Source organism: Hyaena hyaena, unplaced genomic scaffold, assembly GCF_003009895.1.
Source record: "Hyaena hyaena isolate Hyena2069 unplaced genomic scaffold, ASM300989v1 scaffold_217, whole genome shotgun sequence".
NCBI classification, from domain to species: Eukaryota; Metazoa; Chordata; class Mammalia; order Carnivora; family Hyaenidae; genus Hyaena; species Hyaena hyaena.
Genome location: NW_024080849.1, coordinates 792,490 through 933,999, shown reverse-complemented (window position 1 = coordinate 933,999; position 141,510 = coordinate 792,490). Strand labels below are relative to the sequence as shown.

General features: G+C 47.0%; 4 protein-coding genes, 1 long non-coding RNA gene and 1 other non-coding gene across 10 annotated transcripts in view; 5 read left to right on the top strand and 1 right to left on the bottom strand.

Annotated features, from left to right (window-relative positions):
• PTGFRN (prostaglandin F2 receptor inhibitor) overlaps nt 1-4,135 on the top strand; it is an 82,724-nt gene extending 78,589 nt beyond the window's left edge. Inside the window, exon 9 of the mRNA XM_039242766.1 lies at nt 661-4,135. Within this exon, the coding sequence (XP_039098697.1) occupies nt 661-827 (167 nt within the window). The 3' untranslated portion in view covers nt 828-4,135. The remainder of the gene's footprint in view (nt 1-660) is intronic.
• A 10,610-nt stretch (nt 4,136-14,745) lies between these two features.
• Nucleotides 14,746-49,702, top strand: CD101 (CD101 molecule). The gene is made up of 9 exons (XM_039242724.1): nt 14,746-14,895; nt 23,132-23,512; nt 24,817-25,233; nt 29,376-29,762; nt 33,024-33,407; nt 34,105-34,509; nt 37,285-37,695; nt 40,699-41,094; nt 48,769-49,702. Exons 1-9 carry the CDS (start codon nt 14,853-14,855, stop codon nt 48,999-49,001), a joined length of 3,057 nt encoding a protein of 1,018 aa, XP_039098655.1. The 5' UTR covers nt 14,746-14,852; the 3' UTR covers nt 49,002-49,702.
• A 9,957-nt stretch (nt 49,703-59,659) lies between these two features.
• LOC120238787 lies at nt 59,660-59,767 on the top strand. Its single transcript, XR_005530313.1, has one exon. It is a non-coding gene; the product is annotated as a U6 spliceosomal RNA (small nuclear RNA).
• A 5,531-nt stretch (nt 59,768-65,298) lies between these two features.
• Nucleotides 65,299-104,324, top strand: TTF2 (transcription termination factor 2). Of its 3 annotated transcripts, XM_039242762.1 has the most exons (24): nt 65,299-65,339; nt 65,419-65,521; nt 68,358-68,444; nt 78,981-79,047; nt 79,892-80,839; nt 81,378-81,492; nt 81,822-82,004; nt 83,444-83,571; nt 84,715-84,796; nt 86,905-87,024; nt 88,094-88,244; nt 89,389-89,497; nt 91,735-91,919; nt 92,567-92,720; nt 92,983-93,074; nt 93,896-93,981; nt 94,827-94,954; nt 95,870-96,040; nt 97,393-97,451; nt 98,837-98,987; nt 99,646-99,728; nt 101,302-101,363; nt 101,654-101,728; nt 103,533-104,324. In XM_039242762.1, the coding sequence occupies exons 1-24, from the start codon at nt 65,312-65,314 to the stop codon at nt 103,757-103,759; spliced, it is 3,594 nt and encodes a 1,197-aa protein (XP_039098693.1). In that variant the 5' UTR covers nt 65,299-65,311; the 3' UTR covers nt 103,760-104,324. The 3 variants fall into 3 exon arrangements, with proteins under 3 accessions (XP_039098693.1, XP_039098694.1, XP_039098695.1); XM_039242763.1 differs by lacking the exon at nt 101,302-101,363; XM_039242764.1 differs by lacking the exons at nt 95,870-96,040; nt 97,393-97,451; nt 101,302-101,363; nt 101,654-101,728; nt 103,533-104,324 and having other exon boundaries at nt 99,646-99,727.
• Nucleotides 104,325-114,405: 10,081 nt separating this feature from the next.
• On the bottom strand, nt 114,406-123,272 carry TRIM45 (tripartite motif containing 45). Of its 3 annotated transcripts, XM_039242770.1 has the most exons (7): nt 123,099-123,272; nt 121,995-122,245; nt 119,560-120,293; nt 118,210-118,339; nt 117,534-117,648; nt 115,532-115,692; nt 114,406-114,683 (listed from the first exon to the last, which is right to left on the bottom strand). In XM_039242770.1, the coding sequence occupies exons 1-7, from the start codon at nt 123,186-123,188 to the stop codon at nt 114,452-114,454; spliced, it is 1,713 nt and encodes a 570-aa protein (XP_039098701.1). In that variant the 5' UTR covers nt 123,189-123,272; the 3' UTR covers nt 114,406-114,451. The 3 variants fall into 3 exon arrangements, with proteins under 3 accessions (XP_039098701.1, XP_039098699.1, XP_039098700.1); XM_039242768.1 differs by lacking the exon at nt 123,099-123,272 and having other exon boundaries at nt 121,995-122,769; XM_039242769.1 differs by lacking the exon at nt 123,099-123,272 and having other exon boundaries at nt 114,446-114,683; nt 115,532-115,658; nt 121,995-122,767.
• Nucleotides 123,273-123,381: 109 nt separating this feature from the next.
• On the top strand, nt 123,382-130,610 carry LOC120238781. The gene is made up of 2 exons (XR_005530312.1): nt 123,382-124,079; nt 130,230-130,610. It is a non-coding gene; the product is annotated as an uncharacterized LOC120238781 (long non-coding RNA).
• The last annotated feature ends 10,900 nt before the right edge of the window (nt 130,611-141,510 follow it).

The window sequence follows — 141,510 nt, the reverse complement described above, 5'->3', positions numbered from 1 at the left end:
GTGTCCAGCGCCAGCCCGCCTGGAGCACGCTGCTGCTTCTGGGAGAAGGGCCTTGGGACTCGGGGGTGTGTGTGTGGTCTGTAGGGTGTGTGTGCATTCCCGAAACTCCGTCATTTACACCCTATTTGCATCTCCGAAACTCCTTGCTTGAAGTAGCTCCGTATGAAAACCCAGATTTCCCGAACAAGCGAGCAATTATTCACTTTCCTGGGTAATTTACTACCGTGCTGCTTAAAATAGCTCCGCGAGCACACTTCGGTTAGTTGATGCATGGAATTGATTTATGAACAGTGTTGTTGTTTTTTTAAGGATGCATCTGCTGCTGCATGCGCGGTGCCCTTATACTGACTTTTAAAAATCAATCTCCTGCCAAAACCCTAAAAAGCAAGTTGATATTCAGAGGCATCACACGGAGTCTTTCTCCTGGTTTTTGGTTTCTCCCCCACAGAACCTGGTAGGGCATCATCTGCCCGCAAAGCGAGCAGAGAAGAGGCCTCCGGCCTCGAGTGCTGTCCTCGGTGCTGGGCACAGCTTGAGTGCGAGGCCGGCCCCTCAGGGAGACCCGCTTGGGTAGAGGGGGATCGGAGGGGAGGTGGCGGGCTTCCCGAGGCCATCTGCTTGCACCACTAACCCAGCACCCCTTTGCTCCCTCCCTGCCAGTACTGAACGCCTTCAAGTACCCGCTGCTGATCGGCGTGGGCCTGTCCACCGTCATCGGGCTCCTGTCCTGCCTCATTGGGTACTGTAGCTCCCACTGGTGCTGTAAGAAGGAGGTCCAGGAGACAAGGCGTGAGCGCCGCCGGCTCATGTCCATGGAGATGGACTAGGCCACGCCGGGGGAGCTGCGCCAGGGGCCGGTCTGGCAGCGACTTGGCCGGGAAGAGGACCGCCATCTTTTAACGCGAAGCGTGTTACCCTAAAAACCAGTCCTCTCTAATCTCAGGTGGGACCTGGCGCTCTGTCTTCTCTGCATGTCACGTTCTGAGCGCAGACATGTTTACCAGCACACGGCCTCTCTTCCCACGGCACTTTCCGGTAGAACAATTGCGTGCGTGTGTTCCCAGCTGCGGCTTTTTAATGGTTACCCATTGTCTAATTTTTTTCCTCCTTCTCCCGGTTTATGGCTCTGACCCGCGTGTGTTCGTGTGTTTGGTTGCGAGGGGATGCGGTGAGCAAGGACGGTGGCTCCCAGAGTTCTTTGTCTGGGGTGAGGACGGAGCTGCCCCGGCCCGGCAACAACACGGATTCGTGCCGCTGTTGCTCTTTGTGGCTTCGACCACCCTACCCACCCCGTGTTTTCAGGGGTTTAGACATTTGAAACCTAAACTTGCAGTATGTAACTTCTTACTGAGCCCAGATGCTTTTCTTTTTCTTTTTCTTCTGTTTTCTCTTTTGCTTCTCTGCCCCGCCCCCCTTCCATTTCTTTTGTATTTGCTTTCTGTGAGCGTGCTGAGATGGCCCTGAAATCTCGAATTCGGCTCTCCACCAAGCACCTTATCTCGCCACCTTAGCCTTAAGAATGAATATGAAGAAAAATACACAGCCACCTCTGTCCAGGGCGGTCAGGAGGTCCTCGAGCAAGAGGAGGTTGGGGACAGGGAAGGAGCAGGCGCTCACTCCAGGGGTTCTGAGGTCGCTGTGCCTCAGGGGGCCCCAGGGAGAGCAGAAAAGGGTCCTGAGGCTCAGTGGTCCCGGGCTTGGGGCTAGGAGGCCGGGGTGCCGGGGCTGTGTCCAGAGGAAGAAGCCGCCTCCATCCCCCTCCTGTGCCCTTAGTGGGAGGCAAAGGTCTTGGCCACCGAGGGGCACCCGCACATACCCCACGTCCTTCGTGGCTGCTTGGGTTCCTTAATGTGAAGGCGTATTGCTGCTTGCAAGACTGACTGACTGACTTCACAGAATCTGAAATTGCCTGGAAGAGCCATGCATTTTCCATGACCTTTTCAGTCCTTCAAGTCTCCGTCAGATTCCCCTGCAGGGGGTTAGCGAGCAAGGGTACGCTCTGCGGCATGTTTACTTCCTGTTAGGAGCACGAAGGAAACCAGCAATTTACTGCCGTGTGCACAGCCTACAAAGTAGATCCGAGAGCGAGCAGTCGTGCCTGATGGCTCGTTCCCGGAGTAGGACACGGACCACAAGAGACCCTCTGCTCCCCAAGGCGTCTGCCCCTGCCTAGCACTGGCCTTCCAGAAGCGTCCCAGTGGGTTTTCTGAGGCTCACTGGTGAGTCGTGCCCTGCATTGAGATCCTGCGCGCTTTTACCCCAGCTCTGACGGACCTCACACTGCTCTGTCTTCCGAAGGGAAAAAATCTTCGTTTGTTTTGAGCAATAAAGTCATACAAAACGATGGCCATTCATGTGCGGCTCTTTGTCACAAGGGGCCAGACGAGCCACACTCCCCCCACCCACCCCCGCCCACCGGCTCACCATCATCCCCTCCACTTCCCGCCCTGTGCTGCCCGTACTCCACTCTTCCTTTGTCACTGAGTCACCCCAAGAGGCAGATTGTCACCCTGCTTCCCTTTGTCCCGCCCACCTAGGGGACCACTCCTGGTAGATGCCATGCTAACGGCAGCAGCACAGATGAGTTCCGAGTCCGGCACCTGCCCCACCAGAGCATGGGTGACCATAGGACGAGGCCTGGATGGCTCTAGATGGGGGTCTTTTCTACCAGTCGTTTCTTAACTCTGAAGCTGTTTCAGAGGAGGTGGGTCCCAGATGACTGTGTATACAGGAACAAAAGAGCGAACACACTCACAGGTGCTGTATTAGTGACAACAGTACCCTTTGAGCCCACACAGTCATCACCTTGAAAAGAAAGTTGAGGATTGTGGTAGTGCAGGCCCTTCTTGGTAGAGGAAAGGACACTTTGCCGTGAGCATGGCCGGGTGGCCCCGGCTATACGTAAAGGCATGGATGGGGCACACCAGATGCGTGGAGGTAGGGAAAGTGCCAGGTGCTCACCCACTATACCTTCTCCTCCCAAACTGCCGCTGTAGCTCGAGGCTGGGGTTGCTAAGCCATTGACCCCAACCCCACCCTGTGATCGTGGGGCCGGCCACACTGCCTGTCGCCCAGGGGCCGGTACGGAGGAGGAAGAAGTCCCAGGGTGTCGTGCTAGGGACTGCACTCCATCCAGAGGCAGAAAGTGGCCTGGAATGTGTGTTCTTTTAAAAGTGTGAGATACACTCTCTTGCTGTACCAAATAGGGCTCCCCCCCAAAGTGCTTTTCTGGAAGGGGGTTCCTGCCAGAAGCGCTGGTGTGAACAGAAGTACAACCTAGCCACAGTTCACACGGATGAAATTGCACTTCTTAACGAAAAACTTTATATACAGTTTGGGTTTGTTTTTTGGTTTTTTTTTTTTTTTTTTTTCCCTGAGCATAAAAATATCTCCCAGAAAGAGCCTAAGCTACATCCCGATAGAAGCCTCGAAATTACTTTCAGTTGTTTACTTTATAATGTTTACATAACATTCTTCACTTTTTTAAAAAAGAAAAGAAATGCAAACTCTGACTTTTTAACAGCGTTTCCGATTTTTCACGGTGGAACTCTGACTCAGCAACTGGATTTAAATATTAATTGAGAAATGTATTTATTTGCGTGTTTCCCTCCCTGCCCACGTGGCTTTCCCCTAAGATCCTGGGAAAGGACCCCCCCCCCCCCAGACCCTTGTCCGCGTCCCCCGGTGGCTCTTGCTTCTTGCTTTGCAAACTGCTGCAGCCATGATGTTGTCCCTGACATCTGTGAGCCAAAGACTGAGCCTTTTGGGCAGGAATACTAAGCAATACTACACAACTTGCTACTTTCAGAAAACTTTTCTTTTTTTAGCTTCACCGATGGCAACAGAGGAAGAAGGGATCGAGGATTTCGGTAAGTTCTTCTCTGCTGTTCGACCAAATTCTCGACAACAGACATTGTGCGCAGATCACTAGGAGGAAACAACAAAAAAGTTGACTTTCTGTCTTTATTAGCGTTGCGCATCAGGGTCTGCCAGATTTCACGTAGACAAAGAAAGGGTCTTGTGTATTTTTGTCCATCTCTGATGTTACATGAACTAATTGTATTGTTTTATACTGTGACCACAGATATTATGCAATGCACCGTTTGTTTTTTCATTAAAGGAAGTTTAATTTAAATTGAAGTCGTGTGAGGCACTTGATCTTGGTCTGGGTAGCCTGTCATCCACTCTGCCTGAGGGAACACGGCCCAATTCTGATCTTGCTGAATCCTGCAGAAGCTTTGTATGTTTTCACTAAAGATAGAAGAAGTGGATTTAACAGGATCAGGGCTGAGAGCCCCACCATGCAGAAAGCCGAGGGCCAGGGTCCTGTGGCCTGGGGAGGTCTCTTCATTCTTTGGTGAATTCTCATGACCTTATGGGTGTCTCGTCACGAAAGGGGGAAGTTGGACATTGTTCCTCTCTGCGGATGAGGAAACAAACACAAGGTTCTGTGGCCGTACCGTTGCCGGAACGCAGCGGCTTTTCTGACTCATGACCCAGTCTGGAGCCAAACTGGTCCAGAAGGTGCCAGGCCCTGTGATGGGAAAACAGTGCCGCTGGCTTCTGGAGCCCCAGCTCCCTGCTGGTCTCCGCCCCTGCCCCCCGCTCCCCTGCAGGTCCCGTTAGTGTCCTGGGCAGGGAGCTGCTGTGACTGTGAGGTCCTCAGGGGCTGGGTCTGCGCCCTGGTGACGAACCTCGCTTGTGGGTGTCGAAGGTCCATGCAGTGTATATATGCACGATTGATGCCCTGCCGTGGGGCGTGGCCATCACTCATGCTTCTCGGTGAACCCGGAGGGTTCTGCCCGCGCCAGGATGTGACATGGTCACAGCTGGGTTTTAGCAGTTCCCTGCCGATTACTGACCCTGTTCCTGGCTCAGTTTAAATTAAAAGCAAGACGAACATTTGCCTGCCGGGCTAACGCATGCTTCTCCTTGGGGGCCCAGGAGCCTTTTCTGCTCCTCCAGGCTGGCTAGGGTTCCTCTGGTAGTCCAAAAGTGCTGTGAGGGCAGGGACCAGCCGTGGCTGTGGCCCTGGGCACCTCGTTATGGCCATAGCAAACACGGGGATTATGACGATGTGCCCCATGCCAGGTTAAGTACCTCAGGTCATCCCTTGGTGCTACGGCAGAAGCTCTCTTAACTGTTCTCTGTGTTACTGAATCTTCCAGAAAAAAAGCCGCTCATTAACCCTGACCCACAGACTGCCGTGCATCGCACCATTTTTGAACATACGGGTTTTGTTATTATTAGGGCGTGCAGAGTGAGAGAGGCCCGGCATTGCGAAGCTAGTTTGTTATATACTCACAAATTCCAAGAGGAGTGGGCGGGCGCACTGTGCCACACTCTGGGCCACACCGCAAAGACCAGGGTCCATCAGGAGGTGGTGGGTGGTGGGTAGGGGGTGGGGCCAGGAGCACAGAGAGCCAGCAGGTCAGGGTCTGCAGGCTTAGGGTTGACCGGTTTGTATAATTCCATTGGGCTCTAGGGTGCAGGGGCTGCCCCTAGTTTTCTGGTTCCTGGTCCTGGGGTGAGGAGGTGGGAGACAGCCGTCCTGAGTGCGGGCGCCGCCGCGAAGGTGGTGGGGATGTGACTCTGGGTCGGTGGCTTTGTGCCTGCAAGGCGTGCTCACCGTCCATCAGTTCCTCTTCCCAGGACCTGGCCAGCTCCCGCAGCGGCGGCGCCAGGGTCAGCGGGGCCCTGGACGTCAGAGTCTCAGGAAACAAGCTAGAAGAACGTGAGCAATACGCTCGCCACTTGAGGCTCGCCGGCTGCGCGGGCATCTGAACTCCACCTGCGGCGGCGGCGTTGACAGCCCTCGCCGTCCTGTTTCCCCTGCGGCCCGTTTCCCCTGCGGCCCGTTTGTGCCACCAGTGCTGCCTGTTGTGATGACATAAATTACCGGTACGTCCACCAGTCAGACGCGAGTGCCAGAGGAAGAGGTTGTGACAAGATGCCTGTGCGTTTTACGGATGGAGACCCTGCTCATACCCAGGATTTGGACGCTTAGGTAAGGACTTGAGTTTGGGAATCATGCCATAAATAAGTTTTCTGCTTTGTGTTTCTCTGGGAGCCTTTAAAAATAGCCACTTAAGGGGCACCTGGGTGGCTCAGTCAGTTAAGCATCTGACTTCAGCTCAGGTCACAATCGCGCAGTTTGTGAGTTCGAGCTCCACATCGGGCTCTGTGCCGACAGCCCAGAGCCTGGAGCCTGCTTTGGATTCTGTGACTCTCTCTGTCTACCCCTCCCCTGCTCATGCTCTGTCTCTTTCTGTCTCTCGAAAATGAATACATGTTAAAAAAAAATTTAAGAAAAGATGCTATCAATAGGTCCAGGCAGAACTGTTCAAGACTGGTGGGAGACAAATTGCAAAAATGTGGAAAAGATTCTGTACTTTGTTGGCTTCACACATGTTTTTTAAATTCTTCATTTGAAAGAAATCATACATTCTTACTTTATTTGAGAGAAAACAAACTTTAAAGTTTGAGAATAGATACGATAGGCTTGGTCTATGCAGAAAAGGGTTAGGAGGCTCCAGACCACAGACCCAGACTCGGGAGGAAAGACTGGGCTGATGTCGAGAGATTGGCGAATTAATGTGTTGGTGGAGGTGAAACTAACAGGTGTGAGATACATAGGAATCTTGTTACAATTCTCAGCTTCCCCTGACATTTTCTGTTAGTTGATCAACAGCTCTAATCATTTCAGATAGAGTTCCTGCTAGGACTGTTCCCATTCTTAGAAGTAAGGAAATTAAGACAAATTAATTTGCACAAATGAACAAGATTTGAATTAAGACCTTTCAGACTCCAGAGGCTGTGTGTTCATGCCCCACCCCCTTATCTGCAGAGGATACACTCCAGGACCCCCCCAGGGGATGCCTGAAGCCCCAGAGAGTACCAAACTGTACACTTAATGGGTGTTTTCCCTATATAAACACACGTATATAGAGTTTAACTTATCAATTTGGCACTGTATGAGGTTAACAGCAATAACTACTAATAAGATAGGACAGCGATAACAATATATGATAACAGTAGGTGAATGCGGTGTGGCATGTTCCCCAGACAGCTGGTTGTTCTGCACTCCCCCTGCCGAGGGTGAGGGGGACAGTACCGTGCCCACGTGATGACATGCACTGAGATGAATCACGCGAGCATTGTGATATAGCGTTAGGCTGCGCTGATCTTGTGACAGTATGACAGACGGAGGATCATCTGCTTCCAAAAGGCCACGGGTGGCTGCAGAACGTAAAGCCGTGGGCAAGGGAGAGATGCCTGTGCGCACTGTCCGTCAGCACGTCAGCCACAGCCCCTGTGGGCTCTAAGCATTGAGTGAGTATTTGCTGACTAGGTAGGTGAGTGAGTGCTGGATCCTAGCACTGTGAAGTTCTGTGGGTCGTGTAGGAGAGGCTGGCACATAAATCGCCAGTTTTACTGCCGTACACAAGTGACAGAATCAAGCCTAGATTTTAAATTGTTTTGAATGAACAGGTATTTTCCCGGGTAGGGAAGGTGCAAGGTTCCAAGTTAGTGTCGGCCCCGTTAAAGACGGGAAAGATGGTAAGACAACGCAGAAAGACACAGTTCTGTGTCTGAGGGCCAGAGAGGTGGCAAGGGCCAGCTCATCAAGGTCAAGTCAGGGAGTTTGGACTTGCTCTTCCAGAAATCCTTGGGGAGCCACTGCAACACTTAGATCTGGAGTCTAGGTTAGTTACCCTGGCAGCGGGCAGCAGGCCGTGCAGGCAAGGCTGGGAGATGAATCAAAGTGCATCAGCCCAGCAGGAAAATCGAGGCCCTCACTTGGGGCAGCAGCAGGTACAGTGGACTCCTAAGAGATATGAGAAAGAGCCGATAGGACTTGAAAGCCAGATGTGGAGTGCGGAGGCCAAAGTGTGGGTCTGGGTGGAGGCAGGCACGTCCAGCCACGATGCACACTCAGCAGTGACTGAGAAAACCCGAGTTGCAGCTTCAGACTCCAGTTTGGGTTTCCTGGAGAACCTGCAAATGGGAATGTTCTCCCCTAGTGGGATGGTGGGGCTGGCACTTAAGGGACAAGGTAGGGTTGGGAGTCTATCTGTGACTGTCAGCATCCAAAAGGGGATGAGACACAGCTGTGTGAATCCCTGGTAGGCAAGTTAAGGACTAGCCCTGACCAAGGGAGTATCTGGAAGTGGCAGATGGCCTAGGAATCCCTTCTGCTGCTCTTTCTCTTCTATTACCATCCCTACTCCCCATCTTCTAGCCCCAAACCCCATCCCCACCCAACACCCTGGCTCTCGCCCCTCCCACAGAAGTCCAGTTCAGCCCTTTCCCCAGACAGGAGTTGCCATGCGCCATGAAAAGCTCTTCAGCCCTGGTTAACTCATTGTCAGCTCCTGCTGGAGCTAGGCAAGTGGGAAGAGACCGGGGTATCATTCTCCATCACGGGGCCAGGTCACAGCTGGGCCCTCTCAAAGCCTGTTTCTTCCTCTGTCCCATGAGGGTGTTGGCTGAGGTCAGCGTGATTCCTTCCAGTGGGGTCACTGCTTGGTGCCCCATGAACATAGGCTCAGTCCACAGGCTTCCTCTGCCCTTGGCAAATCCAGCACCTGTGGAGTGGCCCTCAACCTGACCTAAGCTGGAAGAGCTCAAGCAGGGAAAAGCATGACAGGCTTCCTGCTGCCCCTTGGGGTTTTTCTTTTCCATCCTCCACACACCATTCCTCACACCCTCTGCCCTTCTGGAATCGTGAATGGCAAGCCAGAAGGTACAATAGCAAGAGCACTGTCACCTCACACCTGTCAGAATGGCTAAAATCAAAAACAGAAGAAATAAGCGCTGGTAATGATGTAGAGAAGGAGGAGCCCTTGTGCACTGTCGGTGGGAGTGCAAACTGGTGCAGCCACCATGGAAAACAGTATGGAGGTGCCTCAAAAAGTTAAAAACAGAACTACCCTACTATCCAGCAATCACACTATTGGATATTTACCTAAAGAATACCAAGACACTAATTCAAAAAGATATATGCACCCCTGTGTTTATTGCAGCATTATTTATAATTGCCAAGTTATAGAAGCTACCCAAGTGTCCATCAATAGATGACTGGATAAAGATATATATATAAATATATATGCATACACAATGGAATCATACTCAGCCATAAGAAAGAAAGAAATCTTGCCATTTACAACAGCATGGGTGGAACTAGAGGGTATGATGCAAAGCGGAATAAGTCAGAGAAAGACAAATATCACATAAGATTTTATTCATATGTAGAATTCAAGAAACAAAACAAAAAAGGAAAAAAGAGACGAATGAAAAAATAGACTCTTAACTATAGAGAACAAACTGATGGGTTCCAGAGGGGAAGGGGGTCAGGGGCCTGGGTAAGATAGGTGATGGGGGGGAGGGCGCCTGGGTGGCTCAGTCAGTTAAGTGTCCAACTTCAGCTCAGGTCATGATCTCACAGTTCATGGGTTCAAGCCCCGTGTCAGGCTCTGTGCTGACAGCTAGCTCAGAGCCTGGAGCCTGTTTCAGATTCTGTGTCTCCCTGTTTCTGACCCTCCCCTGCTCACGCTTTCTCTCTCTCAGAAATAAATAAAACAGGGGTGCCTGGGTGGTTCAGTTGGTTAAGTGTCCGACTTCAGCTCAGGTCATGATATCACGGTTCGTGGGTTCGAACCCCACGTCGGGCTCTGTCCTGACTGCCAGCTCAGAGCCTGGAGTCTGTTTCAGATTCTATGTCTCCCTCTCTCTCTGACCCTCCCCTGCTCACACTGTCTCTCTCAGAAATAAATAAAACATTTTAAAAAAATTAAAAAAAGAAATAAAACATTAAAAAAAATTTTTTTAAAAAGGTCCCTGTTGAAACATTTGGGGCCTGAATGCTTCAGAGAGGAGACCACAATATCTAGCTTCTGTGATTTTTGTGGACTATGTGTGCATTTCAGGTCTGAAAACAATACATTTCTTTTATTAATCTTCCAGGAACTGGAACAAAATAGTTTCTTTTGTACATTCCTGTGTTGCTTTGTCCATTACTGGCTCTCTCCCTCCATCTGACTCAGGAAGTACATTTTTACATTCTTTTCAGCTGATACAATTACAATGCAGTGATTCCCAAGGTAATGGAATAACTCTCTCTTTCTGGCTCCATTTCTTCTTTCTTGTTTTTCTCCCATGGACAACAGAAAGCTACTTTTTTTTTTTTTTTTCACCCAGAAAAGAAGCAACATCGCTTGGTCAGTGTTAATTCTGGCAGAAATGGAGCCGCTAAAGTGGAAAGAGGACAAATAACCTTTTTGGCAACAGCTAGAAATGAGAAGTTGCATAGTATTGATTTGGTTGAATGTATTTCAGGAATACCAATGCTCTGTATTATTGGCAATGATCAACTCTGTGGTCAGTGCCCATTTCTAAACAAGTTCTTTATTCAGCACATGTAGCAGATTGATCCCACCAGTGGCTCCAGTTCTTCACCTTCCTTCTGCCCTGTCACTTTGCAGTTCCCCTCACTAAGAAGATGATGGAGCTTGTTAACCCGTCCCTTGCATTTGGACTTGGCCATGTGACTTGCTTTGATCTCTGGGATGTTAGCAGCCATGATAAAAGTGGAAGCTTTAAAAAGTGCTGTTGTGTTTCCACGAGTTCTTTGGGCCCCCTGACATCACCATGAAAACCCGCTTAAGCTAGCCTACTAGAGGGATGTGAGAGGGATGCAAGCTGCGACTGTTCTCGACCGTCCGGCTCTGGACAGATGACCCACAGGCTTGCGAACAAAGATAAATGTTTACGGTTGTCAACTACCAAAGTTCTGTGGTTTGTTCTATAGTAGTAACCGACTGATACAGTGCCTTTGCCTAACATTTTGGTGCTTGGGGATGACCCACGATTTCTCCAACTGAAGTGATGAACAAATTACTGTACTTCAAGGCCCACTGATATTATATTCAACAGCCTGGAGAGTAGTTTGAAATCCCCACTCAAGGTAAACTATCCTTTAACGGTTCCCTAAGTATAACCCGCACATGCCTGCCTCTGTATCTTTTTACGTTTCATTTCTCCCTACTGGAATTTCCTTTCCTCTCTCCTCTGCCTCTTTGGATCATACGGATCCCCAAGGACCTACTTAAAACCAGCCTTTTCTGAATGACCTATGGCTGTTCCCTGCCTACAGTGGCCTCTCCAGTCTAATAATTCTTAGGATAGTTCTCGTTTGAGCCATAAATTGGATACTCAACACATTCTGTCTTGTTTGGTTACCCTCTTTCGCTCCCTTCCTAATTTCCTTCCTTCCTTTTCTTCTTTCCTCCCTCCCTTTCAAACAAACACATACATATTCACGCACACGTATCACATATATAAAGTACGTATGGAAAAATGTTAAAAGTCATTTGAATATAGGTGTAGGTTTGCGGTGATTTAAGAATATGTCCATGAAGTCTTGACACTCCTCCTACCAAAATGCACAGCCTAATTTCCCTCCCCTTGAGTGTGGGCTGGACTGAACGATTCCCTTTTAACAAGGAGAATAGGGCGGAAGTAATAGTGTGTAGCTTTGAAACCAGGCCATAAAAGGCACTGCAACTTCCTCCTTGGTTTCTGTCTTTCTTGGATCACTCAGTCTATGGGAAGCCAGGTGCCATGTTGTGAGGACACGCAAGCGTTGCTGTGGAGAGGCCCACGTGATTAGGAGCTCATGCCAACTGGCTACTGTTTCTTGTCTAGGGTTGTTTATTAAACTGGACTTCAAGTTCCTGGAGGGAAGGTCTCATCTTCCACTGTTTTATCCTCACCCTTGCATCATAGTGCCTTGAAAAGGGAAATACAGAGCTTTTCACTAAAGACATTAATATGTATAGGTTAACTGACACTGAAGAGCTGATTGTTAGGTATCATCACTAATAAATAAAACAAGAGGGGGAGAAAGTGAACACTTTAAAAAGGGCAGAAGCTAGAGGCTTCCAGACCTGAATTTGTTGAATGTTACCCTACGGTATTATAGCAGCCCCTGGGAAAGTATGTCCTATCTTAAAATGCTAGCTTTTCCCTAAAGATTGGCCTGGGTTCCCATTCTCCTCAAGTCAGCTGTGCTCTCTCCCTCCTTCAAATGTCCATCTCTTTATTTTTATTTCTCGTAGGTGACCTCACCTTACTTACCTTGTGTGATAGCCAGTCATGTTCCTGCTCACCTCCACCAAACTCCACTGTCCCAGAGAGCTTCTCTCCTCAGCTCAGAGGCTACCCTCTAATTCCAGATGCATCTCTAGCTGTTTGTCCTCAATATATTTTTTTTACAGAGTTGATCAAAGTGTATTCATTTATTACCCCCCTCAATACTTAAATCCGCTTTATTGAGGTAAAATTTTTAAAAATATAAAATGCATCCACTTTATGGATACAGTAGAAGGAATATTTTAAGTACTTTACATTCTAGACTAAGTTTAAGCTTATAGGAAAAAATTACAGAAAGTACAGTGAGTTCCCATAGGATTTCTCTGACCCCTGAAAACATTTCTCTATCAGCAAAGTCGCAGGATACAAAATCAACGTACAGAAATCAGTTGCATTTTTATATACCGATAATGAAGCAATAGAAAGTGAAATAAACTGATCCCATTTACAGTTGCACCAAAGCCTATCTGCCAAAAACTATAGAAAGCTTATGAAGGAAACTGAAGAAGACACAAAGAAACGGAAACACATTCCACATGCATGGATCAGAAGACTAAATATTGTTAAAATGTCAGTACTACCCCAAGCCATCTACACAGTCAATGCAATCCCAATCAAAATTGCACCAGCATTCTTCTCAAAGCTAGAACAATCCTAAACTTTGTATGGAACCACAAAAGATCCCAAATAGCCAAAGTAATATTGAAGAAGAAAACCAAAACAGAAAGCATCACCATCCCAGACTTTAGCCTCTACTACAAAGCTGTCATCAAGACAGTATGGTATTGGCACAAAACAGACACACAGACCAATGGAGTAGAATAGAAAACCCAGAATTGTACCCACAAATGTATAGCCAAGTAATCTTTGACAAAGCAGGAAAGAGTATCCAATGGAAAAAAGATGGCCTCTTTAGCAAATGGTGCTGTGAGAACTGGACAGCAACATGCAGAAGAATGAAACTAGACCTCTTTCTTACACCATACACAAAAATAAAATGGATGAAAGACCTAAATGTCCTCAATATTGTAAATGCCCTGGTTCTGGACCTCCTCATTACTTAGGCAGAAAACTACGAAAATCTTGTAACTGGCCTTCTTGTTCCTAGCCTTGCCTCCCTCCCTCGTCTTTCCACCAGTTAACAATACATAACATGGGATTCAATTTAAAAGGAAAATCCGGGATGCCTGGGTGTTCAGTGAGTTAAGCGTCCAACTCTCGGTTTTGGCTCAGGCCATGATCTCATGACTCGTGAGTTCAAGCCCTGCATTGGCAGTGAGGAGCCTGCTTTGGATCCTCTCTCTCCCTTTCTCTCTGCCCCTCCCCCACTCATGCTCTCTCTCTGTCTCTCTCAAAAATAAACATTAAAAGGAAAATGCAGCCAGGCCATTCTCCTCCTAAAGGAAAAAAAAATGCCTCACTTGTTCATCATTTCTATGGGTCGAAGACCAAGGTCTTGGGCCTGCCTTGCATGGCCCAATAAGATCAGACTTTCCTCCAGCAGGAGGGAGTGGCTGGTGCATTAGTATCCACCCTAGACTGCTTCTCTCCCAGTTATACCTGACTTCTCTTCACCCCTAGCTGCCTTGTTTGGCCCAGCCCCACCCAGCCTGACCTTCCTTCCGGCCCACTGACCTTTCCTGCTCCTTTCAGGGGCTGCATTGACTGCTGTGCTTGAAAACAGTGCATTGTGATGATCTGATTAAGTGGAAGCTTCCCGAGAACAAAGGCCGGGTTGTCAACATCTTTGTGCAGAATTTAGCAAAGCACCCAGAACACAGTAGTACTAAACAAGTTGTGGAGTGGGTGGATAGAGCAGAAATCTGCCTGAAACCGTGGCCTGAAGCAGACCAGTTTATTACTGACCCTTCTAGATGTTGCCTTGACCTAGGGAACGAATGTCTTCAGTGAACCCATCTTTGGATGGCCTTGTCCTCTAGGATTGAGTTGGCTTCACTGCCAACTGTTAATATTTAGGCATTCATTTGCCATCCTTGGTTCCAGGTCTGTATTGGCCGGATGAAAATTCACTTACATGTCACATGATGGTAGCTGATTTTACTGAGCATTTACCAAGTACGAGATGCTGCTCTAGGTGCTTTAGGTGAATTCATTCATTCAACTCACACAGCAGTCTGATGGGGTGCATACTATTAGTGCCTCCATTTTATAGATGAGCGTTAGAAAAGTTAATGGGCACACTCAACTATTAAAAATAGAATCTGCGTGCAAACCCAGGCAGCCTGGTGCCAGAGACTGACTGTTGACATTACCACCACGTCTTCGGGGGGCTCCTCTTGCATTTCTCAGCCCTTTCCTCTCCCGAGATTGGAAGGATAGGTAAGGGCTAAGAAGAGAACATTTCAGCTTGATTTTTCATTTAGTCAGTTTATCTGTATTCTCTTATGACTTAATGGTACACAGCTAGCCAGGATGGGGCTCACATTTTCTTATTTTTCTCTGTGTACCTGGATTGGCCCCCATAGCTTTTCCGTAACTTTTCTCAGCTGAATTCGCGTGATTAGCAAAGCACTGTATGATGCAAACGGTTTTGCTCTTTGCACACAGTCTGTCTTTCTCAGTGGGCTGGAAACCACGCTATTGCTTCCTCTTTACTTTTGTAGTGAGAGTGCAGCATTTGTCACTGGGTGTCTGAGCAACTTCAGTGACACCGCCAGGAGAAGTCTATACTGGCCCAAATGGCACACATCCTACACGTGGCATCTCTCTTTCTCCTTCTGAGTAAGTGTCATCATTGTGCATGTCTCTGTTTTCACAGGAGCTAGTCAACAGGAGGCTGGCGGGTGGGGAGCAGGACACTTTGGTACTTACAGGAAAAACTGTGCCACGCACCTCTGGCGTAGGCAGTAGCTTTTGATGACTGATAACAGGTTCTTGGTTTACCTCGGCGTCCTCGAGTTCCAGGGAGGCGCAGTGCTTGGTTGAGTCCCGTGGACCTGGTCCTGCTGTTCTTCACATTTGTCTGTGTGGCCAGATTTGCCATTTTGCTGGTCCTTCCTTTACCTTATCTTCCTGGATGACCCATCCTGGAGAGAGTGAGGGCCCAGCTCCTCAGACTGAGAGGTGACCTTAAGGTTTGTCAGATGTGTGTGCCTTGGGGATGCAGCTGGATGGAAGGAAAAGGTATTGGAGCACTTAGTAGTTTTAGGTTACACTAAAAGAAGGTTCTGGATGTCACCTGTGGGACTGAGAAGGGACCAAGAAGGGGCCAAGAAGATTCACTGGACTCTGCTAAAGGGCATAGGGAGGGGCCTTAGCTGGCCCTGGAGCATTTAAACATAGAACGGGGTGGAGGGAGGGGACATGTGGAGGCGGACTGGAGAACTGTGGCCTGGGTTGGGAATGAAATCATTTCAGAGCCAGCGGCAGGTACCTTTAGCACTCGGTGAAGCCTAGAGACCCCACCTTCGCATCATTTTTTAAATAACTAAAATGAAATGCAAAGGATTATGGGGGAAATCAGCCATCTTGAAATGCAGTCATCTTTAAAGAGTGACATAGTGATGTATTTGCTTCTTTCTGGATTCCCTAACAGGATCGAGAGGTGGTCTGCTAACCACCGAATTTCAGAGTAGTAATGAGTATGAATCATATCTCAAGATATCTGCAGTAACTGTAATGTGATGCGGAAATATCTATGGTCTGCTGTCTACATTCATGACCAAAGGAAATGCTGAATTCTCATAAGACTCATGTAGATAAAGATGTAGGGCTGGCTGGTTGGTTTCACTAGAATCTGTGGACCCTGTGACTCTGTGTGTGGACCCAGGTTAGTAAGTCCTGCTGTAGAGACTAGACTGTTAGTGACTCGAGTGACAGTAGGGGAACTCCTTGCACCTCGAATCAGTGCGGCCAGTGCCGTGACTGAAGCAGGGAGAGGCTAGAGCATTCAGCACGATGGGTGCTTCTTGAACGCTGGCTGGAATTGAACCGGGCTCATGTCTCAGCGGATGTTGGATTGTGTAAGGTAAGGCTCCGATCTGGGGCCTGATGGGAGACCGGTGGCCTGGAGGATGAGTGAGTCACAAGGACCAGTGGGTTGCCGGGGGATGGGCACCCAGCAGACTGGCGTGGGAAGCATTGATGGTGGGGAGATGGATGGGACCTTTGCTGCTGGTACATTCCTATGTGCCCTGGTCAGTATGATTCTTGGTGGGTTTTTTTTTTTTTTTTTCCTGAGTGTGATTCTTAAGTGGATGTGCTTTGTGTATTTGGTCTGTGTGTTTGGCTTGTGTATCGGGGAAAACAGAGTGTACATTGTGCAACAAGTCAGACGTTGCGACTCTCTTTCACACGCTTTTTTTTTTTTTTCTGGTGAGCAGGCTGGAAGTCCTGGGTGAAGGCAGGTAGTAAGCAAGTTCAAAAAGGAGAAGCATCTCCTTAACTCACATAAACAGTTATAAATATATATGATATATATGTTTACTATCTCTTTTTATTTATTTTTTAATTAAAAAACTTTTTTTAATTTTTTTTTTTTTTTTTTGAGAGAGAAAGAGACAGAACACAAGCAGGGGAGGGGCAGAGAGAGAGGGAGACACAGAATCCAAAACAGGCTCCAGGCTCTGAGCTGTCAGCATAGAGCCCAAAGCGAGGCTTGAACTCAAGAACCATGAGATCATGACCTGAGCTGAAGTCAGACGCTCAACCGACTGAGCCACCCAGGCGCCCCAACTCCTTCGTTAATTCTAACATTTATTTTATTATTTTTGAGAGAGAGAGTGAGGAAGAGGCAGAGAGAGAGGGAGACAGAGGACTCAAATACAGGGACCCAGATGCAGGGTTCAAGCTCCCTAAGTGTGAGATCATGACCCTTAACCAACAGAGCCACCCAGGCACCCCTGTATTTTTTCTTCTAAATTCAGACTCACTCTACAGCACTAATTTTGTACCGAACCGCAGTTTTTATGTGAGAACACATAAATCAGGAAGTAACTCGAAAGAACTTTGGAAGCCTGCTCTTTGTCCTTACACGTGTGGAGGGAAAATGGTGAATCATGAAGGAAATTCAATGCTGATCAACTGACCAGTTTCCTTGTTTAGCAAATGTATACTTTGTTCAAGTTAATTTTTTTAATCAGCATAAAGACCCATCAGTTCTGTCAGAACGTGGTACTAGAGAAGGTGAATGTCATGGGTAAATGAGCTCTTGGGCGCAGCTTTGCTGCCTGATCCACACCCCCCCCCCTCACCAATGGCCCTACATATAAAAACCACTAAGGTGTGTGGAGAGGCCAATTTTTTTTTTTTTATCCTACCAAGACTGTGTGCAGAGGAAAAACTTTTTGGTTGGAAGTTCTCTCAGCCTCCAAGCGTGTAGGGTTTTATATGTGTAAAGAAAGCAAGAGTTGCCTGAGGTACTTGACATCCTCCTGGTAGGTTTTGTGTGAAGTGGAACCACTTGAAGTGGCTGGTTTCGTGTATCCAAAATGGTCAGTTATGGGCCATTTTATATGAGTCAACCTGACAGCTTCCATTTCAGTAATACTGTAGTGGTAAATTTGGCAGTCATCGGGATATTTTCAAAGAAAGCCAGTATTGGAGAATCCTTTGTGGTTCAAAAGTGTGGCCCCGGGGGAGTATGTCAGAGCCCAGATGTGTGCCCATGGAGGCAATGAGAGTCTGAGCTGCCATGAAGAGATTTCTAACCCTCTGATTAGGAGAGAAAGCAACGGAACAGTCCTCTGAAGTAGTTTACCCCTTAGGAGAAGGAGAGAGATGAACAACACATCCCCCAGAGAATAGCTCTACAGAAGATGCTAGAAGATGCTTCAGCACATCGCCCCAACACGCAGCCATTCGAGTTGACCTCTGTCGACCATTCCTTTCCTGATCTCTGTCAACCACTCTTTTCCTGACCTCTGTCACCCATTCCTTTCCACATAAAAAATACCCATGGAACTTCCACACCGTCGCTTCACTTCTGAGAAAGCAGTACCTTCCCTCTCACGTTCTTGACCTCATGCCTCTACGAGGACCCTCCTCCACTCGTCACCCTCTCTGGCGTCATCCGTCCCCCCACCCCCGCAGCTCCTCTGCCCTTAACACTGTCCAGCCATCCCTCCCTGCTCCTCCGCTCGCAGCTACTCTTTCCAGCTGCCACCCTATTCTTCTGCTTCCCCCTCCTGCAGTCCTTTCGTACCCTTGAAATCCTCTGCTTCTGCTCTGTTGAAACCACTTTTATAAAGATTTCCACTGATATCTTCCCCATCAAACTAAAAGGACTGCCCCCTGCCTATAGGGGCCTTCCCCTCCCAGCAGTGTTCAAGGAGCAGACAAGCTCTTTCCTGTAATGTTTTTCTTTGGTTTCCAAGCTACCATGTCCTGGCTGCTCTCCCATCCCCCCCCCCCCCCCCCCCCCCCCCCCCCCGGCTGACTCTTCCTTCTGTGGCTGTGTTCCTCATCTTATCCCTTAGCTAGAGACACCCTCTAGTAATCTCTCTTCAGCCTCCTGGGATTCCCTATCACTGCCCAGCGCTGTCACCCACCTAATCTGCACTGTGGCCCATAACCCTCAGTGGTTATGCACAGACATTCACAAGAAGCAGCGAGAAGCAATGGAGACAGCCAGGGCTTTGCCATTTGCAAATCTAGGCTTGCGTCCGGGTTCAACCATTCACGAGCTTGACATTGCTAAATGGGATATCGCAGAGTTCTTGAAAGGATTAAATTACCAGTATTTTCAAAGAGTTGGGTAGACTTTAAATACCAATATACAGGGGTGCCTGGGTGGCTTGGTCAGTTGAATCTCTGACTCTTTTTTTCTAAGCTTATTTATCTTGAGAGAGAGAGAGAGAGAGAGAGAGAGAAGGGGGAGAGATAGGGCAGGAGAAATCCCAAGCAGGCTCTGCACTGTCGACATGGAGCCTGACGTGGGCTCAGTCCCAAGACCGTGAGATCATGACCTGAGCCAAAATCAAGGGTTGGACACTTAACCAAGGCACCCCAAGCCTCTGATTCTTGATTTCAGCTCAGGTCATGATCCCAGGGTCGTGGAATCAAGCCCTGAATCAGGCTGTGTGCTGAGCATACAGCCTGCTTAGGATTCTCTCTTCCTCTGCCCCTCTTCCCCCCTTGCACGCTCTCTCTCTCTAAAATAATAATAATAATAATAATGTACAAATATATATTTAATTATTATTTCCAAATGCTTGCTGGATATCCTTCCTTTTACTTTATGGTGTTCAAATTTATTATTTTCAAAATTAAAGGCATTATCTTCTCCCTCAGCCTTGAACACACAACAGTCTCTTCCTGATACCCTTAATACCCTTATTTCTATTAGCAGGACCATTATTCTCTCAGCCTCACAAAGCCTGCCATCATTTTTTATTTCTTACTGCCTTTCATCTCCATCCACCCCTTCTACCTCCAAGCATCCAAGATGCTAAAAACCTCTCTGGATTTTATCTCCACAGTGGCTTCTAAATTATAGTCCCTTTCTTTCCATTTGCTGTCATTACTTCTCTCCCGGGCTACCATAATTTCCTAATGTTTATTTCTAACTTCCCTCATCCCACCACAGCTGTCAGACTAATTTTCCTAAGACCTTTCCAACACTTCCAGTGGATTCCCAGCACCTAATCAGTCAAGTTCAAACTTCTAGACATGATAGGCAAGCCTTTCATGCTTTGGGCCCCCAATTCCTATCCAGCCTTACCTCCTTCTATTAGTCTTCGTGTAACCCTTCCCCTAATCCAGTTTATCACTCCCTAATTCCTAAACAGATCTTCTGATTCCTACTCATACAATTTTGTCATGGAGTCTCCCTCCTAAATTATCCTAATCTTGCCGATTCTCCAAATTCCAGTTCTCATACTATCTCTCTTCCATAAACCTTCCCTACTTCTCTCCTTCCTTCAACTGTTCCTCAGAACAGTTTTATCATCTCCCTGTCACAGAGAGATGACCACCATCCTACCTGACTTATAAAGTCACAAATTAAAAGACTATCCCAATCTCATCTTCATTTCTTAGTTCCTGAAGTATCAGGAACACTATCTGTTGTTGAACAAATATTTATTGGATTGGCAAAGAAAGCAATAGAAAGCTGAGTGCTCATTTTTGCAATAAAATATCTCAGATGTGGCATCCGTCTCTGAAAAGTCCTGGAAAATGTTGAGAAAGGGTTGCCTAGCCACCAAAATAATATTGTGGTCACATGCTGTGTTAGAAACAGGTTAGCGGTAACTCAGAAACCATACTTCTAAAAACATTCTTTTTTTGAGAGAGGGAACGAGAAGGGGAGGGGCAGAGGGCGAGAGAGAGAATCCCAAGCAGGCTTCACACTCAGCACAGAGCCCAACACAGGGCTCAACCCCATGACATCTACATTATGACCTGAGCCGAAATATAGGGCCGGACGCCCAAATCACTGAACCATCCAAGCACCCCAGAAACCGTCCTTCTAAAACTATTTTTATTGTGGAACTCTAACACATAAGAAAAGTTAACAAAACATAAACATGCAGATTAACAAATAAGTAAAGGGTAAAACCCACATCATTGCTATCCAGGTCATGAAATACAACATTGCTAGAAGCCCTCATCCAGGTTATAACCCCTCGCACACACCATCACTGTCCTGACTTCGTGACAACCCCTTCCCAGCTTTTCTTCCTTTCTAAGTGGCTTTATGCATTATTTTTCCATTTGTTAAACGTGATAGTGTGGTTTTGCCTGTTTGTCAACGTTTATAAAGACTGAAATCTCTCTGTAGATAGTCAGATTCTCAAGTATTGGCATTGTTCATTAAACACAGTCATCCATGTTACAACCAGTCACAATCCATCCACTTTCACTTCTGTGTAATATTCCATTTTATGGATGTACCACAGTTTGTCATTCTACCATTGAAGCCCATGTGGGTGGTGTCAGGATTGGGGCCAAAAGGAACAGTGCTGCTGTGAGTACTCTTACACAGGTAGCCTAGTGCACGGGGCACACATTTCTCTAAGATATTTGCCCAAGTCCGGCTGACATTGCCAAAAATGCTTCCGATGGTCTCTGTTGAGTCACATTTTAGTAAGTAGTAAGTTCTATTTTTCCTGTATTTATGTTCTAACTTCCATTCCTCATTATCTATTAGAAAAAGAGCATAATATAAATATACCACATTAACTGGGATTTATGAATAAATTGGTGTATTTTAATTAGTAGGGAAATGTGTGTGGTTGGTTGGAGGCCCTTCTGTTTTCCAGTTTTGCAGTAAGCAGTCAGTCTGTGATTTTTAGTGGACTACATCAGATGACCACTTGCCCTTTCTCCCTGTTTTTCATAGGTCCCTTTCTGTCAGAGTTGTTTCCATTCCAGAATTCCTATTCTCAGTCTTCCATTGGTTTCTGTAGGGCCATTTTCCCTCTCTTTCTTTCACTCCAGTTTCCTTTATTGCCTGTATATTTGCAAACTTCAGCAGATGCTCTGCTTCTTCCCTACCTTCCTACGAACTTGATTCTGTTCATTCCACAATCCCAGCAATTGCTGCCCATTAGACTCCTCTGACATCTTTCCCCCCTCATCTTCCCTTCCGCTGGGCTCCAGGAAAAGATCGAGCTCACCCTTTGGCACCTCTGTCTTTAGCTCTTCGTTCTTTGTGTAACACAGACTAACCTTTAATATTAACACGCTCCATAAACCCATACATTTTAATTTCTGCCACATCTGGATTTTGAAAATGTGCATGTCAAAGAAAATGCTGCCATTTGATAATATTTTGTAGTTTAGACCGAATGCTTGAGATGCGTTTCGACAGTAAGCATTCCTTAGTAGTCCCAACTGAAAACTTCTCGGAAGAGAACTGACGTGAATTTGATCCCAGATCCTGGTGGACTGGATGGGCCATCTTTTATGAAGCTTTGCAATAAGGCTGCAGTGAGGGCCCCTGGGGAACTCAGTCAGTTGAGCGTCCAACTTTGGCTCAGGCCGCAATCTCACGATCTCATGTTTTGTAGGTTCAAGCCCTGCATTGGGCTCTGTGCTGATAGCTCAGAGCCTGGAGCCTGCTTCAGATCTGCGTCTCCCTCTCTCTGCCCTTCCCCTCCTTGCACTCAATTTCTCTCTCGCTCTCACTCTCTCTCTTTCTCAAAAAATAAACATTAAAAAAAAAAGTCTGCAGCGGCCAAAACAAAACAAAAATACCCTCCACCGTATAGAAAGGAAGTGCTGCTGCCTCTTCAGATGCTAATTTTAGCTAGTCCTGCATTAGACCTGTCCATGAGCTACAAATAGTTCTAACCAAATAGCAAGACAAAGCAAGCTGGGCACCGAGGGGAGTGTGGGCGGTGCCCTCAACTCTGTCTCTCCAGCAGTGGCTGTGATCACAGCCTGACAGGCACCCAGGAATTAAAGTCTGGAGGAAGTATTGGCTGAATCTTCCCATAAAAGAATGTAAAAGGTGAATTATCATGCATCGTATTTGCTTTCCAAAAAGCCTTGGATAATGCTGGACACCAGGCATTACCAGTTATAACATGGGTGATGCTGACCCCCCCCCTTTTTTTTTAAATGTTTTTAATTTATTTCTGAGAGAGAGAGAGAGAGCGTGAGCAGGGGGGGGTCAGAGAGAGGGAGACAGAATCTGAAGCAGGCTCCAGGCTCTGAGCTGTCAGCACAGAGCCCAACGCGGGGCTCGAACCCACAACCTGTGAGATCATGACCTGAGCCAAAGTCTGATGCTTAACCGACTGAGGCACCCAGGTGCCCCGACCTGCCCCCCCCCCGCCTTTTTTAAGAGACTTGGAATTACTCTGGAAGTTAAAGTTATAAAAAAAACCAAAATGAACTCATCCAGCCCTTCCCCTGCTATCAGCCTGAAGGAGGTGTTGAACAGAGTTGATTATAGCTAATAACCTGCGATCTCATTTACTAGAACTTTAATACAGGGAGCTGCATAAGGTGGCACACGGGGGACCAGAGCACTGATCTATTTTTATTCTCCTTTCCTCCTCCTCCTTGCAAGCTAAGCTCAGCATTGGCCAGAGAGAAGTAACTGTCCAGAAAGGACCGTTGTTTCGGGCTGAAGGCTACTCTGTCAGCATTGCCTGCAATGTGATCGGCCACCAGGGACCTTCAAAGCAACATTTCCAGTGGTCCGTTTACCTGCCGACAGCCCCGACCCAGGAAATCCAGATCATCAGCACCTTGGATGCCACCTTCACTTACGCGCTGTACGCGCAGCAGGTACGAAGCGGGGGAATCTACGTGGAGAGGATCCGAGGCAACTCAGTCCTGTTGCACATCGCAAAGGTCCAGCTGAAGGATTCTGGCGAGTACGAGTGTCACACACCGAACACTGATAAAAAATACTACGGCAGTTACAGCGCGAAGACTAGACTCATTGGTAAGCTCTTCGCCCTCCTGGGCCTGGCGGTCCCCCCGAGAAGCCAGACCCCCACCATCACGATGCCTTGCAGTGTTACGTGGCTTCACGTTGGGTCAAGCCCTTTGGTAAGAGGGCCCTCATGGCCCTCTGGACATGTTGCAGATTAGTCAAGAGCAACATCCCGTGTTCTCTAAAACCCTCAATTCATCTCTCCAGTCAACCTTGCCATGAAGATTGAGATAGTGTCTAGTCTCCGAAGGCCTTGTCCACAGCTAGGCTGATCAGACAGAGCAGTGAGGGATCTCCCCAGGCCCTGTCTCTCCTTGGAGACAGAGCATTAACTTGGTAAGAGAGCTGCTGTTAACATGATCGGTGGTAAGTCATCAACTTGGAAATCATGATTCCCAAAGTACTCTCCTCTTGCATGTTTACGTATAAAGAGAGGTTCATGGTCCTTGCAATGACCGCTTTGCCCCTTTGCCTGGAATATCTTAGCGTCCCTCTTTCGGTCCAGCCAACTCCTACATATACTTGTGGACCCAGCTGAGGTATTCGCTCTTCTGTGAAATCTGTCCTGTCTCAGGGAGTACCCCCATCTTTGTTCCCTCCTGATGCTCTATTCACATCACTGTTGTTAACATTCACCCATGTTTTGTGGTATTTGGCTCCTTGTATGAGCCCTACCTCACCCTGAACTCCATGACCACAGCTATCTCGGCCCCCAGCACAGTGACTGGCACCGGGTAGTTGCTCATTCAGTCTTTGTTGACTGAATCTAAGTGTTACTTTCACATAAGCGTAGGCTGTGTGATTTCCCTTGAGGAAGAACACAGTGATAGGTGAGTAAGATGGTTATCCACACTGTGGTAAGGTTGCATTTTGGCTCCGGGGGATAGATTATAAGAGATCGTTTCAGAACTTTACAAAGAAGCAGGTTAAGTAAGGCGTAAAGAAGTGAAGCGGCTTGCTCCAATTCCTGTCGCCAAATAGGGACAGATTTAGGATGAGAATGTAGGTCTCCTAGCTCCCAGCGCTCTTCCCTTTTAAACACTCCGTGTCTGAGTAGCTAAATTGGTCACAGCCTACGCTAAAAATGTAAAGTCAGGGTCAATACATTACCGAGCCATTAATTTTGCCAAGTTCCATAGACTATGTATACAGATGCCAATGTTCCCCTTGGCAATAGGGAAAGCATATGGCTGGTGGAAAACAACTCAAAGTGTGTGCTTTACAGATGGTGGGTCAGGGCGCCATCTTCATCTAAGGAGGCTTGTCTGATGGGCTCCTGGGCCAGTCAGTTGTCATCATTCCTTTCTTTCCAGTTATTCCAGATACCCTGTCTGCCACTATGAGTCCCCAGACTCTCAGTAAGAAGGAAGGTGAAGCATTAGAACTTACCTGTGAAGCATCCAAAGCGACAGCTCAGCATACCCACCTCTCTGTCACCTGGTACCTGACCCAAGATGGAGAAGGAAGGCAAGCTACTGAGATTATCTCCCTCTCCAAAGATTTTACATTGATCCCTGGGCCCTCTTTTACCAAGAGGTTTGCAGCTGGTGAGGTACAGCTCCACAAACTCGGTGTCGCTACCTTCCGGTTGGCCATAAGGAGCCTCCAGCCCTCGGATCAAGGCCAGCTGTTCTGCGAGGCAACCGAATGGATTCAGGACCCAGACGAAACCTGGACTTTAATTACGAGAAAGCAGACGGATCGAACAACTCTGAGGATCCAAGCGTCAGGTAATGATCTTCTCAGGAAATTCATTAATATGTTGGTGGCGGGTATTTATGGGACATCTTTTTGTCATTTTTCGAATCTCTTGTTGTATCTAAAAAAAATTTAGAAAGTTTGAATAAAATTTGGGGCATCTGGGAAGCATAAATAAGAAGAAGGACATTTGGTTTGGGGTCAATCCACAGCAGGTTTTCTATGGGGTAAGATCTGTCGAATGGTTAGATTCCACAAATCGTGCACGGAAATGGTTCTGTTACCATTCTTGCCAAGCTCTGTGTAAGCACTTTATCTACACTTTAACTTAGTCCTTACCCCCTGGGGCAAGTAGGCCACTCCCTATTTTTAAAACAAGAATGCTGAACCTCAAACAGGCTAACTACTGGTAAGTGGAGTTGTGCTCCCACATCACACACACCCAGGCCCCAGAGTAGCCTCGGTCTCCAATATGGAGGCTTATCTCAGTCCTGGCCAGGCTTTCCTTCCACTGAACCCCATTTCCTACATGGGATGGCATTCCTCTTCATGATCCATTGGCATTCTCATCAAAGCAAGCAGGAAGCCTCAGCTGTGATTCCTGGTTTCTCTACATGGGCTACGGTCCAATAAGAAGAGGTTGTGAAAGCAGGGATCCACTGGCGGATCATTGGAAGTTTCTTCTCTTTTTAGGCAAAGTGTTATTCTATTTTATTAAAAAAATTGTCCTGTTGACCTTAAGTGTCCAAGTTACACTCACTGAGTTCTATGGGGGCACATTATGGGGGTGTCATTTCTCTCTCTTTAAGAACAATTTTTTATATAAAACAGTCTTTATGTTGACAAACATCGAATACATCCAAGATGTGCATGATGTTTTGATAGACATGCATTTTGAAACAATGGCCACAGTCAAGCTAATTAACATATCCATCATCTCACATAGTTACTTTTTGTGTGTAGCCTGTGTGTTGGGGGGTGTGTGCACATGTGTACGGGGAGAACACTTAAGATCTTTGCTCTCAGCAAATTCCAAGTATGCAACACCGCGTTACTACTGTAGACACAATGCTATACATTCGATCTATAGAACTTAGCCTGCATAATGGAAACTTTGTCGCTTTGATCAAAATCTCCCTCTTCCATCCCCTCCCCCAGATCCTGGCAACCACCATTCTAGTCTCTGCTTTTATGAGTTTAGCAGTATTAGATGCCACATAGTAGTGAGTTCCTGTATTTATCCTTCTCTCTGGCCCCAGTGTCCTCCAGGGTGATGCACGTTGTTGAAAATGACAGGACTTCCTTTTCTCTCATGGCTGCATATTTCAGTGTGTATCTGTACCACATTTTCTTCATTCATGTGTCCATCATTGGGCACTTAGGTTGACTCCATATCTTTGTTATCATGAATCATAAACACGGGAATGCAGATCTCTCTTTGAGATACTGATTTCATTTCCTTTGGATATCTTACCCAGAAGTGGGATCGCTGAATTATACGGTAGTTCTATTTTTAATTTTTGAGGCACCTCCACACCGTTTCCATAATGTTATATTCCCACCAGTGCTACATTTCTTTGTCTCCACATCCTCACCAATACTTGTTATTAATTCCTCCAACCCATGATCACGAGATATCTCTCCATTTATTTGCGTCTTCTTTAATTTCTTTTATCCATATTTTATAGTGTTCAGTGCATGTCTTTCACCTCCTTAGCTAAATTTATTCCTAAGTATTTTCTTCTTTTTGACACTATTGCAAAATAATTTTTTTTAATTGAGATAAAATTAGTGTATAACATTATGTAAGTTGCAGGTGTGCAAATCAGAATTCAATGTTTGTTTACACTACAAGGATTCACCACCGTAAGTCTAGTTATAATCCGTCACCATACAATTGAGCCCCTTCACTCATTTTGCCCCCTCCCCAATCCCTTCCTCTCTGGCAGCCACAGATCTCTTCTCTGTAGTGTGAGCTCATTTTTGTTTTGTTTGTTCATTTGTTTTGGATTTTAGAGTCCACGTAAGTGAAATCATATGGTATTTGTCTTTCTCTGCCTGATTTATTTCACTTAGAATAATACCCTCAGGGTCCATCCATGTTGTTGGGAAGGGCAAGATTTCCTTCTTTTTTATGATTAAGTAGTATTCCTCTGTGTGTGTGTGTGTGTGTGTGTGTGTGTGTGTGTGTGAGTGTGTGAGTGTGTGTGTACCAGATTTCTTTATCCACTCATCTGTTGATGGACACTTAGGTTGTTTCCATATCTTGACTATTAATAAAGCTGCAGTGAACATAGACTACATACATATTCTTGGCATTTTTGTATTCTTTAAATAAATACCCAGAAGTGGAATACCTGGATCCTGAGGTAATTCTAGTTTTAATTTTTTGAGAAATCTGTTTTCAGTATTGGCTGCACCGATTTATATTCCTAACACCAATGTGAAAGAAGTCACCACATCTTCTCCAACACATTATTTCTTGGCCCTTTGATAATAGCCATTCCAACAGGGATGAACTAATATCTCATGGTGCTTTGGATTTTAACTTCCCTGGTGATGAGTGATTTTGAATATCTTTTATGTGTCTATTGTCCATCTGTAGAGATTGTTTTCTTAATGTCTTTTTCCAATACAGTAAAACCTTGGTTTTTGAGCATAAATCATTCCAGAAACATGCTGGTAATCCAAAGCTTGTATATCAAATGCTTGTATATCAAAGCAAATTTCCTCATAAAAAATAATGGAAACTCAGATGATCCGTTCCACAACCCAAAAATATTCACATAAAAATGACTACGATACTATAATTAATATAAAATAATAAAGAAACACAAAATGTAAAGAAAAATAAATAAGCTAACCTGCACTTACCTTTGAAAATCTTCAGGGCTGGTGTAAGAGAGACGAGAGAGGAGGGTTATTGTGAAGGACAACTTTCACTATCACTAACAGATGTCGACTAGAATACAGATTAATAAACTCTTGTCATACACTGTGTTTAATGTCACTGGCACTAAGGCAGCAGAGGAAAGGGTCTCCATCTGAAGGCAGCCTGACCTAGCATGAAGCAAAGCATTCCTAAGCTCACTCTTGTCTGGAAAAGCAAAGGACTGTCCATAGATGCTTTGAAGTGACAAAAAATACACTAGGGCCAGTTATGGGCACTTTCCAACGTTCTGAAAAATCACCGATTTCTGCCAAACACTACGGCGTGAGACCAAACATCTGAGCATGGGAGGCGATCACCCATAATCCCACAGCGTGTGTGTGTGTGGGAACCATTGGCCCATTTGTGATCATGTGATGTTCGATGTCACATCCTACCCGTATTGCATGGCATCGCTTGTTTATCAAGTTAAAATGTATTAGTAACATTTGCTCATCTTGCGGAACAGCCACAGAACAAGTTACTTGGGATCCAAGGTTTCGCTGTACTTTGTGGTTAGTGCAAAGAAGTGCAACTGATTGGTTTTTTTTGTATGTTGATTTTATATCCTACAACTTTACTGAAATCACCAGTTTTACCAGTTTTTGGGTGGAGTCTTTTGGGGTTTCTATATATAAGACCACGTCATCTGCAAACATGATTTTACTTCATTTTTTTTACTTCATTTTTCCTTTATTTTTTTTTCCTAATTTCTCTGGCTAAGGCTTCCAGTACTCTGTTGGATAGAAGTGGTGAGAGTGGGCATCTTTGCCTTTTCCCAGTCTTGGAGGGAAAACTTTCAGCTTTTCATCGTTAGGAATTATGTTAACTGTGGACTAGTCATACATTATATGTGCTTTAACTTAGGAAAATTCCACTGGATAATGTCAGCCAAAAAAAAAAAAAAAAAAAAGGCAAAAAGGAATTCAACATACCATAAGATATTTTATGTTTTTTATTTAAAAAAGGATACGTTACTGTATACATTATACTTCTATGCATACGTTTTGCCGAATAAGATTACATTCAGAAAGCTACATATGCTATTCTTTCCGAATGATTTAAGGGATAGTCCAGGGAACTTTTGATTCTAGGCATTTCTTTGGCTGACCTGCTACTCTGAGCTAAACTCCCACATGTAATTCAATCCTTGTGCTATCCTTACAGGAGGTATCATCGCTCTCTACTATTGAAAGGACAGATGCTGTGGCTTCTCTAAATATCTGCTTTGCTTTTGTTTCCTAGTGCTAGATTTTCAAGTCAACATTACCGCCCAGAGCATGGTTACCCCAGGGAACCCCTTAGAACTGGTCTGCCTGGTAGTAGGCAGTGGCCGGGACCCACAGCTTCAGGGTGTTTGGCTCTTCAATGGTAACGAGGTGGCCCACATCGATGCCCGTGGTGTTCTGGACCTGAAGAGAGACTACAGAGAGAGAGCCAGTCAAGGACAGCTCCAGGTCTCAAAGTTAAACCCCAAGGCTTTCTGTCTCAAGATCTTCTCTGTGGGCCCCGAGGATGAAGGCACCTACAGCTGTGCCGTGGAGGAGGTGGTGAGAACTCAGACGGGCTCCTGGCACGTGCTTCAGAGAAAGCAGTCACCAGACAGCTGTGTGCATCTGAGGAACCCAGCAGGTACGTGAAATCAGGGCCACACGTGACGGGGCTGCCCTCGGTGTCCCTCCTTTGTGAGGTCAGGATGACTCCACGGACGCTGTGGACTTCTGCTATTTGGGTGTGTCAGTCAGATCACTTTGAGGTGGAGTGAAAGAAAGGCAACCAAACTAGCTGAAGACCTAGGTCTTACTCCTGGGCCATTAAATGGGCTGTGACCACAGACACAGCGCTTGACTTCTCGAAATCTCCACTTCCTCACGTAGAAAATAATGGCACACGGGTAGATTGTCTGGAAGTCCCTTCTTGCTGTCTTAGATTCTTTAATTCTGTTTGCTATTAGTCCTAATGTTGGTACCTTGGGCTTTTCTGCAAGCAGAGAATGTCTATATTAATGAAACTCTCTGTCTTCTTTTGGGGTGTGTGTGTGTGTGTATGTGTGTGTGTGTGTGTGTGTGAAAGAGAGAGAGAGAGAGAGAGAGAGAAGGAAAAATATGACCCTTTGCGTCCTTCCTGGGGAATAAACAGGTACATTTTCCCCCCACCGCCTGAACATCTTTCAGGTGCCTTTGGTCAGTCCTCTGTTATCTTAACCTGATACCGAGAATGACAGTCTGTCTTAATTCTGCATCAGAGCATGACTCAGAATAAGAAATGAAGAGGTAAATGATAGCAGGCAGATGCCGTTTCCTGCATTTTGCTGTAAGGTGATGTGCCCATCCAAACCGGTCTGAGCACCTGTAGGCATCAAAGTGGAAGGCCTCTTAGTTCTTGTTTAGTTGAGGAAGGTCGGGGGACCCGAAACCTGTTGGAGCCATTGGTGCTTTTTGTGCAAAGAGAAAACAGACAGATCTACAAGTAATATTAGGATGCTCTGGGCTGGGTGTTATAGTCCAAGTCTAGAAAGACCAATTTCCCAAGAGCACGAAACAAAACCCAACAAAAAACAGAGACACCTTGTTTCACTGGCTCATCGGAGGCATCTCCAGAGATAGATATGTTTCCCTTTCATGCTCTTCACTGTCACCCCATTTGCTCACGATGAAGATCACAAGCTTTGGCCTAGAGTGGCAAGCCAGGAAACGTGTAGGTGTTAGTTTTCATGCTAAACATTTGGTCTAACTTTCTAGGATTCAGGGAAAACTATGTGGGCGGGTTTACATATTGACACAGAGATGGGTCTCTGTTTCATGCATCTCAGTTCTGCCAAAACATGACTGTAAACCTGTCTTCAATTCCGCGTGTGGGAATTTGTGCCACGGGGTGCCCAGATCATAAGCCCATCAGTAGGGTGGTCTTCCAGAGCTAAAAACAGTGCTTTGCAGAGGCTGGAATCCAAACGGTGCCTAATACACAGCAACAGAAAAGAATTGTCAGCGAATGTATTAAGGGTCCCATTGAGCAGTTTTGAAAATCAAACCCAAGTGTGAGCAGAGTCTTATTCTATGAATATTTTAAACAGAAGGGGTACTTGCTACCACTGTGACTCTGTAACTTGCACACACTTGATAAGTTTATTACTTCTTACCAAGAGGCAGCAATGACTGTAATAAGCTAAGGACACCTCATCTTTTCATAAAAAAAAATTGATGTTAGTTGAAACTAATCATAATGGTTGTGGGAGAGTAGTGAGATTATGAGTAATAATTTCCTCTTTACTTTCTAAACTTCAGTTATGAGTCTATTTTTAGCTTGAAAATGACTCTAAGTATAATCCTGCCTCTAATACCCAAAATTTGGAAGCAGGCTTGCATATGCATATTATATATATATATACTATTCAATAATATACTATTATTGAAATAATAATTATTTAATAGTACTATTAACTATATTAAAATGTTAAATACATATATTAAATTTATTTGTGGATATCAACCTTCATTCTGCCTTTGTAACATATATATACATACATATATACATATACACATACATGTATATACATATATACACATTTATATATACATATATGTGCATATACATATTTATATGTGTATACACACATATATACATATATATACACACACACATATGTATATATATAAAGCAAGAGAAGACTAAACTCCTTCCTCAGCAGGGAAGAACAATTTGCAAATTCATTTAGATCCTATTTAGATTTCTCATCCCAATCCTATTTTGCTTTTTCTCTTTCGTCTTTGAACTGCCCCATTTTCACTAAGCGAGGCTTACAGCCTCGTATCATTACAGCTGAGGCTAATAGCTCCTGCTTCCTGGGGTACTTTTCCTTCCAGCAGGCTAAGCCCTAAGTACCACTCTCAGTCCTCCCCACAATGCAATAAGGAGGGCACGATTATTGCCTCTGTATTTGCAGGAAAGAAAATCAAGGCTCAGGGAGGATGGTGTGTTGCCCAAGATAAATTCTGACTCCCAGGACTTTGGCCTTAAGCCTGAGATGCACGAGCTCCTGGGATGTCTTTGCCTTGCCCACACAGCACCCAAGACAAAGCCTTATACGTGACATGTCGCAGGTTTGAATTTCGAGAGCCCAATGCATATTTGCAGTTTAACATTATAGTGCAGCTATAAGAAGTATCTTCCTTCAACCAAACCAATAGTATATATTTATCTATATGAATATATGATTTGAAAAAGAGAAACCTATATATGTGTATACCGCCCCCCCCAAGTAATTGCTTTTAATGGTAGTATTTCGTTTATTGCTGTTGTTCTTTTTTTTTTTTTTAAACATAAACTCTACAACCAATGTGGGGCTCGAACTCGTGACCCGAGATCAAGAGACCGAGAGAGCCAGGCACCCCTAATAGCAGTATTCTGAACAGGAATCTAATTACCAATACTCCTGCCCTGTTCAAAACACAAACTAATTAGGGAATGATAAGTAGGGAGAGGAATGTCATTTTGAACTGTGAAAAACAAAATTCCAAAAAACTAGAAATTTAAACAAACACAGCTTTGTGACTTTTAGGCTCATACACCCGCCCTAATTAATCTAACAAAATATTGCCAGATGTTTTCCCAACTAGATGTTCTTAATGAAGGGCTGATTTAACAAATCACTAAAAACAAGGACAAATTATAAATTGTTTAAGCGTAAATAAGTTCTCCTGATATTCTTTCCGGTGGCTTGTTCCCACTCTAAGTGTTTAGCAAATCTCTTTTCTGAGGGCGGTCCAGGACTAAACAGCCTGATCTGATTTGTCACAAACGAGTCAAATCCTAATTAAAGAGATGTCACTGTGTTTTCGAAACGTTCTCATTTACTTGAGATCCTTTTTTTCCTCTCCAATCGGTAATCCACAGCAAGAAACGTGGCCTTATCTACCAAGAGCAAGCAGCAAGCAGTATGGGAGGGAGAGGCGTTAACCCTTCTCTGCAAGGCAGACGGAGCCAAAAGTCCCCTCTCTGTGGAATGGTGGCACTTCCCACAGAGCCAGATGCAGCCGGAGTTGGTGGCTGGCATGGATCAGGATGGTACCGTGCAGCTAGGCACCTCCTACAAGGAACGCAATAACCACGGCAACACAAGGCTGGAGAAAATAGACTGGGCCACTTTCCAGCTAGAGATCGCCCCCACCGCCGTTACGGACAGTGGGATATACGATTGCTGGGTGTCTGAGCGCTCCCAGAACCAGGCCAGAGATCGGAGCTGGACTCAGAGGTTGACTGTCACCGTCAAGTCTCTGGGTAAGTGTCCAAGAAGCCCTTCCCTGATGTTGCGTATCGTCGGTACCTTCCTCTGCAGTGGGATGCAGTGGAATCTGATTGTGGGTCACCCTGAACCCCCCCAGTTAGGGCACACACACCCCAGGGCACAGTGCATGGTCTCTGGCTGCCATGTCCGTTGACTGATCTCTGACGTTCACTCATCTTTATAAAGATCATCCGTAGGGTCGTCCTTGCAGGTTGTTATTCACAGCTAAAAACAAAAGCCTGTGACCTGGCACAGGCTTCTAGAGGACACGTGACCAGTGGAGCTGAGCTCGTACATTCGGGCTTCTGACAGCTGTGGCCCTGGGATTGCAGAGTGTCTTCTAGCATGTTCCAAACAGTGACACTGAGCCCGTGAGTGGAAGTATGGGAAGGAGGCCAGCCACTTGGCTGGGGAGTAGTGCTCCACCCACTCCGTAGCAGCTGTCTAAACAGCAGACTGGAGGGACACTGCCTGTTTATTGTTGCTGCTGAGAACACTCCAGGAAGAGGGTCAAATTTGGGAAACTGAGGACAGAATTCAGGACAGACTGTACCCTGAGTCAACTTTTACCCCCAAAGATCTGATTCTCCCGATGTACGAATGCATGGCTCTGTGTGAATAGGTGAGAAGGAAGGCTTTGATTTGATCAACATATTAGAAATCGTGTTTCCCGTCTATTTCTGCCCACAGAGTCGAGCTTACAGGTTAAGCTGATGTCCCGTCATCCCCAAGTGACATTAGCCAACACCTTCGGCTTGTCCTGCATAGTGGAGGCTGGCTTCTCCCACCTTGGGGTGCCCCTCACCGTGACATGGCAATTCCAGCCAGCAAGATCTCAGGTCTTTCATCCGCTTGTTCGAATCGCCCATAACGGCACTGTTGAATGGGGGGCTTTCCTCTCTCAGTTCCAAAAGAAGACAAAGGTCTCGCAGTCCTCTCTTTATTCTCAGCTCCTAATTCACGATGCCACCGAGGAAGAAGCAGGAGTTTATCGGTGTCAAGTAGAAGTTTACTCCAGAAATCCTCTGGACACGAGCGGCCCCGCGAGGGCTTCTGCCATCTCTCACCCACTAATGATAGTCATCACTTTGCCAGGTAAACACCACTTGAAATTAACCCCCACTTTAAAAACAAACCAACACATCTCTCCCATTTTGGATAAGTTCATAGAATGAAAACATCAAATACCTTCTTGCCATGTTCTTACTGTGTAAGTTAGTATCATAGAACACTGATGTCCAGGCTGACATTGAGTTGATATGCATGGGTTGGCCATACTGGTTATTAAAACACTGACAGACTTCCACACTGGCTAATAATAACTGTGGATCCTTGCCCCTCCCCTCTTCCCATGAGTCCCCACCACCCAGCACCTTCAGGGTACCCTGTGGCACAACAGGGGGCCTCTAGGACCAGCTCGAGCGGGGAGGCATTCTTTTGGATTGGTCACTGCCCAGGCCTCACGAGTCACCAAATGTCTGCAGTGTCAACATTAGTGGTATGGATGATGTAAATTCCATTAGAATACATTTATCCCCTTGTTTTACCATGTTAATGTGTAAGAGAGAGGAGATGATTATGGTCGAGTATAACTTACCTCGTCAGCTGGTAAAAGAGCAGAGGTAAAAAGTAAGACACAACCTGGCCAAGGTTCTGCTGGGTCACGTGTCTTCTTTTACGACTTCCGTTCTTTTAAGGCAGAGTGTTCAAGAGCCTTTGAAGTCATTTCCATCTGACAGGCACCGGATAGCAACATAGCTGTGGTGCTTCATTCATAAGTTGCTCTTTAAAGATGTGCATTATATACACATATATATGTATATATGTGTATATATATGTGTGTGTGTGTGTATATATATACGTATGTATATATATATATATACGTATACGTATATACGTGTGTATATATATACGTATGTATATATATATATACGTATACGTATATACGTGTGTATATATATACATACATATACACACACATATGTGTGTGTGTGTATATATATATGTATGTATATATATACATACATACCACATTATATATATATAGTGCCTAGTACTGTGCCTGATGCATGGAGCGGATGCTCAGACGTAGTAGCAATCATTCTCTCTGCTGCTAAGTGACATCTTCAGTACTAGTAATGATCTCCTCCTTGATTGACTTGTGCCTTCATGGACCTGTCCGTTCCATGGTATTTGAAATTGTCGACTCAATCCTTTCCTCTTGAAACTCCCTTTTTCCTCGGTCTCATGATGCAGGATGTTCTTGGTTTCCTTCCTAACACCCTGAGTGCTCCTTGTCATTCTCTTTCGCAGAATTCTCCTCCTTCGCAGATCCATTTCTTTGCATTTCACCCTCAGCTTGCTCTCTTCTTACTCTTTTCAGTCCCTGAAGTGTGCTTATTCCTACCCCTGGTTCAACCTATTTGCTGACAACTCTCAAATCCATTATCCTGAAAAGCCTCTCTCTGATCTCCAGATTCACTTTGCAATTACCTCCAAGGCATATCTACACTTAGTAAGTCCATACACAAATGCACCATGTTTACCCTTCCAAAGCTACTCTTTTTTCACTCTGCTCCATGTCCTCATGACCCACCCGTGGCCCAAGTGAGAAACCGAAGTCCACAACGCCTTCAAATCCACCTCATCCGAACTCCTATAGCATGGCCTGGTCCATTTCTGTCTTTCCAGCCTTGTCTTCTACTTTCCATCTTGAATTTGAGCTCCAGCCACACTGAACTACTTGCATACCCTCAAATGCTCTATGTTCTCTGTCTCTTTCAGTCTTTGCTCAAGTCATGTGTTTTGTGTAGAACTCTTTAGCCTCTTCTCCATGAGACTAATTCCTATTAACTCTTAAGCCTTAGCTTAGAGGTCTCTTCTCTAGGAAGCCTCTCTGCACTCTCATATTTGAGTTAGGTAGTCATGCCCTGTGCTCTGACAGCTGCTTCTGCAGACCTCTGTCACTCTTGGGTGGCACAGTCTTGTAATCCTAAGCCTCTGTGACTGTACTAGTGTCTCCCTCTAGACTGAACCCACTGAAGGGAGGTAGCTACAGAATGGGGAAAAGTCTGGCACAGAACACAGTGTGTGCTTAATAAATGTTTGCTGAAAGAAGAATAAAGGGATCTACTGGCAACTTCAAGAAGCAGTTACAAAAGCAGAATCAGTGATGTCAGTAAGAGGTTAGAATAAGGTTTGGAAGGCAGGCTTTAGCATTCATCATCCCAACAGAGCAGAAAAGCTGCTGGAATATAAGGGTAGTTGACTTTGCATCTGTATGAGAGTCCCACAGTCGACTGGCTGCAAAGAAACATACAATGTTAATAGCCCATATACAACTTCCTATTGTTTACCCATGTTCGAGGGCATGTCCAACAAGGACATGTTGTGAATCTCGGGGTACTCTGGAGAGAGAGCACACAGACAATGCATTAATAGGGCCGCTTTCTCTCACTTTGATTTATGAAATGCTATGGAAGAGATGATGTCTAAGTTTCAATAATGAGGCATTATCATGTGGAAGAGATTAGTTTTCTGTATGACACTTCCTCCCGCCCCACATTCCCTATCCAACTCATGCAGGTAAGAAGGGTAGAACCAGGACCGGTGGCTGGAAGGTATGGAGTGGTAAAATTCAACTTGATATAGGAAAGAATTCTCTTCTACAGAGATGTCCAGATGAAATGGGCTGGTTTGTCAGCTGGGGAGCTATTCAGAGGCTTGTGACTGGGGCTACTGGGGAGCAAATTCCCACATCCAGTGGATGGAGGGGGCCTTGTCCCAGGTGGCCTCTAATGTCCCTTCTGCCTTAAAATTCCATTGTCTAGCAAAGTAACAAAGCAACCACCCCCATTTTTTTTAATTCAGAGAACAAGCTCAGAGTGAACTCAAGCAGTCAAGTCGAAGAGATCTTCATCAACTCCAACACCGACATAGAATGTAGCATCTTGTCTCAGTCCACTGGAGACCTCCACTTGGCCATTACTTGGTACTTCTCTCCCATGTCCATGAATGCAACCTGGCTGACAATCCTCAAGATGGACCAAACCAATGTCATAAAATACGGGGATGAATTTCGCACCCCGCAGAGAAAACAAAAATTCCACGCTGAGAAAGTTTCCCAAGACTTGTTTCAGCTGCACATTTTGAGTGTGGAAGAAAGCGACCAGGGCAAATACCTCTGCGCTGTGGAGGAATGGCTCTTATCTACAAACGGCACTTGGTGCAAGCTTGGGGAAAAGAAGTCAGGGGCGACAGAACTAAAACTCAGGCCCACAGGTAAACCTCATGTGTATTCTCACACGGCTTTTTGTAGGATTGCCCTCTTCTCTTGGGCAGCTCTACAATGGTGTGATTATGTGAAGGTAGAAATATGACCCAGGGTCATAGGAACAGGGCCCACCTACACAATGAAAGCAGGACCTGGTGGCCCAGCAGAGAAGGCAGGGGTCACTTATGGTGAGTTGGCCTGAGGTTTTGAGGAGCTTGGATGGGCACAAGAGCCCTCTGATTGGTTCACCTGTCAGCCCGGAGACTGCTCTACACAGCTACCCAGGGTATCGTATCTCTAGATCTCTATAATAACAAGCTGTGTCGTTCCAGTGGGGCTCTGCTATAATTTGGCTTAGAAAGAGTAATACGAAGCATATTTCCCCCACTGTGAACAGAAACTGTACAACTCTACAGGGATGTGTGGAGAAATTGCTTTTCAACATTTGGCTGCCTAAACATACGGTGAATAAGAGTAGTTAACGGTTGGAATGGCTTCCTGAGGGAGGCTCCTCTTCCTCAGGAGAGCTTTAAAACTGTAAGAGAAGTTCGATCCATTTGCACTGGTCTAAGAGCACCGCGGTCTCAGTGTGGGCAGGGTTGGTTAGATCTCTTGGTATCCATTAGGTCACCTCCAGTGTTGAATAAAATGAGATGGATGTCACAGCGAAGGCTCGGGACTGGCGGAGATCCAACAGCACAATGCAATGAAGTGAGTCTAGTTTGGTGCTTAAGATTGCATGTTCAATGGAACATCCACAAATAAGATTATAATGAACATGAGCATGTATTAGACAGTTAGAGACATGAAGAGAAATAAGGCACAGCTCTTGCCTTAAGGAGCTTAAGGTCTGTGAGGGGCAGTGGAGGGAAACAGTAGCTTAGCACAGGGCTCTCTTTTCTTGCTGCTCTGGTTCCCCTTCTCCATGTTCTTCAGGCCCTTCTCCTCCCTGGTAAATGTGAGTGTTCCTGGGGGACTGATCCTGAACCCCATTCGCCCATTATTCTCTGCTCTCTCCAGAACTTCTTAAATGCCCTCTTGGTTTCAACTATCACCTTCGATGAAGTAGCACGAAGTCTTTATGCTTTGCTCCGATCTCCTGAGCTCCAGATCTTTCTTCCCGACGGCCTGTTGTACATTTCTACTTGGATGAGACCCTCATGCTCAGCACATCCCAAACCCCATTATCACCCTTGCCATCCCACAAGACCCGCACACATGTCTGCATTCTCCATTCTCCCTCTGGCTGGCAGCCCTTTCTCCCAGTTGCCTAAGCCAAATCGTGACAGTGTTTGTATACCCCTTTAAGGAGACATTGGCTCCTTGGCTCAGGCTAGCAAGCACTTCCCATCCGGAAATGTGGGCTCAGTGCTGTCCTATCTTTTAGAACATCAAGAAATGCCTAAAATCTTTCTTGGTGATATCACTCGGTTGAGACTGTACACATACACAACTAATCCAAATTAAAAAAAAAAAAATACTGTTGGTGTCAAAGAAAACATATCTGTGGGCTGGGTGTGGCTGACTGGGGGTGGCCAGCAGTGTACCCCGGTGCAGGGAGGGAGTTAAGAGGACCCTGGGGAGAGATACTGAGAAGGAGTGGTCAGGACCGTAGGAGAGATATTTTCTCTGAAATCAAAAGAGGAGAGGATTTCAAGGAGAAAATGGACTTTGGTGATAAAATTCACTGAGGACAAAAAACTAGAGTGTCTTTAGCTGGGAAATCGGGCCCAGACTAAGGATCTTGGCCAGAGAATGGGATAGAATTGGAAGGTGATTGCGTTAAAGTAGGGAGGAATTTGAGATGAAGCAGAGACAGAATCATATAAACTAATATTTCACATACTTTGCCATGAATAGAGGGAGAGAGTAAATATGGCAACAACAACAAAGATCCAGGAGCAGACAAAGTTATCCTTTTAGAGAAAGATATGGGGCACATGGGTGGCTCAGTCAGTGAGTTTGGGATTTTGGCCCTGGTCACGATCTCATGGTTCCTGAGTTCGAGCCCCGTGTCGGGCTCTGTGCTGACAGCTCAGAGCCTAGAGCCTGCTTCTGATTCTGTGTCTCCCTCTCTCTCTGCTACCCTCATGCTGTCTCTCTCGGTCTCTCAAAAATAAATAAACATTAAAAAATTTTAAGATATATTAATCAGTGTGTTTGTAGTAGAGCTGAAAATTTAGCACATACTGTAGTTTCTTTGTTTTGTTAGTAACTACCCTGGCCTTCCTTTGAAGTTCTCACTGGCTGGTTAGGAGGGGAAAATTTCTTTTAAGTTTCTTTATTTATTTTGCAAGGCAGGGGAGGGGCAGAGACAGAGAGAGAGAGAGAGAGAGAGAGAGAGAATCCCAAGCAGGCTCCATGAGTATGAAGCCTGACATAGGGCTCGGACTCATGGACCATGAGACATCATGACCTGAGCCAAAATCAAGAGTCAGATGCTTAACCAACTGAGCCACCCAGGTGCCCCAGGAGAAAATTCGTAAAAAGTAAATGTCAAAATCTATTTAAAATGTAGTCTAATCCAATCATTGAAATAGTCTCTCCTTGAGTAGCATTCTAACACTTGTATAAAAACATTCAGTCTCCCGGATAGCCTCCTCTTTCCCTGCATCTAGGAATGAGATGACATCTGGGTGTATGGGAGGAAGGTAATTTGCCAAGAATGAGGGGCTGTGGTGCAGTACACGACTTGAGGGAAGAGCCAGAAGTTTTGAATGATCCTTCTGGGCAGCAGAAGAGAGTTGGCCAGGGAGAAGTGAAACAACAGGGCAAAGCCCCCAGTGAAGCTGGGTGGTTTCTGGACAGGCCTTCAGCAGACCAGAGGTAGGGCTGAAGGGCAATGGCTGATTTGCTTCATTGCACAGAATGTTCTAGAAAATGTGGAAGAAGGACAGAGGTCAAGTAAAAATGTTAAAGACAAGAGACGTGGTATCTAAAGATTGTCCAGAGGGGGTATCAAATCTAACCATCTGGATTCTTCTCTAACTTACTGCCATTTTATTTCCTAGGAAGCAAGGTACGTGTCTCCAAAGTGTACTGGACAGAGAATGCTACCGAGCACAGAGAGGCAGCCATCCGCTGCAGCATGGAGAGTTCTGGCAGCCCGGCTTCTCTGTTCTCTGTGATGTGGTTCCGCAGCAGGGAGCATTCAGGAAGGAACATGCTGGTACACCTTCAGTACGATGGCTTGCTGGAGTATGGTGATGAGGGGCTCAGGGGGCATGTGTCCTGTTACCGCGCATCCCCTACAGACTTTGTCCTGAAACTTCACCGGGTAGAGATAGAAGATTCTGGAATGTACTGGTGCAAGGTGACAGAGTGGCAGCCACACAGCAGCCCTGGCATGTGGGTCAGCCAAGCATCAGATGAGTCGCAGCATGTGGTGTTCCCGGTGCTGCCTTCAGGTAACGAGGGGTTAATCTGCCCTGGCTCCTGGTCAGGAGAATCTTTGTCTCCCCCGTTGTGGTTTCCTCCCAGTTACGTTTTGCTGAAAGCAACGTACAGATTCCCTAAAGAAAGAGACTTTGCAATTTCTCTTGAGAGTAATCGCTATTTCTCGTTTGGACGGACAAGGTCTGCGTGAGGTTTTCGCACACATGTGTGAATGTCAGGGGCCTTGGACCTGCTTCCTCCCTTCCCCCTCCTGAACAGAAAAGCCATCACCGTCGTATCCTTTTAAATAACAAAATTGTGTTCGAAGCAGACACCTTTACCTCTTGCCTGGTTCTCCTGTCTCAGAATGCTCGGATCTGCAGAGGGAGTTGGAACGAGGGACAGGGGCATGGCGACCTTACGTTTCATTTGGTCTATAGCTGAAGTCACCCACCTCTAAATGCTCCCCACCTCCAAGACAAAGCAAAACTTTTCTTAATGAATTAAGCGCCACACTTCTTATCTCTCTGTCAGCACATCGGGAGGGCTTTGATACTGATAGTCAGGTGGTGGCTGGGCCTCACCTGACTGCAGGCATCAAAGGAAGATGTTGTTGAACTTGTTTCTGGAGTCCAGCAAGGCGGGCAGCTACGGCCAAAGGAGGGCAGACCTTGGCCAAAAAGTGACCACTGTGCACATGGGAAGGCCGTCCTACCCAGCGGAGTACACAGCTTCAGGAGGGGAGTGGGACAAGAGGCTGTGAAGGAGCCGAGGGCAACCTTCCAGCCAGTATGGTGCCAAGCATGTAATAGGCATTCGTTAAACATTTGTTAATGAAAGCAAAAATTTCTCCAGCCAGACCAGTAAATCTTCCCTGGTGATCCCATGTCCTGGCTGATCTGGCCAGCTCGTCTCTGAGCTGCTCCTTTCTTTCAGTTTTTTATAATGTAAATTTTTAAATGTTTATTTAGTTTTGAGAGAGAGAGAGAGAGAGGCAGCGAGAGAGGGAGAAGACAGGTGTCCAGAGGGAATTTTTCTTCCTATCTGCTCTTCTATTCTAGCAGTTACAGGAAGCCCCGTAACCTGAGCACATTCCATACGTGTTTTCTCCCTGGAATCCCTAGGTTCTGGAGAATCAGCACTTTTTGAGCCAAATAAACAGATAGTAACTGTAAAAAATACATATTCTGTGACGGAAAGGTACATCTCCTCTGAGAGACATGGGATCCTTTGCAGCAATATATATATATTGTGTGTGTATGTATATATATATATATATATACACTCACATACATATACATATAGATAGATACAGATATTGTTAATCTTTGTAGAATCCTTATACGCCAGGTGTAAGGTTCTTAAAAGAGGAACTCTGGAAAGAAAACATTAACAATTGGGAGGTCTTTGTATTCTTTACAGTTGAAGAAGCTTGAAAACTTGTGCCGTGATAAGCTGAGGGTTTTCCTTATAGGCACAGCTAGGGGGTTCCCAAGTAAATCCGTGCCTACAGCATCTGGCTTCCCCTACCTGGCTGCTCCATCCTGGTACTTTGGGAGGCAGTGTGGAGGGATGAGAAATCCCAGGGTTTGGAATCAGACATGCCGAGGCTCAGATCACAGCCCCCTGCCACCTATCTATGAGCCGTGAAATCATAGCCTGGTTACTTACCCTCTATGAGCCCCAGCTTACTCATAAAATGAGGATCATAATACAAATGTGTATAAAGTAGCTAGCATAGTCCCTGCATGTTGTAAGTGCTCAGGAAATGTTGACTCTTTCCCCTTATGCCTCCAAACATGCTACACACATGCACATATACACAGTATGCACACACACATATGCATATACATATGGATATATCTATATACATGACAAAATATTTTTTAATATATACCTCTTACTCCTTTTATTATTTTTTTAATGTTTATATTTGAAAGAAAGAGAGTCAGAGTGTAAGTGGGGGAGGGGCAGAGAGCGAAGGAGACACAGAAATCCAAAGCAGGCTCCAGGCTGTCAGCACAGAGCCCGACACGGGGCTTGAACCCACAAACTGCGAGATCATGACTGGAGCCAAAGTCTGACTCTTAACCGGCTGAGCCACCCAGGTGCCCCATGACAAAATATTTCAAGTTGTTCAATAAATAACTATGTGAGCTTCTGAGATCACAAAAACATGTATTACAGAGTCTGTTCCCAAGGAGCTCAGATTCTTTTTTGTTTTGTTTTTTTAAATGTTTATTTTCTGAGAGAGTGTGTGAGTGTGTGTGAGTGGGGAAAAGGCAGAGAGGAGAGACAGAGAATCCCAAGCAGGCTTCACGCTGTCAGCACAGACCCTGATGCGGGGCTGGAACTCACGAACCATGAGATCATGACCTGAGCTGAAACCAAGAGTCGGATGCTTAACCAACTGAACCGCCCAGGCATCCCCCAAAGAGCTCAGATTTTGATGGGGAAGTGAAGTCCAAAACGGCAGGTGTCATCAAAGAAGTAGCCTTAGGGCGCTGGACAAGGAGCAGAAGCAGGGCTGAGGTGAAGGGCTGGGTGGGGAGGAGATCTGGGAAATCCTCTGGAGTATGGGGCCTATGAAAGGAAGAGAACATAGTTTAGGAAAAGGAAAGGCTAGGCAAGATAATCATAAAAACTGTGGTGCAAGGGCAAGAAAGGAAGCTAGTGAGATGGGGAGGGTACGGATCTCAAACACATCCTGCGTATGTGGCTAAAGAAGGTGAACTTATTCATGAACCTTATGGAGTGTCAGCGAGCAAGTTCAATCAGGGGAGTGACATCATGAGATTTGCATTTTAGAAAGCTCCCACTGGGAACCCTGTTAAAGGTGAGTTGGAAGAGAGGCAGTCACGGAGCAGAGAGACCTATTTGAAATTGATAGTAGGAACCCAGGTGAGACAAGATAAAGACCCAAATGAAGGCAGTGCCTTAATGAGGGCTGAGAAAAGGGCAGGCAGGCAGCATTAGGAGGTATCATCTTCAGGATTTAGAGGCTGATTAGATGCATGTGGAGGGTGAATGAGCAGAAGGGGAGAATCAAGGATGAATATCAAGTATCTAGTATGGCTGGTTAGTGGGGACAATCACTAAATGAGGTAATATAAGGTCTGAATGTAAAGTTAGTTCAATTTTGAGCAACTTGGGCTAGAATTGAGAGTGGAGTATGTGTGTTATCCAGAGTTCTATCCAAGAGACCCAGGGACTTCCAAGAGAGCTCTTTGTTAGAGCTATAGTCATCAACTCTAGCCAATAACGTTGCCCAACGATGCATCCCTAAGACAGCCACTGTTGAAGAGGAGACTGTGAAGGGGAAGGACAGGAGTAGCCAAGAGGTTGGAGGGGAACCAGGGTTTGGTGGTATCATGGAAACCAAAAGCAGAGAGGGTAGCAAGAGGGAAGGGAAAGCCAACAGTCTCCACCATCGCCAAGAGGTCAGTTAAGATAAGAATGGGAAAGTATCCATTGGACTCCACACTGTAGGGCAGTTGCAGAGAAGTAATGAGAAAGGGCAGATCACAGTGAGATAGCAGACACATAAAATACAGATTACACTTTCAAGAGCTTTGATGTGAAGGCAAGAGAGAAAAATAACAGGTGGCAAGAGGTGTCAGCGAAGTTTTACTTTGTTCCGTTTTGGTTTGGAGCTGGTGGGGACTTGAGTGCTTTTAAAAATTCCAGAGAGGAAGAAGGTGAAGATATACCACCTTCTGACTGCAGTGCTCCTCCATGCCTTCTTTCTCTGGTCAACATCTACTAACCCTGCACCTCCCAACTTAACCGCCACCCTCTCAGGGACTTCCCTTAGTGTCTTAGCCATCACCCCTGTCTAACATCCAGCAGCACTGCCGTACTGTGCATTCTGAGAAGGCAAACACTGAGTGTCTTGTTCCCAGCACAGCACAGTGCCTGGCACATAGAAGACGCTCAAAGACTTAGTGAAGCATAGTGTAATCACACTCCCGATAAGGACCCGCTCTGTGTATTAATGAAGCCCAGGTCAAATACAACATGCTGGCAACTCTTGCTTCTCAGATGCTTTCCGCCACCTCCCTGTGGCAGATTCAGGGTGGGTTAGTTTAGGACTACTTAACAAATCTGTGGCGTATGTGGCTCAAGTGTAGACAGAAAAGCTAAGAGGCACCTCCCTGGGGGAATGGAATGGACCTCACACTGTCTTCTCCATCTGACTTCCTTACCTATGACAAAGCCAAGGCAGGGGCTAGAGATACCTTAGTCTTTCTACCTCATCCTCAGACCCCGGACAGAAATGTCTTATTCTAGAGAATTCTCTGTGATTAATTAATAGACAAGACGCAAAGGCTTCCTGGGGACTGGATTACTTGTAATCCTATGTATTGGTTAGTATTCCTCGGCTTCTAGTTGGGTAAGGATATATTAGAAAGTAAAGATTCAAGGGAGATATGTGCCCCTACCAGAATGAAGTTTCTGGAGAGACTGTAGCATTTTTCTATGCACCCCGGTGCCTCCAACAAAGTCTGGCATGAAGTAATCATGAAATGCTTCACAAAAGACTGAGCAAGTGAGTCTTCAGTTCAGATGAAACAGGATACTGTCAGACATCACTCATTCTGGGATGCACTTGAATCGGGTTCCTGAACCCCACTTTCATTTCCTGGCGGGAGCCGATTCTCTCACGTGGCCACACTTGGCATCGTCAGTTGCTGAAGTTTGGGTTGGGGTGGGGGCAGAGTTGCATCTGTCTTCTGCTGAAGTCAGTATTTCTGAGGTAATATTGAAAAGGAATGGTCCTCGTGGTGTGTTTGGCTGTGGGTGGAAGCACGTTATAAACTGAGCCTCATGATGAAGTGTTCTCATTACATTTTTGGCTCTGTCTTGCAGACCTTGTACTTTGAGCATCGGGCACTTACTCGGATTGATTTGAAGTGCCAAACCAAATGGTTTTGGATGTCACTAATTCTAATCCAGATATGGGTGGGAGGCAGATGGTGGGGAATGGTGACCATGGGATCCAGAGCAAACACTGCCCTCCCAGGAGAGGTAATTTAGAAGCACTGGAGCTGACAGTTGCTAGCTCTTAGCCAATTCAGAGCTGTGAAGAGCGCGCTTGGCCATCCTTTGATGGCAGATTGCTCTAAACAGAGCAGTCTCCTCCCCATTAAGATACTCAAGCCCTCTGGCAGTCCCTTCGCGTGAAGGTTAGAGTCTCAGTAGGGAAAAACAAAAGCCAAGTACCAGATTTCTTTTCACCTTCTGTGTGCTGGCGCTATCTCTTCAGTATTGTATGACCATCCTAGCAATGGTGACACAGAGGTGGACTCTCACTTCCCAATTCTCTGACTCCCAAGATGGGGAAGGGAAGTCAGAGTCTCCTATGTAATCATTTGACTCTCAGTGGAATGTCACCCAGCCGCGGAGATAGAGGGACCAGAGATTTGAGGGAGAGACTTGGCCTGTGGAAGAACGTGGCCAAGTGTGTGGCCAAGCATGGAGAGTCAGCTGGTCAGGCCCTGATTTCTATTCAGTCTCTTGGGAGAGAGTTGCCTGTGATATTCCTAACTCTCTCACTCGTGTATTAATATTTATTCCTTGCTGACTCACATGTGCTGAACTCTCTGTTAAATACTTTATTATCCTATCACAACTCTAGAAATTATTATCCCCATTTGATCATTGAGGAAACTAATCGTTACTGAGAATAAGTAACTGGTCCAGTGTCAATAACAGTACGTGGAAGAGCCAGAACGTGAACCTGACTCTCTTCGAGATGGAAGAGGTACTCAGTCACTACTGTGTGCATGAGTAGTGTGAAGTGTTGAAGCCAGTGTTCTCACCCGCTGTTCCCTACAGTTCTGGTCTCTTTCAGTATTGCCATCTCTACCTACTTCCTAGCCACACGCCTTCAGATATGTTAAGACCTGGGAGAATGATTGTAGTCAAGCAGGGCCTTGGAGAGAGGGCTCAGGTAGGACATAAAGATGGAGGGTGATAAAGAACGAAAAGTCTAGCTTTATCATCGCTCACCCTTTCAAAAACCAAAACCAAATTTAGGATGAAGAATGTAAACGAGCCAGAGAACATCCAGCTGCAAACCCCTGCAGCTCGTCAAGTCCTGTTCAGAGCTGCCAGCCTAATGTTCAGTGATGATCTTTACTCTGTACAGCAAGACGGCAGCCACCCCTGGGTTCCTGTGTGTGGTGCACTCACACAATTGATTCATTCATCAGTTTCCTCTGATGACCTCTGAACAAAGTGCTGTACGAGAGACAAAGATGCATATGACACGGGCCGTCCCTTCAGGAGTTCACAAGGCAGGGGCTGGGCAAATGTTGAGGCTCTTTCTTGACTTCCAACAAAGAGACATTCTTCAAGGTGCAAAATGGCGTCAACAATGCTGAAAATGGAATTCTTGCGGTAGACGTTGGTGGGAATGACCTCTAAAGCCGTTTACATCTCTAAGAGTGTATAATCCATGAATCTTATAGGTTAACCTTTGAAGAAATTGCTTATGTCATTACAATTCGCCAGTAAAAGCTCAGCGACTATTAGCATCAGAGTTTTCCAAAAAGCCCCGATTTCAAGTATCCTGTCATAAGTAAATGTGTCATAGTAGTTGGTGTCTCTCTAAACATGTGCCTTTCTGTGTGGAGGCCGTGTTAGGCACTGCTTCCTTGAACCTGCGGTGTTTGCAGCCCTGTCCCTTTGCTCCTCTGGCCGTGTGGCCCGGAGCCACTTTGGGACTGCTTGTGTATGCTTGGCGCATCTGGGCACTCATAGTGCTCCCCGTGGACTGCAGTCCCCCGAAGGTCATGTGCTTCAGCTGGCCTTTGTTTAGTATCCTTTGCCCGTGTGGTTGCAGTCAGCCCAATTCAATTCGGATCAACTTATGTAGTCACGCAAGTGCTGGGCACAGCAGGGGACATGGAAACAGATGACTCGATCAGTCGTACTGAGTCGCACCTCAACTGAGGTAAGGAGATTGATAAGGAGGAACAAAAGAGGTCTGCACCGAGGGGCGTGTGAAAGGAGTGTCGGAGAAGGCTGTGCCGAGGCAGGTGGGGGGACCCGGGAGAGGAAGTGTTGTCGGCGCTGGCCCAGGAGGACTCAGAGGATTGAGATACAGAGAGTGTGCCCGATTGAGGCAACAGGAAGGGCAGCACAGCCGAACGGAGAGTGCCCCGGGGGGCGGGGGTAGACCGGACCGAGCTTCTCACTGTAGGTGCTGTTGTGCAATGACGGCGCAGTGTGTGAGTGTGCGCATGTGCACGTGTGTGTGCACCCACGCCTGTGCACGTGAGCGCGCACACTCAAGCAGCAGCAGTGGGAATAACTCAGTTAAAAATTCAGGACCGGCAGCAGAGCTGAGAATGAGGGCTGAATTATAGATCTCTTTTCTGAGGACAGAAGATTAAAGGAGAGGTTTGCTTTTTCGGTTTTGTTTTTCTTCGAGGCTATTGGTTTTAAGTAGGTCATTGGAACCCCCAGTGGTTGGAACTTGCTGGGTGGAGGCAGTGGGCTGGAGGAGCCCTCTTCTGGACTTCCCTTCTCCCCGCCGCTCCTCCTCTCTGTGCACGTACGATTTAAAGGGCCCACCGCTACTTGGCCCCACTATTTTTACATACATTTCGCTGTAACAATAAATCCCCCAAGTGTCTAGCATGGATTCATGCAGGTAAGCTGGAGACTAATTATCTTCTTTATTGTTCTTTTCATTGCAGAACTCACATTTCTCTCCAGGATCTGCTCATCAACACCTTTACTCTATTTCCTCTTCATCTGCCCCTGCATTCTGTTTCTCCTTCTGCTCATTTCCCTCTTCTGCTTGTACCACAAAGCCAGGGAGTTGTCGGCACTGAGGCTGAAAGCACAGAAAGAAAAGCCTCTCTGGATAGACATGAAAGGGGCTGAAGACTGGATGGCCATGCGGAGGGAAGAGGAGGAAGACAACTGAACACTGAGAACCACCTGCAGCCCTGTGGAAAGTGTGGGCTTTGGAATTGGACTGAGCATCGTGTGACTGAATCCTGATTGTGTCCTTCTTGGCATGTGTGGCCTTGAGCAAGTTACCTAGGAATCAGAGGGAACGTTTATTGAGCACGTGTGTGCTGCCCCTCACCGCTAAGTGTTTCTTTGTGTGTTACCTCATCTACTCCTTGCCTCCCCCCAGGGGGTAAGTGATTTACCCTGTTTGTCATTTGCCACACCTCACTGAGGTGCAGGGTCCCCTTCTGTCAGGGGAGAGCCTCCCTCACACAGTCTTGGGTATGAGGTGAGACCCTATGGCCAAGCCCAGGGCGAGGCTGCCCTCATCTCTCCTCCCATAAGTCACTGATTCCCAGGAAAGCATTCCGAGTGGTCCAGTCACACTGGCTCTAGGTAATCTTTTGCCCCCAAATAAGAGGTGTGGGAAGGGGCCTGATGTCAGCAAGGCAAAAAGGAATTGGGAATATGCCCTTCATTCACATCAGGTCTACTCCCCAACGTGGATGTGACTTCCCTCAATGCAGAAGTCCTGTCTTCCCCTCCATCCCATCTATAGATGGTACTCAAGAGCATGCTCTGCATAGACGGTGCCTAATCAACTGCGTAGACGGTGTCTAATCAGTATTGATGGGTTCTTTGAAGAAATTATAAAGCATTTTGTAGTCTTGAGTTTCCTCTTCCTCTTTCTTCCTCCCTTCCTCCCATTTCTTTCTACCTCCCCTCTCCTCCTCTTCCCTCCCTACTTCACCTCATCTCTTCTCACCTCTCCTCTCCTTTTCTTCTTTTCTCTATAAGAAGTATTAGGTCATTAGGGAAAACTTTTTTTTTTTTCACAACAGTCAACCCCCGCAAGGCCTCATGTCTCCCCTTCCTCCCCACACCAAAAGACCCATCTGGGTCCTGGCTCTTAGCCAATGCCTTATTTTCTTTGGCCTGAGAGCACTGGGTAGTAGCACAGAGTGTTGTGGTAGTTCTTTGGTGGGGTGGAGGGTAGAGGAGAGTAACAGAGCCCCATCCCCTCCTCCTCCAGCATGAGCTAGGAGCCCAGGGGGATCACTGGGTCAAGTCTAGTTCCTCAGAGTCCCCAGTTCTCAGCCAGGAAGGGTCAGGAGGGCTGGGGTTGGGGAGTGTCATGGCTTATGGCTTTTAACAGCTGTCCCCCAGGATATGACAAGTGTTCCCACTGGGCCCAAGGACTCCTCATCTCTCTCTCAAACGCTGCTCAGGCCCTTTGGTAGCCAGAATTGGAAACCAATCCGTGCCTCCGCACACACTTGAGAAAACGCATCTATTATCTAAGTGACCAATGGGGATGCTTGAACACTTGGCGATTTGCATGTCCAAGGAGAGCAATTTATTTTTAATTATTTTATCAAGCACACACGTCTTCTCCAAACGTAATTAGTTCCTTTGCCAGGGGATTACGGGGCTCTGAGAACTCCCACCATAGCCTCTGGGGTCCTTATGGTTATCCCCCCTTTTTGGCTCGTTTGAAATACTCCAAATGTTTCCTTCAGTGTGTCAACGCATTTGTCTCTTCTCTCTCAGGTAGGGTGGCATATTTTTCAGGTAACAAAGCTAAAGTTAAGACTTCTAGAAAGTATGATTGCTCCTGCCTTTTTCCCTCACAGAAACTTGGATTTTAGTTGGGATTTTGAAGAGAAAGAGAACAGAATTGAGCCCCATCAGAGAATCAGAGCAGACTCTGGTACTGTCCCCTGCCTCGGGTGCTCTTTCCCTTTACCCTCTTTCCTCTGTCCTCTGCTGGGTCCCGCCTTTCAGAAGCTTATGGCTCAAATGGCAATTTTCCACGTTCGAATCCGGCTCAGATGTTGCACAGACACTCAAATGCCGAACCGCATCACCAAGCCCAAAGTGTGGGAATGATTGTTTCCCAGTGAGCGCCCCCTGGTGTCTGGCAGAGATGGATGTGAGGGACCCAGTGGTGACTCAACCAACATGGCTCCCCGTCCTCCGGGGTCGGCGCCTTGTTTCTTCTGGATGCTCTGCGTTCGCACAGCAAGCACAGTAGCTGTTCGGAGAAGCCACGCTGCTCTCTTTGGCCCGTGGTGAATTTTCAGGCAACCCAACCCCAAAGTCATCTTGTTTTCTCTCTCTCTTTTTTTAACTGAATAAAAGTTTTCACCTAACTCAGGAGCCATTTCATGTGAAATCTCTTCTCTTTCCAATTACATACTTGATCCATTTTACTTTCTAAAACTTAGTAAGAGTTTTACTTTTGTTCATTGGTTTCAACTTTTCCATTCTAGGTCAGCACCTGGTTTTCCCATCAGTGTCTTGTGTTTTAAACCCTATTTGGCAACAGAGTGACCCTCTGTCTCGGGAGTTGGCTACCTGCGGCCCACAGGCCAAATGCTGCCCACCACCTGTTTTTTAAAATACTATTTTGTGGGAATACAGCCACCCCTGTTTGCCTACATATCACCTCCGGCTGTTGTCATAATAAAATGGCAGCAGGGAGTGGCTGCCAGGGCGACTCTATGACTCGCAATACCTAGAATGTTTACTATCTGGCGCTTTGTGGAAAAAGTTTTCCAACCCTGCTCTCTTTTCGTGGCTGGTGTTCTATCTGTCTCAGCCATGCCCTGTGCTCCTGGGAAGTTTTATTTGACCTATTCTATCTGTATCTGTCTTGTACCTGGTTAATTGAATAATCTTAAGCTCTCTGGATCCATGTCTAGTCCAAGCAGTTGTGAAGTTCGAATCCTCTGCCATACTCCTGCCAGAGATGGAAAATGCATCACTCCGGAGGTATTCCGACTCTGTGTAGGAGGAGATGATATGGAGGCGAAGAAGGCATGAATAGGCTGTTTTTGTTCTTTATAGTCCATTGAGATGTGCAGGAAACAAGATCTTGAACACACACAAGAACTTGGCCTTTATTTGGTGGACACGGGTGAGCCACGGAATGTTATTTAGCAGGGAAGGAGCAGCTCTCCTTCAGGAGGATTGAAAAAGCAGCATCATAGATGATGGGGAGGGGTTGGCTGAGGGCTGGGGCAGTACCAAGACAAAGTAGGACCCCCAGCATCAGGGAACCACCTCCACTTTCCTAATTTGTATAACAGGGATAAAAACAACTTTATGAGGCTTGTGGGCTGGACCAAACTATCAGAAAGTTTTATTTTTATTTTATTTTTTTTTTATATTTTAATTTTATTTCTAGGAGAGAGAGAGAGAGACAGCGTGAGCAGGGGAGGGTCAGAGAGAGAGGGAGACACAGACTCTGAAATAGGCTCCAGGCTCTGAGCTGGCAGTCAGCACAGAGCCTGACACGGGGCTCGAACCCATGAACCGCGAGATCATACCTAAGCGAAAGTTGGACGCTTAACCGACTAAGCCACCCAGGCGCCCCAAGAAAGTTTTAATTATGACATCAAGCTCAAAGAGGTATTTATATTTGTTAAATATAATCACGTTATGAGATTCTTCTGGTTAATAAATATTAACTTTCTATTGATAAATGTAGAGATGAGAGACTAGTATCTTTTCACTTAACTGGCTTTCCATTTACCTTATCTTTTTTGTTTTTAAATATTTTATTTATTATTGTTGATTTATTTTGGAGAGAGAGAGAGCACACGCGGGGGAGGGACAGAGAGAGGTGGGAGATACAGAATCCGAAGCAGGCTCCAGGCTCTGAGCTGTCAGCACAGACCCCGACGCAAGCCTCCAACCCACAAGCCACAAGATCATGACCTGAGCCGAAGTCGGACGCTTAACCAACTGAGCCACCGAGATGCCCCTATGAATACATTTTTAGAAAAGGAGGAGCATGAAACTCAGTTTAAAAATAGGCAAAAGACTTGTACAGGGGTTTTACAAAAGAGAATTATCAGAACAGTCAATAATCATATAGGTCAGTTTGGGCTTCATGAAGCCGATGCCAAGGTGGGATTAGACATGTGAGGGGTCTACTGAGGGAAATGCCTATGGGGGGAATAAGGGGGTGGGGCAGAAGGTGGGGAGAGCCCTGGACTGCGGTGCAGGTTTGACATCTATAAAAGGAAACAGGGAAAGAAGAAGCATGATGTAGGAAGAACTTCAGATGCAGTGCCAAGCTGATCAGAGCCTCTTAAACAAAGGTTGGCTATCTGAGAAGCGCTCCTCTGGGCAGATATGGCTTAACTCTAGTATCTCTGCCCTGCTTTGTCTTTGACTGGAAGCAGCACATTTTCTGGGGAAAAGGTGGCCTAGGCATGAGCATCGTGGCAGACATGATATGAAGCCACTGCAAGCTGTCAGTCAGCTATGTTCCCTGCAGAAGATTCCCTTGAGGTGAGATTTTAATTAGTGCAGCCCCATGGCCTCAGCGTCTGAAAAGATGTTCAACGTCATCACTCATCAGAAATCTACAAATTAAAGCAACCACGAGATACCTATATCACCGGGATGATTTCTATGTAAAGGGTGATACCAAATTACCAAACGCCGGTAAGGACTGGAAGTTACCAGAACTTAATTCGGTGCTGGTGGCAGTGTAAACTTGCTCAACTGTTTTGTAAAAGAGTTGGGGAGTTTTTGATGAAGTTCAGCATACACCTGCCCTGTGGCCCAGCAAGTCCACTCCTTGCATCTAGCCAAGAGAGATGAACAGCTCTAGCCACCAAAAGACATACACAAAAGGATGGCTTGAGCCAGTATCGCTAAAAACTGGCCACAACTCCACTGTCCATCAGTAGGTGAATGGTTGTGTAGTTTATACTTTGGAGTGCTACACGGAATAAAAATGAACAAACTGCTGACACACATGACGACATGGACCAATGTCACAGCATTTCCTGAGTGACATAAGCCAGACACAAAAGGGTAAGCCAGACACAAAAGGGTAAGCTTGTTGTTTTGAAATCCAAGAACTGGCAAAACAACCCTATGAGGACAGCAGTCACCATTGGGGGAGTATTGACTGGGAAGTGGCATGAAGAACCTTCTGGGGCAACTGAAATGTTCTTTTATCTTTAGTTGGTGGTCTCACGGCTGTATGTACACCTATGTAAAAATTTACTAAGTTCTTTTCTTGAGATGGAACAATTTAAATGATTTCTGTATAACTTAATATGTAATATATAGTAGTATATAACTTAATTAACTTATTGTACATAAATAACTGACACCTAAGTTTTTTAAAAAAGTGTCTTTCTTTCACAAAGTGTTTGAGAATAGGGGCGCCTGGGTGGCTCCGGCGGTTAAGCATCTGACTTCAGCTCAGGTCATGATCTCACAATTCGTGAGTTCAAGCCCCATGTTTGGCTCGGAGCCTGGAGCCTGCCTCAGATTCTGTGTCTCCCTGTCTCTCTGCCCCTCCCCCACTTGTGCTCTGTCTCTGTCACTTAAAAATAAATAAACATTAAAAATTTTTAAAAATTTAATTATTTTTGAGAGAGAGAAAGAGACAGAGTGGGAGTGGGGGAGGGACAGAGAGAGAGGGAGACACAGAATCTGAAGCAGGCTCCAGGCTCTGAGCTGTCGGCACAGAGCCCGATGTCGGGCTCGAACCACAAACCATGAGCTCATGACCTGGGCCAAGTCGGACGCTTAACCGACTGAGTCACCCCCCAAAAAAGGTTTTTAAAGTGTTGGAGAACCAACTGGATGACCAACACAGAGTGAGGAATTTTAATATACTGGCAAGTAAGATTTTATTTATTCCCCAAACATTTGCAGATAGTCTGTGTGTGCCAAGACACGTGCTGGGGGCTAGCAATGCGGAAACAACTGACTTCATCCATTCCCTCTATGAGGAAAGGAGAAAGGAGCTGATGTTCACTATGTCGAGCCACCATCATGGGTTAGGAGGACTAGATCTTTACGACAAACTTGTGAAGTGGACATCACAGCATAAGCCAGGAAAAGTATCATGAGCATAAAGTGGAAGAGCTGGTCTTTAAACCTGGATGCAGGAGCTCCAGAAGCAACCCCCTTTCTATCACATATGCTTCCTCTACTTGTAAAGATGCTATCGTCGCATTTTGAGCAGAGTTACACATACAAGGTAGAAGAGGGGGACCATGGGGACGGGAAAACTGATGACAGATGCTTGTTCTGTCACATGTGAAGCACCAGTTTGCTCTAAAAGGGGGAGGCGAATTTAGACTGGAAGACAGGGGACCCCTCTGCACTCTTTGCCCTCCTTCCTACAGATGCCCATTCAACCCAATGCATGTTGATGGTGTGGCTACTCTGTGCTACCGCAGGATGCAGTACAAACGAACACACGAGAGCGTGTTTTTCTTACCGTCTCCCATGACTGATGGCAAATGCTAAGAGTTCTTGAGTCCATCTTTAGGGAATCTTTGTACTGTTTAATAATCTGAAGGCAGCTATTTATACCACCCTGCTGGTGGCTAAGAATTGTGTGAGAATCTTCTGTTCTCCGTACCCAAGATATGACCCGCCCAATAAAATGGTGCTGATGTCAGAATGGCCTTTATTCCTCTATGGGGGCCAAATACCTTCTGGGCCTAGAAGTGACACGTAGGGACACTGTGCAAAAAAAAAACAAACCCATCAGTATTACGACCTAATGTCAGGTCAGGTCCGAACACACCCGTACAAAATTCTGAAGTCTGAGTTTCCAGTCCGTAGTCCTTGCTCGAAACTTTTCTTCATCGAGGGGAGATATCCAGTGTAGTATTAAGTATGCGTCATTCAAAAGCAGTAAACCAAGAGACGGCTCAACCTGGTAACAGAAAGCTAAATGGCAACTATGATATTTAGTAAGCCTTTTGCACGAAAGAAATAGTCAACACGTGAGCCCCTGTGAGAAGTAAGCTACGGGTGAGGTAAAATTGACCTTTTGCTCCTTTTTGGTGGTGTGCTCAATGAATACATCTGGTTTCCTAGGAGTCAGGAAGGTGACCTCTGGGTTTAGACTGCCTGCGTGGGAATCCTGACATCAGTCACTGCCTCTGTCCCCTTGGTCGGTCACTCTTTGCCTCTCTTCCCTCATCTCTCCAGGGAGGTTCTCCCCATTTCTCCACGGAGTCCATTGTAAGGGCTAAATGAGATATGCATGCAAAGGAATTAGAACTCATAAATGTTGGGTATCATCATTGACAGGCTGGAAATTTTAATCCTTTCTGTTCCTGCAAAGGAAACCAGATCCCCGCATTTTGCTTTCTAAAGTCTTAACATGATCGTGGCAAGAACAGGGTATAGACATGAGGTCCAAGCATGAGTTTTGCTACAAAATGTGATCATTGTTTGGGTCCACCGCCCATGAGCCTAATTTCGGGACGGTAAGTATGAAGTTCCGGAAAGAACCAGGATATCAAGGCAATGGGGAGAGAGGAACATTCAGACAAAATTGTCTGAGTGCTTTATAGTTAAATGAAGGGACAGGGCCATTTAATCCGGGAGTTCCAAACGAAGATATATAAATACATGGGAGTGAGTAGGGAACGGAATCACCAGAGACTCCTATCCTGAGGTCCTCTATACCTGTATTAATTAGCTAATTCAATTTGCATGCAGATTTGAGCGCAAATGGCACATTAGGAAAACAAATGTTATGGTAGATAGCAAATAATTAGCTTGGGAATTTGTTTCAGTCAGCTCGAGCTGCCATAACACAGTGCCATAGGCTGGGTGGCTTACACAACAGACTTTAGTTTCTCACAGTTCCGGAAACTCTAAGTCCCAGATCGAGACGCCAGCCAACTGGCAAACTCCCTCTTCCCAGCTCGTAGACTGCCAACTTCCATCTATGTCCTCATATGACAGAGAGCGAGCAAGCGAAACACACAGAAGAGTCTCTCCAGTATCTCTAATAAGGGCGCTAATCCCTTCATGGAGGGCCTCATCCTCAAGACCTTATCGAAACCTAACTATGGCCCAGTGGCCCCACCCCCAAATACCGTCACACTGGGAAGCAGAGCTTCATCATAGGAATTTGGGGAGACACAATTCAGTCCACAGAATGAATGGAATTAATGTCCTGAACAGGGCTTTGCTCCATACCTGTGTTCTTCAGCTCTGTTAACATGGTTTGGATGGAGTGAGGTAGTTGGTATTTTGTACTGTACATGCACACTGTTGGGTAGGGCGTACAGCCTAAAAGCAAAATCACTCAGGTGGGGAGAATGTCTCCATCTACCACTTAGCCCTTGGTCCAGCTGTTCTATCAAGACGTTAGCAATGATGAAAGTGGCAGGAATTGGGTCATCTCGAAAAAAGCATGAGGACGGAGAGGGACTGCTTATACGTGCATGCAGAGCTCCGGGTGGGCACACACAGAATCCAGGTGACTCTTCCTCCCCAGCCAGTCCTTCATGCTGCCTTCTGGCCGCTGGACTGAAGAAGAAGTGTTGAGGGTTGGCAGGAGGTGTAGGGGGAGAAGGGAGAAGAAAAGAGGAAGGGGAGGGAAGGATCGGGCAATTAGCATAAAAGTGAGAAAGCAGAACTAAAAGGCAAGAAACCACAGAGAGAAGAGCCTCGCAGCCCCTGGCCCACCTGAGCTCTTCTCTGGGTCTTGGGAGGGTCGGTCCCGTCCTCAGCACCAGGCACCAGCGGTGTCTGAAGGAACCCACTGACCGAGAGCCAGAAGGAGGCTGCCTGCATGCAGGAAGAAACTTCCAGATGCCAGGAGGGGCGCTAAGCTCCGCAGCGCTGAGCCCCCTGGCTACAGCAGAGGAGAGGCTCTGTCTGCTCTACGGAAGACTTCTGCTTCGAATGAAGGTGGAAGTCATCCAGGAAAGGGGGGGAAGTTCTGAAGGGGGAAGTGAAGAGCTCAGAGAGCTCCATCTTTTGAAGGGGATGCTCTGGGCTACCCAGGAAGGCCGCCTCAGATCTTCATCAAAAGAGTTATGAACTCCCCTTCTTCTCTCGTTGTTGGACCGAGCAAATCCCTAACCTCGCACCGCCCGCCCTTCATCCCGAAGCAGGTGAAGCTGGGGAGAGAACCAGGAGGGGGTGGCGGATTAGGTAAGAAGTGAGAAGTGGCAGACGGGCACTGGGTAAAGACAGGAGACTGTGGGAGTGTGTCGCTGAATGGATCATTAGTCTGGCGTGAGACCGGGGCCTCTTGTCCTGAGAAACCACATCCCCCTGTAGCTTCTGGGCCACTTCCTGTGCTGCTTGCCCAGAAAAAAATCACCCTCATGAACCTCACTTCCTCGTCTGCTCTGCTTTGCAGACTGGTAAGTCAGGGGACAGGGACAGAACCTGCCTGAGCCACGGCATTTTGGCATATAACCATCCCCCAAATCATGATGCCATAGGCGCCATGTTTCTCCGGGGGAGATCTGTCCAGGTTGAACGCCTGGGGTAGCATTTCTCGTGGCAAGTCAGATGAAGTCCAACGGAGCGGGCTTGTCAGGTGGTCAGGTGACACACGGTCAGGAGGGAGCACTGACAGGTCAGCTAACAGGAGCAGGATTTCAAAGAGATCTAGAGGTTAGGTTGACGGATCCCCGGGAACAGGATGCAAGCTGGAATCCAGAGTTAAGTTCAAGCAATTAGATGCACCAGGTAGGGGAGACGTGAGTTCTTGCGTGAAAAATGAAAGCCGTGGTTCTGGTTGATTGCACGCTTGATGTGAGTTCCTAGTGTGACACGTTTGTTAGAAAGCAGAGAGAAATTCTGTGTTGCCTTATGTTGCATGTATATAGTGGTCGTATCCCAAATAAAGGAGATAATTATCCCACAGGATTCTTCATGCTGAATTCTGTTTGAGATGCCTCGGATTAAGCAAGTGTTCATTGAAAAGCATTGGTGAGGGGGTCCGGAGGGGGAGGGAAGTGACTGCAGCGGACGGAGCGGGCTCCCTGAGGACCAGTAATACGGGCGGATGTGGGGAGGATGAGGCAGCCATATTCAAATATTTGAAAGTGACACTGAAAAGAATGAAGTGTATTATGTGTCACTCTAGATTACAAATAAGTGGAAGTTTCAGACAGAAAGACAGATTTCTCCTCAATATACGTTAGAATCAACTGGCATTTTGAGATACCCTAAGAGAGAATTTGCTGTGACTTGAAGTCCCCATGCTGAATCCATTAGGGATGAAGTGGAGGGGATCAGGTGGGCACACTAAGGTGACTTTAGTCCCTTCCCTCTACAGCTTAATGTGTTTCACTTACTAGGTATTTCTGAATATCTATGCACCGTGGTGAGCAAAACAGAGGTAGTTCCTTTGGCACCTACGTGTATAATCTATGAAGGGGAGACAATCAGCAAGGAAATAGACCACTTACTGCAAACTACATGTTATGCAGAGAGCAAACAGGGAGTGGAGGCAGAGAGTAGCAAGGAAGGAGCTCTTTAGATTAAGTAGTCATGGAAAGTCTCACTGAGGTGACACTTCAGCTGAGACCAGAAGACCAAGGGGCTAGGCTTTTAAAGAACTAGGGCCAGGCACCTGGGTGGCTCAGTCGGTTGGTTAAGTGTCCGACTTTGGCTCAGATCAGGATCTCGCGGTTTGTGGGTTTGCTCTGTGCTGACAGCTCAGAGCCCGGAGCCTGCTTTGGATTCTGTCTCCCTCGATCTCTGCTCCCCCTGCCCCCCCCCCCCGACTCACGCTCTGTCTCTCAAAAATGAATAAGCGTTAAACAAAAACAAAAACAAAAACCCAACTAGGGAAAGATTCCAGGCAGGAAGTATAACACAGTGCTTGCTTCAGCTGCACATATATTAAAATTGCAACAATACGCACATTAGCCTGGCCCCTGCGCAAGGATTACATGCAAATTCGCGAGGTAGGTGATCCATAACTTTCGTTCCACTCACAGCTAACCACAGAGGGTTATCCAAGCTTCTCCCCTTCCACAGGAACTTATGACCTCTGGTTAACTGTCTAGCTCTGCTCAAATATGGAATATACGACCAGGCAACCTTGCTCGTGCAAAAATTATCCCTGGTTGGCAAATTAACATTAATCTTCTTTGAGTGTGGGAAAAGGGAAGAAAGGGAAAGACAGGAAAGCAAAAGACAAGAAAAGACAAGTCAAGAAAAGCACAACGTGAACAACGGTCCTAAGGTAAGACAAAGCCAGGCGGCAGCGAGGCAGGAAGCGCAGGTCAGAACGGCTGGAGCTCAGGAGGTGAGGAGGGGAATGGCAGAGGGGAGAGAGGGAAGTAGATGGGGCCAAGGTCACATGGGGCCCCACATGAGCCAGGCTGAGAGTTTCAACTTTTTTCTAAATTCCATGGAAAGCGATGGAAGCATTTTAAGCAAAGAGCAACAGAATCCAATTCATGTTTTTGCATGAAGTGCTCAACCGACTGAGCCACCCGGGTGCCCCGCGGAATTTTTTTTAAAATAATAAATAGAGTAACACATGAGCGTTGTAGAAAATAAAAATAAAACCCAGACCCATCTCCCAATCCAGCCTCGCAGAGCCACACTCTTAAAAGTTAACAGTCTGTTGTAGTGAAAGAGTATTTTTCACATGACCATGATCGGAGTGCATATACAATTGTGTTGGGGCAACTCGGTGGCTGAGTCAGTTAAGCGTCCCACTTCGGCTCAAGTCATGATCTCACAGTTTGTGGGTTCAAGCCCTGCGTCGGGCTCTGTGCTGACAGCTCAGAGCCTGGAGCCTGCTCTGGATTCTGCATCTTCCTCTCTCTCTGTCCCTTCCTGCTTGTGTTCTGTCTGTCTCTCTCAAAAATAAATACATATTAAAAAAATTATATACAATTGTGTTACTTAACATAATTACAAATGTTACTATTTCTTTGATCTCCTTGGATTTATAAGAATTGATGTCATTTTTTACTTAGGTTTTAGTTTAAGTTCCCTACAGATCTTTAAAGGAAAGAGCCTTTCAAAACCACTGAAAATGAGAAAGATAATGACTGGTAAGCACAGGCAAAGGAGCTCAACATTGAGCCATAAGGAAATGCAAATTAAAACCCAGAGGAGAAACCCCTTCACCACAACCAGAAGGAGTAGCATCAAAAAGGCAGACAATAACAAGTGTTGGTGAGAATGTACAGAAGCTGAAGAAACCTTTACACGCTGCTCGTAAGAAAATAAAATGTCATGGCCACTTTGGAAAACACTTTGGCGATTTCTTAAAAACTTAAACATAAATTTACCACACGACCAGAAATTCCACTCACAGGTATTTACCTAAGAGGAATGAAAACTCTGTCCACACAAAGACTTGTTAAGGTTCATAACAACATTATTCCTAATAATCCCAAAGGGAAAACAACCCAAATGTCTATCAGCTGATGAATGAGAACAACAGAATACTCTTTGGCAATAAAAAGAATGAACTAATGATAACATGCTAAGACATGGACGAAACTCAAAAGCATTATGCCACATGAGAGAAGACAGGCAATCGATTACAAGTTGTATATTCCATTTACATGAAATCTCCAGAAAGGAGAAATTTACAGACAGAAAGCACATCAGTGGTCTCTTGCTGCTGGGGGTGTTAAGTGAGGATTACTATACACAGGTTCCAGGGAAATTTGGGAGGGGGGTCGCAGAAACGTTCTAAAACTGGATTGTGGTCATGGCTGCACAACTTTATAGGTTTACTAAAAAAGTACTGAATTGTACACTTACTAAAAAACCACAACAAAGAAGTAGTTGAAGGAGGGCACAATTTGAACCAGTTTGGGGACATTTTAAGACCGGTGAAATTGGGAACCTAATCAAGAATATTGGTGCAATAAAAGAATTTGTACAGTCTCTTGGCTTTTCTAAAAAATTTTTTTTGGTGTTTTATTTATTTTTGAGAGAGACAGAGAGAGAATAGCAGGGGATGGGTGGATAGAGAGGGAGATACAGAATCCTAAGCAGGCTCCATGCTCTGAGCTGTCAGCACAGAGTCTGACGTGGGGCTCGAACTCACAGACCATGAGATCATGACCTGAGCTGAAGTCAGATGCTTAACCAACTGAGCCACCCAAGCACCCAAGGTATCTTGGCTTTTCAAATGATAAACCAGATTTATCCTTAACATAATATTCTGACTGTGCTAATGTCAAAGGATAAGGTTAAAATGGTCATATATTTGAAAGGCACAAAATGAAAGGAAAGTGAATTACCATTACATATCCTTAAACAAACAAACAAAAAGAAACAGCAGGAGGCACTTGTGTTTGGTTTTTATGTTCATATGTCGCCACCTAGTGGTCATTTATAAGATGGCACAACTTGCTTCACTTTTTTAAATCTTTGTCGAGCCCTATACCACAAATATCTGAACGCTTGGCTATGCGTAGGTTAAATATCTGAATGAATCACTGAATCATTTATACTTCGTAAAAATACTTTAGTGGCAAGAACTGGACTGGGAGTCTCAAAAAATGGCTTCCAGCCCCTGATCTGTCTGGTGTTTGAGCCAGAACAAGATTAATCTATGGGCCCTATCTGGTCCGAAAGTTCAGGCAGAGGCTCTGTAAGATAGTGGTTAGGAGCATGACCTTCCAGTAAGCTCCTACCTACCCTGAACTTTGGTGCCCTACTCTTTAAAATGGGGATAAAAGAACATCCACTGCCAAGGTAGGTGTGAGAACCAAGTGTGAAAACACACATAAAAGCATGTCTCCCAGAATCCACTTCAGAAAACGGGCAGGCTGCAGTTACGTAAGGGTTTCCTCCCGTGACTACGTGCCTCATGGGCACAAATCCTTTATCTGACATTTCAAAGTGGTTACTTCTCCCCACCCCAAACCAGTGACATAAGCAAAAAACCCAGAAAGATACAAGTTCCCAGAAAACAAACTATGTTTATTAGAAGTATCAGCCAATTGGGAAAACACGTTTGACCAATGTAATTATTAAAATGAATGAAGCCAAAGTCTGCACAGGGCCGGAATTTTACAAATAACTTAGAATTACCGATTATTTTTTAAAAATACAGAGTGGCAAGGATGTCAAGAGGCGACTGATCTAGCTGGTACCATCGCGTGAGTATCTTACAGTGACTGACGGGTTTAACGTATGCTAGCCGGTACTATGCTGAGCGGAGAAAAGAGAATTCTTTCATTTTCCCAAGGATTAAAATAAGTGTTGGCACAAGGGGGTGTTAATGGCATAGGCCAGGGAGCCAGTCTGCACAAGAATCCACACCATCCGAAACTTAAGAGTTGCTACAATTTAACTCCTTCACCCATTATGTTTCCCTAGGATGTCAAAACATTGAGATGATTCTAGCTTTTATTTGCCAGGCAGGTGTTTTGGCATTGCTTATAAATTAATTTTTTTTTGTTGTTTTTAACAGCTTTATTGAGGGATAACTTAGATACCATAGAATTCCCTAATACATAGGGTTGTCCAAGTCTTGGTAAATGTATACAGTTATGCAGTCATTACCACAATTCGGTTTTAGAACAACTCCATCATACACTTTGCATTTGACCAGCCCTATAGGGAAAGAATTTACTGCATCATTAACTTGTGAGTTTAAACATCTAGCCCTAGAACCTAGCCTAGGCATTCCTTTTGAATAAATTTAGTAAATTAACTAAAACTCTCAACCTCACTGAAAATAGAAGTCAATGTAGCACATTCTTTCCAGGGTCTGCAGGCTAGTTATACAAAGTAAACATATAAGAATAAAAGTGAACATACGTAAGCTTATATATGTGTATATTTTGAAAAGTGTGTATTATAGAATTCATTACAGTTTATGCCAGCATTACGGCCACATCCGACCCAAGGACAACCTTATTTGTTTTCTCACTCTTATAAATATGGTTATCAACCCTCTGGAGCCTAAACATTTTGATCTGGCATAGTCCAAATTTACGGAAGAAATACTCTCCCCCTTTTTTTTTTAATTTGGCTGTGATTAAATCAATCGTAGAGCTTATTAACTAGCCCCACAGAGTTTATTAACTCCACCCATCTTGACGTTGAATACCATTTTATTATTTAAGTGCTCATTCAATATGCACTAATGCAGTCTCCTTCATGATACTAAGTTCCTTGCGGTTAGAAAAATAGTTTCAAACTCTGTGTGAATAAATTTTATTTTTTTCTCAAGCACCTAGCTCACACTGGGCCCACAAAAAGCTATTTAATAAGTACTTGTTCAAATCCATCTTTATTGCAATACATCTCTTGATTTCTATTCCTCCCTTTCTGCTAACTAGTAGTTCTGATTACATTTCAAATTCAGTTCCCTTTCTTTTACTTAACGTCATTCTCGATTTTTGAAAAGTTTCTTTTGAGAGAGAGAGAGAGAGTGCATGAGCAAACGGGAGGGAGAGGGAGAGAGAATTCCAAGTAGGCTTGGTGCTGATGGGGGAGGAGGGTAAGCCCCGCCTGGGGCTCCATCTCATCAACCGTTAGAGATCCTGATCTGAGCCAAAATCAAGAGTCAGGAGGCTTACCAACGGAACCTCCAGGCACCCCTTAATTTTTTTTTTAACACTACAAAAGCATACTAATAGAATACGAAGAGTACACCAAAGGTAATCTACTTCTATCGTTTCCATTCCGACTCTTAACAACTCAGGTCTCCTGCACTAAGAGGACCTAGGGAACATTCAGCACACACAGGATGCAGCTGGGCAGACTCCTGGGTCGCCCACTAATTCTGTGACCTTGGGTCAGTCCCTCAAACTTCTGTGAACCTCAGGACCTTCCGTATACTGCCCATCTCACCAGGCTGTCGAGTCAAGAGAGATGTGTATGTGTGAGCACTCTGCGAAGTCTAAAGCTTCGACGCAAACTTAAAGCATTACTGGGGGGTCTTAACAGAAGTCTTCGCGCCTGCTCTCCTCCCTCCCCCCGCCCCCCGACGACGCGCCCAGTAGCCCGCACCCCGCCTCGCCCCAGCCCTGGAAAGGGGTTCACAGGCTCCCTCCGCGGTGGCAGCCTCTCCGGGCCTACCCCCCCCGCCCCCGCAAGAGACCGAGCGCCAGGCCCGGCTCCGAGACCACCGCGAAGCTCCAGGCGCCGTCCGCCTCCGGGAGAAGGGAGCCCTCCTTGCAGAGCTCCCCTCTGCAGTTGCAACGCGCGCTCCCTCCAGGGCCGCCTCTAGGGCTTAGTTACAAACTGGAGTCGTCCCCGGCCTTAACCTTGCCCTTGCCTCTCCCAGCCACAGCCAAGCGATACCCCCCCGCCCCCCGCGGAAAGCCCAGCTCCGAGAGTCCCGCCAGCTACGGCCACGCCCCACCATTTAAACTCCGAGTTCCCGCGAAGGCGGTGGGGGAAGGCCACGCGCGGTGAATTATGGGGGCCGAGCCTGCAGAAGCGGGATGCTGATTGGCTGCTGAGCGAGGAGGGCGGAGTAAAAGGCGGAAGAAGGCGTCGGGGCCCGGCTCCGTGCAATTGGAGACTGGAGCGGTCATGGAAGCAGTTAGGTGCTCGCAGCACGGTAAGGGCCCGATCTTTTAGGGGTTCCCGGGGTCTCTCGGTCTCGCGTGGCGTAATCGCTATCAACTTGCTCTTTTCAGGAACCATCTGCTTTCTCAAGACTGGCGTCCGCGATGGTCCGAATAAAGGAAGGAGCTTCTATGTGTGCCCGGCGAACCCTTGCGGCTTCGTGCTGGCGGTCGAGTAAGTCTCGAGCTGGGCACGACCGCCTGTCACCGCCGGCTCCCCTCTGCCCGGCGCCACAGGCACCAGGAGAGGTGGGGACCCCGGTCTCTGCGGCCAGGGCCCTTTAAGTGGTTGATAACCCCAGGGCAGCGTGGGGGTTCGGGAGACGCTCTGTACCTGCTAGCTTACTCACCCTCGGGGCCGCCGTTTCCCTCTTCTGTAAGATGGAGCGTGGGGCCTCCGTTTCCCCCCTCCTGTAAGATGGAGCGTCAGCTACATCTGGAACCTTCAGTTTCTTTCGCTTGTCAGGCCTTCTGCTCGGACATTGTTGCTTCTCCCTGCCAAATGAGGACATGCAGGCACAGTGGAAAGTAATTGGTTCCTGTTTTGCACGAATTTTAAGCCGAACTTGTTTTTATTTTATATTTTTTAAATTTTTAAAAAAAATTTTTTAAATGTTTATTTATTTCTAGGAGACAGAGAGAGAGGGAGTCACAGACTGAAACAGGCTCCAGGCTCTGAGCTGGCAGTCAGCACAGAGCCCGACGTGGGGCTCGAACCCACGAACCGTGAGATCATGACCTAAGCGAAAGTCGGACGCTTAACCAACTAAGCCACCCAGGCACCCCGCCGAACTTGTTTTTAAATGGTTGAGGTTAAAACGCTCTGGGTGGTCAGATTATCAGCGCCCTTTTAAAATAGGAATCTGTGCAGTTAAGGGTGAGATTGATAATCCAAAGAAACAGGTTACTTTAGGGATTAATGCTGGAAAAAAAAAATCAAATATCTGACTCAGCACTCTGGTATTTATTTTTTAAATACAATTTATTGTCAAATTGGCTAACACACAGTGTGTAATGTCTGCTCTTGGGTTTTGGGGTAGATTCCCGTGGTTCATCGCTTACACATCAGCACTCTGGTATAAAATTGGAAGCTGAAAAGCTAATATTGTTCTCATAAAGTGTTAATGTTTTGACAGTACCAAGTGTCCACAGCCTGTGCGAATTTTTAAACTATCACATTAAACATTTTTCCTGCTCTCTACTGAACTTGGTAGAGACCAACTATCTCCTTCTAAAATAAGACACAGCATTGGTATCAATACTAGAAAATGAAGCATTTTTCAATGTGTTTATTAACCTATAGTTACCATAACACGATTTAGATGCTTTGTGTCTTTGTTGTGCTTTGAAACTAAAAGAAGGAATTGATGTATTTTTTCAGATTTGACAAATACACTCTTAGACAAAATAGTTTCTTAGCCCTCAAATAAGTTGTCTTTTTATTATGAAAGAAATTACTGGGATCCAGTTTAGTTAAATATGAAATGATTTTGAGAACAGTGTCAAATCTTAAGATGGACGGGGACAGGCCAGGGGCGCCTGAGTGGCTCAGTAGGTTGAGTGTCCAACTCTTGATTTCCGCTCAGGTCATGATCTCACTGTTGGTGGGATGGAGCCCCTCGATGGGGTCAATGCAATGCCACAGCGTGGGATTCTCTCTTTCCCTCTCTCTCTGCCTCTCCTCCGCTTGCTGGCTCTCAACATTTTAAAAAAGGCGGGGGGCGGGGGGGTGGCCCAGCCGGATAAACTATCAACAACATATCATTAAGTTGCGATTTGCTATTTATTTCGAATTTCTTTACTGAGTTTCTTAGGTTCTGGACCTAGGTCAAGTTTCATGCAACATAAAAGCATGTTCAAATTTGTAGGAATTAAGCACTAATGGTAGCATAAGGATCAGTTTTGTGTTAAAAGAAATATACTCTTGGGGCACCTGGCTGGCCGAGTTGGTAGAGCATGTGACTCTTGATTTTGGGGTTGTGAGTTCGAACCTCATGTTGGGTGTAGAGATTACTGAGAAATAACGTCTTAAAGAAAAGAAGCCCTTCTGTAGAATGCCATTTATGCAAGTGCACTGCTTTCAAACCAGTACACTATGACTTTGGACTTAATGACAGTTACTTGATAAACTTGACCTCTTTGGAACCTGTCTGGTTGCCAGAATTAAGCGAAACAAAGGAAGAAACAAGTGCTGTGACTCCAAGGAGAGTATTTTAGGTGTACACTCAAAATTATTTACCCTCAAATGCCATTTATATATTCTCTCGTGAGAAGTTAGAAGAGAAGAGTTAAAAACTGTGTGCCGGGCGTGAAGCAGGTTAGTGGAGCCTGTTCTTAGAGCAGGTGCGTGAACACCCCTGAGGGACAGAAAACAGGTCGTTACACACAAAGGGCTGATGGAAGAACTCCACAGCTAGGCTTCGACACTCCATGTCATTCCTGGCGGGATCTCACAATGTAGAGGTCGCACAACAGTACAATTTTAAGCTTTTGAGTCATCGGGAAAAAGATGTACTGATTGGCGTCCTGTTTTTGGGGAAGTGGGAAAAAAATGAAGGCTGCTGAATGAGCCTTTCCCCAGAGGATCATGCAGAGATGTAAAAATGTCTGGCATTTACAAACCCTTTGGAGGTCACACGTGTACTATTAGGTTTAAAACCCATAGTTAGGGGGTGCCTGGGTGGCTCAGTTGGTTAAGCGTCCGACTTTGGCTCGGGTCATGATCTCACGGTTCGTGGGTTCCAGCCCCACGTCTGGCTCTGTGCTGACAGCTCAGAGCCTGGAGCCTGCTTCGGATTCTGTGTGTGTGTGTGTGTCTTTCTCTCTCTCTCTCTCTCTCTCTCTCTGCCCCTACCCCACTCGTGCTCTGTCTCTCTCTCTCTCTCTCTCTCTCTCAAAAATAAATAAACATTAAAAAAAATAATAACGAAACCCATAGTTAGGATTTAATTTTAGAATGTTAATTTCCGGCATCCCCTAAAACAAAATTTCCTTTTCCCCCCCGCCTCTAGCATTCCTGTTTCTCATTGCTTATTGCACGAGGACTGCGTGGTAGCGCTTCAGGGTTTGCTCCTACCGCCCGGCAAGGAAGAATATAGGTAAGTGTCCAAAAGGAACATTTAAGTGTATTTGCTTCTTTCTTTTCCTGGAAGAGTTACAGCCAGCTGCGTTTTCCTCGGATTGACTGTTCCTTAAAGATCATTTTTAACAAACGGAATTTCTCTCTGTGTTGAGTGCCTTCCGAGCAGCCACCACCCTTGCTGAGCACCTGGTCAGTCTGAGAATCTGGTGAGTTTCCGAATCAACTGCTCCGCCTTCCTCCCTCTCTGGCTCTTAAGTAGCGGGTAACATCCACTTGCCAACTTGTCATTAACTTGCAGTAACTTGTCAACTTTTCCGTCCTCGTAATAGAATGAAGTAATGTCTCAAAATGTGTAAAGTATGTTAAGCATTCAATAAATGTTTGTTTCCCTTCTTTTTTATGAAAACGCAGAGGTAGGGCAAGGAAGTCTGTATAGGTGGCAGGCAATGTCTGTCATAGTATTGAAAAATAAGTAGGAATTCACTAGGGCTAGGAAAGGGGCCATATTTAACAGACTGATACCCTGCGTTGGGGCACAGAGTTAGGAAGTCATCAGGAATTATAAGCATTTGGTTTGGTAATAGTTTGGCATGTGTTTGAGTGGAAATTTCAGAAGATATGGCTGGCCAGGGAGGCTGGGGCCAGCTGTGATGGTCTTTTATGATATTCTGTGCAGTTCAGAATTAATATGTTCTAGATCCCTCCCCCGCCCTGCCCCCAATATTGGCATTTAAGTACCATCTTCACAACCTTTATATACCTAAATATTGCCTGTATTGCTGTTTTTCTTTTTTCTTTCTTTTTTTTAAAGATGTTTATTTTTGAGAGAGAGGGAGAGAGTGCGAGGGCAGAGGAGGGGCAGAGAGAGGATTAGAAGCAGGCTCTGTGCAGGCGCAGAGATGTGGAGCTTGAACTCACGAACTACAAGATCATGACTGGAGCTGAAGTCGGATGCTTAACTGACTGAGTCACCCAGGCGCTCCTGCTTTTCTTAATTGAGTTATGGATACAGTTGGCTACATAGATTTTAAATGTTGAGCAGTGGAGTTTGAGAAATTTACACAACCATCGTTATAACCAAACCTCAGTCAGAGTATTCTGTTACCCTGTTAAATGCCATTGGACCCCCTTCTAGATAATCCACTTCCCCCCTCCCCCGCTTCTACCAGAGGCAGCCACTGTTTTGATTCATTCTTTAGTGTCTGGCATCTTTTATGTCGTCGTGTCTGAAATGTGGTTTGTACCTCAGTCAATCTTTATCATTGCGAAGTTGAATTCCATTTTGTGATGCTCACAGTTTCTTGTGCTTGCTTGTCGTCCCTGTGTTTTTCTTTGGTGAAGTGCCTAAGTCCTTTGCTCGCTCCTTTTCTTCATTGAAAATTTTATTGAGGTCATTGTAGACTCTCATGGGTTTATAACAAATAGTGCAGAAGGGATCCCTGCAGACTTTACCTAAGGGTAACATTTTGCACAATGTATATAAATAGTACATAAACGTTACAACTAGGATGTTGACTCAGTCCCACTGTTCTTATCTGTGAAGATAGTTTTCCTTTATAATGATATGTTTGTGTGTGCGCGCGCACATGTGTGCGAGTGTATAGTTTAGCATGCGTGGTTTTGAGTATGCACTACCACAGTCAGGAGCTAGAACAGCTCGATCACCCCTCGATTCCTCCTGCTGCCCCTTCATACCTCCACCCTCCTTCCCTTCCTGCTCCCTCCACCTCACCTCTGCAACCAGGAATCTGATCTCCGTTTCTACAAGTTGTCATTTCAGAAATGTTAACATTAAAGAAATCATAAAGTATAACTGTGGGGGAGGGGGTTGCCTATTTTTAAAAACTGTATCTTTTGTCTTTTTATTATTGAATTGGAAGAGTTCTGTGGATATTCCCCATACAAAGGCAATCTATGGTAAGTACATAGATAATGAGGATTTTTCAATGAGTCTTTGGTTTTCATTTTCCTAACTCTTTTTGGAAAGCGGAAATTTTTAATTTTTAGAAAGTCCAGATTTTATTTTATTTATTTAATGTTTATTTTTGAGAGAGAGAGAGCGAAACCGAACATGAGCAGGGGAGGGGCAGAGAGAGGGTGAGGCAGAATCTAAAGCAGGTTCCAGGCTCTGAGCTGTCAGCACAGAGCCCAACATTGGGCTCAAAACCACAGAGCACGAGATCATGACCTGAGCCAAAGTCGGGCACTTAACCGACTGAGCCACCCAGGTGCCCCATAAAAGGTCCAGTTTATCGTATTTTTATACTTTGTGCTTTCTTATTTTCTCTCCGAGACATTTTTGCCTGCCCTAAGAGTACAACTTTCTCCAGTGGTTTCTTGTAGAGGTTTTATAGTTTTTGTTTTCATTTTTATTTATTTATTTTCTAATGGCTTTTCTGTTTAGTCTGTGATCTACTTCATATTAATTTTGAGTATCTTAAGAAATAAGTGTATTTCATTTATTTTTCCATATGTTGCTGAATGAGTATTATTCGGTTGTTTCAGCAACATTTTGGAAGACTTTCCTTTCCCCATGGAGATGCTTGGCACTCTGTAAAAAAATCAGGGACTACCATGTTCTGAATCTGTTTTTGAACTTGCCAATCTGTTGGCCCTTTTGCCCATCCCCACACAATCAGATGAGATCATGTGAGTCCCTTCCAGCATTCATCTAGATTGGCTGTTCTAGGTCCTTTGCATATAAAATGTTGAATCAGCTTCTAAATTTCCCTAGAAAACCATGTTGGCATTACACTGAATCTATGTAGATCATTTTGGGGAGAACTGATATTAATATTGATTTTCTGATCTATGAGCATGGTGTATTCATGCCTTAATATTTTTTTTTTAGCATTGTCAAATAGTTTTTATTATAGAATACTATGCCCTTTTTGTTAAATTGAGTCCTCAGAGAATGTTATGTTTTTGATGCTGTTATAAATGGAATTCAAAAAATTTTCACTTTTGGACTGTTTTTTGGTAGTTCAGTGGGGCTGGTAAGTCTCCAAGAGGTCCTGACATCCCCAGCCATAAACATGCCACTGAGGGCCCCTACCTTACAGGAATAGTAAGGAAGTTTGGTCCAGTTCACATTAATTAAAGAGGAACTCGCAGAGGGCTGGTCGGAAAGGAAGGTGGTGTTGGCAAGGGGGCTGCTGACACAGAACTGCTGTTAATGTCTGCTAAACGGCACAGTCTTTATCTCTTCCCACCATAGACTTTCCTGCGGTAGGTGGAGGAGGCAGCTAACGTTTAGGGAGGTTAGAAGAGGAATCTGATGTCCCATGATTGTTGTGAAGTGGCATTGCTGGGATTCAGACCTGGGTCTAGCTGATTCTAGCTGCATCGACTTTAGTCTCAAAGTGAAAGGTGATCTGGATTGAGGCATTAGCGGTGGAGGCAGGTGCGCTTAGATTGCAGAAAACTTGCGGAAAGGCAATCAGTAAGACAGCTTTGTGGTAGGCTTTGAAGCATGTACTTTCCTTCCCCATTTTCTCATCAGGAGTAGTGATCACGGTGGTCCCAACCCCCCTGGGTGGTGAGGATTCGGTGGGGTCCCGTGTGGGATGCTCGTAGTCTGGCGTTTGGCTTGCCATCGGTGCTCCATAAATGTGGATTTTATGTGGGACAAGTTTACCATTAAACAAGACAAGGAAGGTAAGGCGTGGCTTCCACAGACAGCTTTGGACTGTGTCTTCTGTACATGTGAGACCAGCCAGCTGCAAAGGAAGGTCAGGACCAAAGATGGGGTTTTGAGAGCTTACCATTCTCATTCTTTACACTAGGCACATGAGTCTGAGAGCTGATCATTATTTTAAAAAAGAAAAGTGAGGTATGCAAATGTTTTTCTTTTAGCCCAAGTCTAGAGCACTATCACTAGGCATTACTCACTGGAGTTTGTTTTGTTTTTTTAAAAAAATTTTTTTACATTTTTTTATTATTGAGAGACGGAGCATGAACAGGGGAGTGGCAGAGAGAGAAGGAGGCACAGAATCTGAAGCAGGCTCCAGGCTCTGAGCTGTCAGCACAGAGCCCGAAGCAGGGCTTGAACCCATGAACTGCGAGATCATGACCTGAGCCCAAGTTGGTCGCTCAACCGACTGAGCCCCCCAGGCGCCCCTCACTGGGGGTTTTTAAAACATTGTTTTATGACAAATAGAATACAGTTAATACAACACACAGTAAATTAAAAACAAAAAACAAGTGGGGGCGCCTGGTTGGCTCAGTCGGTTGAGCATCCGACTCTGGATTTTGGCTCAGGTCATGGCCTTGCGGTTTGTGGGTTCGAGCTCTGCGCTGGGCTCCCTGCGGACGGTGTGGAACCTGCTTGGGGTTCTCTCTCTGCCCCTCCCTCACACTCTCTCTTAAAATAAGTAAGTAGATTCAAAAAACAAAAACAAACAGAAAACAAGCATCCCTATAGGTAGTACAGGCTGGAAATTTTAAAAGAAGTAAGTAAGCCGGTGGGTGACGGCTTCCTTAGCAGACAGGAAGGGCATTTAGCCAGAGCCCCTGTACTCTGGAGAATGACCTCAGGGAACAGAACCTTTTCTTCTGAAACCCAGTTTTCAGAAGAAAGGTTTCTTTTCAAGAACTTAAAGGACTTTACATCCTTGATTTATGCTGATTTGTTTAAAGCTTAACGCAGCTAGGAGACAGGAGCAGCAGAGTCACGGCGGGCCGTGCAAGCCCTGGTGAGGCTGATGCCCAGGTTGATACCTTGGCGTGTGGGTGCATTTATGTGCAGTTCTCCTACGTAAACACCAGATGGTGCCACTTGCCAGCATTTGACTGGCCCTTCAGCCTTGGCCCTCTGTTTATGGGCACTAAAATGGTCACTCAGTAGAACCAGAAGGAAGGAGTCTTGCCTCGCCTTGAATGATGGGGCACAGCTTGATTTACAAATGGTGGACATCGTTACTGAGCTTCCTGAGTTGTTTCCCCCTCTTCTTCCCCCCCCATCCACCTCTCTGTCTTTTAGCTTCTCAAGGATATAGGATCAAAATAGTTTGAAGTACTCCTTTATCTCCAACTAGGTAAAACACATTTTAGTTCTTTAAATAACTGGTTGTCGTGGGATGTTCAGAAAATTGTATTTTTTAATAACACTTGAATCTTTGCGTGTCTAGAAAATTCCTTGTGTCATTGGTTATTGGGTAAGATGGGCATACAGATGGTATAGCCCAGGGATGATTATCTGGGTGGATGGTAGAGAGGAGTTTGAGCGTGAGCCGGGCCCGTGCAGAAGGGCCTCTGGTCCTACCACACCACGAGGAACCCCACTGGTACTTCCTGTGGAGCACTTACCTGGGGACTGTGCTGCGCAGTTGGAAGGATTCCTTCTGTGTGAAGAATATTAGCTCTTCGTAATGTGCGTCACAATTGCTTTCCCATTTTGCCTTTTGTCATATCATTTTGCTAATGGTATTTTTGCCCTCCTTGCCCCTAGAGGCTTGTTACATGCAGAGGGGAGAGGGTCGCTCCTCCTTGGCTGCTGACTTTTCTCGTGGCTGCCAGGACCTTGCTTCCTCTTGGCGTGGACACGTGTCTCCACCATTTTCTTGATGAACTTGAGGGCACTCTTGTCCTTGGGAGGCCTTGAACAGCTCCATGACGTGGCCTTGTGTGGGGCTCATGTCCTGTATGAACACGTGCTTGGGGAGATGCCCGCGGCAGTGGCTGTGCCTCAGTTCGCTCGTGTTCTTGGTCAGGTCACCTTGTGGCCAGTGTCAAGGCCCAGGGCCACAGGGCGGCCCAGAGCCACACTGCAGCTCCTCACTGGCTTCTGCAGCTGGTGGGTTACCATCCCCCTGGTCAGCTCTGTGGAAGGACGCCTGGCTGGCTCAGTCAGTAGGGTGTGCGACTCTTGTTCTCAGGGTTGTGAGTTCGAGTCCCGCGTCCAGTGTAGAGATGACTTAAAAAAAACAAAATCTTAAAAAAGCAAAACCAGAAAACGTTTATGTGGTCAGAATGACCAATTCCAGGATTTTAGGTCCCTTAGAAAAGCCTTCTTCACTGGAGGATTAGAGAAACGTTCTTCACTCTTTTTTTCCCAGAGCATTTACAGTTTCATTTTGTTTTTTTACATTTACACTTTTGTTCCATCTTGAATTTTAACGTAAAGGAATGAGATAGAAATCCAGCCTTATGTTTTCCTACTGCTGGAGCATATATAGAAGTGGGCCTGTCTTCCTGGTGGCCTCTGACACCATCGCGGTAAGAGTCAAACACACATGGTGGCTGGCACGATCTGCGTGCGTTAGCACTAAATTGGAGTGTTCACATGCAGGTGCCCCCGTGACCGTAACAGTAGGGGGTAAGGCTGGTGCAGGTTACTGAGGAAGTGTAGGGGTTGAGACGTGAGCTTGGCCTTGAGTGACCTTCAGCATTTGGATAGTAAAAGACAAGAAAGTGTGGCTCTAAACGGAATGGGAGTAGACAAGGTGGTTGGCAAGAGTGAACTAATGATTGTTGCTGCTTAGCAGGCCCTTAATACGGGTTGGACTTTGGTCTGAACCTTATCTCTACATGCATCAGTGCACGTACCCTTACAGTGATCAAATGGGGTAGGGCCTTTTATTTTTTGGCCATTTTATGGAAATGGAAACCGGCCCAGGGGCCAGTCACATGAAGTGTGTGAGATTTCAGAGCTAATTATGTCGTAGGGCTGGGATTTGAACCAAGGGAAGATGGCCCTGGAGCCTGAGAGAACCGCAGCCTCGCTGAAGGGAACGTGCCCGACAGTGCAACGTGGGTTGGACGATCGGCCTTCAGGAAGGAGGGAGGCTTTGCCTTCCTGAGAGGAAGACCACATTGATGAGGTGGCTGTCTCTGGCTGTGTTCATCAGCATTGCCTGTTACTTCCGTCCTGGAAAATAATTAATATACTGCAGAAATCACACTCTTCATAGTGGAACCAATCGGGGTGCCTGGGTGGCTTGGTCGGTTGAGATTCCGACTTCAGCTAGGGTCGTGATCTTGGGGTTTGTGGGTTCAAGCCCCACGTCGAGCTCTCTGATGTCAATGCAGAGCCCTCTTCGGATCCTCTGTCCTCTCTCTTCTGCCCCTCCCCTGCTCATGCACTCACTTGCTTGCTCTCTCTCTCAAAAATAAACATTTATAAACAAAATATTTGCTTTCTCCGTAAGAATATATTTCCATTGCTTTCTTTGTTGGTTTGCAGTTTAATAAGCGTAACAAACTTTTTATCTTAAAAACAGAGAGGCTCATTCAGATAGGTTTTAATAAAAATGCAAGTAAAAGCGTTTTTTTACCACCATGTCTAGAGCTAAGTAGATGCTTCATAGATGCACAGCAAGTGTGTTGTTTTTTTCCCTTTTTGGGCTCCCAGGTCCTGCCCTTCTGGAAGTCTGCAGCGGCTTGGGCTTTAAAACAGACATGATTTATGAAATGTTCTTGTCAGTAAAGGTTTCAAGTACTTGATTCATGTGAAACACAGCAGCAATTCATTTTGATTCACTTTGTAAGTAATGGTCCTGCCTAATATTAGCCAGTACTTTGAATTTTTATGTATTTAGAGCATTTCAGAAATTTTACTACATGGTTCAATATAATTATCCTGTTTCAGCGAGAAAAACCAGAGAGACCAGTGTGGGTGTTTTGTGTGTTTTTTTTAATTGTGAGCTTGAATGGGAAAATTGTGAGTTTGTATGAAAGGAGCTGGGCCTATTTTCTTTTCTTTTTCTTTTTTAAATTTTTTAATGTTTATTTAGTTTTGAGAGAGAGAGAGAGAGAGAGAGAGAGTGTGTGTGTGTGTGTGCACAAGCGGAGGAGAGGCAGAGAGAGAGGGAGACACAGAATCCAAAGCAGGCTCCAGGCTCTGGACTGTCAGCACAGAGCCCGACGCAGGGCTGGAACCCACGAACCGCGAGATCGTGACCTGAGCTGAAGACGGCCACTTAACCGATTGAGCCACCCAGGTGCCCCTGGACCTATTTTCTTTTTAGCCTGACTTTTATGGAATACTTGTCCACTTGGGGCCTATCTTTGCTTCTGTGTCCAGGTGAGGTATTGACATGAAGGGATTGAGATCTCAGGATTCATCTGGAATGAAGACTCAGACTGTCATGATTCATGTTGTGCATCACAAGTCTAAGAAGTTAGAGAAAGGGCAGGAAATTAACTGAAAGATAGGAGAAAGAAGGGATTCATGTAGGTAAAAATTGAATTTAATGAGTTAGAAAACAGCAAGAAGAGCTACTAAATAAAACTCACAAGCTAATTGATCAAAAAACAGAAAAGGCCCTAATACGCAATGTGAGAGAGAAAGCATCACCCTGCAGATATATTAAGACACGTGTGAAGTGACACGCGTTAAAGGGTATTCATTGTGACATTGTTTTTAGGAGCAAAGACTTAGAAACAACCAAACTGTTTATCAAGAAGGTTCTGGTTAAATAACTCCTGGAACTCCAAATAGTGGGAAATTGTGCAGCTGTGTAAAAGCTGTGCCATTGTTAAAAAGGAAATGATAAAAATAAAATTATAAAAAATAAAATTATATGTTATTTATGTTATATAATATATATGTATTGTATACATAGGAACACCACATGTATATATTCTGGAAAATCTTGAAGATATTGCTAAAAACAAGGTATTTAGTATGAATACTATCCATTTGTGTGCAAAAGGGAATTAAGATTTATGTATTCTTATTGATTTGAATATACATTTAAAAATCTCTAGAGAGGTACACAAAACTAATAGCAACAGGTGTTTGGGAGGAATGTGAACTGGGCACATAGGGTATCGTGAGAGGCTCCTTTCCATGGCCATTTTATTGAGTGAGTTTATTACCTAGTTAAACAATTCAGTAAAATTCTATTTGAAAGCTCTTACTTAACAGATTATTAAATGTTTCTGAGGGGAAGGGAAAAATCAGTTGGTTCTATTTAATTCAGCAATAGTTAGCAAAAGGCAAGGCATCGTTGAGAATAATGAGATCGTATGAGGTTACCTTCCAGTCACTGAAAATACCGTCAAGCAGCTGGGCAGATATGAGTGAAATACAACTAAATGCAGCAGAAATACAGAAGCAGCACAGTGGATGAGCAGGGAATGGAATGGGAACACCTTGCAAAGGAGGCGTGGCTTGAAGTGGACATGGAGGGACGTATAGGACTTTGACAGCTGGTGACGGGGGAAAGCGGTGGGCAAATAGGGATAAAGAGGACATCCTTTGGATGGAGGGAGATTCGCATGCAAAATCTGGGGGCATGCATGGTTTGCTCACAGAGCAGTGTAGCCATTTCTTTCTTTTTGTTTTTAAATTAATTTTTTTAAATGTTTTATTTCTTCCTGAGAGAGAGAGAGAGAGAGACAGCATGAGCAGGGGAGGGTCAGAGAGAGAGGGAGACACAGAATCTGAAGCAGGCTCCAGGCTCTGAGCTGTCAGCAAAGAGCCCGACGTGGGGCTCAAACCCACGAACCGTGAGATCGTGACCTGAGCCGAAGTCGGACGCTTAACCGACTGAGCCACCCAGGCGCCCCGCAGTGCAGCCATTTCTGCGCAGTGGGTATGAAGGCTGCGTTTACTCATGCAGGGACAGTCTTCCATTGGGATGTATGTCTTTATTTATTTATTTGTTTATTTTTATGGAAGATTGCAAGTACATACAAAGTAGACCAGAAGGACTAATGCAGCGCGTGAGCTTCAACAGTTAGCAGCTCATGCCAGTCTGTTCCCTGTGAGCTCTGCCCACTCTCTCCCCCCGCCCCCCGTCCAGCTCTGGCCATATTTTGGAAAAGATCCCAGATAACATTTCTTCCATAAGTGTTTCAGTATCTAGCTCTAAAAGACAGGGACTTTTTCCTCTTTCTTTTTAATCAGTTGGAGCGCAGATTTCCAATCGCTTCATAGAAGACATAAGTAGTTTATTTTTAATAGTTTTTATTTGTTTAAATCAACGAATACGGTTCACAGGTCGCAATTGATTGCTTTGTCTTTTAAGTCTCTCAAGCCTTCTCTCCATTTTGCCCCTCCCTTGTAATTTGTTGAAGGAGCTCGGTTGTTGGTCACAGACCATTCCCCCCGTCAAGGTTTTACAGATCACATCCCCGTGGCCTCCTCCGAGCATTCCTCTGTTGTCTGTGCTTCCTGTAAATTGATCATTGAATCCAGGGCCCTGCAGATCCGGGGTATTCGCGTGTGTTCTGGTTGGCTTGGTTTTGTTTCACTTCATAGGTGGTACCGTCGTTTCCCCGTCAGGGGTACATAACGTCTGGTTGTCTCTCTTTTCCTGATTTTAGCAGCCACCGCCGATCACGTTTTGGCTTCAGTCATTCTTTACAGAGTAAAGAAAACAAACCAGTAGCTGTCTGGGTTTCCCTGACGTCTCTAGCCCTTCATTTCGTAGCCCTTAGGAAGACCCTACGCAGTAGAGAATTTTTACACGTAAACATAAGAGTCAGGTGGCCTTTCAGAACTGGTGGCAAGAAGTTGCAGGTTGTTTTCTTGCATGAAAAATAAATGTATCCCGTTTTAATGAATTTTCACAGCCTTGATGACTTGTGTCTTCTCCTTCACCAGATTATTCTTCCAGTGTGTCAGAAGTAAGGCGGCAGGGAAGCAGTGGTGCGGAAGTGTCCCGTGGCAGGTAGGAATCGTCCTATCCTCGGATCCGCTACGTTAAGACTGTTGAATCTGCGGTGTTGCCTGAAAAGGCTTTGAAGTCAGGTATAAACTGGTGCGTCTTCATCGTACTGTCTCTGAAAGATCTTTTCTTTAAGCAAGGTCGGCCTCGTTGGGTCTTTGAATTCAAAGAACTTTTTGGTTACAGTTAAGGTTTAATGATTTGCCTATTTCATGTCTATATTTTTCAAGGTTTTAGTTGGAGTCACTGTTCTCTTTAGGGAAACATTTGGATTTACCAGACTAATTCCAGCATCCTTTTACGGATTGCCATCTCCTCGATGTTGGCATAAATGGAGTGTAATTCATAAGCTCCTAGAACGTGAGAGGCTGACCGATGCCCAGAGCCTGAGAGGCTGGGTCCGGCGAGGCAGCCACGCTTTCACTGGTAGAGCTGGAGCTTGAACTTGTAACTCTAGACTCCCACAATGGAACCTTCCTAAGGCCAGACTCAAAGCAAGCATAGGATATTGTGTAGGCTTGGGGATAGATTCATTCAACAGAATAGTTTTTCATGAGAGGTATGCATGTGGCTACTACCATTGCAGAAGCATTTGAATTGGTCACTGCTTGTCCTTGAAGCCGGGGAAAGCAGTGGTCATGATCAGAGAAGGAACCGAGTGTTGAAAGTATTGCTCGGAAACCGACACTGTCTGAGTTAGGCACCTCGTCTTTCCTGGAGGCAGAGAGGGTCCCAGGAATGTTCAGAAATACGGGTCTACTGTTTCCATTTCCTCTGGAAAACAGGCATTCTAGGTAGGAAGCTTGCACTAACGTTTTATATGAAGATTATTTCCTTCGTCTTTTAGGAGCCTGGTTCCACAGAACATTCTACAACTACCAGGCCTCAGAGTGCCTCAGAGCCCTCCGGCCAGCAGAGAAACCCGTTCAAGGTACTTGACAAGAATCAAGAGCCGTCTCTCTGGAAACAGTTCACCAAAGGCGAGGGTGAGAAAAAGATGGCTGATCAGAATCCAGAGGAGAAGGGGGATGTGCTTTTGGATCAAAAGAAGGAACGGAGGACTGAGTCCAACTGCTGGATGAAGAAAGATGTCTCCTCTGCCCTGGAGGTAAAGAAAAAACCACCTGCAGTTCAAGAGAAGCATCAAGGGGAGAAGATGCAGTTTCAGCGTGAAGTAAGGGAGAAGGAAGAGGCGCATAGAAGAAACCTTTGTGACGTTAAACCCAAGCAGGGCCGCGGTGATGCGCTGAGGAAGCCATCCGGGTCTCTTCAGGAGAAATCGAATGTTGAGAGTCATCACGTCCAAAGGGAATCAGAACCTCTAAGGCAACAGGAAACCAAGCCTTTGTCTGGACTTACTCACAGTCTGAATGCAACAAGCAAGCCCCAGAAAGGGGAACACCTCAGTGAAGAGCACTCCAGCGGCCGGGAGGCTGGAGAAACAAAGGCAGGGGGTGCCCCCAACACGCAGACCACCCGGCGCCCAGAGCCTCAGGACGCACCTGCCCCAGGAGGACCGTGTGCATGGTGGGCACCAGCTGCAGGGCGCTCCCTGCGTGCAGGGCCAGACGCCGACTCCAGCCACGGGGACCGTGGGGGAGGTCATACTGTTTCCCTGAAGCCTCCCTTGCTCTTTGACCTGACTCTGGACTCCCAGAAAGAGAACCACCTCCTACCCCCTGGTCAGAGTGGGCAAAGAAACCCATCTCCCGCCCCGGGTGTTTCTAAGAAGGTAGAACCTTCAGACCCGGCAGCCCAACGTGGGTACCTCACAACACAACTCAAACAGAAGAAGGTAACTGCTGACTGCCCGTGTGCTTGGTTTTTGTTTGAGTTTATTTATTTATTTTGAGGGGGGGGGGCATACCCGCTTAGCGGGGGAGGGGCAGAGAGAAGGAGAGAAGGACTTCTAAGCAGGCTCCGTGCCATCAGCACAGAGCCTGATGCAGGGCTCCAACTCACAAACTGTGAGATTATGACCTGAGCCGAGATTTAGAAGCCAGACGCTTAGTGGCCTACACCACCCAGGTGCCCCCCGTATGCTTCGCTCCTGAGGTCAGAGCACCGCTTGCTGCGGGCCACGAGCCAGTGGGGCATGCTAATATGACACAGGTTTTGCAGGTGGATGGTTGGTTTCTCACTTTGCCCAGGCTTGTATTTTGGGGGTCAGTGAATCAGCTGCGTTTAAAAAACCAAGAACAAAAACCCCTGGTTTTCACGTGTATACTCGACAGACCATCATTGCAGGTTTCATAGTTTAGACCCCTTTAATTTGAAGCTGATTTTCTAACAACTGGAGAAGAGGCTTGCATCTTACAGGGTGTGTTTTTCAGAGCACGCTGAAATCCGTGAACCTCCAGGCCCTCCCAGACAAGGGTCAGAAGTTGCTCACGCAGATCCGGGAGCTGGAGGAAGCCCTGGATGCCCTTGCCCTGTGCCCAGAGCCAGGTGAGATGGGCTGTGCCCCCCGGAGCCCAGGGTTTGCGGGAGCTTGGCAAGGGACGTTCGAGAAGCCCTTCCGACAGATTCACCGTTCCATTTGATTATCTGCTTGTGAGCTTTTCAGAATTAACACTTATGATTTAGGAAAACTTCCTTCATGTCCTGCGGACTGCCCCCTTTCCCATTGGTTAGGAGACTTTCAGTGCCATGCCCTTGAGGTCTTCCCGGCTCCTTGGAACGGTAGCGGTCCCGCTCCCTCCTGACCCCCTCCCACACAGGTAATTCCTTGACTTTCCTTAACTGGAGCCTGTTCTTTCCTTTTATTTTTTTCGCAGACGCTAATGAGAAGAGTGAAGGTCAAGCACCACAGCAGAGAAACTTCACCACGGCCGCCACTGACCTTCCTCACTTGGCGCCTCCCCGACCCCTGGAGGAACACGGCCTCCAGCCCTTGGGCTCTCGAGGCCTCAAGGCTGCCTGCCCGGAAGCTGCTGGGGCGTCCAGTCTGTGCTGCGGAGGTGAGATCCAAGGGCCTGGCCCTGCTGGGCGTTGCCACACCGCCAGGTTCAGTGCTGCCCAGCAGGTGTCTCTGCCCATGTGAGGGAGAGCTGGAATTAGGAGTTGCCTGTATAGTGGAGACCGTGGCGGTTGGCGGGCACACGCAGCATTTAGATTTCTGTGTGTGCCTGGTTCACAGGCCTTGATCACTCAGCGCAGTGGCCGGCACATGGGAATCCTCTAATAAGTGTGAATGAAGGCTCAAACCCATGCCGCCATGAGGGAGGCGGAGCAGCGGGCACACTTGCACGCCTGTGTGCGTGTGAAAGCAGGGCAGAGGGGCGACGGGAGTTGAGCTGATGACCAAAGACCCACCAGGAGCGGCGCTGCCCTGTTTCAGTTGGTGCTTCTGTCCTGACCTTTCCAGAAAACGGTAGATCAGAAGTAACTGTGAATAAAGCTGACCGAAGAGCCTCAGCTGGGTCCTGAGCCAGATGGGTTTGCCAATTAGGAGACGGGACCGGGTGAGCTCGCTGGTCAGCTTGGCTGGCAGCGACTGGAAAGCTACGGCCAGTTTTCTCCCAGCTGAGGATGTCCAGAGATACCAAGAGAGAAGGAGAGAAGCAAGGAAGCAAAGAGGGAGGGGGGGGAGAAAGTCGAGGAGGGTAGCTAACAGGGTAAGAAGTGGGCTCGGTGCCAGACGCAGCTAAGGCGAGTCCAGGAGGGAACAGAAGATGTGTGCATCTAAGTAGCAGGGCTGTCCTGGCTGAGAGCCCAGCTGTGAGCGTCGTTCACAATCCTGATGGTGACTGAGTCACCTGGACAAAAACGAATCATGTGAGAGCCTTAAGGGGAGAAAGCATATGATGCGTTTTGGAAAGCATTCTGTTAAAATGGTTTATCGCTTAAAAACATTTTTACGTTTAGATGGTTCGTCGCTTGCCATTTATCTAGAAACCGTATCTGGGACACCTCAGCCCTGATACTGCAGACAGCTGAGGCACGTGTCCAGCCGTTGGCTGTGGGTCGAGGGAGCCGATGTCGCCGGGTTGAGAACAGTGTGTGGCACGTGCGTCGGGGGCCGTGTCCCTCTCTGCCGGAAGTACCGTCCGCAGACTTCCACTAGCTCGCCCTTCCCTGTTGCTGGCTTCCCTTCTTGGCATCAGCCCCGAGGACATTTCCTTCCTGAAATAACGATGGCGTTAGCCCGTCACCTCTCTGAAGCTGGGGGGGAAACACATCCCAAACATTACAAGTTACCTCATTAGTATACTTTCTGTTACCTGGCCCTTTCTTAGAATGACTGACTACACACCCAGCAGATGGGGACAGAGGAGCCTGTGAGGCGCGAACAGCGGGAGGTGGGAACCTGTAGTCCCTGCAGACAGTTACCTGGCAGACCACGAATCGCCGGGGTGAGACACGTGTGACCCTTGCACTGACGCCTGTTTGTCCCCAGGCCCTTCAAAGCCAGACGGCCCTCATGCAGTGTGGAAAGTCATAAGTAAAGCCATCGATGAGCTCCATCAGTCCCTGGGGTCGCGGCCTGCCGAGTCTGCTGTGGCGGAGGACCCACCGGGGCTGAAGGTGAGCTGGGGGGACTCCTGTCTGGGCGGCCCCGTCCCCACAGACCCTGGGCCGCTTCCGCCTGCTTCCCTCGTACTGTTTTCTCCCCCTGTGAAGCAGTGAGGCAAAATATAGGTTTTTTTCTCAAAGCCGTAAAATTACAGAAGTCCATAGCCGTAAAAGGTCCTCTCTGCGCTGTGCCACAAGGATGTGAAGGAATCGCATGCCTAGTGAGCTAGAGGGAGGAGGCGCATGCGCGGCGGCTGTCAGACAGCTGGAAGGTGCCCGAGAGCAGAGGTGCTGTGCCCTGTGGGGGGCCGCAGGCGGTACATGGAGTACCTGGGGGTCCAAGTGGGGGCTGGTGCTCTCGGGGAAGAACGCTTGGGGGCCTGCCTACTCTGTGGCTTAACGAAGCTGCGAGCCTGCAGATGGCCGAGAGGGTGGAAGCCGAGCGTGGGTTAGAGAGATGGTGCAGGCTCGGTGGTCAGCATGGGAGGGGGCAGCCAGTCGGCGGGACGGAGTCGGGCCCTGGTGGTCAGCACGGGAGGAGGCGGCGGGACCGAGCAGGGCCCCTGGCCGTGCACCCAGCACCGGGAAGCAGGTCACACAAACACGCTCGAGAGCCATTAGGAACCGCTGTAAAATTTTGAGCCAGGTGTTTTCAGAAGAGTGTCTTTGTGGCGGAGCACAGAATACAGAGGGGTTAAGGAAAGACTGGAAGAGGGTGTCAGGCAAGGGGCTGTTGGAATTTATGACTCACAGTGCTGAGGGGCACGTTGCCTACGGAGTGGAGACTCGCATTTAGAGGAAAATCAGGAGAAGCCGTCGGAATGGCTTCATCAGGGAAAGGAAGGTGGCCTGTCAGAGGTCTTGGTAGCAAGCACCGGAACCCGCCCGGCCCATGAAAGACACATCAAGGCTCTCACTCGAGGCGGTGAGGGGCACTCTTGATACATGTGCAGGCTGGTAGGAGCAGGCCTGTCCCAGGCACAGTGGGCCTTGGAGTCCCCTGGTCAGAGGCAGACTGGGGGCTCTCCAGGGGACAGTGAGCAGCCCTGTGACGGCTGGAACATTGGGAGGCGTGGAGGGCATGGAGTCCGTGTGGTCCGGATCCAGCCCCTCATGAGGAATTTATACTCATCTTTTGGTTCTTGCCTCTGGCAGGTGCCTCTGCTGCTGCACCAGAAGCAGGCATTGGCCTGGCTGCTGTGGCGGGAAAGCCAGCAGCCGCACGGAGGGATTCTGGGTGAGTCTGACCTCGTGATAAGAGTTGACGTGCACTTTGTATTTTTTCTTTTTCCTCCCTTCCTCTCCTCTCCCCGTGTGCGAGCCAGGGAGGAGCAGAGGGAGAGAGAGAGAACCTTGAGCGGGCTCCACACTGAGCACAGAGCCCAATGCGGTCGGACTCACAACAATGAGATCATGACCTGAGCTGAAATCAAGAGTCAGCCGCTTAACCGCCCAGAGGCACCCCCTCATTTGGCCCTGTCCGCGGCTCCAGGTGGGCACTAGGTTGCCCCCACAGCTGTGGGCTCGGCCAGGGTGTGGCTGCAAGCAGCGGAAGCCGACTGTGGCTAATTAAGCCGAAGGAGAGCTTGGCCCCTGGTAGCCCAGAGAGCGTCTGGGAGAGGTGGAGAGCCACGCTGGCGACCACACGTTCCGGAACATGGCCAGAGCCATGAAATAAACTTGGTGTCCTGTGGACAGTCATGGCAGCTTTGCTCAAGCCCCAGAGGAAAGCATTGCCGCCCCAGCGTCAGAGACTCCTGTCCCCACCCTGTCCCGCAGAGAGGATCTCACAGCGCACCTCGTTTCTCACGTGGCTTACCTCTGAGTCGAAATCTTGTGTGAATGAGGACACGTGACCTCCAGAGCCAGGTCACGCTGCCGGGGCCTTAGGTGCCGGGGCCCTAGCAAGTAAACTTTCCAGGCTCTGCTTTGGAGACTCCTCAAACTAAAACTTTGCAAGGGTTTCAGCTTCTAGAAAACATGACAGGTAGTGCTCAAGGGTCGATGATTTGCTCAGAGGATGCACACAGCATGCGGTCATACTCATGGCTGTGATTCAGTACAAAACAAAAAGACGGGGGTGCCCGGGGGACTCAGTCGGTTAAGTGTCCGACTCAATTTTGGCTCAAGTCATGATCTCACAGGCTTGTGAGATCAAGCCCCGTATCAGGCTCCGTGCTGCTGGGATTCTCTCTCTCTCTCTCTCTCTCTCTTTCTTTCTGCCCCTCCCCACTCCCTCTATCTCTTCAGAATAAATAAAACAAACTTTAAGTCAATAAATAAATAAATGAATCTATTTTGATTCTCTATAAGTGGAAGTCAGCAAAGGAAAAAGGGACATGGGGCAGAGTTGAGGGACAGCAGGTGCAAGCCTCAGAGACCTTTCCCAGGGAAGTCACAGGCTGAGCTGTGATGACACACGTAAGATGTTACCAAGTAGGGAAGTTTGGGCCCCGGTTGTTTCCTGGGAACTGGCCACACTGGCAGCTTCCGGCCTGGCGGGTCCAGAAATTCCAGACTCCCTGAAGGATATCGGCTGATATCCCTGAAGGATAGCGGCTGTATGGCCAGAGCCATAGCATTTAGGCTCAGACAGCTGCTCTTACAAGTTCCGGGAATGGCAGGAACCCTGCTTGAATTCGAGTTCTCACCTGCCAGCCCAGGGCCACCCCTGTCGCCGGGCCTTTCCTGGGATGGGGGTCAGGTGTGCCATGCTGACTCTCTCTATCTGCGTGGGGACAGGGCCAGAATTCAAACCAGAACCCGCGTGTGACATCCTACTTCCCCTTATGTCAGAATGCTTATTGAAACTGTTCAGGTGAGGGCGAGAATATTCTATAGGGTACAAACAGTACATTGAATTAGGTAAGTTCAGTGACTTGCACAAGGACAGCCCCCAAGGAGTGTTCATTTGTGGTCCCCTTTGACAAATAAGTGGGGAGAATGGAGAAGCGCTGTTTGGAGTTAACTCCACCCACTGGATCTTTTTGCTTTGGCAGAATAAGAAATTCAAGACCAGGCAATACGACCAAACCGAGATAGATGTCCACATATGCATAAGATGAGTGACATGATGGCATGCAGATGAGAATAGACTCTAAGTTCTAAGTTCTAAGTTTTCCAAGAGTCGTGGTCACTGCCTTTGATCTAGGTAATAACCAGCAAGAGCTAGGGTTCATGTTCATATGCAAGGTGAAGGATTTGTCAGGCTCGGCAAGGAGAGGGCCTGGATCAGCCCCAGCAGCACCGCAGGGGCTCAGGTCTGCCAGTGGTCTCTTCTCTTGAGGTGGAGGTGATGCTTTGCCCTAAGTAATAGGCTCTCCGATTTTTGTTGGTGCTTTCCAGCGGATGATATGGGATTAGGAAAAACTCTGACCATGATTGCGCTCATCCTGACCCAGAAGAACCAGGAGAAGAGCAAAGAAGACGACAAAGACATGGCGTTGACTTGGCTTTCCAAAGACGGTATATAAATCGCCCGTTATTTCCTAAATTGCCTGAGCCAGTGGAGAGTGGACACTTTTAAGCTCTCAAAGAACACTTCCAGTCATATTTAGTTCATCTATTGGAAAACTAGTGTTAGATTCTTTCCTGTGCCATCATTTCTGATGCTGAATATGCTTAATTACAAGGGATCGTTGCCCCTGTTGCTGTAAACTTAGCTTGACCTGTGGTCAGAAAAAATTTTAGAGAGAAAAAAACCATTATTTTTTAAAGAAAGGTCTGTCGCCACCTCAGATTTTAGCCACCATAGCGGACGCTGTTTTCTAGGTGTTCTCAAATTCCTGAAGTTTCCAAGTTCTAGACAATTTCTATCTTATCTCAACCTCTGTTTGAAAATAAAATGCAAGTGCATTACAGGTCCTCTGTATAATATATTGGCAACACCACATCATGTGTGAGTTGCCAACATCCGCCAAGACGGTGAGCGGGTCAGTTGGTAGGATTGTTACAGATCCGTCCATTCTCGGGGCCTCTAATGAACATGGTCACAGCCGGGTCCTGAGCCTCTGAGTGCAAGAATAGCAAGCTATATGCATGCAAAGAGATAGGGGAGCAGGCAGTGGTACAAATATGCCTTCGTTCACCCATTCCAAAGTATTCTTCGCTTTTCTTGGGACTTTTGTACTTACAATATAATGTGGATGTAAGTAAATTACGTTTTTCAGGGAAAGGTAGTAATATGCCCCTGTAACGAATCCCCTCGGGACGAGGTTGGAAATGATCCCACTTCTGCCTCCTCGGCACCATGGAGCGTATTGGTGTTTCTAGACTGAGGCCATGTACTGTACTTTCCTCTCCCTCCTCAGCCTCTCTCTCTCTGACATTTGTACAAGGGAAGATAAATATGGGTTTTGAGTTCAAAGACCACCTCTTTCGTTTCCCATTCTGTTGCATACTGGGCGTGGGATTAAGGGCAGCGGTTGTTAGAAATACTGATTGTGAGAATGAAAGTCAAGAAAAGGAGTAAGTGCCTTCAAGGAGTCAAGGACCATTTAATGAGCGTAACGAGGTGCTGATTTCTCCCCCCAAGACTCCTCTGAGTTCACTTCCCACGGAACGCTGATCATCTGTCCTGCCTCCCTGATCCACCACTGGAAAAACGAGGTGATGAAACGTGTAAGCAGCAACACACTGAGAGTCTGTCTCTATCACGGGCCCAGTCGGGAGCAGCGTGCGAAAGTGTAAGTGCAGAGATGCGGCAAACGGTGTAAGCTCCTCCCTGTAGGGGCCACAGGGGCCTTCCCTGCTCTCCCTGGGCTTTCATTCAGTCAGGACCAATGACTCATGACACCCAAAGGCACTGTGGTCACGCAGCATCCTTCACCTGTGAGAAGAGGTGCATCCGGCAAGAGAGTGGTGTGCGCTTTAGGAGATATTTGATCTCCTAAAGAACACTGAGTTCCAAAATTGGGAGGCTTCAGGCTTATAATATGTCTGCTTCATGAGTGATGTCACCTCAGTGGATGAAAGGTATCAGGGCAGCAGTGACAGGCCTGTGTGCCTTCTCTAGCAGACTGCTGTCAGTGGCTGGCCTTTGCTCTAGATATTGATTAGAAATAAATCACACCTCACTTGATTTGCACTTTGAGCGTATCTGGTTTGGTGTTCCAAATGCGCTCGTCAACGGTTAGAATCATTCTTAATTCTTCTTCTCTGTATGAGGCTGAGGCAGTGGGTAGACTGCACCCCTCGGAACTAGGCATATCCTTTTTATCAAAAGTATTTATGGACGTTCGCCGAGGTGCATAATATTCAGTCTCATTGAAAAAAGGATCTGTACCTTTTGTTAACAATCTCGATGTGTAAAGAGTGTAGACAAATAAACCCCAAGCTTACAGTATGTATTTTTGTACCCAAGTGTCAAAGCTGGATTCATGGGTTTTCAGAAATCCGTTGGAGAATGATAAGGCGAAAGATCAGCTATAGACGAACAGCACTCTGAGGGCTTCTTACTCCCCGAGACTTCCGCATCGGTCTAGGTCAGATCATTACAAGACGTTAATTCCCAGCCCTACAGTTTTTCTGTTATTGCCAGATCATATCCAGCTTAATATGACTCCAGCCCGAGAATTTCCTTTGCTACTCATGGGATGGGAACAGGGAGGCTATAGTGAGCAGGCGGTAAAAATGATCGGGTGTCAGAGCTAAGGATCCCCAGTGAGGAAAACCCTCCCCCCAAACCACGCATATGCGGATTATGTGTATTAGTGAATCCTAATCGCTGTCCCTCTAGCCGCCCGCATTTTTATAAAGGGGTCGACCCCCACCTGTCTTGTCAGCCACGGAGGGATTGTTTCCTGTTTGTGCTGTGTTCTATCTCTGCAGCCTGTCCACATACGACATCGTCATCACTACCTACAACCTTCTGGCCAAGGAGATCCCCACACAGAAACAAGAGGGAGCCATCCCGGGCACAGACCCCGCCGCAGACAAGGTGTGTCTGGGAACTGCCAGGGGGCAGGGGGACCACCCCTCCCATAACTGGCGTCTTTCCTCAGCGTCAGAGTCCGCAAGGGTGCCTTCCTGCGCGGGGAGGAATGGCCCAGGCATTCCACCTGCGGAAGCAAAGCATTCTTCCCTCTTCCTTCTCTTTTATTGTAGGTGGACTCATCAGTAATACAGGTTGAGGTTTGGCACAGTATTTAGTTGCTTTCTCGAACTAATGGTAACTGCGTTATAATTGTGGTGGGACCCGTCACCTGAGTATGGGGAGCCCCACTTGCTGCACTTTTTATTTTAGAGTCTTTGGGCATGCTCTGTGTGTGTGTGTGTGTGTGTGTGTGTGTGTGTGTGTGTGTGTGTAAGTAGGCTTCACATCCAGTGCGGAGCCAGACACGGGGCATGAACTCATGACCCTGAGACAAAGACCCGAGCTGAGTTCAAGAGTCGGACACTTGGGGCGCCTGGGTGGCTCAGTTAAGCGTCCGACTTCGGCTCAGGTCATGATCTTGTGGTTTCGGGTTCAAGCCCCACGTCGGGTTCTGTGCTGACAGCTAGCTTAGAGCCTGGAGCTGCTTTGGATTCTGTGTCTCCCTCTCTCTCTGCCCCTCCCTCCCTCACAGTCTGTCTCTCTCTGTCTCAAAAATAAACATTAAAAAAATTTTTTTTAGAGTCAGGCACTTAACCAACAGCCACCCAGGCACCCTGGGGTATTTTTTATATTCAGTGTGAAGACCCATATTTTAGTACTAGTATTTTTGTATGAAGCCATTAACGTCTGCCTCTCTTCCGCCTCCCAGGAAGAGAGAGAGGTCGCAAATAAATAAGGCTACAGAGGGGCCAGATGCTAAATGATAACCAGGTGAAAAGCCCTGAATGTTTGCTAGGACGTCTAGGTAGTCCCAGTCACACAGCCCAGAGGCTTTATTGCCTAGTTGCCGTGGGGCTTTTTTCCCCTGAAAATACAGAGCTGTTCCAAGAGGTGACCTATCCATATTTGGGGTAATCTCTGGAATGCTTCTCTAGTTAGACCTGCTCTGACTTCTTGCTGCTAATTAACGCTTGAGGTTCGCCAGTGGCTCCTCATTGCTTTCAGGACAGAACCGTAGACCCTTTAAAGATGTGACACATTAGACCTTGTATGAACTTGTACTTGCAAGTCCCTCATCCCTCATCTCCCAGCCGCCAGCGCCTCATGCTCACTGTACCAAGGGGCGGATACCTGCCCTGCCCCGTCATGCCGCTCTCCCTCTGCGTGGAATGCTTTGCCTCTGTTCCTTTTCTCGGTTAATTTTTTTTTTTTAACCTGCTTTGAGAATTCTTTACCCTCCGGGTAAATGCCTGTCCTGGCACCTTGTGCTTACTCACATCATAGCACTCCGCGTATTCAGCGAACATTGAGTATCTACTCTGTGCCCAATGCTGGTATTAGGGATGTAGCAGTGAGCTGGACTGAGTCGATTTCCTCCAGCATGTGTTGAGTTACCCAGCAGGACTTAATATAGAAACATCATGCCATAATTAATCTTTATGCTTGATTCTGCTAGATCGTGAGCTCCTTGAGGCTAGGAACTGCCCTTTAAGTCTGATTTCATATCTCATGCATAAAAGTAGACTTTCAGTACAGTTCTAGTGAATTTTTATAAATCTGGTCAGGGGCGCCGGGGTGGCTCAGTTAGTTAAGCGTCTGATTTTGGCTCAGGTCAGGATCTCAAGGTTCGTGAGTTCGAGCCCCGCAATGGTCTCTGTTCTGACAGCGCAGAGCCTGGAGCCTACTTCGGATTCTGTGTCTCCCTCTCTCTCTGCCCCTCCCCTACTCATGCTCTGGGTCTCTGTCTCTCAAAAATAAAAATAAAACGTTAAAAAAATTTTTTTCTGTAAATCTGGTCAAGTGAATTTCCAGGCTCGACACCTAGTGTAGTCTTGACTCATGGCCATTGTTCAAAAGTGGTCAGAAAGGATAAATGAATGCAAGTTTGAAACATTTCACTCCTAAGCATCTTAAACCGCAGGTTGGGGATTCTCAAGTTGACTTGTTTATTCCTACCCATTGAGAGTTTCCGCTTTTGGTGTCTTCAGCTTAATTCTTATTTGAGTATACCTGATCTGAGCCCTCAAACTTGAAGGTAGGAGTGGACCTCCGGTACAAGTCTGTTTTTCCCCCTACCTTCCTGAAGACATGTACATTCTCCCTCCCATACAGTTAATGGATGTCGCTTGGGTGTCTTCCAGGATTTGGCAAAAACACCTTTGCTTCGAATAGTCTGGGCTCGAATCATATTGGATGAAGCTCACTGTGTTAGGAACCCTCGGGTACAGACCTCCACGGCCGTGTGCAGGCTACGGGCCCACGCACGTTGGGCCGTCACCGGAACCCCCATTCAGAACACCTTGTTGGACATGTATTCACTGCTGAAGTGAGTAAAGCTCTCCCAGGTGTGTCACATGGTCTCAGATAGCGGATGGCAAGCCTGCCAACCTTTAAAAGGCAAAAGAATTAATATCCATGCGAAAACAACCGGTTGATGGACTGGAAGGTACAGGAGGTTGATGACCTCCAGCCCTCTATATGGAAAAATAGAGAACAGATTCAAAGGAGAGGAAACAAAACCTTCTTTCTTCAGTCCAATGAATGTTCTGGGCCTTTTCAGCTTTAAAGCCTATGTCTTAGGGTCGGGCCTGCTCTTTTATTCGAAGCAGAAAAGAATGCTGATTTTAAAGTACTTGCTTTTATTCAGGTCCACCTGCAAGTGGATATGGAATTTCTTTGTCGACCTTTGAGGCTTTAAGAGTCCGTTCTAGCCGTTGGTTGTAAGTTTTGTAGCGAGCCAGACAGTGCTAACGGGAAAATTCGCATGTTACAGTGTGGTTTTATTACTGACGTGGATGCTTTGGATATGTCTGGCAGAGCTTTGCTCTGAAATTCACAGTTAAAAATGATTGAATGACAGACGTCACAGAAAATCTGATTTGTTTCTCATCTTCCGTGTTTCCTTGGGCCCTTATCTGCTCCTTGAACTGTCCTCCAGTACTTCTTGCCTACTCTCTTCTTCCCCCACAACAGATTTCTCCGTTGCTCACCATTTGATGATTTCCGAGTGTGGAAGAGCCAGGTCGATAACGGTTCAAAGAAAGGAGGAGAACGGTTGAGTATTTTAACCAAGAGCCTTTTGCTCAGGAGAACAAAAGACCAGCTGGACCCCACCGGCAAGCCCTTGGTAATCTTTTCACGTGTCCCTGGGCAAGGCCGGGGCAGGGGGGTGACTGCGTCCCTGCCGTGGCTTGAACAGCCATCTTCTCTGCTCGGGGGTCCTCCGAGTGTCCCCTCTTCCCGTGAGGGCCCCCCCAGCAGTCCTGTTTGTGGGACGGAGGGAAGTGCTGGCCAGGCCTTGACTCGGTTTCCAGTGTCCACTGTGGGGACTTCCTGTCTAGCGCTTGGGTCACTTGTCTGACGTCACCGGCTGCGTTTTCCTCCTCCAGGTGGTGCTGCCCCAGCGGGAATTTCAGGTGCACCGTTTAAAGCTCTCTGAGGAGGAGGAGAAGGTTTACAGTGTCCTTCTGGCCAGATCCAGGTGTGTGCAGTGAGGAGGCACCTCCGCTGGCGGTTGTGTCGTTCCTGTCCTTGTGGGGGACCGCGGCAGGGCTCAGGTTTCCTCAGACTGCGTTTATGCTGTTATCGGCGACTGTCGCTACATCTATGTTCCTTCTTTTTCATTTTTAAATCTCCCTGTTTCTCTCATCACTGGCTCCCCGGTTCCCCGTGGTCTCGCACACGCGCTGAAGGTGTTGTTCGTTGGCTTCCTTGCGTGGAAGCCCTGCAGCATGGCCACTGTCCCCCCGGGCCGGGTGGGCCTCTGTCCGGGTCAGGCTGGGAAAGATCATCTCTTTGACCTTTGACCTGTGACTCACCAAACAGTCTGCTCTGTAATCCTTCTTGTCCTCTATTTATACTTCCTCTACAGCATTTGTCCTTCCCTAAATTCCACATTCACTCCCTGCCTCTTGGCACCTCTCGCTTCCAGCGTGAATATGGTTTTTTCTCTTTGTAAACCTCATGTAATATAATCGTATTTATGAAGAAACATGAACTAATACTAATTAACATTACTATTCACATGTATGTGTTGTAAGTTAGTAAGTTATCACTAAACAGAACATTCTGTAATATTAATACGTTTATTAACCTTGGTCGATCATTTAAGAAATGATTTGGCTTTTAAAATCATGAATTTTTATTACCGTTGGCCAGTGGTTGCCATGAGCCCGGCCTCATTTAACAAGTCTCCCCGTATAGTTTTCCGGGCCCTACTGCAAACAGTTAAGCGGTGACCATCCTAAACCTCTTTGGTCTTAGAAACATTATGTGTACATTTTCTCTTTCCATCTGAGGCAGGTCAGCTCTGCAGTCCTACCTCAGAGCGGGGCAGGAAGGCGGAGGCAGCCAGGCCGGGAGAATCCCTGATAATCCATTCAGTAAAGGTAAGCAGTGGGACCCCCAGAAACACACTCAGGAAATGAACATGTGTATTTAGAGCTGGTAAAATTACAGATATGTGATGTTATGAGTTTTTTTTAATGTTTTATTTATTTCTGAGAGAGACAGCATGAGCAAGGGAGAGTCAGAGAGGGAGACAGAGAATCTGAAACAGGCTCCAGGCTCTGAGCTGTCAGCACAGAGCCTGACGTGGGGCTTGAACCCACGAACCCTGAGTTCATGACTTGAGCCGAAGTTGCACGCTTAACTGACTGAGCCACCCAGGTGCCTCATGGGATGTTATGCATTTAAAAAAAACTTTTTTTAATGTTTCTTTATTTTTGAGAGAGAGAGTATGTGTGAGCAGGGGAGGGATAGAGAAAGAGGGAGACACAGAATCCGAAATAGGCTCCTGGCTCTGAGCTGTCAGCACAGAGCCCTTTACAGGGCTCGAACCCACGGACCACCAGGCCATGACCTGAGCTGAAGTCAGACCCTTAACCTACTGAGCCGCCCTGGCGCCCCACTGAGTTCCTGATCTGAGAGACTCGACCTTAGACAGGAGCCTCAAACCAAAGTCACATAAGGCGGTCTGCATGCACCAGACCTGCTTATGTGAACTTCTTTTCAGTCATTTTTGCAATCTGCTTTATTCAAATGCAAGTAGGTCTGGTCTGCAAAGAAAAGCAGCGTCTCATTCGGCTTCATCGGTAGAGAAGTCCGTTACAGCCACGCTCTTGAATCTCAGCTCAGGGAAGTTCACAACGGCCTCCATGGGTCGGCGGTTCCTCCTCATGTCTCTCTTTTAAATCCCACCCTGTTTCCTGTGGTTCGATTTGCTCGGGGGAAGTGGCCCAGGAGTTTGGGTGCAGTGGGCCCGGAGCGTCTTCAGTGGCACGACCTGGCACCCCCCACGTGCTGTTGACCCAGCTGCTGCGGCTCCGCCAGTGCTGCTGTCACCTCGCCCTGCTGAAGTCGGTAAGAGAGCCCTTCCTGCAGGGGTCCCCCTGCAGGGCCAGGGCAGATGGCGTTTCGGGGGCGCGTCTGTCTCTTGGGGCAGAAAGGAGAAGTCTTGTTTGTTTCATTTCCTATTTGTTTTTATTGGTTTTGAGAGAATTCCCATAGTATTGAGAACAGAATGTTTTTTTAAGTTGACTTATTTTGACAACACAGACTGGAGGGGTGGAGAGAGCAGCCCGAGCAGGCTCCGCACCATCCGCGCCGAGCCTGGCGCTGGGCTCGAACTCCCAAACCGTGCGTGAGATCACGACCTGGACCAAAGTTGAGAGTCAGGCGCTTCACCGACCAAGCTGCCCAGGCGCCCCGGGAGAACGGCTTTTATTGTTTTCTTTTTGTAAACAGACTTTATTTTAGAATGGGAAATGTCATTTGGTGAATACCGTTCATGAACACTTGGATATTTTCGGATGTCTTAAAGCCTGTTTCGCTGCTAGGCTTTTCTGCCTTCTGGCGGTATTGGGGCTTTCAAGGCTAGTTGTGAAAACTTGAATGTTTACACGACTGGGAAAGTTGCCCTCACATTTGATCGAGGCACAGCCATAATTAGGATGAGTCTGTTATTCTTTCGGAGGAGCTGTGCTGATGTGTTTGGATGACAGCAGCTTAATTAACTACTGCGCCAGCTGGGAGTGCAGAATGGCGGTGGAATGGGTCTGGCATAGCTCTGAGAAGTGCCATCACTTGACTTATCTTTAATCTGGTGAACTCGCTCTTGAGATGGTGTTCTAAATGGGGTTTCTCTGAGGAGCTACTGATGATGAGGTAGAAGACGGTTTGCTGTGTGAAGTGTTAGACGGTCAGCACTCCGTTGGCGGGTAACACGGCCTGCTGCCTCGCCCTTCCACCGCTTCCTGTCCCCTGTGTTCTTCTCAGGCCCTGGACCCAGCAGAGCTGAAAAGCGAGGGCCTGGTCCTCTCTCTGGAAGAGCAGCTCAGTGCCCTGACGCTGTCTGAGCTCTGCGACACGGAGCCCTCTCCCGTCATCTCCCTGAATGGTGAATGTTTCAAGGCGGAGCTCTTCGAGGACACAAGGGCAAGCAGCAAGGTACCACCGCTCTGGTAGAAAAAGCTAGGGGGGCCTTGCACAGGTCCATGTGTGAGAGCGGCACGTTCCGTCCACACACGTACACGTCTTGCATGTCAGGGCTGGACTGTCGGGTCTTAGCTGGTGAGCTCCCCCTCCGGTCTTAAATTCTGACTCTATTTCATGAGTAAAACCAGACCAATCACATAGAGGGGCTTTCAGAGAGGGGCTTGGGCCAGCCAGGCAGGTTTTCAGTCCCTGGCCTGGGACCGCTGCCTCTCCGGGCTCCGCCAGGGCCGGGGCCTATGCGAGCGAGCAGCTGGTTTCCGGGAAGCTTTCAGGGACAACAACAAAGGCTGACCCTAGGACAGCTGTAAACCTGAGCGCCAGTTGCTTGGGCTCGCTGAAAAGGCATCCATCTCGCAAGTGTTATTTCCCAAATAGCCTTCTATCTCTGTTAGTCGTTTTTGTCCTGTTCTCATGAAAGCCCTCTAAGGCAGAAGTGTTCCAGCGGAGGGGGGTGACAGGTGCTTTGACCCAGGTCCTGCCACTCTGTTGGCTGGTGCAGTGTCCGCACTCCCAAGAGCAGAGTGTCTCCCTCTCGCTGCTGCCTGAGGCTGCCTTGCCCAGACTTGGCCTCTCTTCAAAGGCTTCAAAATAATAATAATATATATATAATTAGAACTGAGGTCATTGCCAAGGGAATGGTGTTACTTAAGAACTACTTCTAATTAAATCTTGAAAGGATCTACTGAGGTCTTGACCACTAGGAAGTGAGAGGAAACAGAAAAGAACTCCGTACATGGACAGACTTGATGTCCTTGCACCTTCAGGGTTCACTCTCGGGTTAAAACCCAGGGTCCTCATAATCCGCACACCGTGTCTCCTACTCGGGTGGTACTTACTCACCAAGCAGCTTCGTGGGAGCCCGCTGACAGTGCTCCAGGCCACTCCAGGTCTCACGCAGAGCAGGGGGCTTGGACAGCACACGCCTGAACTCCTGCGGAATGTTACTGGACCTCGATCCCTAGTTGGGAGCCCCAGGCAGAGGGGACGGGGCGGGCAAAGATGAGACAGAGCTTGGCTTAGCAGAGGAGGAGCTTCGGTGTGGGGAGGGCATCCTGAGCAATGAGGCTCGAGACGTAAGCTGAGGCCAGCGCAGCAAGGGTCTGGTAGGGCTTGGACTCGAGCCTCAGCCACAGGCGGAAGGTGACACACTGGCATCTTAGAAATAACCCTCTGGCTGCAGAGAGGACAGTGGCCCAGAGTGGGGTGAGGCCAGAGGAGGAGAGATCAGTTCAGTTGTTCAGGTGAGGGGTGATGCAAAATAGCAAATTTGCTGCAACTGATGGATGTTAAATAACCTTTCCCAGATTTCATCTTTGTTGGTGGAATTGGAGGCAATCCGAGGGAACGCGGGGTCCCAAAAGAGGTAAATGTGTTCCTTTGTTGTCCAAATAGTGTTTGTAATTACCCAGGAAACCTTGATATTGCTGCTAGTTCTAACTCTTAGCTTTTTACAAATCCGGGACCTTAAATCCTCCTCAGAAGAAAGCACCAAAGGTATAGCAGGATTTCTTCTACAATTTCTAGTTTACATATTTGTGGCATTGATTGAGAAGGAAATCCCTAGAGGATCAGAGCAAGCTAAGCATCTGGGAAAGTGTTTGAAAGTAGAAAAGCCCAGGGGCGTCTGGGAGCTCAGGCGATTAAGCATCTGACTCTGGATTTTGACTCAGGTCATGATCTTACGGTTCGTGGGCTCAAGCCTCACACTGGGCTCTGCACTGACAGTGCAGAGCCTGCTTGGGATCCCCCCCTCCCTCCTCTCTTTCTCTTTCTGCCTTTTCCCTGCTCACACATATGGGTGCACATTCTCACTCTCTCTCGAAATACATAAATAAAACTTTTTTTTTTTAAGGTAGAAAAGCTGGGGCCCTGGGCGGCCAAGTCAGTTAAGTGTCCGACTTCGGCTCAGGTCATGATCTCACAGTTCATGGGTTTGAGCCCCGTGTCAGGCTTTGTGCGGTCAGCCTGGAGTCTGCTTCAGATTCTGCATCTCTCTCTCTCTGCCTGTCCACAACTTGTGCTCGCTCGCTCACATGGGCTCTCTCTCAAAAACAAATATTAAAAAAAAATTTTTTTTTAAGGTAGAAAAGCATCTCTAGAAAAATAAGGGAGGAACAGATGCAAAAGGCAGGGATGAATTGTGGGTCACACAGGGAGCCCCAGAGCTCTGGGGATGTTCTTGAGTTTGGTGCATAGATCCGTTTGTTATTTGTTATCCTTATGTGTATGTTACGGATCTGCATTTGTATGTATGGACTATTTTGATTTAAAAACTTCAAATTTGGGTGCCTGGGTGGCTCAGTTGATTAAGCGGCCGACTTCAGGTCGCTCAGGTCATGATTTTGCCGTTCGTGAGTTTGAGCCCCATGTTGGGCACTCCCCATGTGTGGAACCTGCTTACAATTCTCTTTCTCTAAAAAAGATAGATATAGATACAACTAGATAGAGATAGAGATAGAAATAGATGGAGATAAATACAGATAGGTAGAGCTAGATATAGATAGATACAGAGAGATAGGTATAGATAAAGAGATGTTTATAGATATAGAGATAGAGACATAGAGAGGTAGAGATAGATGGATACAGAGATAGATACAGATGGGTATAAGTGTAGACTTGCCCCACAGAGAACAGAAGGCCTTTTCTCGTCCACATTTGATGACTTAGGCGTAACGGGCGGGAAGGACCTGCAGATGACTTCGTCTCACCTCCTCAGGGCCTGATGTTCCGTCGTGTGCTTTCTTCCAGCGTCATTGTCTCCCAGTGGACCGGCATGCTGCACGTGGTCGCCTTGCACCTGAGGAGGCGCGGCCTGACCTACGCCACCATCGACGGCTCCGTTGGCCCCAAACAGAGGATGGACTTGGTGGAGGCGTTTAACAGCTCCCAGGGCCCTCAGGTACGAGCTGGCCCATCAGAGCTCTGTGGCCGAGAACAGATTGATCCCAGTTACACAGAGAGAATTCCAGCATAGCAGCTTGGTTATAAAAACATTCACCGCCTTGCTCCCTCCACATGCTTTTAATTTATGAGTCATTTACGGGGGCATGTATCAAAGTGTGCAAATCCTTTAAAGGGAGTAAAAACTTGAGGGCCATAAAAGAGGAAGAGCAGAGCAGGTTGGACCAAGCGAGTCTCTGTGGACGAGGCAGGCCTTGAAGGGGAGGCGGGGGTTCGGTGAGAGGGAGCGTGGGGAGAAGCGAAATGACAGCAAGAACGTGGAGAACGTCCACCGGCCGGTGGGCAGGAGGAGCCCAGGGAAGGGACAGAACCTGCTTAATGGGAAGCCCGTGGAGCCAGCCGCCCCAGTGCTCCCACTGTAGAATTTGTGTATTTGGGCAGGTGTGTGTGCCTCGTGTTACGTGTGTGCCTCGTGTTGTGAGGTTGACTCGCAAAAAAAAAAATGAAGTGAGTTTTCTTAAAGGTGAGGCATGGCTTTTTTTGCCAGCAGACAGAAATCTGATAGGAAGGGATCTTAGGCTTGAACCTGAGACGGAGGGAGAGCTGTAGTAGGAGACCAAATCCGCGTAAAGTGAATACTGTGCTTTCTTTTGAAGGTTTTGCTGATCTCCCTCTCGGCTGGAGGTGTTGGCCTGAACCTGACTGGAGGAAACCACCTCTTCCTCCTGGATATGCACTGGTAATGACTCTGGGCTTCTGTTGCATGGTCAGCAGCACAGCATGGGGATCTGGGGGCCGGAGGGGCATCGGGGCCTGACTCCCGGTGTTGAGGATGCTCTTTTCTGCATTCTGGGGATGCCGTGGCTGCATGGGTGTGCACAGGTACAGGTCCGAACAGGGCGTGGGACTGCTGCTGGCCCTGAATTCCCCAGCAGGCAAGCCTTCAAATGCCTCCTTCAGATAGCAGTTGCTTTATTGTTAATCTGACATCTGTTTCCATGGAAACAGGGAAGAGGGCTTTTTCTCAGGGCTAAGAGCTATCTCACTCAGTCTCACCTCCTCCGAATACCGTACTTCATGCACGCTTGTTGACGTCCAAGGAAGTTTCAACCCTGGAAAAGGAGCAGAAGCTTTACTCCGAAAGGATAAGGGATTTTCTAACGCTGTTAGGAGTACACTTAGCACAAGGCCATTTAGACTCACATGGAGCGTCAACATGGGGAGCGTACAGCAAATTTCCTAGATGTGAGAGAGGCGAGTGTGTGTGTGTTGGTAGGAGGAAAATGTCATAATTAGTCCCAGTTTAGGGTTTTCCAGTTGTGCCGAGTAGGGATTGCTGTGCCTTTGTCTGATTCTCCAGGTGGCCCGGGTTGGTGCACACAGTCCAACCTGTTATCATTTCCTGGGAGAGAGTGTTTTGGTCTTATCTGGGGCTCCCTGGTACATTTGAGGGAGGAATGGGTGCCCGCCTGGCCCAGTCGGTAGGGTGTGCGACTCTTGATCTCAGAGTTGTGAGTTTGAGCCCTGCATTGGGTTGGAGAGTACCTAAAAATAAAATTTATTAAAAAAATTTTTTTTTTAATTTTAGAGAGAAAGAGCAAGATTAAGTGAGGGAGAAGGGCTGAGGAAAAGAGAGAGAGAATCCTAAGCAGACTTCATGCTTTGCACATAACCCCATGTAGGGCTTGCCCTCCTGACTCTGAGATCGTGACCGGAGCCGAAATCAAGAGTCAGACCCCCAACCGACCTAACCACCCAAGTGCCCCTAAGAATAAAATCTTGAGTACATACATGCATACATACATGCTGTGTTCTGAAATGGAGGAATCTTGTCCAAGATTTCAAAGAAGTACGATGAGAAACTAGCTTGGAGTTGATAGTAAGAATCTATAAAGAAGACAAGAAATTAAGTTCCCTTAGTTGAATCTCATTGTATGAGGGGCGCCTGGGAGGCTCACTCAGTTAAGCATCTGACTTCAGCTCAGGTCATGATCTCACGGTCTGTGAGTTCAACCCCTGCATCGGGCTCTGTGCTGACAGCTCAGAGCCTGGAGCTGCTTCTGATTCTGTGTCTCTCTTTCTCTCTGCCCCACCTCCCACCCCACTCATGCTTGCTTGCTCGCTCTCTCTCTTTCTCAAAAATAAACAAACATTGAATCTCAGAATATGAAAGTTGAAAAAGGTGTTCAAGATCATTAGGCCGCCCGCATGCTTCCAGGTAGTGATCTGACGCTGAGGGTAGGTGGCTCGCGAGGCCCTCCAGCTAGTTAGTGACCTAACTTGAGCGCTGGTGTCCCCTCTGTTGCGTACAGGTGTCAGCTGATGGTGCTGTGGGGTTTCTGTCAGCAAACTGACCCCAGCTGCTTGTTCGCGGGTGAGAAGAGACCCGACACTAACCTTCCTGAGGCCCGCGTAGCCTCGGACAGGATTTGCAAACTTTGTCTGTAAACGTTTTAGGCTCGATGGAAACTGTGTTAGGCTCTGCAAGCTACACCGGTCTCCGTCCCTTGTTCTGTACTGTGGGCTTTTTTCAACCCTTTGGAACCACGATCACCATCTTAGCTCCAGAACCATCCAGAAGCAGCCGTGGCTGGCTCGGACCAGGGCCCTGGCCCATCCAGCCCACGGCGTCAGCACCTTTGAGCTTTGCCTCTCTTCCAACAGGAATCCGTCACTCGAAGACCAGGCTTGTGACCGAATTTACCGAGTGGGGCAGCAGAGAGACGTTGTTGTGCACAAGTAAGTCGAGGCCTCCCGGGACCTAGACCCCCTTGCAAGCTTTACTTCTGTGAAAGTCTTTCTTGGGTGGTGCTTTCATAGAACATAAGGTGTTTGGTGATCCCTTGACTCATGACGACCTTGAGGCATGGCCTCCCTGGGACTCCCTGCCTGGGGGAGAGCACGAGCAACATGGGGCTCCCTGGGGGGTGGTCCCTGCAAGAGAAGAACGTCCTTGCATATCAGAGCCAGGAAGGGCAGCCGCATCCCCACCCTTTGTTTATTGAGGTTTTGCCTTTAACTTCTCTGTTGACATGCTTTCAGACATGTGGAGAAGAATGGAAGAGTTCTTGAGAATAATATCCCCGAAATTCTTGTTTGCAAAAGTAATGCCAAAGAATTCTCACATGCGGGTGTATGTGGGCGTGTCCGGGCCGTCAGTGGATTCCCCATGCCGCTCGCTCTCTCCTCACCCTGGAGGCCCCTCCACTAATCCTGCCGTCCACTGCGCGGAGTCCACAGTCTGTGTCGTCGTCCCCAGGCTCTCTGACACATCAGACCTAGCGACCCAGATCCATGCTAACTACCTGAATCTGAGTGTGCACCTCCTTGCTCACCCGTGCGTTTGGCTCATTCAGCTCCTAAAACTTACACCCACCGAGCGCTCTATGTAGCGAGCACTCTGACCTGTTCTGGCACTCGGGAGGCTGCAGACTGATGGGACGCCACCTCGGGTCTCCTGATGCTTCCTAGTTCCTTGTCTTCGTGAATAGTGTCTCCATATCCAGTCCTGGGGCCGCAGACTGTTCCTCCCTTTATCTGCACTCTTCACATACCGTGTCCATTAATTTCATTTCCTAAAGGTCTGCGATAGCCACCCCTTCCTTTCCCTCCACACCGCCACTTCCCTCTGGCAAATCTAAATTTCCTAGTATGACCCACGAAGCCACGCACAAGGTGGTCCCCACCGTCCCATGGTGCTCCAGCATGGTGGAGTCCTCTCGACTTTCACCCTGGCCAGACTGGACAGCCTGCTCTTCCTGTGGCACAGCCGTGTTCTGAAACTCAGCCATGATTTTACCACGTTCCCGTTCCCTAGGACGGGCTCACCCGTTCCGTTCCACAAACCCCTGCTCATGCCTCAGGTCACACGTCACGAGTTCAGTCCTCAATGGTGCCTTCCCTGAACACCGCAGATGCTTCCTTGTACTCTTGGCGCACGCTGGGCATCCTTCTGTTAGCACTTTCTGGACGCCTTGTGTTGATTTTCGGTCTGTTGTGTACTCTTTGACAGCTCAAGATACCCCTCCATTCCTACGCTTAGCACAGCATATGGCCTACTGTAAATGCTTAATCAGTGCGTGTCGAATGAGTGTGTGACAACAGTGGCATTTCTTCAGGGTGTAAAAACCCGTGTTCAGTGTGAATTAGCCACGAAATAAGACACTGCACTTACACCGGCACATGTACCCCTAGCAGACATTTGATAAGCTTTAAGGCCTTCCGACTTGATCAAGATTGAGCTTTTTCAGTGAAAGTTAGGTCGCTACACGTTTTTGCATGAGGATACCTTTGTCTTATTCGGAGATTTTCCAGCCACCTGAGTTAGCTTCAGAAAGAAACGAAAAATAATTTAAGCTGCATCATTTTACATGGGCATATATTTAGTCCAGGTTGTGTGAATCTTCTAAACATGGAGTTTTTAACTAAACCTAAGAAAGCTTAAAGGAAGAAATCTTAAAAACAAAAGCGTAAGTCGAAGTTTGAATATGTTGTGAAATATACAGTTTTGGGTGTTTGATTATTTGCTTATCTGTGTTTTTAGGTTTATTTGTGAGGGAACAGTGGAAGAGAAGATCTTACAGCTTCAAGAAAAAAAGAAAACTTTGGCCAAACAGGTTCTCACAGGATCTGGAAAATCCGTCAAGAAGCTCACTTTGGCTGACCTCAAAGTCCTTTTTGGCATCTAACTTCCTGTTTACAGGGCTTAGGGTAGTGCCGCTGTTGGTTTGTGTCAGGATCTGGGAGAGCGACCTACATGTGACCCTCTGAGCCCCCCCTTAGCCCGAGGCCCTTCCTGGAAGGAGGTGTAATGGAGCCTCAATTTTTTATGTTAACTAATTGGTGAATCAGTCAAGTTAATCAATCGACTTATTTAAGAGTGACAGAAACCAATGAACTACTTCAGAAAAAAGAAAGTGCCTTAGAGTTCGACAATTCTGGAAAACGACGCCAGGGGAGTTGTACGAAAGCTTCAGTAAAAGCCCAAAAAGCCATCTGTTGCCTTTCTCCTGTCCGCTCACGGGGGACCAGTGTCACTGCGCTTTCCTACGCCGGCTCCACGCCATCTGCCCCTCCCTCCTGCCAGCGAGGCTTCTCCTTTTATCATGTCTCCATGTGGAGCAGAGAGTGGACCCTGCGGCCACGCCCCTGCAGCCATCTCCCACCAACCAGTTCTCCCTCCCAGGCCTGAGCCCAAGGAGCCGCCTCATACGTGAGCAGGTGTCTGGTATCATCACACCATCCAGTATTTAGTGTCGTTTCCAGTGTTCCATTATTTTCTGTCACTATAATATGTGCTACTTGTGAAATAAAATGGACTATGTCTTTTTTTTTTTAATGTTTGTGTATTTTTGAGACAGCGAGCGTGAGCAGGGGAGGGGCAGAGAGAGAGAGGCAGAGGATCTGAAGTGGCTCTACACTGTCAGCACAGAGCCCGATGCAGAGCTCAAACTCTCAAACCATGAGATCAAGACCTGAGCCAGAGTCTGACGCTTAAGCGACGGAGCTGCCCAGGCACCCCCGCTACATGCTGTGTCCTCTTTATAGTACAGGCGGACCTCCCTTCGTGGCGCCTTGCAGATACTGCATTCCTTGCAACAGCATTTGCTCATTTCCTGTCCGTGTCCCAGTTTAATAATTTTCAACAATGTTTCAAGCTTTTTAGTTATATTTGAATGGCTGCCATCTCGTGATCAAACCTGAACAGGTGAGGAGCTGCTTGTGACGGATGAGCAAAGACCGTGGCCCCTTGACCTGCAGCTCCTGGTGAAGATGCTGTGCAGACCATCGAAATGACAACACAGGGCTTAGAACATTCCAGAAACTTCCTCGATGAATCAGCGGCAGAATTTGAGAGGATTGACTCCCAAGTCTGAAGGACGTCCTACTGTGGGTAAAATGTGGTCAAACTGCATCGCATGGTACAGAGATAGCGTTTGTGAAAGAGTCAACCAATGTGGCAGACTTCAGTGCTGTGGTAAGAAATGGCCGCAGCCACCTCCCTGATCCACGTGAAGACAGGACCCTCCACCAACACACCCAACATTCAGATGATACTTAGCTTTTTTAGCATGAAAGATTTTTTAATAATTTATAATTATATATATATATATATGTATTTGTGTTTTAGATATACTACTATTGCATACCAAACAGTGTAGCGCAAATATAATTTTTATACGCACCAGGAAACCAGGAAAGTGGCCTGACTCACTTGACTGTGATACTTGCTGCGCCTTGGCGGTCTGGAACGGAATCAGCAATATCCGATGTACGCCTGTGTTTGAAGTTTTCCAGATTTGCAGTATCTGGGGCATTTGGTATCATGGTCCCATTTAGCATCATTTTATTTTAGTGTTTCTGCCGTCGGATCCTTTAGTATTCGTATGATGGTTTAACCCAGGAAATGTGTGCCTGGCACTGTGGCAAAGATGTGTGCTCACTGACCCCCTCTTCCCGAGCACCTGGACAGACCACACACGGTCCGTATTACTGAGCTCTAGCCAACGGAACGAGGAGAGGAGGGATGTGAGTCATTTCTTACCTGCCCTCTTATTAAATCGTTGCAATGATTCAAGCCGTGGCTTCCCTCATCGGCCCACCAGATGCAAGGAACTGATGGACACCTGTGGACTCCCAGAGAAGTCACTAGGTCAAGAATTCCCAACCTACTTCTGGGCCGTGGGCCTTTTTGGCAGACTAGCAAGCCTCACTTCCTCAATGACTGGAACAAAGCCTTCCTCGTTTGTGCCCGCCCCTTCACCCCTGCTCACCCACACTGGATTGTCACGTGATAAAGAAAATAATATTTTAAAAAATTTCTTTACATTTATTTTTGAGAGAGACAGAGCACAAGTGGGGGAGGGGCAGAGGGAGAAGGAGACACAGAATCTGAAGCAGGCTCCAGGCTCTGACCTGTCAGCCCAGAGCCTGATATGGGGCTCAAACTCACAAATCGGTAGATCATGACCTGAGCCGAAGTCGGACGCTCAACCAACTGAGCCACCCAGGGGCCCCCCAAAATAATATTTTTTTAAGCCACTGAGATTGGGGGTGTTCATACGGTATTGAATAGTCTAGTACAAACTCGATACTTTTATACTTGGAGAGCCTGTTCATGTTTCCGTCCCGTTAGCAATCATTTCCAAAATACATCCGGTAATTTCTGTTAGGATTGTGGTTGTTCTAGATAGAACTGTTGCCCTCGCTTAAATGAGCGTTAGAAGATGAGGCCCTTTGTTAACCCAGTCACGGTATGGACCGCAGCACCGGAGGCTAGGTAGGCAGTGGTGCTGAGGACGAGGACGGAAAGCCTACGAAGGCGAAGCCAGCACAGCCTGGTAGGAAGAGTTCTTGTGTAGAACTTAGTCTTGAGTCGAGTTCCGGGTTTGTCCCAGCTGGGGGCATAACCTTGTAAAAGATCATTAACTTCTCTGCACTTTGGTTGCTACACTTGTGGGCATCGTTTTCAGAACTCAACTAAAGCGAGGTCCCTGAGAAGTTCAGGACATGAAGGAAGTAAGACTGCCCTTCTTGCAGGTTTGGTTATAAGATGAACGCATGGGCCAAAGACACAGTCCCTAGTAGCAGTGGATCTCAGGCCAACGAGAATGTGTAAACCCTGGCTCCTCTCTGTGCTGATTGGCTGGTATCAGGCCAGTTTCAGATCCCCTGGGCACGTCGGCTCTGTCAGCTGTAAGATGTACAGATTAGCATCTCTCTTTATGCGCCTCTGGGAGTTTAGTAACTAATATACATACTGTAACCCGTCTGAATGGAGGTCAGTCGCATCAGTGAGAAGGTTGTTATAAGAACACTGTGCATTCCAAGCACTGTTGAGGAGAGAGGCACTGTTAGCTTTGAGGTTCAAGCATTTTATTTAACTTTATTTTTGAGAGAGCACCTATACAGGCATGAGGTGGGGAGGGGAGAGAATCCCAAGCAGGCTGACAGTGCAGAGCCTGACACAGGGCTCCATCTCGCGTACCGTGAGATTGTGACTTGAGCCAAAATCAAGTCAGTCATTTAACTGACTGAGCCACCCAGGTGTCCAGAGGGTCGGGCATTTTTGCTTTAGTTTGGAGATGGATGCAGGGATTATAACATAATCTTCAGGTATTCAGGGCCCGTTGACATGTAATCTGTAAGATCCCGTCTGATACCTTAACCAGTTTAAACTCTAGTGTTGTTCTGACTCTAAGCTAGCAAAGCTATGTAATTATGTCCTGGGTAAGTGCTTCTGTACCACTGAGATGCTATTGATGTGAAGTGGAACATTGCTTCAACGGGATGGAATATACCAAACGACACATTCTTTTTTTTTTTTTTTTAATATTTATTTTTGAGAGAGAGAGAGAGACAGAGCACAAGCCGGGGAGGGACAGAGAGAGAGAGACACACAGACACAGAATCCGAAGCAGGCTCCAGGCTCTGAGCTGTCAGCAGTGGGCCTGATGCGGGGCTCGAACCCATGAACCGTGAGATCATGACCTGAGCCAAAGTCGGACGCTTAACAGACTGAGTCACCCAGGAATCTCTCCCCTTCTCCACCCCTGCATCCATGCATTCTTACGTCCTAGTCCAGGAGTGGAAATGACTCATGAATTCATATAAGTAGCATTCTGGTGTCTTAGTCCATTTCTAAGGCTTGGGCTGACGTGATGGGCCTGTATGCCCTCTAGCAACAGGCCACATCTCTCACTCGGGATCTAATTGAGTTTCTGCCAGCGTCAACCAGCCCTCCTTACGAGACACCCCTACTGTCGGGTTTTCTTACGGCTGCCTGCCTACCTTATCAGGCTCGGGTAAGGACAGAAGGATGTGATAAATGCCTTGTAAACCACAAAGCGCTGTTCAAGTGCTAGTGTTACTGCTTGGGAACAGGACTGGGGGTAAGAATAACAGGAGCAGGGGTGCCGCTGAAAGCCAGATGGCGAGTATCCATCACAAAAAGGGCAACGCTGCCGAGCACCCAACCTGCAAGGTATTTATTACGTGACAGATTTGCCTTCACGGAAGCCTTATAGTTTGACTTCGCTTCAGCAGCACTGATGTTAAATAGGGGCATTGCATACGCCATGGCTGGATGCAATCCTGAACCCTTTAAAAATCCACAAAGGAGTCTAAACACCCCACTGAGAACCCCTGTTGCCATGTGGTCATTATGACCAGCAATAGGTAGGATGACGTCTTTGTGGAGTATGACCCTTTTCCCAAGCAGTCGTGTATGTGACTTAGAATTGCTGTACATGAACTTGTTTACTCTCTGATTCTCTCTGTTGCCCAATGAAGTGGCTTTTGCCAGGGCTCAAAGGTGAAACCAGATCCTTCCCTACTCATAGGATCTTCACGGAACCATCAGTGTTCAGTATGACCTCTGTGGTCATCTGGAATCTTGATGTTGACTGTGACGCCTCGAGAGAATTGGGTTTACAAAGTGGGATGTTGCTCTGTATTTGCAACCTACCATCTAACGCTAAGAAGAGGCAGGAGGCATGTACAAAGCATAGCTGCAGGCACAAAGAATTCTAATGGGAACTTCGAATTCCTAAGCATGTAACCTAGAAGAAAATGTTTGCAGAAATAAAAATGAAACTAGGGTCCGTGATAGCACCAAGTGCCGCAAGAGTCCATAGGTCAGGATGGAGAAGGAAATGAGGGCTAGCCTGGCCCCTAGGGAGCAAACAGGGGAGATAGATCTGCAATCACATGACCTCTTTACAAGCTGGAGTCCTTTGTACCCAGAATCCTTAGCTAATCTGAGTGTGGGTAGAGACCAGGTATGAAAAGTAGGACGGGGAGACTACTTCCAGTGCTAAATCATTCATACCTTCAGAAACGTGTATTAAATGTGCCGGGTACCACTGGGCACTGAAAGTAAAAGGGTAAACAAAAGCCCACACGGCCCCGTCCTCCCTGAGGCTTACAGTCTCAACAGGGGAGGGGGCATGAGTCGCATCACGCGCAGCTGGGAGGGGACACTGGTGTGCTGTGGTGGAGAGCGGTGGTGGCCGAGAGGCCTTGGAACGAGGAGCGAGGACAGGATCCGGTTAGGGAAGCCTGGGGAAGTGACGAAGGAATTGAAATCAACACGTGGATGCTAACAAGGCAGAGTGAAATGCCTCTTTCTGTATTTGCTGCATTAGCATTGGCTTTACCCAACCGCCTCTTGAGACACACTTGGCAGGTACCCACCCTTTGGACGATTGCTTTGTAGAGATGGGAGTGGGTGGGCCGGCAGGTACGTGTGTGTGCTGACCATCTAAGACGGGCCTCCATGTTTATCCTGTTACAGCAGCCCAGAGCACAGCTCCTTTCTTACCTGTAACACCAGAGACCAGACGCACATCATCACGCTGCCCCTTGTTGATGCTTGAGTGCTCACAACTCCAGAGTGATTTCTGAACCTCTTTGTGACACGAGACAATTCCTGAATCCCCAGACTTCTTGTTTTCCTCACCGTGGGAGTGTTGGGCTCTGCGGATTACTCTTAACTTTGCTCGCAGGGCAACTGAATTGAGTGCAGACTCCATTGTATTGCAGGCCAATGAACAGTCCACCTCCCGCCCGCCCCCCACCTCCCACACAAACTATCGTGGTGTTTGTAAGGGAATTGGTACTATTAATATTGCTTAAAGGCTAGGGTGCCTGCCGGAACCTAGCTGTCTCGTAGAAAATTTCTGTCGCAATGTAATTTCATCTACAGTTGAGTTATACAATTACCAACCCCATTTTCCAATTGAAATAAGTGATAAGCCTTTTTATCCTCCGTTCTGAAACCTGATTCTGTAAAAGACACACAGGGAAAAATGATGTAATACAACAGGCTTCTTCATGGCAAAGCAATTCCCTGGATGTCTGAGGTAATTGGAAAATTCAAGGCTGGTCTCTAAGGTGCATATAATTTATCGAGCAGGTTTGAGAGAAGGCTGAGGTTTTTTTTTTTCCCCAAGTGGGACTTGGTTAAATGACAAATATTGGAGTTTGGGGGAAGGGAAGTCTGGCTTGTAGAAAACAGATACCAAGGAGATCCAAACTAAAATGTGTACCAAATTATGTCTTTATGTACTCAACAAAATGTTGATTAAGCTTCTACTGGGTGCCAGGAACTGTCCTACATGGGGACAGTATAGGCTACGAATGTCACATCCCTGCCTTCACAGAGCTGGCTCTGTCCTATGAGAGAACAGACATTAAGCAAGTCGAGTATGTATGTGAGGTGGTGATGAAGCCAAATAAGGGTGATACGGAGTCCTGGGGTGGGGAGATGCTATCTATACAAGCATCTTGTATAGAAAGGCTGCTCGACAGACCACTTGGAGAGTTTGAGGAGCCCTGGGCAGATGGGACTGGCTTGATTGGGTGACGGGGAGGGGGCCTGGGGGGGTAAGAGATGAGAGAAGAACAGGCAGCTAGGGTGCAGGCTCTTAGAGGCCTCTGTAAAGGCTGGCTTCATTCTGAGTAAGATGGAGGCCATTGCTGGGTTGAGCAGAAGAGTGACATGATCTGAGGTATTTCAGAAGGACCCCCTCTGACTTCTGAGAGGAGAAGAGGCCCCAGGAGGGGTGGGGTTGGAAGCAGGGAGATGAGTAAGAAGGCCGGGGAGAAATCTTGGTATCTTACACCGGGACAGTAACAGTGCTCCTCAGGTCTATTTTGAAGGGACAGGTGAAGGGACTCGCCCATGGATCGGATGTGGTGCTCTAGAGGACAGTCAAGCCTGTTTGCAAGGCCATGGGCTCTACCGCCTGTAAGAATGAATTTGGACTTCCATTTTAAAGAGGCCTAAAGGACTACAGGAGAAGCAGGTTGGCGGTGTAGGCAGGTGGGAAGTGAGAACTGGAAACTGGGATCTCTGCTGTAGACATCTGAAATTTGAGGTGCCTGTGATACATCCAGGTAGAGGGGGTGAGCTGCTGGATATAATCCTTTGGAATTTGGAGCAGGAGATAAGCTTAGGAGTTATCAGTGCCTACATGGTGTTGGAAGTCAGCAGAGGATGAGATTGCCTAGGGAGGGGGGAGATGGAAATGCAAGAACGGATCCTTTGGGCTGTCAGTGTGTAGGACCTGGGGAGACAGGGAGGAACTAGCAAAGGTGAAAAGTCAGGGAAAGTCAATGAGATAGAACGATCAAGGAGAATGATGCCACGGGAAGCAAGGGAAGAGAATGCTTCAAGGAGGGGAAAGTGATCCACTGTGTTCAATGCTATTGATGGAAACATTGGGGACTGACCATTGGATTCTGTAGTGTGGGCATTACTGGGGACCTTGATAAGGAGTTTCGGTGGAGTGGTGAGAAAGAAGGGCTGATTGGGCTAGATCTCAGAAACGATGCAAGAACATGTAGGGATAGCAAACAATAATTATTTCCGAGGGTTGTATAAAGGGAAGCAGAAAAATGGAGTGGTTGTCAGGGCAGGGGATGAAAGATTTTGTGGGCTGAGTTTTGTTCCCCTCAGAGTCCTAGGCTGAAGCCCTAACCCCCAGTGTGACAGTATTTGGGGATGGGGCCTTTAAGGAAACAATGGAGGTCAAATGGGGTCAGAGGTGTGGGCCCTAATTCAGTAAGAAGGGAAAGAGACCCCAGGGACGTATGTGTCTGCGTGGAGGCAAGGCCATGTACAAGCCAAGGAGCACCTTGGACTTCCGGCCTCCAGAAACAGGAGAAAGAAATTTCTGTTGTCTGAGCCCCACAGTCTGTAATATTTGGTCACAGCAGCCCCAGGAGACTAATATAAAAATCCAGGGGAATCCATTTTTTGAAGAGTTGGGGGGAGTATTGCAGCATGTTTGTTTTATGAAGTGAGCAGTGAGCAGAGAGGATTCCAGGAGGAAGGTTCCTGGGGTGGAGACATGGAATGTGGTCTAGAATAGACCCCAAGCATACACAGAAATATCGGCAGATGTGTAGATATGGTGGGAAGGTAGGGGAATTCTCTTCTGAATCCTTTGATTTTCCTGGTGAAATAGGAGGCCTGGTCCTAAGTGGGGAGGGGAGTATGAAATAATTTCATTTTTTCAGGGCAGGGGAGCAAACAGATTAGAGAGATGTCGTCAGACAATTGGGCGATGCTAAGAGCCCCCTGAAATTAGAGGTCATAGACTGAAAGCGAGGCTAGTCCTCGTGTTCTTGTGTTTTTCTCCAAGATCATACAGTTGGGTTGGACAGAGAGTCACATCCAACCAGGCGCTTTGTCGAGAATGACAGGGAGGCCACAGGCAAGAGAGATCATCGTGATGGTCTGGAGAACCTAAGCTGAGGGGATGAAGGAAAACACATGGGGGCATGGGGGGAACAGTGAGAAGTTAAGTGGAGTCCCTGCATTGTGGGGTCCGGGAGGAGAGTCAGATTATTACAGTGGGCAAGCCGGGGAGAGGGGAGCTTACGGTTGCAGGATGCTCAGAGTTCAAACTCTGCAGAGGGTGCAGTTGGAATCCAGCCAGGTCCGGGGGGTGACCGACTGTATGGCCAAGGGCGTGTGGATTCTGAGGATGTGCGGATCTTGAATTACCCTGAGAGCGAGGAGGGGCAAGCAGCTAGCACTTTGGGAGGGTCGCAAGGCCATCGCTGTCTTCTGGGAGGATCAGATTTGGGTTTAGAGAGCACCGAGGAGAACCTTCCCAGAAAACGATGAGAATATGGTGAACACCTTGATTTACAGCTCCGACGTAGCTCACGTCTGTCAGCCCTAAGGAGGAAATAAACGTCTTCCATGATGAGCTGACAGTCATGTGTTTCGTCTGCTTCCTTTGCCTGAACAAATTCACAGCCCAAATGAGTCACCTCCTTCTTAATGGATCTTGCGATGCAGATTTCAGTAATTATATTTAATACGTGCTGAGTTTTCGCCATATAAGAAATCAAGAGTCCCAGAAGGACACACCAAGTATATACAGTGAGGCCCTTGGCAGAGATGAGTTACCAGCACTGAGTGCCTCCTCTTCCAAGAACTCTCTGCAGGCTCTAACAGCTAAGCAGGCACACTCCAGGACTCAGAGCTTGTAGTTAACTTCCTAGCTTTACGGACAAAATTAAAGACTCCTCTCTAAATGACAGAGGGGTGAGAGAGGTGAGGGGGATGAATGTATGTAGATCACCTGGCATGAGTAGAACTGCAACCCATTTAGTCGGTGGTATTTCAACTCTGTTCTCTTTGTTTACTTACTGCTTGTATGGCCTTGACCAAAGAGGGATCTAGGGTTACAAATACGAGATGAGGGTGGCATAGGGGTCAAGCCGGGATCTCCACCTCAACAGCAAGACCGCATTATAATCCATGTGGTGTGCTAGCAAAAAGTAGATACAATGAAAGCTTTTCATTCCTTGATGGAAATAGCAACCATGTGGCTCAGGGAGAAATTAAAGAGTTACACATTCAAAAGTAAGAAAATTAGGGGTGCCTGGGTGGTTCAGTTGGTTAAGTGTCCAACTTCAGCTCAGGTCATGATCTTGTGGTTCATGGATTTGAGCCCCACATCGGGCTCTGGGCCAACAGCTCAGAGCCTGGAGCCTGCTTTGGATTCTGTGTCTCCGTCTCTCTCTGCCTCTCCCCTGCTCGTGCTCGGTCTCTGTCTCTCTCAATAAACATTAAAAAAAATTTTTTTTTTAAAAGTGCGAATGCAAACTGGTACAGCCACTTTGGAAAACAGTGTGGAGGTTCCTCAAAAGTAAAAACAGAACTACCCTACGACCCAGCAATTGCACTACTAAGTATTTGTCCAAGGGATACAGGTGTGCTGTTTCAAAGGGGCACAGGCACCCCAATGTTTATAGCAGCGCTATCAACTATAGCCACAGAATGGAAAGAGCCCAAATGTCCATCAACGGATGAATGGATAAAGAAGATGTGGTAAATATATATACAGTGGAGTATTACTTGGCAATCAAAAAGAATGAAATCTTGCCATTTGCAACTACGTGGATGGAACCAGAGACTATTATGCTAAGTGAAATTGGTCAGAGAAAGACCAATATCATATGAGGGCTTTAAGATACAAAACAGATGAACATAAGGGAAGGGAAGCAAAAATAATATAAAAACAGGGAGAGGGACAAAACATGAGACTCTTAAATTTGGAGAACAAACAGAGGGTTACTGGAGGGGGTGCGAGAGGGGGTTGGGCTAGATGGGAAAGGGGCATTAAAGAATCTACTCCTGAAATCATTGTTGCACCATATGCTAACTTGGACATAAATTAAAAATAAATAAACATTGTGCAATAAAAAAATTTTAAAAAAAAGGAATTAATACCCCATGATCTCTAAGTTCCAACCACACAGAACCCTCCATTCTTATACAAGGGAAGAGCAAACCCCGCCAATCACCACGAAGAGAAATGTGCTGGTCCTTGTGCTCAGCCACCCACACACATGATCAGTGGGTAACTCACAAAAAAGGACTTGGGACTCGAGAGTATAAGACAAGGCACTTTGTTTTTAATTCTATCTGTTTCTTCAGAATTAATCAAGGTCTGGGGTCCGCTGGTCATCTGAAGTTGTGCTGGCCGCAGCTGTGAGAGGCTGAACGTGTGGCCGGGAAGGCGTCAGAGGGCCACGGTCCTGAGTAGACTCCTCGGTGCACTCTGTCCGCCTGTCCACGTGCATTCTGACTTCTCGGCAAACTTCCCACAGCATGACCAGTGCGGGCGGCCCGGGTGGCCTTTGTGTCCGTGGCCGCAGCCCAGGTACCCACCTGCGCGGTGGCACAAAGAGGAGACCGAAGACATCCATTAGCGTGAAGTCCAGCAGTTTAGCAGGAAACTCAAGCCCCTCGCAGCATTTAGACTCATGGATGTGAAAATGTTTAATAAAAACCCGGTGAGAAGCACGGGCTATCTGGCGCTGCCATAGCAGAAGGGCTCCTGAGGGTTGTAGACCGTCAATTAAGGGTAGCCAAAGTTCTCAGAAGGGTGTTGTTTTAACATTCTGCTAGCGCTAGGAGTGGGGCTGGTTTGGATTTTAACTGAAAAGTAATTGAAATAAGAGAGAAGGGAAGAGTGGCAGAAAAGGAGGTAGTTTCTGGAGTGCTGATGCAAAAGGGTGCCCAAGCCCACCTTAAGGCCCGCCATCAGAGTAAGAGCACAACAGAATACTTTAAAAGAAACGACTAGATCTCTTGCCTGAGCCAACCCCCCTAAGCCCAAGAAAAGAGCCAGATGCCCCATCCCTGCCTTGCTTGGAATTCCTTGAAGGTTTTAAAAGGAACAGAGTGGACTTAGAGTTTTTACCGTGTCAGGCTGCGGGAAAGGGCACAGATGGAAATCGAGCATCCCAGGGAGAAGCGCAGGGCTCGGAAGATGAGTGAACTCTATCAAGACTAAAAGAACTCTGAACTTTTCGGCTTACCGTTTCACTTCTCAGAGCAAAGAAGCGCTAAGTGCCACTGCGAGCTGTGGTGTATTTATAGGCACGGATTGTATTCCTGGCAAGAATGCCAACGTCTGAACATCCTAAACCTGGGTGGTGGCTGTGCAGTAGGTGACCCCCGCTGCTGGGAGACAGGCCCGCGGGGCAAGAACTTTGGAGAGTGATCGTCCTTACCTGGCATGGTGCCTCCACAGGCACAGCGAGCCGTTTTCTGGCCTCCACTGGAGCAGAACGTGCAGCAGTGAAACACACCTGGGTGTGGGCGGTGCCGTTTCCTGACGGTCACGGTGAACGGTGAGCCCTTGGGTGTGCAGACCAAGAGCAAAGAACAGCACCTTGTGAGTCAACAGGGATGTGCTGAGCATCACATGTGCTAAACTCGGTGTAAGTCGCAAGGCCTGGCCACGGAGAACAGGGACTGCCGCGGGGAAACAGACTAGGGGACCCTAACTAGCTGGGTGCTCAGCGGGATGGCGCCAGGGACAAGTGCAGTGAGAGTTGAGGGATGTGTGCGGCCCTTCTGGCGCGGGGCCCACTCGATACATAAGGGAGCCCCATCTGTGCTCTTGTGTCATGGACATCATGGTCTTCCCCGTCCCGGAGGGGCATGGGGGGTAATTAGTAGGTACACTGCACCCCCAAAGACTGGACCATCCTGTGGCCCGTTCTCCCCGTTTCTCAGCCACACACTTCCTCTCGCATACTGAGCCTTGCTCCCTTCCTTGCACCCATCCACCCTGGACATATCCATGTACCCATCCACTTCGTCTAGGTCTGTGAGGGATGCAGGCAAGGGACAAAGGTGAATAATTCTCAAATCAGAAACGCTCCCACCTGCCCCTTTCCCTTAAGGACAACTTCCACTCTCCAATTTCTATCCTACGTTAGACAACAAGTATTTAATAAGTGCTGCTTCTGTGCTTGTCCCCGAGTGGGAACCGTGCTGTCTGCAAAAGCACGAAGCAGAGGTGCCTTAGAAGCCTTTCAAATGCTCCATCTCTCTTCCCTTAAAGAGTTTAGGATCTGTTTTAAAAACAACCTGGAGTTCATGGGGCACCTGGGTGGCTCAGTCGGTTAAGCGTCTGACTTTGTCTCAGGTCATGATCTCACGGTTCATGGGTTCGAGCCCGTGTCAGGCTCTGTGCTGACATCTAGCTCAGAGCCTGGAGCCTGTTTCAGGTTCTGTGTCTCCCTCTCTCTCTGACCCTCCCCTGATCACGCTGTCTCTACCTCTCTCTCAAAAATAAATAAAACATTTAAAAATAAAATAAAATAATAAAAACCTGGGGTTCAAAGAAATGGGTTCGAATTCTGAGCCTGCTATACGAGAACTGCGTATTTCTGCGAGTTTGTTTCTGAGTCTGATGGGATGTTGGTCGCTGCACCTGAATGGTTTGGAAGGAAGGTGTGAGAATGTATGAAAGGGACCTGGCTCACCCGGTGTGCTGTGATCAGCAGGCAATGAGTGAGTGGGCGTCTTCCTGGTATGCATGCTGCTAGCCCAACATATCATGACACTATGGTATTTTATTGTCCCTGTCGGTGCTGCTTTCTGGTTGGGGAACACCTGTGACTCCCTGAGATTCTACTGGACATGCTGAGTATTGCCCAGTTTTTTAAAAAATCGTAATTTCTAAGCCACAAGGTGTTATCCTTGCTGCGGAAGTCATGTGGTAACCCTGGCAATGGCTAAGCATGTATGTAAAGAGAGACGAGGGCAGGTGGCCAGGCTGAGAGCACTGGTCAGTTGAGGGGAGAGGGCACAACTCCCCCAAACTGCATTCCAGTAAGTTCCAGTGCATCCGGTCACAGTTGGAGAAAGCTGGAGAATCCCGAGCTAGATTATATTGCTTAAAGGTGTATACTTGTCCCCAGGCAGATTGCCCACTGTGATTGAGGTATCTTTCCCAGATCAAGAATTCTCCAACCGGGTGGATGATGAAATCCAAGCCTAACTGCCCGGAGGGGGTGTAGGGATAGAGTTCTTACGGTCACCAGCATGCTTTAGTAAGGATAAAAGCAGCAAAGTCTGTGTCATAAAGAGAAGTTGGAAGGAGAATCCCATCAGCCCCTCCACACAGCTGAACTTGAGGCCTGTCTCCGCATGGGGCAGAAGCCAGAGGAGCCAGGGGGAAAGGGGCCCAGGGAGGCGCGCACACGGCTCCCACTCACTCACCTGCACGTGCTGCTCTTTGATGCAGACCAACACGGTGTAGATGCCAGGCTCCTTGGGGGTATAGGAGACACAGTAGGTCCCATCCTTGTTATCCTGTACCAGCGCTCTGACCGGGCTGAATGCACAGGGGGTTCAATAACCACTCACTCTCCCAGGCCCGCCCACTGCCCACTGCTTTGGGGTGTAAACGCTACACCATTCAACCCGATATGGATCTGAAACGTCCCCCAGCAGGACACGTCTTCTGTCGGTCTCGGAAACTAATTTTTACAACAGAAGGGAAGCAGCCTAAATGCTGATCAAATCTGATGTGCAGATGAGTTCCTTGAAAGCGCCACCGTGTCCTTCGATGCGGTCCCATTGTACCCTCCCGCTCTCCCTCCCTCCTCTGAGTCCTGAGACATATAAATACACTCCCAGCACAGTGTAGAAGCGAAACGGGGCTGAATTTTGAGAAGGGGGCCATTCAGCGTAACACGGAATATTTTTCCGACAGTCTGAGGGGCAGGGCATTGAGTACTGGCGTGAAACCCACGGAAGCACTAACTGGTCACATCACATTGTTCACAGCATCAGGGGGTGGGATCCAACCATGCAGTTACATCACTGCAGCCTCAAGTTTCCAGTTTTATCACCACTTATTATCACCCCTGACGCCTGACTGTGTAATACAAACCTGTCTTTCTTATCTTTGGGGACGACGGCGACGTGCACGCTCTCTCCTCCCCTGCCCATGCTCTCTCCTGCTGCGTCCTTACAGAGAAGGGTGAAAGAGGCTGTCTGTTTCTCCCGGGCTCTGTGCAGATCTGCAGAAGATAAACACTCAGGTCCTCGTCTCAAAAGCCAACCACTGGTGACTGCATCCCCAGATCGGATACCACGTCGCTTCTTCTCCTTAGAACAAACGCTGTGCCTCTTGTTCACTGTGATGGCCCTGCTGCCTTTTTCTTCTCCTCCCGCTCTGGCCCCCAGAGCAGCCCCTCCTGGCGAGTCTGCTTGTCTCTCAGCCAGTCGCTGCTCTTGGATCCCACAGGATCCTGAACTTTAGCCTCAGCCCGAAGGGAGCTAATCCTAAGGACAGACCTAGGTATTCAGAGATGAAAACCTCTAGACCCTGTGAGAGAAGACGGTAACCCCCAAACTACTCTCCCCGAGCTGCGGATCATGCTGGAACAGGCAGGAGGTCGGTTCATCAGCTTGGGCTTTGCGGCACTCCCGCCAAGGGGCGGGGGGAATATTCAGTAGCTACAGCCTCTGGTCCAGCAGATGCAACACGGCTTCTTAACCTGGGGTTCGTGAACTACCATGCAGTCTGTGGAGAGGTTATGAAGGATCTAAGCATCTCCTGAAGCGGTGTACTGAAATGAGTGGCTGTTCCTCGGGGAGAGATCATTCTCAAAGGGGGCTATGACCTCCACACAGTTAAGAATTCCCTCGCCAGAGTCAGCCTGCCTCCGCGGTGCAGTCCGGCTGTCAGGACCGATCTCTAAAATATATGTTGGAATGGCATGCCTCCTTTAGGAACAGAATGGTCAGAAGAAATTGTTTCGCCCCCTACTGAATGGAATGCCTATCATAATCTTTCAGATGCCGAGACGGGGCTTACATAAACCAAAATGGGTACAGAAGAAAGGACATCATAACCTTGTCTCCCTCACTTCTCTGAAACTCTCTTTGGGACCCGATCCGAGTACTCTGGGGCCCGGCCTATCCTGGTATCTTCTCTGGGCACGGGCTCTGTTCTGCCATCTGATAGAAACGGCACGCTCCTTGGGGTCCTTGCTAGTTACTGCTTTGCTCCACTGGAAAAGGGTCAAGCCTCACCCCCATATGGGCCACTCGCTGTACCCTGACCAGAACGAAATAGGAAGAAAGGGCAAGGGAGGAGTCGCTGCCATTCAGGCAAGTATGGCCGTCTCCCTTGGTCAACTGGTCAGTAGGAAGCTCGTCCTCCCTGGCTGAAAAAGCCGTACCTCTTTAAAAATGACGTCCCCATCTCAACCACCAGCAGGGAATGCATTCCTACCTTCTCCTTGAAGGACACATTTAGCTGGATCGACCTCTTTCGTATTGATGGCCCCGTAAACTTCATAGCCACGGCACCGGCCTGCCTTCTGCTGAGGAGAGAAACATATCTTATCGCTTACTCCAGGATGGGTGCTATATTCCACTTTGTTCAGCTTCCTGAGCCGTTCTACCACCACGCCCTTGGTGATGAGGATCTCCAGGTCCGAGCCGCTGGTCAGCAGGTGCTCGGTGAACTCCACGCCGGTCCGCATGTCAGCCAGCAGCTGCTCCAGCTGCGCCTTCTGCAGCTGCAGGGAGTTCTCCTTCTGGACCCGGATGTCTTCCAGCTGCTTCAGCAGCCTGTCCCGGTGCTCCTCAATGGCCTTGACATAGCCCTCGGAGAAGGCTCGCACCTCGGCCGCCACGGCCTCCACGCGCGCCTGGAGGGCGCTATTCATCTCTTTGATCTGCGCCAGGGCTTCCCCCAGGGCCTCCACGTGGGGCTGGGTGCCTCTGAGAAGCTCCCTCACGGAGTCCCCGTGCTTGTGGATGACATTGCTCGCGAAGTCACAGGGGTGCTCCCGGTGCTCGCCCACCACGCAGTCCCGGCACACGGGCCGGTCACAGAGCTCGCAGAACAGTCTCAGCTCCTCTGCAGGGTGCGCGGGACACAGAATGGGCTTCCCGATCCTGCTGTAGCCTTTCAAGTCTCTCAGGTCCACCATCGTATGGTAAGTTGTCTTCTTCTGCCGCCTATGGGCAAACAGAGTCAGGACCGGGGCATTAGGGGACAATTCAGTTGGGACACAGTCTGTCAGTTTCAAAAGCATGGGCTCCGAAGTCGAACCGATCTGAGTTCAGTCCCTTGCTCTACCCTCGTACTAACCACAGGGGCCTCTCTGACTCCAGTTCCTATCTGTCCCAGGGGGGTGGTTAATATCTACCTGAAAGGGCTACTGTGTTGAATAAAGTGATCGTGGACTAGGGCTCTCTGGCCTGGAACGGGACTTTGCCAAAGGCTGCAATGCTAAGACTCCATCCTGAAGCTTTCTCTGAAGAGTGAATGTGGCGAGTTTCAACGACAGCCTCTGCCTGCCCTGTCAGCAAGCTAGAGGTGAGAGCAAGGGGTAACACAGCACCAAGAGACAGAAACCGGGCAAGATGGCACAGCACCACACCCTCGGCAATTAAACAGTGTCTTAGCCAGTGGTGATAGCAGGTGTCTCTCAACTTGCACCTAAGATTTTGTAAAGCATTTCCTCCGACAAGCGCCTCCATCACCCCAGAGCAGCAAGCTAGACTTTTCCACGTGTCATCGAAATTATTAGAGTGAAATCAGTGGTCAGTAGGATCACAGTTCTTTTAATTCCCTTTTTCTGGAGCCTTCTAGAGATTCAGGGAAATCCCTAGGAAACCTGATGACTGTTGAGAGATCCTCTCCACCCTCCTCACCCCCCACCGCTGCCCCTGCAACTGTTAGCATTATATTAACACGTGGGATTGGAGCTTGCATGCCTATTCTGGCCCCAGAAAAGTGGCTGTAGAGAAAAACAGGGGCAGCTGTTTGACTGGCCGCAAGGCAGTCATAACTGCCAGTTAAAAATAGACTGAAGACTACTAACTTGTTCAGTTGGCGAGACCAGAAACCAAATGGAAGGCAGAATTTAGAAACTATTTTAAGCTAGTCCTAAAATCGTGGCTAGTTTCTATTCTGATGTCCTGGAATGGGGGAGAAGGTTGACAAGGGACAAAGGAGTGGTTCGTGTGACTAACGATTCACCAAATGCCACGATGAGAGACCTAAATCTGCACCGCACCAGGCACCTATCGGCCCACCCGTCCAAGCTCCAGAATGACTCTAGGGTACAAGGCAAAGGCTGAGGTGGGGCGTGGCCAAATAGCAGCTTACACCGAGAGGGGACCATGGATTAGCAGAGAGCACAGAATGCGGCCAGAAGCCCTAGATGTAAATTCGGTTCGGTTACGTGCTACTTCCCAGCTGGGGGACCTTGGCAATCACAGAGCGTTGAGCAAAAATAATAAATATTTCCTCAAATAATAAATGGGAGTGAAAACAGTGCCTGCTTTTCTATAAGAGCTGCGAGGCATCAAATGAGATCAAGGTCAGAGGCTCTGCTATTATATTCATTCTTCTGTTTATCCAGCACCCACTACAGTTATTCTTGATACAAACGATCAGTGATCCAAGGAAACAGTGCTTCGCGAACCACCCAAGGACCATGCAAACCTTTGATTCCATTATCACTCCAGGAATATGCAAGGCTTCAGGAGTTAACTACCGCCCTAGAGTATTTATTGCAGCATATATTGCTATTTGACCTTACATGGCATTTGAGAGAGCTTTCCGTCCCATCTGCTCACAAGGGAGTTCTCAGTTGACACCTCTTTGTATTCTGCCCTTAAGCTACACCAGGTGGGGTATCCCATCTTTACCTATGAGCCTGGCAGCAGAAGTGGCAGAGATTGGCTTTGCAGGTCTGACATCTCTTCTCCACTTCCCTGTCGCTGCACAGGTCACACACCAGGCCCTGGCCTTCCGCACGAAGACTCTCCAGCATCACATCATTCATGGCCAGGTGGTCTATGGTTAAAGCCTTCACTCCACCCATGGGCAGGTCCACCTGAGCATCACATACCGGACACAGGATGCCGATCTGGGGTTGCAGACTGGGTGGCTTGAGTTCCTGGAATATTGACCCCTCAGAGCTGGTGTCAGAGTCACCCCCTCGGATGTCCACTACTGAGAAGGGCTCCAGCTGCTCCAGACACATGGTGCAGACTGTGTGCAAGCAAGGCAAGAGCCTGGGGGCTGTGAAGAGCCCCATGCACAAAGGGCAGTGAGTCTTGCCTGAGCTCCCAACTGCAGTCCCACTGGGGAGTTTGCCCACCAAGCCCAGCAGCGGTTTCCTGTTTTCTGACATACTCCCCACGTTTGTGCCCAGTATCAGGAAAGGCTCTGGGTAGTTCTATAATGGAGCAGTAGGTGATTAAGCCCACCCGAAGATAAAGTTTCCAGAGCTGGAGCACAGACCATGGGAACTCTCTCTTCGGGAAAGCAAAGGACAAAAAGGTAGAAGAGTCAAAGGAACCACCCACCGATCTAGTTATGAGCTCCCCCTCCTTTCCACGGCATCCCATACCAGACGCGCCCACACCCTCCTCTGCCCCCCAAATCCTCCGCCCCGGAAGCGCTTCCAGGTCTAAGTCTAGAGCTGGTCCTGCTGCCGACTCCTGGACCTTTGCACCTCTCACTCCCTCCTCGACCACCCCCCTCCCGCCTCCCGTCCCAATGGCCCTGCGCCCGACACGCGGCAAGCGGCTCCCCCGCCCCGCGTGATGAGGTCGGCGTGGTGGGCCTCCCGCTCCGTCCCTCGACCCGGCCCTTCGCGGACCGCACAGGGAGGGTAAGGCAGCTGCGAGTCTCGCCGGCTCGTCGGCGGCCGCCGCCTCCCCGACACCCCGGCCCAAGGTGCCCGATGGCTCCGGCCCCTCCTCGCACCAATCCCAGCCCGGGTGTATTCAGGCGAGTCCAATCACCGTCCGAGAGGGGCGGCCCTCGCCGCTGAAGGTCCCGCCTCCCCCCGGAGTGACACCGCCAGCATCCAATAAACTTTGGGAGTTCCACATCTTCGCCGGGCCACTCCGACGGCGAGGGGAGGGATCAAACTAAGGCCCGGGGGTCGGCCGGCGGGAGGGCGAGGGCGGAGGGGAGGAAGAGAGGGAGGCTGGAAGTGAGCGGCATAGTATAACCAGCGTCACCCTTTCACGGGGACGATCCCTCTATCTCTGTGGCGACCAGAGAGGCCAGAGGACTGCTTACAAAGCCCCGCCGGTCATCCACGGGGGACGACCTCATTTGCGCCCTCGGATTGGGCCCACGAACCCAGACCGGGCCCTTCCATTGGCGGGCGGAGCTGTCAGTTACTCAGCGCACAGCTTGCTGGGAGTTGTAGGCCGAGGAGTCCTTGTCCCGGAGGCTTCGGGCGCTAAGAAGGACTTTTCTGGTGGGCTGGTGTGAGCCCGCGAGTTCCCGCCCCGGCCTCCCCAGTGTATTTTAGTTCAGGAACCCCCCAGGCCCAGCGCGCAGCTTCCAAGAGCTTCTTTTCCCGGGCCTACGGGCCCGGAGGTTGTGGGGACCCGTCTGCGAGACCGAGGGCGGTTCCCTGAGGCTGGAGATGCCGTTGTTTGACCCGTCGGGGCCCAGGGCGCGGAAGACCTGAGGGTTAGGCGTTTGTCCCCCAGAAGCCTACAGTTCCGTACGCCAGAAACGGAGCAAGTTTGTCCGCCTGTTTGGCTCCGTCAGTCCAAGGGGGCCCGTGACTGGTCACAATGGGAGAGTGGAGGATGGCCAAGAGGGAGGAAACCCTTTGTGGACTCACAGAATAATCTGGAAGATGGACGCGACAGGCAGCCTTGGCAATTTCTTGGCCTCCTTCTTCAAGTAGCCTGATTCGGCCCTGGGAGGGCTTTGCCACAACCCCAGATCTGGGACCTGTATCTCCACCATTTCCAGAAATGGTAACACTCTAGCTCCTTCCCTTCCACTGTTCTCGCTACTTCCAGTCCCTTAAGCTTGTGTGTCTCGCTGGTTTATAACCCACAGCCTGGTTACCTCACTGCTGGCTTTGGTCATGACCTTCCCTAGTTGACTAGGATCCAATGGGCAGCTGTTTCATTGATTTCATGCTCTAGGCACACTTTGCCTGGAGACTAAGCTTAAAAAATACAGAATCTGAAACGCCAAACAAAGCAAACTAAAACTTGACTCTAAAGTATGAAAACTAAACACATCAAAAAACTTTATAACATTCAGTTTTGAGAAAGAGAGACAGAGCGTGAGCAGGGGAGGGTCAGAGAGGGAGGGAGACACAGAATCTCAAGCAGGCTCCAGGCTCTGAGCTAGCTGTCAGCACAGAGCCCCATGCGGGGCTCGAAATCAGGAACCTAGACGAAGCTGGCCACTTAACCAACTGAGCCACTCAAGCGCCCTGCAAATTATAAACATTTTAAGAAATGGAAATGTTTGACCATTTCCAAAATGTAACACGGCAGTGAGTCAAATGCCACTGTTATATAAAATTATTTATGATTTCTAAAAATAAGTATGAGCACGATGGTCTTAAAAAATAGTTCTTACCTAGATTTCTTCGGCTTCTCCTCCTCACTCACTCTGACTCAGACTCTTCTTTCTGCACCCTGGGGTGCTGGGAGTAAGTCACAAAAACCGTGCAGACTTGTGTTTGCTATAGATCCTTGTTCTGACCATCACCTGATTGATGCTTGGTGATGCTTTGCTTCTTCTCTTATTCATGTGTTCTATCCCATTTCCTGTGGTCGGTGTTCCCAGCTTCTCTTGTTTAAGAGGTGCTATATATATAATTTACGTGTACGTTATTTAATTTCATTCTTTAACAGCTCTGTGAGGAAACTGAGTCTCAAAGAGGTCTGGTGGCCCGCCCAAGGTAACCTATCCGAGACTTGAACGCTTGTCTCATGATGTCATGTTTAAGATTCCACCCTAACCATCTCTGCCCTTTCCTTTCCCAGTTTCTTAAGCATCTAATGCCTTATGTGCTCAGCAGGCAGCTACCTTGAATGGGGTGAGAAAAGCGAGACTATCTGGAGAACTCCGTCACGTTTCTACTTAAAAAGCTCTGGTTTGTCACACCTCCTCTCGTACCCAGCCTGACTGCCTTTCTTCTGTTCCTCAAGACCTTTGCTCTTTACTCTAACCTTACCTGTTTCTTCAAGACTTTGCTGCTCCTACATTTTCAGTCACCCCTTTACTAGTGTGTTCTTTCTGCCAAGAGTTATGATCAAGTCCTAAAGGGGGAGGCAGATCCTCCCTTGACTTCGCTGGCTTTCAACCTAACTGACTTTTGTGACTCTCGCCACTATATTTTTCACAAGAGTTGTCCCACTTCCTGTGTTCCTCACCACCCATTTTTTCCCTCCCTCAAATAAACTAACTCCTTCTCCTCTAACAAAAAAATTTTTTTAATGTTTATTTATTTTTGAGACAGAGACAGAGTGGGAGACACAGAATCCGAAGCAGGCTCCAGGCTCTGAGCTGTCAGCACAGAGCCGGACGTGGGGCTCAACTCAGAAACCACAAGATCATGACCTGCGCCGAAGTGGGATGCTTAGCACTTAACTGACTGAGCCACCTGGGCGCCCTGACTCCTCTTTTCCGTTGAAACTTTTCACTCGTAGATGACAGGTGACCAAATTACTTTTCTCAATATGCAGCCTCTTCGGTGCTCAACATTGTTATATACTTCCTCATCCTTAAAAGTTGCTTCCTTCTTCTGAATACTCTACCTAATCTCTTCTCACACTCCCCTTCCTCACTGGTTTCCCTTCGTTCTCTTTAATCCCTACCTTTTGTTTTTTATTTGTCCTGTAACAAGGGTGATTCCCACATCCACGCTTTGTCCCCTGAGCCTCAGCTGCAACTATTCTAAATCTGCACCCAAATGGGTCCCCATCATCTTAAACCCCACACACCTTAAATTTCACTGAACTTTTTTGCTCACTGAACTGTGCTCTCTGGATCTCCCTATTTTATTCTCTCAAGGACATCATTATTCCCCCTTCTTTCCAGCTGGAAACCTTATACTGTTCCCGGTGTCCTGTCTCTTTTTCCGTGTCCAGGCAGGTACCAATTTCTTTCCATTCTCACCGCCAGCATCTTACTGCACAGAATTTAGGATGATACAGGACCCTTACCTGTAGGGTTAACACCCTCACCTCAGATATTATAGTCATTGCTGAATTATTCCTGCCCTCCATTGTTTTTTCCAATCGATCCTACAGTTTTCCCCAAATTGATTGTAAAAACATGTGAAAACGTGTTATGAGTCAGTCCTCATTCTAAAGTTTCACTAGCTCCCTATCTCCATGGGATAAAATTTTGTTACCCTCTAAACATTGTCAAACACACTTCTTGGTCTTTGCCAGTTGTGTCTGCAGAATTCTTCCACCTTTATGATATAAACCTACCCTTCCTTTGAGGTCAGGCCCGCTTTACACTACCTTCTCGAAATTCCCCGCTGCTTCAGAGCTCCAAGTTTGAGCTCCAGTAGCTCTTTTCCTATACTTTGCTCTTTTCAGTTTGTGTTGCATGGTAGTATTAAGTGGTTTATTATGCATGTATATATGGGTACATGGATATATGTATACACCACACACATGCACAAATATGCTCTGTCTCTCTATTAAGATGGGAACCCTTGGGAACCAACCTAGTTTGGATGAGGCCGGGAACAATGATCTCAAATAAAGGATAAACAGGACTACAGGTAACCAAGAGTTTTGTGGCTCGTGCAAGACCATAGGCTATATGGCGTGAGGTCACAGGAGAGGATTAGTTAAGGATTCTCCTTTCCCAGAATCAGCTCAGTGTTTTTATTCCATGCTAACGTACTGCTTCGTCTTTCTGGTAACCCCAGGCAGCAAATAGTTACAGGGAAGGACAGAAGTCACAGGGTCAGAAGAATGGCACTGATGAAAGTGATCAGGTTCACTTTTGCAGCCCAAGACAGGAAAAGTACCAAAGGCAGGAAGGATGGAAATGCAGAATGACCCATCAAGAAACCAATCAGAGCTTGCTCGGACATTCTGATTGATTAGCACCACCAGAGACTGAGTATATGTAGAAAGTGCACCAGAGAGCTATGTCAGACTTAACCTTCCACCGTATACTTCTTTCTCACTCACCGTCCTTCCTTCCTGCCTTCAGAGGAAAGAGAATACTTTCTCCTAGGATCTGTGCTCTGAGGCCCAGCCTCCTTTGTCTCTTCCCTCTCCTCCGTCTTCATCTGTTCCTTTCTGGTGGATCATTCTTTCAATTCCTTTTTTTTTTTTTAAATTTTTAAGTGTCTCTATTTTATTTTGAGAGACAGAGACAGAGAGCAAGTGGGGGAGGGGCAGAGAGAGAGGAAGACACAGAGTCTAAAGCAGGCTCCAGGCTCTGAACTGCCAACACAGAGCCCGACATGGGGCTTGATCCCACGGACTGTGAGATCATGACCTGAGCTGAGGTCGGACGCTTAACCAACTGAGCCACCCAGGCGCCCCTGGATTTTTCTTTCAACTCCTACTCATTCTGAAGCCTCCAACCCTATGCCCTTCTCTCGCTCCTGATTCCCCTTGGCCTCTTAAAAAGAATAGTCTACACTTGCTTCTCTAATTCTTGCATTTTACTGCTAAACACTAGGATCCGGCTTTTGCTGTCACCATTTCTCTGGAAATTGCTTTTGCCAGAGTCCCTGATAACTTCCAACTTGTTAAATCCAGTGGCCACTTTTCACTTACAATTGAACAGAATTTGCCGTCATGGTTGTTGGTTTGTTTGTTTTTTAAGTAAGCTTTACGCCCATTGTGGGGCTGGAGCTCACAACCTGGAGACCTACAGTCACATGCTCTACCAACCGAGCCGGCCGCCCCTGCTGTGGACATTGCCACATTTCTTCTGGAAACTTTCTGCTCCTTTGGTTGCTGTAACACTGTTCTTGGTTTTCCTTCCACTTCCTGCCTCTCTAACCAACCCTTTTCTTTCTCCCTGCAGTGCACTACTTCCACCTGGCTCTTAAGCACTGGTATTTCCTAGGGTCCTTGGCCCTACTTAAAAAAAAAATCTTCATTCTCCCCTGATTCAGAGGCGGCATTTAGAGAGCACTAGCCCACATTTTGTAGGGGGGCTCTTTTTTGTTTACCGTTACCGTCAGCGCCCACATCATATCTCTGAATTTACCCCTTCCTTCCATCCCCATTATTCCTGCTTTTTAGTTCAAGTCCTTATCATGCTTTCTTTGGATTACTAGTTAGTGTCCCTGTGCCCAGTCCATTCTCTATGATCCTGTCAGAAATCTTTCTGAAACCCTAATTTGACATTGATCTTCAGTGGCTATTCAGGACCTTCATTTATTCATCAGATATTCTTTAAGCTCCTGGAATATGTTTCCCCCAAATGTCTTCAGGGCTTGCTCCCCTCTAGAATAGTGATGAGGGCAGGAACTTTTGACCGTGTCCCGGGATACAACATTGTGTAGAGCAAAACACCCTGCTTTCGTGGAATCTGGGTCTTCTAGGAGGGACTTCTCTTAACCCCACCTCTGCCAGCCTCTTCAACCTCATTTCTTTTACTGCTGCACCCGGATTTATTTTTTAAGAGCCTGATTCCTAAAAGAGTCTCTAGCGCCATCTAGTGGAAGTGGCTGCAATAGAATGCTCTCCCTTCTTCCAAAGCTTCAGACCGTCCACACTTCTATTTTGCTTATTTTGAACGGAGATGGGCATGAAAAAAAAATTTGGTTGCATTGCTTTATGGCTGCTTTGCATTCTATAGAAATTCACTGCACCTTGAGATGTTTCGTTTTTAAAAAAGTGTTTATCTTTGAGAAAGGATGTGTGCCCATGTGGAAGGGGGTGGTCCAGAGAGAGAGACAGATGATCTGGCACAGAACTGGACATGGGGCTTGAACTCACGAACTGTGAGATCCTGACCTGAGCTGAAAGTCGGACGCTCAATGGCCTGAGCCACTGAGGTGGCCCGAGATATTTCTAGTTGTGAGATCTAATAAGTATAAATAGTTCCTTAGAACTGATAGTTTATGTTAACTGGGCAGCTCTTCAATCTTGAGAAGGTGTGGGGTGAAAGGCCTAGAATGATCTGAGCTTTGGAGCTGTCCTTGTGTAAGTACAGTCAGTCTGACCAGAACTAATTGAAACACATAAGTTCTGTTGTTACTTATTACCCACCGTTTCAGAAAAAATTCTCCGTAATCTTTAACCTCATCTCGCTTGAGTCCTAGCTGTCTGACCAGATGCTCTCCCCTGACCCCAAACATTCCATAGTTGATGTAGTCAGGAAGCTGCACCCAATCTCAGTTGGTTTGGCATAAATATAAGCTATTCTTAGACGGTACTTTATTACACACTTTATTCATGTTACTCATTTTCTGTGAATTCCTTTTCTCTGTTTATGAAATAATAACGCTCATTATTAACCTTTTATGAAATAAATGTTTTATGAGGCATCTGATAGATTAACGTATTTGCTAAAAAATTAATGTGGATAAACGCTTTGTGATTAGATTATCTTTTATATAAATTTATCTTCCCCATAAAATGTACGTAAATAAGTTGGGTAATAATATAAAGAAAATGGCACATTTCGAGGATGGATTTTTGTTCTGTGCATGGTGATAATTCTTGTGATTAAAATTAGAGCAGTAGTTGCAGATGCTCATACTGGTGTGTTAGAGAACAGAGAGTAAAAGGCACGTTTTAAGTAAATCAACAAACAAAAAGTCACACCTGTATGCGTAGAGAACAAACTGGTGGTTGCCAGGAGGGAGGGAAGCGGCGGGGGGAGGGCAAAATGGATAAAGGGCGTTGGGAGACACAGGTCCTGGAATGAATGGGTCACGGGAATAAAAGGCAGCAGTGTAAGGAATATAGTCGATGATGTATGGTGACAGATGGCAGGGACACTTGTGGTGAGCGTGGCCTCGTGGTTAGACTTGCCAAATGACTATGTGATGTGCCTGAAATGTAACATTGTGTATCAACTACACTCAAATACAATTAATGAGAAAGAAGAAAAAATAAAAGGCATGTTCTTCACTCTTTATAATATTGCGTATGCTGTGTTTTCCCCCTTAGGATTCTTCTGTTATTTGTATTTAATGAACATGTCGACTTGACAGATTGATCGTGACTTTTGACTTGAAGAGACCCTTCGGTGGGATTGCGTTCGCTGCAGCTGTGTTCATGGCTGGCTCCCCGTCAGAACAGTACGCCTCTGAGGATGAAGGCTATCGTCTGTGACATTCTCTGTGCATTCACAGCAGCTAGATGCACGCCTGGCCCAGTACTGGAGCCCCATAAACATCTATTAGATGGACACGTGAGAATACTGAGGCACGGCTACGTACGGACATGGCCGGAGGTCACAGGAAGTTACTGGAGACTGGGGACATGAATGCGTCGTCTGACTCTTACTCTGTTGAGTTGTTCAGTGTAATACCTGGTCTCTATTCAGTATTGCTTTGTTTGTTTGTTTGTTTGTTTGTTTAGAGAGCATGAATGAGGCAGTGGCAGAGAGAGAGATTGGGAGAGAATCCCAAGCCGGCTCCACATTGTCAGCATAGAGCCTGACGCGGGGCTTGATCTCATCAACCATGATGAGATCATAACTCGAGCCAAGATCGAGAGTCAGACACTTAACCGACTGAGCCACCCAGGCGCCCCTAATCAGTACAGCTTTTAGTTCAGGGATCTGGGTCCCTACCCTGAGCTCTTTGCTTTGAAAGGAACTACTCAGGCTCCTCTCCAGTCACACCCCGACCCAGGGGACTGGGAGTACTAAGAGTACGTTATCCCACTCCACCCCTCCAGCTTGGCCTCAGCAGTGTTCAGAGGGCAGCTGTTGGGGGTGGTGGAGCTTGATGGAGTTTGTCGGGATGCCCTCCATGGGGTGGAAAGAGAAAAACAATATGGGCTAGTGCTTCTTTCTCCTTTTGCTCACGGCCCCCTCCCCCCCCCACGGCCTATCCCCATAAGTGAATCTAGTTCCCCCCGTGTAGTAAATGTCATTTAAGCCAACACTATGTGAATACCTATATTGTGCCAGATACCGTGCTGGGTATTTTCAAATGTATTTTCTCATTTTAATGTTATCCTTGCTTAATAAGGTTCAGAAGTAACTTGATAAAGGACCCACAGCTAATCAGGTGCAGAGCTAAATGCATAACCAGTATCCTCAGGAAGTGTTATGTGTCTCCCCTTACCAAACACTAATGTGTGTGTGTGTGTGTGTGTGTGTGTGTGTGTGTGTGTAGATTTTTTTATTGAGAAAATAATGTTGGAGAAAAACATGCGAACAATTTAAGAGTGTAGGTAAATAGTAGATCTCGTGTGCCAGGCCCTGAGTCAGAAATAACCAGTTAGCAATTTCTTTTGTTAAAGATACCCATATATTTTAAAACTTAGCACCAACGATTTTGAGCTTTTTTTATTTGGAAAACCTTAGATATAAGCTTTACACAGTGGAGAGGGTATAAGTATCCATCATTCAGTGTCACCAGTTCATAGCATTCTGTCATTTGTATTTCATATATTTCCCCCACTGTTACTTTTATTATCATTTTTATTTGGTGACGTAGTATTTTAAATCAAGTCCCAGATTCCATGTCCTTTTATTAAATTATATTAAGATTATATTAATATACTTACTTGAAAAGGTTTAGTTATAATGATGGAAAATATTTTGACTTTTCATGTAGAATTCTTAATTTGAAAAAACCATATACAGTTAAATACTCATTTAATCCTCTCCTTCATTTCAAAGAGGACTCAGATGGGAGCTGGGCATTTAAAACTGATTTTTGTGGCTATAAATAAAACTTCTATGTGTACGGCCCATGTTATATCATGCTGTTTTCTTTTCAGGATTCTGTGGGACCGCATTTTTTTTTTTTTTTTTTTTTTTTGTTAGAGTCAGGCCGCTCTCTGGTTTTTTCCTTTTCCCTTCCTTCGGAAGAGCTTTTCCAAACGGTAAGCAAATAAATACCTTTTTTCTTCTCACTTTTCTGAGTGATGGAACCTGAAGATGATGACTATAAAAGGGCAGGCTGTGATTTAATGTAGTGCCTTTTCTAATTCAAATGACAGCTAACTTTTTTCAAGCTGAGGTGCACGCATATCTTGGTAATAGCATTCAGAGCATGAGTGGATTATAATATATCGTGGCTTATAGAAAAGCCTATACATTAGTTCCAGGAATGTTGCTAAGGAAATATACATAAATAATGTTCCTAGTTGCCCAGAAATCTATATAATCTCCACCAACTGAGGCAAAGCCGAATTATTTATTTCTATATTGATGACAACTCTTCTTAAGTACCTATTTTCTAGGTAGCATTTAAGTCCACACTGCATTTTAATAAATTCATTTTTTTTCTGCACAGTATGCGTATCCTGAAAGCTTTTTGTCCTTCTATTAAGGAGGAGTTCATGGTGTTTTCAGGAAACTCCGGTGTGGTAAATCCCTTCTATTCTTCCGTGTTCAGTAAGAACAGAGTCCCGTCAGGAAAATTTTCGGAGTGATACTGTCTGGGAGGCTGGACTGGGGAGGGGGCTTTGAGAGACGTTGTTCCTAAATATCTATATGACAAGAGCTGAGAGGCAGCAGTCTGGGTGGAAAGAAGATTCTGGGGCTTGACTGGAAGCTGCATTTGCATAGCAAAGACATTTTCCTCACGTATGTATCCACTGTGGCTTGGTGCCGCCACTGTCTAGATTTGCGCTGTCCCACACGTGGCTTTCGGGCACTTGACGTATGCTTAATCCAAATTAGAAATGGTGTACGTGTGAAAATATGCCGGTTTTGAAAGATTTATAATGAGAAAAGGAACGTCAAATATCTCAAATATGATGTTTTATATGGATTGCACGTTGAAATGGTACATATTATAAATATACATATGTTTTAAAATAGACACTTGATTTTTTGGAGTATTTCTAGATTCGCAGCAAAATTGAGCAGAATGTTCAGAGAGTTCTTACATATCACCTCTCCCCTCATGCACGGCCTCCCTACCATCAACATCCTGCACAAGGAGTTACATTTATTGTAATCCAACCAATACTGATACATCATTATCACCAAAGTCCATGGATTTCATTAGGGTTCCCTCTTGCTGTGGTACTTGAAATAGGTTTTGACAAATGTATACTGATACGTATCCACCATTATCATAATCACACAGTGTAGTTTTGCTGCCTTAAAAATCCCTGGTGCTTCACGTATCCACCTCGTTTTCTCCTCAAACTTCTGGTGAACCCCTCATCTCGTTACTGTCTGTAGTCTTGTCGTTTGCAGGATGCAGCCTTTTCAGATTGGCTTTTTTCTCCTAGTAATGGACATTTAAGTTTCCTTCGCGTCTTTTCATGACTTGATAGCTTATTATCATTATTTCTTTTGAACTGGCCACTATTCCAATATATGAATCTACTACAGTTTTTCTGAAAGTGATCATATTTTCATAAAAGTCAATTGCATAAAATCTATTATTAAAATTATGTTTACTTGTTCCTTTTTACTTTCGTAATGCAGCTTCAAAAATAAAACTGCATAGACGGCTTACACTAGGTGTGTACTGAACAGCACTGCTCTAGACCTTGGTAAGGCGGTGTTGTTGCTGGTTTGTCTTCAAGAAAATCTTCTCATTCCAACACCTGCCTAATTTTGCTGCCCCTACAAAGAGCGTTCTCCATCTCTGGGACTTGTATGCTTTGGGTCAGTCCTTCTCTGCTGTCCTCAGACTGCTTGGGATTGCCGTGGTTCTCCCCTACCTTTCCCAAAAGAGACTTCTGTTATTCAATTCATTTTGTCAGGACCAGGTGACAACTGACGAATTGGGTCCTTTGTCACTGTATCGGGTTCTCCAGAGCATGTGAATTCTGGTGTCTGTGGCCACGTGGCTTACAATAAATTTTTCATAGAAGATGTGACACAAAGCCTTGGGAATGAACCTTTTTTTGTTAGAAATCTTTGAATGTATCTTACTTTACGTTTATAGAAGTGACTAATACATTAATACTGTTTCTAAGAACTCATTGGAATAGGAGTTCATCCTGTTGTAATCTGATTTATTCATACTCTTTGTGTTAGATCTGATGATCCTTGCATTCTCAGCGGGAGTGATATTGCCCACAAGATGGCAAAAATTGGTTCTTGGGGCATGAAAAAATCTTTTTTAAAGTATGAAACATATATATTATACACACACACACACACACACACACACCCCTTACAAAGCCATAAATTCAGCATATCTGTATATTAAAGTTTCCTGAGGAGGCAATTAGAAAAAAAAGTGTGAAAATGTTCCTTAGAGCGTTAGTTATGAGAGACATGTTGAGAAACACTGGTTTATCTGGGCTAAATTTTCCTATAGCCTGCACATTACAACCGAATGTTTTTATGACCAGTTAATCTTAAAAGTTTCTCAAGTAGGGAGAGGAGGAAAAACAGAGGAAAGATATAAAATGGTTTCTGTTTGCAGATTAGGGGAGAGGGAGAGTCTGAAGAGTGTTAGAAATCGCAGTTGATCACCAATTATTAACATTTTGCCAGATTACTACTTTTTAAATTTTATTTATTTTTTTATTTTTAAAGAGCACAAGCAGGGCAGGGGGCAGAGGAGGAGGGAGAGAGAGAGAGAGAGAGAGAATCTTAAGCAGGCTCTATGCTCAGCACAGAGCCCAAGGTGGGGCTCGATCTCACAACCCTGGGATCATGATCTGAGCTGAAATCAAGAGTCGGACCCTCGACCGACTGAGCCACTTTGGCGCCCCTGCCAGATTCTTACTGACTGATTGATTCATACATTCATCGTCTCTCTCCCTCTCCCCGCCGACCCTCCCCCCCACTCCCTGGCTTAGCTGGGCAATAGTATATGGACTTTCATTGCACTATTTCTTCAAGTGTTTTCTAGGCGTGAAATTTTTCAAAATACAAGTTGGGGTAAAATGCCATCCTTCTCCACACCCTGTCCTTACCCCCTTCTCTACCCTGATTCCACATGGGGGCCCTGGGGAACTAAGTTTCTTGGCAACATGTTCTCTTGCATATATTGCTCCCTCTCCCTGGACATATTATTTGGCCTCCTTTTCTTCCTTTACCCATACCTTTGCCTGTATAACTTCAGGCAAGAAGTCTCTGAAGGTGTTACTTCCTCCAGGAAGCCTTTCATGACCACCCAGCCCTACTTAAGCCTAGGTTAACTGTCCAGCGTATATTCCCCTTATTGTGATTGCCCTTGTCAACGTGCACATTAAACTTGTCTGTCTTCCCTGGACCGAGTTCCACGAAGGCAAGGCTTATGACTTCTTTCATTCGTCTTATTTTTCCTTGGTGGTTACCACAGGGCCTCGCACAGTATTTATTAAATAAAGCAACAATTAATTTTCCTATGAGATATACATTTGTTTTATATAATTGCATACCAAAGGGAAAACAAGAAAAATTAAAGAAGGCATTGATGTTTTATTTAGCTTGTAAAGCTTTACTGCTGATAACAGTATAATATCAGGTTAGGCTTTTATAAATATTAAAAATAGCTCCCGGGTCCCTATTATTTCCCCTGTAAAAGTCTTGGCGAGGTGTCCCTGATAATTCTGGGAAAAATTGTTTCTCTCAGCCCCAACAGAGCTCTGTGTCTGCTTCTATGTTATATTCTGGGGGATTCAGTGAGGAGATACAAAGACAGGAAGCAAGGGTGTTGTCTTTTAGGAGTTTGGAGTTTAGTGAGAGATTAGGAGTGATTAGGAGAGATTAGTGAGATTAGGAGTGATACTAATAGTTTCCCCTTACTTTTGTATCATTTTTTAGTAGTTTACAATGCAATTTCACATAATTTATCCTTCACAAAAACCCTGTAAAGTGGGTACTATTAACTCCATTTTAAGGATGCTGCTAATAAGAGCCAGAATGTGTTATGAAGGTAAGAGATTTTCTTTTTTATTTTCTCGAGACTTTAGGCATTTGCCCCATATCTGGGGTCCATTGATTTTAAATGGATAGCACCTGACCAAACTCTGCACCCTTCCTTTGTACAAAATGGTGTAGGTTTACCTAGGCTCCAACTTCACCCTTCACCATTAGGAACTACTTTCTAATGAATGATGTGCTCCAGATTGAAAAGTCCTCAAGTGAAGTGCATGCAGTTAGGTAAGGCCAATTGTTTTTCTTTTTCTTTTTTAAAGTGTATTTATTTTTAGTCATCTCTACACCCAACGTGGGGTTCGACCTCATAATCCTGAGATCAAGGTTGTAATGCTCTTCCAACTGACCCAGCCAGGTGCCCCTGGTCAGTTGTTTTTCTAACTTAGCACATCTCTAGATCTATAATTCTATATATTTACCCAAGACAAATGGTATGATGGCAGCTGTATAGAATACACCTGCAGGGGGAAAAGACTGGAGGGTATGCACACACAGAGTAGTCATTATCCGGGTGGAAGATTAGGAGTAATTTTTTTCTCTATAAATTAAAATTTGTTTATGATTTTTAGAGTGTGTACATATCCGGGTTCTTTTGCATCTTAATAAAGGAAGGCTAAGGGTCACCTATCTTGAATCCTAATAGATTCTTGGCTAATTTAACCCACTAGTTGAATAGCCATTTTCCCTCTGTCTTCCCATCTCTCATCAGGAACATCTTCCCATGTCCTCCCAGGAAAATGCATAGAACTCTGCCAAAATCATTGGATCAAACCATAGCATCAAGTTACCTTGACCGGGAAAGACTTGTCCCCCCTATTCCTCAGCTCTGTCACTTTTCTATTGTGAATTGGGCCTAATGAATTCTTGCTTTGTCCCCCCTGAAGCAAATTACTTTGTTCAGGAGGGGTCAGGCTTGTATAGCCATCTACCATGTTTCACAGGGGGAGTTCTCTGATCAAAACTCATAAATCAGAATGAAACTGGAGCCAGGAAGATTATTCAGAGGCCGAGCAGTTGTTTGCTTGAGAGAAGATCCCAAACCAAGGCAGGAACAGTAAGAAGGAAGAGTGGAACAATACAGATACAGAGGCCTGTGGGCAGTAAATTGGTGAAAATTGATGCTCAATTAATTAGAACTTAGGAGTTGAAGATGACTGAAAGCTCTAACTTGGATGACTTTGGTAGATAGTATAACTCACGAAAATGAGTTTGTTTTGGGTGTGTTTGGAATGAGGTAGCTTCAGATGGAGGTGCCTGGGCAGTACTTGGAACATGTCTGGGTGGGGAGAGGTGAAAGCTGGAGATAAACATTTTAGAATCATCAGATTTGTTGTTGTTGTTGCTGGTAACTACCAAACAATGTATGCGAACTTTTGGTTAAAGTGTGACCCTCTTCCTTAGATGTCAATTCCATCTGCTCCACAATATATGTTTCAGACATGTTTCCTGTCTTTGTGGTGTTAATGAGCATTTGGACTGCCATTCGTCCAGAGTCCAGGGAGCACCTGAGCCCATGAAGCAGAGCAGGAATGTCAAAGGAAGGGATGTCCTCACTTAGTGAACTCAGAGGGCTGTCTGTACCTGGGGATGAGAGACCCCACTATGTAAGACCACTGTCGGTGGTCTGCAGATGACAAAAAGGAATCTAGAGATCCCACGTTCATGGCCCTTTCTCGCAATGTGACTCGAGAGGGTTTTCTTGGTTGTTTGTTTCTAAATCATGATTTGGGCCCTAACGCAGAAAAAGCATCTTGTGGAGTCCAGGCTCACCCTTTGTGCGTGGCCACCGTATGTAAGAGCTCTTGAAGAGAATTAGTCACTCTTTGTGCTGCCATTTCAACTGACCTTTAGTAGTCCAGTGGCATAGGTAGCGAGGATTGCCGTCCCTACAATGGCGGGTACATATTCTTCTCCTTGACTGAGCAGACCCTTGAAAGCCCTTGGAGGGAGAATGATCTAATACTAGCTCCTGAGCTTTGAGTGATCCCCTTTCTAACAGGGCCATTTCCTCCACTGGGGACTTCCATAGCACCATACTTACCTATTCTTCCTTTTCTACAAATACATAGAGCTATGTTGGGGAGGTCACTTTCCACTGTAATGGGGGTGGCTTGGTCCTAATGAGTCTAGTGCAGCTGTGCCCCACCCGTGCCCACCACTCTACCAAGAGCACAGAGGCTTGCCCTGTTCCTTCAGATCTGCCTGGAAGTTTTTTTCCCCAAGTAAGCCTTCTTTTACATTTACATTATGTAGCACTAGGGGTAAGCATGTTTGTGTCCCTTTGCATCACATTGCCCAACGTGCCAACGTTTTCCATCTTCAAGGACTGCAGAAGGATTTTAGTAAGAAGGAAAGAAAAAAAGAAAAAGCTGTGTTCTCTCCTGAGAGCCCCAGGACAGAAAAGACTGTGATCTACCTCTAGCCCAGAGATAGCTTAGTACTCGGCAATTTAGTTTAGTCACATGCAGCCAAACTGCGCCTATCACTTAGTTCTCCTCCTTTGAAGATTGGACCCACGCTGGTTTTATTTTTCATCTTTTCACACTCCATGGTCTCTTGTAACATTTAAAATAGTAACCTATGGTTTGGAGAGGCCATTAGCCAATTCAGTTCCCTTAGCTGCACCCACCTGCTGAGCCATTGTGCGCTAGTTTTCAAGTATCCTCTGACCTGGTTTGAATCAGTAGCTCTTTGGACAAGGCTTTCTGTTGAGTCCCAGCTGTTCAAACATTAGACATCTATTCTTGGTCAAAAAGGAGGAAAGAGCAAAGTTGTCCGTATGTTTCCTGTTACGGTTGCATCAATATTCAGTTACCTTGCCCAACACGTGTCCTTCATAATCGCTCATTTTTATTAGTTCCTTCAAATGTACCAGTGTTACTGTGTGAATCGTATCCCCCACACTCATATGTTCAAATTCTAACCCCAGTGTGTTGACTGTATTTGGAGATGGGGCCTTTAAAGAAGTGATCAAGGTTAAATGAAGTCACGTGGGTGGGCCCTAACCCAATATGGACTGGTCCTTATAAAGAAGAGGAAGAGACCCTAGGGAGGCATGTGTGCTGAGAAAAGGCGACGTAAGGACACGCCATCTGTAAGCCAGAAAGAGAGGCCTCAGGAGAAAAGAACCTCGCTGACATTTTGATCTTAGATTTCCAGCCCTCAGAACCGTGAGAAACTCAATTTCTGTTGTTTCAGGCACCCAATCGATGGAATTCTGTTAGGGAGGCCCTAGCGCTCCAATACAGCCAGGCCATGCAGTGACCGCTTTCCATCAATTCCCTTTTTAAGAGTTGCAGTTACCAGATGAGGCAGGCCCTGCTGAGAAAGAGGCTCCCAGTATAATTTTTACCCACAGCAGGAACTCTGGTCAGGGTATGCTCAGGCTTGACCCTGAAGGTGGGTAAGCAAATAAAATACTCTGGCTTGTAAATAGGTGAGAGGGGGGAAAGGAATGAAACAGAGCCAAGCATTTTTCTGACAGGCATATCTCTATCCTGATTATGCTTACTCCTCATTGCATTAAGGGAGAATGGTAACACTTCACTTACACCAGGGCAGATTCACACAAGGGTTTATTTATTGGACTGATAATTCCTTTTATTATTTATTTGTAATTTTCCCCTCTTTTTGGTGTCTTTCTTACCCACATCCAGGGAATAGCTGGGAAAAATGTGTTTGTACATTGTCTTTTTCCTTTCCTATATAGACTCGTTAAAATTGTAGGTCTCAAAGTTTGCCAAAAGTTCAGAAACTGACATGAGTATATATAAAAGCATGCAATGCAATGTTTAAAAAATTTTTTTAACGTTTATTAATTTTTGAAAGACAGACACAGCTCGAGCAGGGGAGGGGAGAGAGAGAGGGAGACACAGAATTGGAAGCAGGCTTCAGACTCTGAGCTGTCAGCACAGAGCCCGATGCGGGGCTTGAACACACGAACCGTGAGATCATGACCTGAGCCAAAGTCAGACGCTTAACCTACTGAGCCACCCACGCGCCCCCAACATGCAGTGTAATGTTGTAAAAAGTCAGTGGGGGAAAGGATGAATTAATAAGTAGTATTGGAGAATAAATTGAAAAAATGATAGTTAACTCCCTTACCTCACAGATTATACCCAAAATTAAGTTAAGATGGAGTAAAGATATAAATATTAAAAAAGAAACATGGAAGTATTAAAACGTAAAGATGGATATTTTAATATAATCTCAGGGTGCAGAAGTTCTGTCTAAACACCCATAAACGGAAGTACTAGAAGAAATGACACTGGCACAGGTGACAGATTTAATTGCAGAAGAGCAGCATGTAGGTCATAGCAGAGTAAGTAGGACCAGGGCTCAACCTCAGTGGATTCGAGGAAGAATTTATAATAACGAAGTCTCCCCTTCCAGGTGTATTTGGGGCGGAACAAGAACGAAGGCATAAGCTGGTCTCAGAGGACAGTTGGGGCCACAGCCGGAAAAGGCTTCCCCTCAGCAGCCGACACCCGTCTTCTGAAGGCTTAGAGGTGGTCTCCCGAGGGCTGTTGGGAACACAGCAAGGTGGTGGTGTTTGAGCGACTTGGCATCTCCACTGCCAGCGCCTGTGTGAGCCAGGGGAGTTGCTATGATGGAAGGTGGCCTGCGTGCGGCTGAGGAAGCTCTGCGGCCTCCTCTGGGGAGAAGAGCCGTCCTCACCGAGCTCCCGGCGAATCCTCTATTTTTATACACATATAACTCGGTGGCCAGTAGTTCTATAATGTTTGAAACCTCTGGTAGCACTTTTACACGTGACCCTACTCTTTTAGAAATAGTCTGGGTCGTGACCCTACTCTTTTAGAAATAGTCTGGGTCGTGATGATGGGTCTGAGTTTGAATTCTGGCTGTGAGATCCTAAATAAGTTAGTTCACCCCTCCGGACCCGTTTTCTCCTCTGTAAAATGGTGGTGGTGGTGGTGATGGGTCAAGGTGAGCCCCCCGCTGCAGGACAAGGCTTGCATGAGACCCGTACCTAGTTGACATCTGACCCACAGGAGGCGCTGCATTTCCTCTACTTCTCTAAAGGTCACTGTTTGCATCGGTTGACCCCAGTCTTTCACTATGGCCGCATGTTGATGACGGGAACGTAGTCTCTTCAGCTGTGTCTCAGGTTACACAGCGATTCTTCGCTGCGGCGGGGGTGGGGGGCTGGAGGTGGCCATGTCGGTACTGTTAAAAAGCACCCATGCCCCGGCCCCACACTTCCTTGCGCAGGCTCGCTGGTCTGCACTTGGATACCCCGAGTGTCTCTGGTCGTTTGATATTTTCACTCCTAGCCTTATTTCAGTAAAGTAAGGATTCGCTTCGAGGGGAGGGCAGTGCATTAAGCTAACCAGAAGGGCAGTCCGCACATGACGTTCCCATGCGTCCCTAGATGCCAGGATGCATTTCTTTCTTGGGCAGTGGGAGGTGGGG

Excerpts from the sequence above, each read along its gene's own strand:
- CD101 (XM_039242724.1), top strand. The coding sequence starts at position 14,853 with ATGGCACACATCCTACACGTGGCATCTCTCTTTCTCCTTCTGA. Across the intron at positions 25,234-29,375 it reads TCTGAGGATCCAAGCGTCAG|TGCTAGATTTTCAAGTCAAC; the intron begins GTAATGATCTTC and ends TTTGTTTCCTAG. Across the intron at positions 29,763-33,023 it reads GCATCTGAGGAACCCAGCAG|CAAGAAACGTGGCCTTATCT; the intron begins GTACGTGAAATC and ends GGTAATCCACAG.
- TTF2 (XM_039242762.1), top strand. The coding sequence starts at position 65,312 with ATGGAAGCAGTTAGGTGCTCGCAGCACG. Across the intron at positions 65,522-68,357 it reads GGCTTCGTGCTGGCGGTCGA|CATTCCTGTTTCTCATTGCT; the intron begins GTAAGTCTCGAG and ends CCCCGCCTCTAG. Across the intron at positions 83,572-84,714 it reads AGGACCCACCGGGGCTGAAG|GTGCCTCTGCTGCTGCACCA; the intron begins GTGAGCTGGGGG and ends TGCCTCTGGCAG.
- TRIM45 (XM_039242768.1), bottom strand. The coding sequence starts at position 122,482 with ATGTCAGAAAACAGGAAACCGCTGCTGGGCTTGGTGGGCAAACTCCCC. Across the intron at positions 120,294-121,994 it reads TTCTGCTGCCAGGCTCATAG|GCGGCAGAAGAAGACAACTT; the intron begins GTAAAGATGGGA and ends GTTTGCCCATAG. Across the intron at positions 118,340-119,559 it reads ATGTGTCCTTCAAGGAGAAG|ATCTGCACAGAGCCCGGGAG; the intron begins GTAGGAATGCAT and ends TATCTTCTGCAG.